The 114,767-nt window shown below is 35.7% G+C and overlaps 3 protein-coding genes and 1 non-coding gene across 4 annotated transcripts; 2 read left to right on the top strand and 2 right to left on the bottom strand.

Annotated features, from left to right (window-relative positions):
• Window positions 1-11,775: 11,775 nt before the first annotated feature.
• Window positions 11,776-58,394, bottom strand: LOC123560816 (protein capicua homolog). The gene is made up of 25 exons (XM_053516869.1): window positions 58,253-58,394; window positions 47,339-47,411; window positions 43,812-43,982; window positions 42,718-43,538; window positions 39,493-41,035; window positions 38,832-39,020; window positions 38,413-38,579; window positions 36,516-36,701; window positions 35,582-35,708; window positions 35,007-35,188; window positions 33,736-33,892; window positions 30,025-31,619; window positions 29,631-29,795; window positions 27,277-27,333; window positions 26,169-26,335; window positions 25,107-25,225; window positions 24,116-24,301; window positions 21,826-21,996; window positions 20,682-21,037; window positions 19,988-20,158; window positions 19,415-19,554; window positions 18,895-19,040; window positions 14,839-15,039; window positions 14,166-14,318; window positions 11,776-13,662 (listed from the first exon to the last, which is right to left on the bottom strand). Exons 2-25 carry the CDS (start codon window positions 47,403-47,405, stop codon window positions 13,436-13,438), a joined length of 7,464 nt encoding a protein of 2,487 aa, XP_053372844.1. The 5' UTR covers window positions 47,406-47,411; window positions 58,253-58,394; the 3' UTR covers window positions 11,776-13,435.
• Window positions 58,395-59,953: 1,559 nt separating this feature from the next.
• LOC123559367 (UPF0686 protein C11orf1 homolog) lies at window positions 59,954-62,206 on the top strand. The gene is made up of 3 exons (XM_045351100.2): window positions 59,954-60,267; window positions 60,770-60,854; window positions 61,274-62,206. Exons 1-3 carry the CDS (start codon window positions 60,046-60,048, stop codon window positions 61,432-61,434), a joined length of 468 nt encoding a protein of 155 aa, XP_045207035.2. The 5' UTR covers window positions 59,954-60,045; the 3' UTR covers window positions 61,435-62,206.
• Window positions 62,207-68,271: 6,065 nt separating this feature from the next.
• Trnav-cac (transfer RNA valine (anticodon CAC)) lies at window positions 68,272-68,344 on the top strand. The gene has a single exon. It is a non-coding gene; the product is annotated as a tRNA-Val (tRNA).
• Window positions 68,345-74,473: 6,129 nt separating this feature from the next.
• LOC123559369 (DNA-directed RNA polymerases I, II, and III subunit RPABC3-like) lies at window positions 74,474-102,319 on the bottom strand. Its single transcript, XM_045351101.2, has 4 exons — window positions 102,036-102,319; window positions 95,413-95,496; window positions 93,118-93,292; window positions 74,474-76,545 (listed from the first exon to the last, which is right to left on the bottom strand). Exons 1-4 carry the CDS (start codon window positions 102,106-102,108, stop codon window positions 76,428-76,430), a joined length of 450 nt encoding a protein of 149 aa, XP_045207036.2. The 5' UTR covers window positions 102,109-102,319; the 3' UTR covers window positions 74,474-76,427.
• Between the last annotated feature and the right edge of the window lie 12,448 nt (window positions 102,320-114,767).

The following is a 114,767-nucleotide window of genomic DNA, read 5'->3' as shown; positions in this document are numbered from 1 at the left end:
CTAAAACCTTTGACCTTGAGCCGACATGGCTGACTCATGAGTTCTGCACATCGTCTTCATGAGGTGATCATTTGACCCAAGTTTTATGAAAATCCTTCAAGGGGTTTAGGAGATATTGAGCGGACACGAAAGTGTTACGGACGGATGGACGGAGACCATTCCTATAACCCCCACCACTCGTGGCGGGGGATTAATAATGATCGTAAGACTCTAGCTATTGATAAGAAACAATGTCCAGACTAGAGGTCATTAAATCTGTCCTGTTGCGTACTCACCCTATAAACAATTATAGCGGTCATTTAAGTACATCATATGCATTTTTTTCATTCCTATGCCAAAGCATGCTCAGTTCTCAGTTTTGATGTCACTGTGAACTTGACATTTAACCCTCTGACCCCAAAAATAATAATAAACGTTCTCGAACAAAAACGATTTTTTGGTCACAGTAATTATTGTCATTTAGAACTTGTTCCCAAATTATTGATCAGGAATTATTTCAGGCTGAATCATTCACTGTGACATAATGACCTTTGACATATGACACCCAAAACAATATGGGTCATTTTGCAATCCTTTTATGAAGTTTGACAGCCATAAGCCAAACAAATTAGCCAGTGATTGATTCGAAACTATTTCGATTCTCGAAGTCGATATAAAATTGAACTTAAAAACACAAAATCCACAAAAAAGTCCCCAACGAATATTTATAGGTTATAAGCTTTGTATCGGGAAATATGCACGAGTTCTTCAGCGGAAATATTGTGCGGCTTTAGGAGCGCAATATTCTTCCGCTGAAGAACGAGTGCATATTTCCCGATGCAAAGATAATAACCTTTTTATTACATACGCATCTACACTTATAAATATGATGTAAATATCATAAATATGTTCAATAGTCTGAATAGGATTGACAATACTGAACTAAATAGAAACAAGAGCACCGCCATGCGGGTGCTGACGCTCATCTGATTTTTTTTGTATAATAGAAATATTGTCCTACCCATGATTTTCTAAGTCTAAAAAGGGCCATCATTCTTGCAAAAAGCAGGATAGAGTTATGTTTCTTGATGTACAGTGTCCACTTATGATTGTGAAAAACTGTTGCAAGTTTTAAAGCAATAGCTTTGATAGTTTATGAGAAAAGTATACTTAAACATAATACTCATCCAAGAAAATGATTTTCTAAGTCCAAAAGGGGCAATAATTATTGCAAAAAGCAGGATGGAGTTATGTTGCTTGCTGTACAGGGTCAGCTTATGATGGTGAACAAGTGTTGCAAGTTTCAAAGCAATAGCTTTGATAGTTTAAGAGAAAAAGTTGACCTAAACATAAAACTTAACCAAGAAATCTGATATTTTCTAAGTCCAAAAGGGGCCATAAATCTTGCAAAAAGCATGATGGAGTTATGTTTCTTGCTGTACAGGGTCAGCTTATGATGGTGAACAAGTGTTGCAAGTTTTAAAGCAATAGCTTTGATAGTTTAGGATAAAAGCTGACCTAAACATAAAACTTAACCAAGAAAACTGATTTTCTAAGTCCAAAAGGGGCAATAATTCTTGCAAAAAGCAAGATGGAGTTATGTTTCTTGATGTACAGGGTCTGCTTAGATGGTAAACAAGTATTCCAAGTTTCAAAGCAATAGCTTTGATAGTTTAGGAGAAAAGTTGACCTAAACATAAAACTTAACCAAGAAATCTGATATTTTCTAAGTACAAAAGGGGCCATAAATCTTGCAAAAAGCAAGATGGAGTTATGTTTCTTGCTATACAGGGTCAGCTTATGATTGTAAATAAGTATTCCAAGTTTCAAAGCAATAGCTTTGATAGTTTAGGAGAAAAGCTGACCTAAACATAAAACTTAACCAGGCAACGCCGACGCAGACGCCGACGCCGACAACCGCTCAAGTGATGACAATAACTCATCATTTTTTTTCAAAAAATCAGATGAGCTAAAAAATAGTGCAACAACACACACTGAATTACGTCACGCACCCGATATGAAATTCAGGCGTCAGTGTATGGGAAAATATTGACGTTTCCGGTACCAGTGTAACTTAACGGGGAATAGAAACGAGTATGTAATAATAATGAATTCATAGTATTCAGATACACAGTAACAAATGTGTATGTGGTGGGAATCGAATATTCAGGCTAGTAAATGCAATGGACAGCCTAACACTTTCACACTGATAGAAGAGACAAAACTAGTATTATTTCCAGAGACAAATTTAATACAAATTATATCCTGGTCGAGAGAAAAACCTTAACAATGTCAAGCTATTTATAGATCTATAAACAGTAACAATCATAATATCATTGCACTAGTGTGGTATATCAATATTTACATATACTACATTTATGTTCAAACTTTGATTATAACACTATATACATACTGTCAATCTTGTACATATTGCATTGAAGACAAATATCAAAATTATTTCTTCTTATTCAACACAATGTGTTTGGTTGTTCAGTTCTCACCATTGAACCAATATCAGAGTTCAATTTTTAAACCGTGAATTCAGTATTTTCACTAAATTTTTGTCTAGTCAATGGTCTTTTTCACCTTTTTCTCGTGTTTTCGTATAAAAGAAGGGACATTCTGTCAAAAATTGCAACAACCATAAATATTTAGAGTAACAGAAACATTTCACAAAATACATTTCAACCATCTTTTTCAGAACTTACTGCAAGTTAAAAGGTACATGCCCCCAGATAAACATCCAAATTTCAATTTAGTTTTAAATCAATGGCAACATTTGTAAAAATAAGAGAAATCCAATTTAGTATCAATTAAGTTATTAAGTTGATGTATTTTGAGTACAATAAAAAGTACAAATGAAACCCTTCTATTTCAAAAACATCTTTATTCAATGGCCTTCTAAAAACCTAAAAACCAGACAAGCTTTTTTTTTCTGTGGTGGGCGGGGGGTGTCTAATTTTGAAATTTGTGAATTTCTTGGTTGCACAAATCCATGAATTTTAACCCTAACAAATACATTTATTATATCTACAAATGTTGAAATTCCGTGCTCGTGAAATTGGATAATTTTGCTGTAACTAACAAATGAAAATCTTTTCTATTCTGTAAAAGAAAATCTGGTGGCATGTCCCTTTAAAAATACATATCAATGAATACCACAATGGTTAGAAACTTAAAATCTCATTATGATACAAGTGTAGGCCAACTCATTTCCAGCACAGATAAATCAAAACTATAACAACACAGCTTAAAATCACCCCTTGAATATGTGAGCTGCCATACTAAAAAGGACCATATAGAGGAATGGCTGTTTGTGAAAATACCAAACTAGACATTAGTTTAATGTGAAGCCGTTCATAATGCTGAAAGAATTTTTGGAATCTGATTGTTATTGAGAAAGATATGGCAGTTTGAAATTAAAGAAATTCATTTTAGTGACATCATTTATACACACTGCTGAAAACCCTTTCAAACGTTAATTTCAGGTAGAGTCTTGAGTCTGAGATATCAGTTATGTTTAAAAGTTCAAATAAATATATTTGAACTTTTTTCTCTTCCTTTACATATTAAAGGATAGCAGAAGCAATGAAAATCGTAAAACCCTTATTTTTGCCATTTTCATGTGCATGAACAATAGATATGTAGTCATCACAGAAATTATTTCATACAAAGAATATAATTATTTTTTTCTTTCAGAAAATTAACAAAAAGGTCCCTTTTACCACGACGTCTCTCATATAAACCTAAACCTTTTGTGCATTTACCACAGCCATTATGTATAAACCACAGCAAATTTGTGTATATTTGTGCCTGTTAATCAACCCTTACCAAGCTGGACACAAATGATTCTGCCTTTGCAACCAGTGTAGATCATGATCATCATCAGCCTGCACATCCATGCTGTCCTTATTTATTTGGGTTTTATGGTGCACCAACACAGTTTAGGTTATATGGCACCAAACAGGACTACAAATTTTGGTTCCACATCTCACGATCTGCACTGTTCGCCATTTAGTCAGTATCTTTTTGATAAGGCGTAAAAAAAAATTGTTTGTTTCCGGTATCCCGACCTACCCTAAATTTTTGGCCCGACCCTAAATGTTTTTATGGCCTTGGAGAATATTTTTTTCAATTTTTTAACAAAATGATGCAAAACTGCACTTTTTATGCTTCAGACATGGCCAGTGATGTTAGAAATCCACTTACTGATGCTCTAAAGGCATAACCCCCTTATTTGTAATCATATTTTGACCAAAAAATAATTTTCGAAAAGTCTCCCTTAATAAAAAAAAATTCCAAAAAAAAAAAAACTTCCGACCTACCTACCCTAATTTTTTTGAGCATGTTACCGGAAACAAAGAATTTTTTTTTTTAGGCCTAAGCACCCTGTTTAACAGTTAATGGTACTGTCCAAACTGAAAGATGGACAAGTTCATTATAGAAATTTAGCAGGGTAAGGGTTAATCAAAACACACACTGAGATCACTTCATTGTATAAAGTTCATGTTAAAGAGTAAAAAACTTCATCACAGCAAAACAGACATTAATAAGCTGTAATAACATAAGGAAAACTGGGTTTTGAATGACAAAAGGCAAATAAATCAACCCTCTGCTGAATAAATCTGAAACTGATACCAAAGTACCACTCAGTTATGTACAGTGACCTACAGTACAGATATCAATAAATTGTGTACACACTTGTCTCTAACGTCTGGTGCAATAAAAAAACATTTTCATGCATCTTTATTTAAGCTGTACTGATTTTTGTTTGATTTTAGTGGCTTTCTTTCAATGCATTGTTTGCATTTCAAATATTGGAGAAAGTAACCCTTCCCATATTCACAAACATCTAACAAAGTTCCTCACTTGTGTGCTAAATATATCAAACAACTTCCCAACATGAAACAAGAGTGCAAGAATGTCACAATATACGCCCGTCACAGCAAATTTCTTTACTCTAGCACCTGTATTTGCAAAAGGAATTTTAAATTTTTTGGTTGTTTAGTAATAAAAGTGTTTTGTTTTCTAAGCCCCAAAAAAAAAACTCCTTCCAGGTAGAGATACCTTAAAAACCCTAAAATTGGAAAGTAAATCTATTTGTACCCCAGAAAAGTGGTCTTGGTTTTTCCCCCGGTTAAATTTTAACAAGGGACCATGATGGTCCTGAAAAGCCCCTATTTCCCCATGACCCCGTGTTCAACTGAGTATGACATCGTTATTTCTATTTTTTGACATAGTGACCTAGTTTTTGAGCACATGTGACCTAGATATCATCAAGATAAAAAATTCTGACCATTTTTCATGAAGATCCATTGAAAAATATGGCCTCTAGAGAGGTCACAAGGTTTCTTCATTATTTGACCTAATGACCTAGTTTTTGAAGGCACGTGACCCACTTTTAAACTTGACCTAGATATCATCAAGGTGAACATTCTCACCAATTTTCATGAAGATCTCGTGAAAAATATGGCCTCTAGAGGGGTCACAAGGTTTTTCTATTTTTCGACCTACTGACCTAGTTTTTGACCGCACATGACCCAGTTATGAACCTGACCTAGATATCATCAAGCTGAACATTCTCACCAATTTTCATGAAGATCCATAGATAAATATGGCCTCTAGAGAGGTCACAAGGTTTTTTCTATTTTTAGACCTACTGACCTAATTTTTGACCCCACGTGACCCAGTTTCGAATCTGACCTAGATATCATCAAGATGAACATTCTGACCAATATTCATGAGATCTCATGAAAAATATGGCCTCTAGAGAGGTCACAAGGTTTTTCTATTTTTAGATCTACTGACCTAGTTTTTAACCCCACGTGACCAGTTTCGAACTTGACCTAGATATATTCAAGGTAAACATTCTGACCAATTTTCATGAAGATCCATGAAAAATATCGCCTCTAGAGAGGTCACAAGGTTTTCCTATTTTTAGACCTACTGACCTAGTTTTTGACCGCACATGACCCAGTTTCGAACTTGACCTAGATATCATCAAGGTGAACATTCTGACCAATTTTCATGAAGATCCATTGAGAAATATGGCACTAGAGAGGTCACAAGGTTTTTTCTATTTTTAGATCTACTGACCTTAGTTTTTGATCCACATGACCCAGTTTCGAACTTGACCTAGATATCATCAAGGTGAACATTTGACCAATATTCATGAAGATCTCATGAAAAATATGGCCTCTAGAGAGGTCACAAGGTTTTTCTATTTTTAGATCTACTGACTAGTTTTTAAACCCCACGTGACCAGTTTCGAACTTGACCTAGATATCATCAAGATGAACATTCTGACCAATTTTCATGAAGATGCATTGAGAAATATGGCCTCTAGAGAGGTCAGAAGGTTTTTCTATTTTTAGACCTAATGACCTAGTTTTTGACCCTACGTGACCCAGTTTCGAACTTGACCTAGATATCATCAAGATAAACATTCTGACCAATATTCATGAAGATCTCATGAAAAATATGGCCTCTAGAGAGGTCACAAGGTTTTCCTATTTTTAGACCTACTGACCTAGTTTTTAACCCACGTGACCCAGTTTCGAACCTGACCTAGATATCATCAAGATGAACATTCTGACCAATTTTCATGAAGATGCATTGAGAAATATGGCCTCTAGAGAGGTCACAAGGTTTTTCTATTTTTAGACCTAATGACCTAGTTTTTGACCCTACGTGACCCAGTTTCGAACTTGACCTAGATATCATCAAGATAAACATTCTGACCAATACTCATGAATGATCTCATGAAAAATATGGCCTCTAGAGAGGTCACAAGGTTTTTCTATTTTTAGACCTATGCTAGTTTTTGACCCACGTGACCAGTTTCGAAAATTGCCTAATTCATAAAGGTGAATTTTGAAATTTCAGAAATTTGTGAAATAATGGCTCTAGAGAGGTCACGGGTTTTTTTTTTAGACTACGCCCTAGTTTTTGATGGACGTGACCCAGTTTCGAATTTTATTAGATTCATCAAGATGAACATTTGACAATTTTAAAAAAAGATCCCATGAAAAATGTGCTCTAGAGTGGCAAAGCAAAAAGTTTACGGCGCAGGGACGCACGGACGCACGGCGCCGGACGGCGACGGACGACGGACCCCGCGCGATCACAAAAGCTCCCTTGTCACTTTGTGACGGTGAGCTAAAAAAGTTAAAATACAAGTTATTTATGTAACAAAAAAGGGGAATTTAATCAAAAAAAAAAAAAAAAAAAAAAAAAAAAAATGAAAAAAAAAAATTGTAAGCCCTCACAAAAATCTTTACAGGTAGAGACTGGTAAAAAATACCCCTAAAAATTGGATGGCTGATATTGTACTCAAAAGTGGTCTCGTTTTTTCCCCTTGATAGAAATGAAAAGTTACTATAAGTATTTATAGTAAACAAAAAAGGGAAGTAATTCAAAAGAAGGGAATGGCTGACACTTCGTCTCATGAGGTGTATAATTGGTAATTTACATCAAAACCCTCCATGATGAGAAGAATGCTTGGACAAATATTTTTGTATCTGGATTTTGGCCCTTTTAAGTGTGACCTTGCCCTTAAAATTTGGGCCGGGTTTTTTGGCATGATCTCGTTCGTGGTGGTAAAACTTTTGCCATTTATTAAAAATCCCTCTATGCATGAAAAAGCGCCCCGGAAAAGTTTTCATTTTTTGTATCCTTTGCCTCTAAGTGTGACTTGCCCTTTTGCTGGGACCGGGTTCTTGCGCATGACACCCCTTCTATGTGTGAAAAATTGTGCCAATTTCATTAAAAATCCCCTATGCTGAGAAATATGCTCCGGCAAAGTCTTCTTGAATTTGTTTGCCCTTAGTGTGACCTTGCTTAGCCCTAGGGACCTGGTTCTTGCGAAGCACTCCGTCTCTTTGATGGTAACAACTGTGCAAGTTTCTAAAAATCCCTTCATGCATGAAAAAGATATGTCCGGCGGGTCGGGGGACGCCCCGCCGCCAGGGGCTTTCCCCATTTACGCCCCTTTTTTCAAGGGCGTATTTTGAGTAAAAGAAGTAAAAACGAAAAAATACGTGAAATCTTTGTTTTGTTGGCCTAAATTCTGTGGTTTTACCCCAAAATGGCCTTTTTCTGAAGGTTTAAAATTTTGTCAATTTCCAAAAATCCGAGATAAAATATGTAAGATTTTTTTTTTTTTTATTCATTTTTTCTTTTTCCCAAAATCCCTTTTAATTTAGTCCCCTAAAAATTTTAATGATCCATGTAAGTTCCTTATTTTCGAAAAATAACCATCTTTTTAGTCAGAAATTTTCCCCTAACGCTTTTCCCCTTGGGGCTAAAAAACTTTTTAAATTTCGAAAAGTGACAATATAGTTCAAAACAAATTTCCTTTTCTCAAAATCCAATCAAAAGTTCTTTAGTGTTACCTTTTCAAAAGTGTTGCCCCAGTCAAAAACCAATTATTTCGTCAGAATTTTTAAATCTGTAAAAAAATGTCCAATGTTACAATTCCATTTAAAGTTTAAAACTCTTTAATATTTTAAATTTTCCCAAAAAAATATCAAAATAAAAATGCCTATATCAAGGCTACAAATTAAAATTAAACCAAATTGTGGGGGAGCACAAAAAAACCGATTTTTTCTTAATTTAACCCTGGTTACATAGTTTCCACTCAGCCCCCAAAAGTACATAAAACTTATTGTGCGGAGACCCTTGATTTAAAAGTATATTTGTAACGATGAAAATATGTTTTAATGTGATTTAAAAAATTTTTTGTAACAAACATGTTCTTTAAAAAATTTTCTTAACAATGTACTAAATAATGAATTTTACACAGTTTTAAGAAAGATGACAAAAAAATCACGCCTTTTTTACAAAATGTTTCAAAATATGAATTTTATGATAAAAAAAAAGAAAGAAAAATGGGCATTCTCATGAAATATTTTATGTACAAAAATGTTATTTGAATCTCTATTTTTGTTGTTGTTTTTTTACACTACATTCTCATTTTAAGCACAAGATACTTATGTCATAAAAAGGATAAATTACAAAAATGGACTGGTTTTACTGCAAAAATTTTTTTTTAAAGGGTTTTAAGAAAAAAATAAAAAGGATACAGTTACATAACCTAATTAAAAAGCTATTACTGACCAACAGACACAAACAATAAGGTTTATGAAGATACCTGGCTGAGCATGCAAAATAATTTTTTTCATACCTAAATTTGAAAACCAGTCGCACAACTCTAGCGTTGACTGGTTATTTCGGAGTTCCAAATTAAAAAAAATAAAAATGCCAAAGGGTGTTTCAAAGACGGCTTTAACTAATTTTTTAAGCAATGAAGTCACAGTCAAAAATTTTTTTAAGTTTTAATTTTTAACAAAAAAAGTTATTTATTGATACAAAATTTTTAGTGCTTTTCAAACATAGACTGTGTAGGCGTAACGACAAAACAAAGTGTATTGTGATAAAACAATAATCATTTCAAAGTAGCACAAAAATTGTTTTCCCAAAATTTTAAGACTGGAAACAAAAAAAAAATCATTTCGCTGGAAAAAAAAAAAAAAAACTTTCTTTGGTAAGAATTCTTTCAGCTTAAAAAGGAAAGGGGAGAGAGAAGAAAAAGAAGTTAAAGGAGAGAGAGAGAGAGAAAAAATAAAAAAGGGACCTGATGGTCTGAATCGCTCCCTCTTCCCACATGACCGTTTTGGTATGAGTCCTTTTTTTTTATTTGACTGTGATAGTTTTTGAGCTATGTGCCCCGTTTTGAAAATTTACCTAGATATTTCAAGATAAAAATTCTGACCAATTTTCTGAAGATCCATTGAAAAATATGGTCTCTAGAGAGGTCACAAGGTTTTTCTATTTTTGACCTATTGCCTAGTTTTGAAAGGGACGTGACCCCGTTTTTAACTTTTATGAAAATTTATCAAGGTGAACATTCTCCTAAATTTCTGAAGATTCATGAAAAAATTGGCCCCTTTGAGGGTCCGGTTTTTCTATTTTTATACTATGGCCTAGTTTTTGACCGCCGTGCCCCGTTTTTAAAAATGACCTAGATATCATCAAGGTGAAAATTCGTCAATTTTTTAGAAGATCATTGAAAAAATTGGCCTTAGAGAGGTCAAAAGATTTTTAAAAATTTTAGCCCATGACCTAGTTTTTTTATAGCAGTTGACCCCGTTTCAAATTTGACCTACATTCATAAAATGAAAAATTTAACCAACTTTCATACAGATCCCATGAAAAGTATGGCCTCTAGAGAGGTCACAAGGTTTTTCTATTATTTGACCTACTGACCTAGTTTTTTAAGGCACATGACCCAGTTTCAAACTTGACCTAGATATCATCAAGATGAACATTCTGACCAATTTTTAGGGAGATCCATTCACAAGTATGGCCTCTAGAGAGGTCACAAGGTTTTTCTATTTTTAGACCTACTGACCTAGTTTTTGACCGCACATGACCCTGTTTCGAACTTGACCTAGATATCATCAAGATGAACATTCAGACCAATTTTCATATAGATCCCATGAAAAATATGGCCTTTAGAGAGGTCATAAGGTCTTTCTATTATTTGACCTACTGACCTAGTTTTTGAAGGCACGTGACCCACTTTCGAACTTGACCTAGATATCATCAAGGTGAACATTCTGACAACTTTCATACAGATCCCATGAAAAATATGGCCTCTAGAGAGGTCACAAGGTTTTTCTATTATTTGACCTACTGACCTAGTTTTTGATGGCACGTGACCCAGTTTCGAACTTGACCTAGATATCATCAAGCTGAACATTCTGACCAATTTTCATGAAGATCTCATGAAATATATGGCCTCTAGAGTGGTCACAAGGTTTTTCTATTTTTAGCCCTACTGACCTAGTTTTTGACCGCAGGTGACCCAGTTTCGTTCTTGTCCTAGATATCATCAAGATGAACATTCTGACTAACTTTCATACAGATCCCATGAAAAATATGGCCTTTAGAGAGGTCACAAGGTTTTTCTATTATTTGACCTACTGACCTAGTTTTTGACGGCATGTGACCCAGTTTCGAACTTGACCTAGATATCATCAAGGTGAACATTCTGACTAATTTTCATGAAGATCTTGTGAAATATTTGGCCTCTAGAGAGGTCACAAGGTTTTTCTATTTTTAGACCTACTGACCTAGTTTTTGAAGGAACGTGACCCAGTTTCGAACTTGACCTAGATATCATCAAGATGAACATTCTGACCAATTTTCATGAAGATCTTGTGAAATATATGGCCTCTAGAGAGGTCACAAGGTTTTTCTATTATTTGACCTACTGACCTAGTTTTTGACGGCACGTGACCCACTTTCAAACTTGACCTAGATATCATCAAGATTAACATTCTGACCAATTTTCATGAAGATCTCATGAAATATATGGCCTCTAGAGAGGTCACAAGGTTTTTCTATTTTTAGCCCTACTGACCTAGTTTTTGACCGCAGGTGACCCAGTTTCGTACTTTACCTAGATATCATCAAGATGAACATTCAGACCAACTTTCATACAGATCCAATGAAAAATATGGCCTTTAGAGAGGTCACAAGGTTTTTCTAATATTTGACCTACTGACCTAGTTTTTGAAGGCACATGACCCAGTTTCGAACTTGACCTAGATATCATCAAGGTGAACATTCTGACCAATTTTCATGAAGATCTTGTGAAATATATGGCCTCTAGAGAGGTCACAAGGTTTTTCTATTTTTAGACCTACTGACCTAGTTTTTGATGGAACGTGACCCAGTTTCGAACTTGACCTAGATATCATCAAGGTGAACATTCTGACCAATTTTCATGAAGATCTTGTGAAATATATGGCCTCTAGAGAGGTCACAAGGATTTTCTATTTTTAGACCTACTGACCTAGTTTTTGATGGCACGTGACCCAGTTTCGAACTTGACCTAGATATCATCAAGATGAACATTCTGACCAACTTTCATAAAGATCCCATGAAAAATGTGACCTCTAGAGTGGTCACAAGCAAAAGTTTACGGACGGACGGACGGACGCACGACGGACACCGCACGATCACAAAAGCTCACCTTGTCACTTTGTGACAGGTGAGCTAAAAAATTGAAGAGAGAGAGGATACCTGCAACTTTTATAGCACATAGTTACGGAATTCCATCCTTCATCAAAAATCCGATTCATTTTATTCAGACTAAAGCATAGCGTACTTCCTTTGTCAAAAACAGCTAGTGAAACTATAAATTGATTAGACACACATTTATATACTGTTGAACTTTGTTTACTTGTTGCCAATAACTCAAACAAATTTGACCTGTTCCGGCGATTTGGAGTGAACAAAGTTCAACTGTATAACCAATACTAACTTATGCAAACTGAAAACCTACAAATCAGAAGGATAACAACAGTAAATTTAGTTGCCATTTCAATCACTATTACCACAACTGTATACAGAATACTGGACCCGTCCTTTTACTAAAAAGATCACCGATTCATAAGCCTCACTTCAGGACCAGCCCTGTAAAAGTGCAGACCTCGTTTTTATGCCTGAATCAGGAGCTTTTAATACAAGTTGTCTGTCACAAAAAGCAGTTAAACATTAAAGCTGGTTATTAATGTGTTTGTAGGCAGTCTGTAAATTTGTCTTATTAAATCAGTTCACAAGCACCCAAGCCTTTGAACAAAAAGCACAGTTATATATGTAATGTCAAAGAGACAGCTTTTCAATACTGAAGCATTATCAAAAATGTGATAGCATAATATTATAGCTCATACAGTATCAATAATACAGACCGAAACTTTGCCACAGAAAAAACAATTATGAAACAAATAGTAAAACTCAAGAATTTGTTGTCTTTCTTTGTAAACACAGACCTTATATAACAAATACATTCAACAAAAATACATTAAACATTCAATTCTGAGGCACCAATGAAAAATGTTCTTAAATGGCAATTTATCATATCCAACGTACACATACATTTTGTGAAATTCTAACTAAATTTACGTCATTCTTTGTTTCCCATCTTCTTAAGCTTATACTTAGCACTCTAAAAAAAAAAAGCAAATAGACCAAACTGAAAAACCGATGCTTAATAGTATGCCATAAGACCTGGGTTTCAAGACTTGTTATCTATTTCTTATTTATCCTTTCAACTTCTACAATGTATAGTTTGCAGACATGACTTTCTACATTCATATCTAGTACCATGTAACTATAGCACCAGACTGGTTCACAATTTCATGTTTTGGATTTTATGACTAGTCCACTGATTCCTCTTTATTTTCTGTACATTTAGCAGGTAAAAAATTTAAAGTTAGTATTCTCCACTGTAATAGTTCACTGGTTCACAAAAATTCATACTTTAAATTTCATGACTGGTCCACTGTTCTGCTTTATTCTTGTTATTTAAGCAAGTTTTACTTCCAAATATATGGCTAGTATATTTCCATGTAGCACTAGACTGGCTTAAAATTCTGTATTTGAGATTTCAAGACTGGTCTGCTGATTCCTCCTGGTTACCAGACTGGGACTCTGAATCACCAGTAGAGTGTGAAGAGTTATCTCCCGCTTCTCCAGTGCCACCTAGTGTAGCTGCTTCATGTGCAGCAGACTGGGCCATCATCTTCTGCCTGACTTCCCGTATTTTCAGTTGCAGACATGTCTTTGTTGGAAAAATGTCCTGGTACCTGGCTTGGAACGTTGCTGTTGCTTGAGCTGTAATTATAATTCAATACAGTTACCGAGTCTGAAAATAAATCACTGAGAAATCATTTCAAAAAAATTTCGTGACTTTGGCCAAACAGCCTTTTAGTCCATAACATGAAATTGCTGATTTCAAACTGTCTAAGCTACTGGTGCTGTTTAAAGATAAAATGCAAATTTCATTCATGAAGTTTTGAAGATATATGCTTACTTATCTATCTAAACAATCAGCTTGTTGAAGCAAAGTTGCAGCGATAAGCAGTAGGCATGTGTGTGTGTTCTAAATCAACAGACAAGTTTGACAGACAGGTAGCAACTGGACATTCCTACCCCCCCCCCCCCCCCCCCCCCCCCCCAATTGCTGCTAATGACAAATTTCCTATCTCTTATTAACACAAAAAATTTTAAACCAGCTATTTAGAACTCATGTTAAAGTTTCATTAATAAGGCCCAAGTTTCCATTACAGAGAAAGTCAGGTATGAAAACTGTTTTGAAAAAATGCATGCATCCTTACCTGAAGGGAAAAGGCCATTTTCTTCAAACAGCTGCATGACAAGGTTCCGTCTTTGGTCCAAGATTCTACGTAAAGATGAAAATTGCCCAGGGGAGCTCGGTGTTTTTGGTGTCATGGGAGAATGTATGTCTCCTTCAGCAAATGGATCTAAACCTGGTAAGATTGAAACAGCATTTTATAAAACTATAATTTGGACGCCTACTCTTAATAATTGTAAATTAGCTGTTTAAATGAAATGCAAAAACAGGTTAATATTGCACGTAACTGGCTGCCGTCGATTTTTATTGGTAACTAATTTTATTAATTTTTATCCAAAACACAAATAACCTTTAACATTATTCTTAGGTCAAGAAAGCATTTTATGACAGTTTGTGGCCATTATCTATCAATACTCCTAATCTGAAATGCAAATTCACACAAAAATGAAAATTTGGAGAATTTGTAAAACTTTGCTCAGTGTTTGAAATGGGATCCATTAAGTATACTTGCAAAGTTACATCTTAATCATTGCTTAGAGTATCGGTAAATATAATTATATCACTTTTGAAGCATACAGCAAAAAATTTTAAAGAAAGTTTAGTACTTACTATCAGGCTTAAAATACCAGTCCAAATATGGAAAAAGAGTAGTATCTAATAACAAAACATGAGTGCATAAAAATAAGAGTTCTTACTTGGTCTTGATATGGCAGCATCTGCCAGAGTATCCAAGCTAAAGTCTTTGCCGAAGAACTGACCATCATCAAATCGAGCACTTCTTGGAGTCTTGGGTGTATGAGGGAGTGAAGCCAGTGGTGTATGGGGTAGTGACGGGGTGTGGGGCGTCTGCGGGGTGTCTGATGTATGATCTGAACTGTCATTATTGTCTGGCTTGGCTGAAAATGTACATATTCATATAAAACATTCTCAAAACAAGAAACTAAAGAACATTTTGAGACAGTAAAATCTATGCTTGCAGCCATCTTTATTAAGAATTGCATGGTAGCCTCATTTCCCTGTCTCCTTTTCCATATGAGCCGCACCATTAGAAAACCAGTGTAGTGCATTTGCGACCAGCATGGATCCAGACCAGCCTGCGCATCTGCGCAGTCTGGTCAGGATCCATGCTGTTCGCTTTCAAAGCCTATTGCAATTAGAGAAACCATTAGAGAACAGCATGGATCCTGATGCGAAGGCTGGTCTGGATCCATGCTGGTCGCAAACGCACTATGTTGCTTTTCTCATGGTGTAGCTCATATTATATTCCTTTACCATAATAAAGTCGGAGTGGCTCTTCAGACAACATGGACTGTATATCACAAAATGCAATACTAAGACTAGAAATTGCTTTTGTAAAAAAAGCGCATGTCTCCCCCAAAGCAAAGTCCTATAGGCAAGAAGTCAATAGGGGTCAGGAGCGAAAGTCAAAGAGACACTGATGGTTGGCTGCAATAGGGATCATCTACTTGGCATGTCCAGTCATCTCGTTAAATTTCAACACTCTTGGCCTAGTGGTTCTCAAGTCACTGTTCAGGCTCCTGTGACCTTGACCTTTGATCAAGTGACCTCAAAATAAATAGGGGTCATCTACTCTGCATGTCCAATCATCCTATTAGGTTTCAACATTCTAGGTCAAGTGGTTCTCAAGTTATTTCCAAAAAATGATTTTACATTACCAGGCCTCTGTGACCTAGACCTTTAATAGACTGACCCCAAAATCAGTAGAGGTCATCTACTCTGCATGTTCAATCATCATATGAAGTTTCAACATTCTGGGTCAAGTGGTTCTCAAGTTATTGATCTGAACTGGTTATCAATGTTCAGGCCCCTGTGATCTTGACCTTTGACGGAGTTACCCCAAAATCAATAGGGGTCATCTATTCTTCATGTCCAATCATCAAATGAAGTTTCAACATTCTGGGTCAAGTGGTTCTCTAGTCATTGATCGGAAATGGTTTTCAATGTTCAGGCCCCTGTGACCTTGACCTTTGACGGAGTGACCCCAAAAACAATAGGGATTGTCTACTCCAGCAGCCCTACAACCCTATGAAGTTTGAAGGTTCCTTTAACGGAGTGACCCCAAAAACAATAGGGGTCATTTACTCTTTATGAACAATCATCCTATGAAGTTTCAACATTCTGGGTCGAGAGGTTCTCAAGTTATTGACTGGAAATGGTTTTCCATGTTCAGGCCCCTATGACCTTGACCTTTAACAGAGTGACCCCAAAATCGTTAGGGGTCATCTACTCTGCATGACCAATCATCCTATGAAGTTTCATCATTCTGGGTCAAGTGGTTCTCAAGTTACTGACCGGAAATGGTTTTCAATGTTCGGGCCCCTGTGACCTTGACCTTTAACAGAGTGACCCAAAAATCGTTACGGGTCATCTACTCTTCATGACCAATCATCTTATGAAGTTTCAACATTCTGGGTCAAGTGGTTCTCTAGTTACTGATCGGAAATGGTTTTCAATGTTCAGGCCCCTGTGAACTTGACCTTTAACAGAGTGACCCCAAAATCGATAGGGGTCATCTACTGTGCATGTACAATCATCCTATGAAGTTTCAACATTCTGGGTCAAGTGGTTCTCTAGTTATTGATCGGAAATAGTTTTCAATGTTCAGACCCCTGTGACCTTGATCTTTGACAGAGTGACCCCAAAATCAATAGGGGTCATCTACTCTTCATGACCAATCATCCTATGAAGTTTCAACATTCTGGGTCAAGTGGTTCTCTAGTTATTGATCAGATATGGTTTTCAATGTTCAGGCCCCTGTGACCTTGACATCTGACATAGTGACCCCAAAATCGATAGGGGTCATCTACTCTTCATGACCAATCATCCTATGAAGTTTCAACATTCTGGGTCAAGTGGTTCTCTAGTTATTGATCGGAAATGGTTTGCAATGTTCGGGCCCCTGTGACCTTGACCTTTAACAGAGTGACCCCAAAATCAATAGGGTCATCTACTCTTCATGACCAATCATCCTATGAAGTTTCAACATTCTGGGTTAAGTGGTTCTCTAGTTATTGATCGGAAATGGTTTTCAATGTTCAGGCCCCTGTGACCTTGACCTTTAACGGAGTGACCCCAAAATCAATAGGGGTCATCTATTCTTCATGACCAATCATCCTATGATGTTTCAACATTCTGGGTCAAGTGGTTCTCTAGTTATTGCTCAGAAATGGTTTCCAATGTTCAGGCCCCTGTGACCTTGACCTTTGACAGAGTGACCCCAAAATCGATAGGGGTCATCTACTCTTCATGACCAATCATCCTATGAAGTTTCAACATTCTGGGTCAAGTGGTTCTCTAGTTATTGATCGGAAATGGTTTTCAATGTTCAGGCCCCTGTGACCTTGACCTTTGACAGAGTGACCCCAAAATCAATAGGGGTCATCTACTCTTCATGACCAATTGTCCTATGAAGTTTCAACATTCTGGGTCAAGTGGTTCTCTAGTTATCGATCGGAAATGGTTTTCAATGTTCAGGCCCCTGTGACCTTGACCTTTGACGGAGTTACCCCAAAATCAATAGGGGTCATCTATTCTTCATGTCCAATCATCCTATGAAGTTTCAACATTCTGGGTCAAGTGGTTCTCTAGTCATTGATCGGAAATGGTTTTCAATGTTCAGGCCCTGTGACCTTGACCTTTGACGGAGTGACCCCAAAAACAATAGGGATCGTCTACTCCAGCAGCCCTACAACCCTATGAAGTTTGAAGGTTCTAGGTCAAATGGTTCTCCAGTTATTGCTCAGAAATGAAGTGTGACGTACGGATGGACTGACGGACAGGGCAAAAACAATATGTCTCCCCCAGAGGGGGGTGGGGGGAGACATAAATATAGATGGCACAAAGTTGCCTGATAGCTGAGCCAAGTTAACAGGTTTTAAAACCATTTAACTTGAAATTACATTGGACAAATCTTTTAGAGTTTTATTGTTTAACGGAGCCAAACAATTATGAGCAAATATCCTGAGAACTTACAGAAGCAAAGCAGCTATGGACCAAGTCTGGAATTTTTTTAAGTAAAACTATAAATAATTCTAATAATGTAGTTAAGTACAGCCTCATTTGCCTACTGGTAATCCAAATGCACTGTACACTGAATGGAAAACAGGAAAAAAATATACATTATACAATCTGTATTTTTCCTCTGCCAACTTTTGTTTCAGTGATAAAACCCAAAATCAAACTACAGTATAATCATTAATATTTGTGAGGACATTTTCACGGATTTCATGGTTGAATCAATTCACGAAATTAAATCCCAACAAACAGGTAAAATTCCCATATATCTTGTGTTTTGACTTTGTTTTGTTTTGTTAGGTTTAACCTTGCAGGAACACATAATTATATGGGTCATATGGCAATTTTTGGGCTTTCATGGTGGAGGAAGACCCCAGGTGCCCCTCCGTGCCATATTTCATCATAGGAGGCACCTGGCTAGAACAACCGACCTTCTGTAAGCAAGCTGGATGGTTTCCTCACATAAAGTATTCAACGCCAAGAGTGAAGCTCAAACCCATATTGGTGAGGTGAAAGTGATTCAAAGTCAGCGATCTCAACCACTTGGCCACTGAGGCCACCAATACATATTATATTCGAAAGTCAAATCCAGAAAACAACAGTTTTGGTCAAAACCACAAAACTTCGTGCCCTAGAAATTAAATGATTTCACAATATACATACAAACTAAGATAGCTGAATAACAGACAAAGTGTAATCAAGTTCATTTTCTATACCTAAAGAAGACATTTTTCGGCGCTTTTTGTAGCTGACAATAATTCCCCTTGGACTCTGTGGTAGCGGGGTACCAACTTCAGATGTTTCGGGGTTAAACTGTGGCAGCTGCTCAAACCGCTGGCCAAAGTTCACACGCTCCAATACCCTACAACATTTTTAAAGATTGAAAAAATTTTACACAGCTGAGTTGCATATATAATACACTAACCTGTCAGTTAAAAAATTCATCTGTATATCAAATCAAAACAAAGGAAAACTCTGGAACCAATGGATTCTCTCATAATGGTGCTATATAGAGTGATCATATGCATTAGTCTGTATCAGAAATGTACAAAATGGAAATTAATTCTTTTACTGAAGGAGATATAGCACTTTTGCACTTCATTTCCTTAAACTGTTATCTATATTGGCTGCAAGTTTCAATGAAATCGCTTCAATACTACTGGATATTTTAACTCCAGAAAGGCCTAAATCAAGCTTTTTATCTAAAATTTATTATGTCATATAAATTTTACTTACTTGTCCATTCCATCATCGATATTCTTTTTGAAGATTGTTTTTCTTGGGCTACTGAGCCCAGGAGAAGGCATGGGCGACGGGACATTCAGTGTTGATGGGCTTGGTAAAGGTGGTGGCTTACGTTTGACTTTCTCGCCAGCCTGAAGTATCAAATGTTTGAAATGTAAAGTACTTTGATCTGATCCATTAGTAAATTATTTTTAACTTGAGCCAATTCGAAAAAAACATAAATTAAAGTATCAATGTTTGAAATATTAAGTACTTCGATTCGATTTATTAGTAAAATATTTGTAACTTGAGCCAATCAGAGCCAATTTTCTCAATGTTTCAATTAGACTAAACTTAGATTGCTTTCTTCATAGAATATCAAAATGGGAGAAAACTTTTGCCAAGAAGTTGTTTTTTTTTCATCATCTTTTCTGCTATTCAGGCATTGTATGTGTTCTAACACATTCCTTCAAACATCAGAATACTGTATGAACTAAAATGCAATAAAACTGAATAAGTAAAGAGAAAACAGCTTTCAAACAAAACATTTAAAGGAATGTTATTTTAATACAGTAAGAAACTTACAGATGGCGGTGGTGACAGCATTTGTATTGAGCTGCTCTGTGACTCGGATTCTTCAGGACCAGTCACTGTGATCTGGGTCACTGCAGAGGTTGAAGGCTGGTCATGTGACACCTGCTGGTTCCTGTCATCAGACATGGAAGCTTCCTGGTTACCAGATTTGCTACTGTAGACCTAAAAAAGAGGGAGTTTTTGGTCAAACTGTGAAAAATCCGGTTTAATGTGCAATGCATATGCTAAGCTTGATCAGGCTATTTACTTTCCTGTACACACATTCCACAGCATTTTTTTTTCTGGTGTATGTGTGTGAGGGATGGGGCTAGGGGGCGTGAGTAAAATCAGACATATAATTTTTGGAGAAGTACAAAAACAATGTATCAAATGGAAAATATTTGTGACATTTTTGAAGGCAACATTCCAGAAAATACTATGAAATAATTTCATTTAGCAGGCACAATTTTTTTTTAACAAAACAACTATTTCTTGCGGATATAAATTTATTGGTTTTGACCTTTGAACATAATACGAATAGGAATTTTACCGATTTGTTCGGATAAAATTCCATAAATTGGCCCTACCACAAAAATCCCCAAAATTAGTCCCCTCTATGAAAATTGATGATTTCACAGGATCTATTTTTTTTAAAAGCTATGTATGAACAGTTCTAAACATTAGGTCTAACATTAAATGTACAAACCTTTCTATCCTTTTTAAATGGTTTTATGCCATTTTCTGCTATGAAATCTTTATATCTCTTCCCTTTCCCCGGCCTCTGAGGTTTTCCATTAGCATCCACTTCTGGGACCTCTTGATTTTGTACCTCTTGACCTTTTTGACCTTCTGAACTCTCCGCTGGCTTATTCACTGGTGAAGGAGACAGCACCAGAGGGGACGGCCTTTGAGGTCTGTGATCCAACACTTGATCTCTCACAGACTGGGATGGGGAGGACCTCGAAGGAGACAAGATCCCCGATGGGGATGCAAGAGCAGACGACAAGTTTGGTGACATAGGGAAACCTTTGGGTGTTGAAGCACTACCATACTGTTTTTGAGCTGTGGAAAAAAACAACAACCACAAAATCATCTAAATGTAAATAAAAGAAACTGTCAAATCATTTTTTTGAGGGTATGAAATTTCATGTTAGTGTTTTAAAGAGCTACTTCCAGAGGATATGAAATCTTGGATTTCAATTCTTTAACATAAAATGAAAAAGAATTTTACAATGTCATGTCAGTTGGGATAAAATTTCATGGATTGAGACAAGCAAGAAATCTTCAAAATGGGTTCCCATGAATATCAATGATTTTACAGTATACGATTGTGTTTCTGCAGACTGTAATACAGTAATTTGATTCCTACTGATGTTTCTAATATATTTAGTACAATATCATCTTAACTTTTATGTAAATTTAGGTAAAACAGACTTTGATCACTTTAAAATATTATCTTATATAATTCAGTTCAAACAGAACTGTACAACAGAGATATAGATCCTTTGTTCCATATTCTAGTAACATGCCTATAATTGACTTTTTTGCTCGAACTTGACGGCACAAGCAAAATTTGTTTGAGTTATTGGTAGTTTGAGCCATCGAAGAGTATACATTATACTGATATCTTGCCAGGACCCGACGGTGAGTCCGAGCGAAGGGCGGTGTAGAAATTATCCAACTAAGGGTGAACAAAGTTTGACTGTAATTGTGACATGATAATGGCCGCCTCATGGCTAATGTAGATAAGAAGGCACACTGGACATGACCTCAAAATTGGGCTGCCAACAATGGCCCAACACCTTAGTCTTAACAAAACTTACTCACTATTTATCATGAAAGCAACTCACCAGGAAGTGTGTTGAATTTCTGGAGGCTCTCTGTGCCTACTGGTATGTTTGCAATAGTAGCCTTCACCTTCTGCGGTTTGGGCTGAAGATTTGAACTCGTTATGTAACCAATCTCCCCCTTCATTTCTGATGCCATTGTTACGTAACTTTGATTCTTTAGGTTCATAACACCTGAAAAATAAAAAACATTTTGTGTTAAAATTTTAAAGCTATTTTGCCAGGTTTTATAAAGCTTGAAACTAATCCAGGTTGTGATAAAATCTGACTGCAGAAGGCAGATTGCTGCTTAACACAGGTGCAAACTAGAACAAAATTGAGCCACGCCATGAGAAAACCAACACAGTGGGTTTGCGACCACCATGGATCCAGACCAGCCTGCGCATGCGCGCAGACTGGTCAGGATCCATGCTGTTCGCTAACAGTTTCTCAATTGCAATAGGCTTTGACAGCAAACAGCATGGATCCTGACCAGACTGTGCAGATGCGCAGGCTGGTCTGGATCCATGCTGGTCGCAAACCCACTTATGTTGATTTTCTCATGGCGCAGCTCTAATGTCAATTCAGAGAGTCAGCTGACAGGCTGCTTAAGCCAAAAGGCTGTTTAACACAGGTGGCCAATGAGTAAAGTGGCTGCTTAATGCAGATGGCCAATGAGGTAACTATATTTCAAACTGAACCAAAAAAAACTGATCTTTCACAGTACCAACTTGTACTATAATCATTCTATAGAGCAGAACAAAAACTTGAACTGACTGTCTGACTTCATTTTTTTCTACATTTTCAGTGTACGTTACTTTTCAAAATATAAGTTAAGACACTTATTTCAGTATGTATTTTATTGTCACATGTAAGCCTGGTGTTCTCCCTAGAGAAATACTGCCATTAAAGACTTTGCTTTGTTCTTATGAGATATATAGCCTCTGAGGTAACAACATGCGTTTCAATTTCCAAAATAAATAATTAATCTGACTGAGTTATATTGGCAAGCCATGAAATGGCCTGATTTATAGACGGGAAACTAATTACAAGCAATGTTTAAACCTTGATTTACTTTGAACATCATTGTCTTATAATAATTAAAATATATCCAGACTGTTTAGACCTATAAAATGCAATGCTACAGGATCAATAAGCACTACACTGCCCCTGGTGTAAAAAAACAAGGCAGTCTGAAAGACAGCTAAATCCCCAGCCACTGCTATGGATAGTGAAAGAGTAAAACCTTTGATTTTAGCTGTGACCTTGACCTTGAACTGACATGGCTGACTCATGAATTCTGCACAACATCTTGATGAGGTGATCATTTGACCAAAGTTTCATGAAAATCCTTCAAGGGGTTTAGGAGATACAGAGTGGACTCCAAATGGAAGGCTCAAACTTTCGACCCTTAGTTGTGACCGTGACCATGAGCTGGCATGGTTGACTCATAATTTCTGCACATCGTTCTGATGAGGTAATCATTTGACCCAAGTTTTATAAAATTCCTTCAAGGGGTTTAGGAGATATAGAGCGGACACGAAATAGAAGGCTCAAACTTTCGACCCTTAGTTGTGACCTTGACCTTGAGCCGACATGGCTGACTCATAAGTTCTGCACATCGCCTTGATGAGGTGATCGTTTGACCCAAGTTTGATGAAAATCCTTCAAGGGGTTTAGGAGATATAGAGCGGACACAAAATGGAAGGTTCAAACCTTTGACCCTAAGTTGTGACCTTGACCTTGAGCCGGCATGACTGACTCATGGTTCTGCATATCGTCTTGATGAGGTGATCATTTGACCCAAGTTTTATAAAATTCCTTCAAGGGGTTTAAGAGATATAGAGCGGACACAAAATGGAAGGCTCAAACCTTTGACCTTGAGTTGTGACCTTGACCTTGAGCTGGCATGGTTTACTCTTGGGTTCTGCACATCGTCTTGATGTGGTGATCATTTTACCCAAGTTTTATAAAATTCCTTCAAGTGGTTTAGGAGATATAGAGCGGACACAAAATGGCAGGCTCAAACCTTTGACCTGGAGTTGTGACCTTGACCTTGAACCGAGAAGGCTGACTCATGGGTTCTGCACATCGTCTTGATGAGGTGATCATTTGACTCAAGTTTCATGAAAATCCTTCAAGGGGTTTAGGAGATATGGACCGGACACGATTTTGTTACGGACGGAAGGACAGACGCAGACCATTCCTATAATCCCTCCGCCATGGCAGGGGATTAAAAAAACAAGAAAAAAAGAAAAAGAAAAAAAAACCTCAAGATTTTTTTGTCCTTAAAAAATTTAAAACAATAGTATACCTTGGTAAAACATTGGACTCTGGCTTTCCGGTGGAGTTCCCGTTTTACTTAGCACTGGGGTAGGTTTAGGCGCTATTGTTGGTTGTGTACAGGGTTGTGACGATGCCATTGAAACATTACCAGCTGAGGGCGGTCTCTGAACATTCTGGGGCTGAATCAGAACCTGCTGTACAGTCCCTTGTTGTCCTGGCAACACAAAGAAAATATATGAAGAAGCATGAAGATAAGATTGGGCTACAAATCTTTATCTTGAAAAAACTACTACAATATGGCAGAATGGCAGTGTGGCCCTACTTTAGTTATCATTCTGAAACTGACAAGTTGATGAAGAGCATTTCTTGTCATAGTGAAAGATACTAACATACTAACTAAATTAATATCAACAGAGTTCTATGTGAGATTTTTTAAATGTTATTTCAAAGATTTTTATCAAGTTCAGAATGTTTCTAAAAAAGGGGCCTTGATCCACTTCACATCAAAACAAAGACGACTTCACTGAGTGACCACAAACAAATATTAAACAATTTAGTTGGAATCTCTGAGATTTTATCTTTTACTCATGAACACCATATCTAACATTTTCACTTGTGACTGTGAAAATATTGCATCTGGTGTTCACTTATGAAAGATATTTCAATCTTAAACCGAAACATACAAATATCCTCTACATAATTAGGAAACAGGGATTTACTGTAAAAACATAAAAATTTGGTGTTTTATCTAATTGGCAGAAGTACAATCAACAGAAGAAAAATTTTTTTTTTCAAGTGCTGCATCTGTATTCAGCAATGTTTTAAGTCTGAAATTTACTTAGGAACAGCCAATACTCAATAAGCCATAGTTTTGTTTACAGTAAATTGCTACTATGCAGAGTTTCACCACAATCTACACAAATATAACACTGACAGAACAAAAAGAAAATTTAGCATTTTTAAGTCTTAGTTTCAGACTTAAAATGTTGATGAATACAGGTAAACAACTAGTAACATACCTTGTACCGATCCCACATACTGTATATATGCTGGTGACGCTGCTGACGATACAACCTTCACCCCTGGGGATGCCACTGATGATGCAGCTATACTGTTGGCAGGTTGCACAAATGCTAACCTACAAGCAGAGTAATAAATATTTGTTCATACAGAGATATTTTTACCACCAACCAGTCAAGTCAAGACTATAAATATTTGGATATGGATTGAAATTCGTCATAAAAATATTTTCAGCATGTCAACGATCAGAATGGCATTTGTGTGTGTGTGTGTGTATTTTGTGTTTAATGACTGTCCATACGGCCTTTCAGCCACAGAGAAGCCGACGCTACGTAAATTACGGACCACAGCAAAGCATCTTTAAGCCCTTGAACATTAAATATGACACAAACCTGTCCCAGGTGCCACTGCTTTTCTTATGTACTATTTCCTCATAAAGGAGTTTGTATACTTGCGCCATGATGTGCACCGATTCTTTCTCTGCCAACAAAAGCAGGACAAGTTGCCAAAGATCGTTCACAAAAGTTTCACATCTTGCTTGACCAAGATTGGTACAGGGTCACAAAATGAAAACATTTGTTAAATCATTCTGACATTGGGTCATCATTTTCTGACTAGAAGATCTTTAAATTTAGGTGAAAACATTTCAGAATTGGGCTAGCAGGTTGTTTTTTTTGAAACCTAACCTTATCCCACTGGCTGCTATATTTTTGTTAACAAATCCACATGGCCTGAAGGACTTTGGTAGATGGTCATCCAAAGGAAAATGCTGTAGAATTATTTCAAAATCAGGCACGCTGATCGTATGATTTTAAAAGTTTGCCTTTTGGCTACCATGGCAACCAGAATTCTGCACCAATGACCTAGTTTTAGGGAACCACCCAAGCAACATTCCTGTGTAGTTTAAATGAATCTGACTTTGTGGTTTAGGAAGTGGTGTTCTTTAAGAAATTGTGGATGACAGACTGACACTGAAAGCTCCTAAAAGCTCACCACAAGCACTTCCTGCTCATGTAAACTAAAAACTCAAAATGAAACAGCCTATTTGCTTGTATACTCACTTCTGTGTTGATGGGAGTATCACCCGCTGTTGTTGTTGTTGTTGTTGCTGCTGCTGTTGCTGGTTGACTTGTACCTGGGTCTGCTGGTACTGAACCGGAGCCTGCAAAGCTTGCTGCAAGGTTGGCTGCTGGACCGGCTGCTGCAATGCTTGTTGTATCAGGGGTTGCTGCCAACATAAATAAAATAACCACTCAATAGATTAACCCTTATCCTGCTAAATTTCTATAATGAACTTATCCATCTTTTAATTTGGACAGTAAAATTACCTGTTAAAAGGGGTGCTTACCAAAAAGATACTGACTGAATGGCAAACAGTGCAGGTCATGATCAGCCTGCACAGACAAAGGCAGAATCAATCGTGTCCAGCGTGATAAGTGCTAAGACTTGTCATTCTAAATTAGTACAGCTTTGAAACCAGTTACATAATTCAAGCAGCTGATTGGCTGTTACAGACGACAATCTTGAAATTAACAAATGAGATTATATGATGAAAAATCATACATTTATGTTGATTTAATTTTGATCGTAACCTTCAAAATTAGTTAAAGCTATAATTTCATGTACTTTTTTAAATTTTGGCATCAAATACTGAAAGAACTTTTCGATAGACTTCATTTTGTTTATGTTTTTTGTGAATGACATCAGGTTGTGCATGCAATCTTGCAGAAAGTGCTGTCTTTAATATTATAACACCAATGTTGTTTAGGTATACAAAAATAAATGCTTTTTTCTCGCCATACAAAATGTATAGTGAATGTAAATATTTTAACCTTTAGCCTGCTAAAATCCTAAAACAGACTGGTCCATCATTCAGTTTGGGCAGTATCACTTATTATTCAAAAGGGTGTTCACTGAAAATTTACTGACTGAATAGCGAACAGTGCAGACCCTGATCAGACTGCACGGATGTGCAGGCTGATCTTGGTCTGCACTGGTCGCAAAGGCAAAACCCCTTGCTGCCAGCAGGCTAAAGGTTAATTTAAAAGTGGAGCATGTTAATGCTGAATACTGACGTCCAATTTTTTTCTTCCAAAATTTTGATAGGAGACAAATATCTACAACTGAAGGTTAGTGGAAGTGGAGAGTGGTATCTATTGTTTCTCTTACCTGTGTATTTAGTGCCTGAAGTGGCTGAATTGTCTGTAGTTGTTGCTGTAACGAATTCTGGAAGGTGAAATAAATTTTTTTTTTTTGTTTAAATTTGTTTTCTAGCAGTATTTCAGTTTTTGTAACAGTGGTAACGTAACATAAACAGTGTTCCTTGATTCTGTGCTAAAACAAACTTGTTCTCAGCAAGACAATGACAACTCCTACGAATGTCTCCTGTGTTACAGAATTTCATCTTGTACAGGAAACGAAAACCTTATGATTCATTACCTACCTCCTGAGCTAAAAAGAGAGCTAGCAATACCTAAAGTTAAATATATTACTTCTAAAAAAGAGCACAATACACATAACATCATGCCAAAAAAAGTACAAACTGGTATTTTTAACATTTACATGTAAACAAGAGGGCCATGAAGGCCCTGTATCGCTCACCTGACCTATTGACCTAAAGATCATCAAGATCAACATTCTGACCAAGTTTCATTAAGATATGGTCATAAATGTAGCCTCTAAAGTGTTAACTAGCTTTTCCTTTGATTTGACCAGGTGACCTAGTTTTTGCCCCCACATGACCCAGATTTAAACTTGACCTAAAGATCACCAAGATTAACATTCTGATTAAGTTTCAAGAAGATACAGTCATAAATGTGGCCTCTAGAGTGTTAACAAGCTTTTCCTTTGATTTGACCTAGTGACCTAGTTTTTTAACACACCTGACCCAGATTTAAACTTGACCTATAGATCATCAAGATTAACATTCTGACCAAGTTTCATTAAGATATGGTCATAAATGTGGCCTCTAAAGTGTTAACTAGCTATTCCTTTTATTTGACCCCCGTGACCTAGTTTTTGACCCGACATGACCCAGATTCGAACTTGACCTAAAGACCATCAAGTTTAACATTCTGACTAAGTTTCATGAAGATACAGTCATAAATGTGGCCTCTAGAGTGTTAACAAGCTTTTCCTTTGATATGACCTAGTGACCTAGTTTTTGACTCCATCTGACCCAGATTTAAACTTGACCTAAAGATCATCAAGATTAACATTCTGACCAAGTTTCATTAAGATATGGTCATAAATGTGGCCTCTACAGTGTTAATTGGCTTTTCCTTTGATTTGACCTGGTGACCTAGTTTTTGACCCGACATGACGCAGATTCAAATTTTTCCTAAAGATCATCAAGTTTAACATTCTGACTAAGTTTCATGAAGATATAGTCATAAATGTGGCCTCTAGAGTGTTAACAAGCTTTTCCTTTGATATGACCTAGTGACCTAGTTTTTGACCCCACCTAACCCAGATTTGAAATTGAGCTATAGATCATCAAGATTAACATTTTGACCAAGTTTCATTAAGATATGGTCATAAATGTGGCCTCTACAGTGTAAACTAGCTTTTCATTTGATTTGGCTTGGTGACCTAGTTTTTTATCCTACATGACCCAGATTCAAACTGGACTTTAAGATCATCAATATTAACAATCTGACCAAGTTTCATGAAGATACAGTCATAAATGCGGCTTCTACAGTGTTAACAAGCTTTTCCTTTGATTTGACCTGGTGACCTAGTTTATGAACCCAGATAACCAAATATCGAACTCGTCCAAGATTTTATTAAGGGTAACATTCTGACCAAGTTTCATTAAGACTGGGCCAAAAATGTGACCTCTAGAGTGTTAACAAGCTTTTCCTTTGATTTGACCTGGTGACCTAGTTTTTGACCCCAGATGACCCAATATCAAACTCGTCCAAGATTTTATTGAGGATAACATTCTGACCAAGTTTCATTAAGATTGGGCCAAAAATGTGACCTCTAGAGTGTTAACAAGCTTTTCCTTTGATCTGACCTGATGACCTAGTTTTTGATCCCAGATGATCCAATATCGAACTCGTCCAAGATTTTATTGAGGGTAACATTCTGACCAAGTTTCATTAAGATTGGGCCAAAAATGTGACCTCTAGAGTGTTAACAAGCTTTTCCTTTGATTTGACCTGATGACCTAGTTTTTGATCCCAGATGACCCAATATCGAACTCGTCCAAGATTTTATTGAGGGTAACATTCTGACCAAGTTTCATTAAGATTGGGTCAAAAATGTGACCTCTAGAGTGTTAACAGTCAAATTGTTGACGACGGACGGACGGACGACGGACGACGACGGACGCCGGACACAGGGTGATCACTAAAGCTCACCTTTGAGCACTTCGTGCTCAGGTGAGCTAAAAACATCATTAAGAACCTTTTGCAAATTCAAATATTTTGCGTTACAAATCATCTGACAAACAATAAGATTCATCGATTATACAACACAAAAGGCTGCACAATAAAATTCAGTTCAAATATGTAAACTACCTGTAACTGTTGATGATTCTGTTGTTGCCTAGATACGACAGGTTGATTGACTTGTGCAGACTGGATCTGTACCTGTTGAGGTGAAGCCAGGACCCCTGGAGACTGAGTAACAGCTACGTACTGTGTCACAGTCTGCTGTTTGTTTCCAACATTCTGACTGATCACCTGTTCATGTATAAATGACAACTTTTTGTGTGAAAGCAAATTTGAGTCAACCTATTACAAATTACCAAAACGTAGAACAACACACTTGGAAAGAAAAATACATTAAAGGCCTGCCAGCCTCCTAAACCTTTTTGGGATTCTTTACTTCAATCTTTTAATAACTCCAAAATATGTATTTTATTTTAACAAACTGAAAAGCATTCTTTGAATCAATATAAGAAGAACAAACCTGTATTGTCTGAGGTGCAGTGTTCAACTGGGGTGAGGCTGCCGGCGACGGATGTTGTTTCACTGGACTAGGAACGACCTTGAATCCAGGCGTAATCTGGATTTTTCCGGCCTGGACCTGCTGTGGTGACACTTTAACCTGTTGCACTTGCTGCATGGACTGAGCCTGTGCATTGTTCTGGTTCCCAGCAAACGTCAGCTGAATACTGCCCTGTGGTAGGTGGGTACCAGGCAATGCCATCTGGATGACATGATTCTGGACTTTACCACCAGGCTGAGGTGCCTGCATCCGAATAGAGGGTAGAATATACTGTACATGTGTAGGCTGGACATGCTGGTTAAAATTTGGTGTAACTGGTTGTCCCGGTGATGGTGAATTCAGAGCTGGCTGGATTGTTTGACCCCCTTGACCTGGTTTGATGATAAAGTTAGTTAGGACAGTGGGTGGTGCCATTGTCTGTGTAGGTGTGGCCTGACCTTGGTTTTGTGCTGCTGACAGAGAAGGCACATAGTTCTGTAGTGAGTTACCGATGTACTGTGTAGAACCTGCTACTGACAGTGTTGGTGGTTTGGTAACCGTTGGCGATGCCATAGCTTGTGATCCAATAATCATGCCATACTGAGTGGCAGGTATTCCTTGAAGAACTATAGTTCCGCCCATATTCTTCAGACCAGCTGAAGAGGCATTTGGCAGAATTGTCTGGGGCTGTACATTAGCGGCTGCTATCGAAGCGTTAAAAGTCCCGTTAACTGGATTTTGCTGTAATGAAACTGAGGGGACAGAAGCTGAAATTGGTTTCCCCATTGTTGTAAATGTCGGTATTACAGTATTCTTGATGGCATATTGCTGATTCAGCATTGCCTGTTGTGGTGAAGGAACAATATGTATAGATGTTGTAGTGACTGGCCGACTGTTCTGCGCACCAGTCTGTAACGTCTGCTGCAGTATTGACGGAGTAGTCGATACTGGCGTCATCTGTCTTTGAGGCTGTTGCTGTTTGATTGGGCCACGTTGAGAAAATTTCCCAATAATTGGACCACCTCGGCCATTTTGATTACCCAGAGTAGTTTCCATATTTGAACTCATTATAATTTTTTGTTCACTTCCTGTTGCCATGGTGATATTGTGGATTTTCATCTGCTGCTGATGTATTCCTCTTGTTGAGGATACACTTTCCCCACGGAGATTACTTGGCATGTGATCAAATAAACTTGATCTCAGATCTTGCACACTTCCAGTTGACAAGTAGCGAGACTGTTTCCCCTTCGCTTTAAAAACTGCCCCAGTCGGCTGGAAGTTTGAACCGTTGCTAGAAGGCCTTGGTATCTGCCTATCGGCAAAACTTTGATGACCCGGTGAAACACCAACTGGGCTGTTTGGACCAGGTTTTCCCGAATCTGGGATACGTTTTATTGGTTTTGGACGATATGTTATGTCAGATGAATTGATGTGTTTCATTACTGGTGAAAATCGTTGCTGTGGAAATGCCTTGTTCTCGATAATGTCATCTTCTGGCGTACTGTCTGTTTCACTGTCACTAACATGTTCCCGACAATTTAGGTCAATGCCGTCTGCATCTGATCCCTTCTCTTTGTCTGAAATTGACAAAATAAAAATTAAGAGTTACATTACTTGTTATGTAATGTCATTTCATGATACAAAATATACCTGAATTCAGAAAGCATTTGGCCTGATAGTTTCTGAGAAACCTGTCGTTAAGAGAGGCATAATTTGATAGTATAATTCTATATCATTCCAAAGTTATGTTACTTGTCCTGTGAGGTCATCAGGCATTTGAAGCTTGAAACCATTTAGCCTAGTAGTTTCTGAAAAACATGCTTACATGCAAAATTTTTATTAACTAGAATTGTGTCCGTAGGACATGGATGCCCCCACATACTGTACTATCCTCTATATACCAAAACTATCAAAGGGCCATAACTGCAGTAAAATTATTCACAGAAAAAAATCTTTCCTTTATATTCATCTGTACATCAAGCTTGTTCATCTGTAAAAGTTTGTAGCAAATCAGGCTAATAGTTTGGGAGAAGTTGGACTCTCTATATTCCATATAGAAACAAGAGCACCGCCTTGCGGGTGCTGACGCTCATCTGATTTTTTTGGTATAATAGAAATATTGTCCTACCCATGATTTTCTAAGTCTAAAAAGGGCCATCACTCTTGCAAAAAGCAGGATAAAGTTATGTTTCTTGATGTACAGTGTCCACTTATGATGGTGAAAAACTGTTGCAAGTTTCAAAGCAATAGCTTTGATAGTTTATGAGAAAAGTTGACTTAAACATAATATTTAACCAAGAAAATGATTTTTCTAAGTCCAAAAGGGGCAATAATTATTGCAAAAAGCAGGATGGAGTTATGTTGCTTGCTGTACAGGGTCAGCTTATGATGGTGAACAAGAGTTGCAAGTTTTAAAGCAATAGCTTTGATAGTTTAAGAGAAAAAGTTGACCTAAACATAAAACTTAACCAAGAAATCTGATATTTTCTAAGCCCAAAAGGGGCCATAAATCTTGCAAAAAGCATGATGGAGTTATGTTTCTTGCTGTACAGGGTTAGCTTATGATGGTGAACAAGTGTTGCAAGTTTTAAAGGAATAGCTTTGATAGTTTAGGATAAAAGCTGACCTAAACATAAAACTTAACCAAGAAAACTGATTTTCTAAGTCCAAAAGGGGCAATAATTCTTGCAAAAAGCAAGATGGAGTTATGTTTCTTGATGTACAGGGTCTGCTTATGATGGTGAACAAGTGTTCCAAGTTTCAAAGCAAAAGCTTTGATAGTTTAGGAGAAAAGTTGACCTAAACATAAAACTTAACCAAGAAATCTGATATTTTCTAAGTACAAAAGGGGCCATAAATCTTGCAAAAAGCAAGATGGAGTTATGTTTCTTGCTATACAGGGTCAGCTTATGATGGTGAACAAGTATTCCAAGTTTCAAAGCAATAGCTTTGATAGTTTAGGAGAAAAGCTGACCTAAACATAAAACTTAACCAGGCAACGCCGACGCAGACGCCGACGCCGACAACCGCTCAAGTGATGACAATAACTCATCATTTTTTTTTCAAAAAATCAGATGAGCTAAAAACTATCAAAAGGCCATAACTACACTAAAAATAGTCACAGAAAAAAATTCTTTCCTTTATGGTCATCTGCACATTAAGGTTGTTCATCTGTGAAATTTTGAAGCAAATCAGGCTGATAGTGTTGGAGGAAATGGACACAAATGATTTTTCTCTATATTCTGTATAGCAATACTATAAAAGGGCCATAAGTGCAGTAAAAATAGTCACAGAAAAAATTCCTTCTTTTATGGTCATCTGCACATCTAGCTTGTTCATCTGTGAAAGTTTAAAGCAAATCAGGCTAATAGTGTGGGAGGATCTGGACACACACGATTTCGGGACATACAGACATACTTATGTATGGACAGCAGCAACACTATATGCCCCGCACATTAATGTGTGGAGGCATAAAAAGGGGCATAATTCTGATATAATACCAACTTATGGGACCTTTTCATGTCCAGTCATCTAAAGATGCTGAAGATATAGGGGAAGTTCAAAAGCTGTTGGCCAAGTACTTTTTGAGAAACTGCTTATATGCAAAACTTTGCTGATGTGGACGGTGATGTGAAAGCTTGACAAAAAAAACCAAAACAACAACAGTACATGTACAGCTAAAAAAAGAAATACCTGCAATATCTTGAGCTCTTTCTGTTTCACAAATAACCATTTTTTCTTCATCACTACTGTCATTGTCACCATCTTTTCTCTGCTGGCTTGTTGTCATGGCAACCATTCCTTGGGAGACACTATTGCCGGAGAACCTGCTCTCGGCATTGCGCCTATCCTGTGAAAGTGCAATAGAATATTTTTTATCTAATTTCAAGTGCAGCTTAAATACACCAGGAAATACCAAACTACAGTATAATGTGAGAAAATATCTGAAAAGTAGATATCTAGTATAAGATCAGATGAGAGATGTTCAAGCCTATATATTCTTAATTCTGAATCGGACTTTCAGTGCTTTATTAAAAACAACCCAATCAGACTTTCAGTGCTTTGATACAACCCAATCAGACTGTCAGTGCTTTGATACATTTTTGGTAAGCACCCCTATTAACAGTTAATATTACTGTCCAAATTGAAAGATGGACAAGTTCATTATAAAAGTTTTAGCAGGGTAAGGGTTAATCAAATTATTCATTTAACCTTTACCCTGCTAAATTTCTACAAAGGACTATTCACAGAAAGTTTACTGACAAAGTAGTGAACACTGCAGACCATGATTAACTGCATGGACGTGCAGGCTGATCTTGGTCTGCACTGGTCTCAAAGGCAAAATCACTTGCTGCCAGCAAGCTAAAGGTTAAAATAATAATATGAGCCGTGCCATGGGAAAACCAACATAGTGGGTTTGCGACCAGCATGGATCCAGACCAGCCTGCGCATCCGCGCAGTCTGGTCAGGATCCATGCTGTTCGCTAACAGTTTCTCCAATTCCAATAGGCTTTAAAAGCGAACAGCATGGATCCTGACCAAACTGCGCGGATGCGCAGGCTGGTCTGGATCCATGCTGGTCGCAAACCCACTATGTTGGTTTTTTCATGGCACGGCTCATATATGTACCTGAGCTTCTTCCTGGAAAGGGTTCACTTACCTTAATCAAAATACCTATCAGTATATAAGGAGGACTTGGGGAAAATTTCATTACCATATGAGCCATGCCATGAGAAAACCAACATAGTGGGTGTGCGACCAGCATGGATCCAGACCAGCCTGCGCATCCGCGCAGTCTGGTCAGGATCCATGCTGTTCGCTAACAGTTTCTCCAATTCCAATAGGCTTTAAAAGCGAACAGCATGGATCCTGACCAGACTGCGCGGATGCGCAGGCTGGTCTGGATCCATGCTGGTCGCAAACCCACTATGTTGGTTTTTTCATGGCACGGCTCATATATGTACCTGAGCTTCTTCCTGTTTATTATACGACTGAAAACCTTGGCTCTCATCTTCACGTGGCGGGAAGGCCGACAGACTTTGTGAACGTCCACGCTGCAGCTCAAACAGACTTAATCCCGATTTTGGCTCAGGTTCTGGTTCAAAAGCATCATCATCAAATGCCACACCAGGATCTACACCTTCATCTGAAATATTTCAAAAGTTTAAATCACAAGTCATTAACTGTAACATTATTCAATGGTCATACAGGTACTTTAAGTACAGCTAAAAATAGAGCTGGTGATATTATGTAGACATTGACAGCTCTACATTTAAAGCACTGCCTTTATAAATGTAACACAATCGTCAAAATTTTATTCTTTTAGAATACTTAAAAATGAAAGTCAAAAATATCTGCCAAAAATCATTCAAGTGAGACTCGTTTATTTTTATTATCATATTTATTATTTTTTTCTATTTGGTTGAAATCAGACTAGAAGTTTTCTACAAGTAATCTGAAATATTATGAAATATGGACAAACAAACAAAATCAATCTCTCCCCACATTTTACAGAAACATTATTAAATTGATATTTTACCGTCTGCTAAATCTGTGGAGCCAAGTCTCTGGCTATTGGATCGTTGCTTCAAAGTAGCTGCTATTGTACTTGACCTTTTTCTATCTCTAGAACACCACTTCCACTCTGGATGAGCCTTAAAGTGTGCCTCTTAACCTACAAGAAACAAAACTCTTTACCTACCAAGAAACAATCAAGTGAACTGATTTGAACAGTTTTAATCATTGTTCCCGGCAGTTTAACCCTATCATGCTGGCATGACTGATTCTGCTTTCGACCAGTTGATCATACAGCTGCACATCCATGATCTGCACTGTTTGCCATTCAGTCAGTATCTTTTTGGTAAGCACCCCTTTTGACAGTAAATGGTACTGTCCAAATTGAAAGATGGACAAGTTCATTCAAGAAATTTAGCAGGGTAAGGGTTAAAATTGACCAGTGGCAAGGTTGCATTTGCAGACTGGTCTATAATCTCAAGTTTATTACTCAAGAAAGCTGCATGATTTTCATCATTGTCAAGTGTTCTTCATACAAGGAACCAGACATATGAGGTGGCATATGCCTACAGCCGGGTAAAAACCATCTACTCCCGGCTCAGCAGCTACCATCTTAGCTCAGAATCTTCATGAAATATATGCAACAAGTGGTTCAAGTATGCCTTACAATCACTTAATGCATTTCGAACGTATGTAAGCTTAAACTTAATTCATAATTCTTACAATATACTTGGTAACCTCCATAAATGCTTCTTCAGAAGTGTAAATATCACCATTTAAATGAAAATTTATTTCACACAAGACCATTTTGTTAGTATATTAATCTGTACAGAGCAACAACTTCTGTACAACAAACAATATTTGCTCTATGGAGCATCCGCATATGTACAGCAAACAATAGTTTTTGCTGTACGGAGGTTGCACTGAACAAAATTAAAGTTTAGTAACAACTACTATACCTGGTGAGCCAATTCATGGTACTTCTGTTTCTCTTTGGCCCCAAGGGCATACCACCACTCCCCAAGAATCTTTGAAACTGTCCGGTTATCCTGGTTCGGATGTTTCTGGTGCACCAGTGGTCTATGACGCTTGCTGAATATCATGAAGGCATTCATTGGTCTGCGGATATGGTCCTTGTCTTTTCCCTGCAATAAAAGAATTGCAGTGTTCGAAATTCACGGTAGTCCGACAGCCCGTGGCTACCAACTTTCAGCTCGGGCTACCGATTTTCCGCAGGTACAAGCCCGACCAGGCTACCGAATTTTCCTCATTTGTTTAAAAAATCATGCTAATTAAACGAGTACTGCATCCCGTTTTTCCAGACTGAGAAACGCTTATGGAATTATTGGTTTTTGCACTCTCACGTGTTGACAATCAAACACAGTGTCAAAAGATAAACCGCAGCGCTAATTGGCTGAATACAATCACCCTCAAGCGTAACGATAATTTGATTAGCTTCACACTTCCGCGAAAAATCTCACAAGTACCTGCAGTAGGCGGAGCTTAAAGTTATGCTATCAAGCGTTGGTGAAATGTTGTATGTCAGCTCTGGTATTACATCCTGCAAATTGTCACAGTCCGAGTTGCGAGTGTGGATCCTAAAAAATCGGGCGTAACAGTTTAGATTTCGTTTTGGCAAGGAGTGCCATGTTCGATGCTTTTGGACTCTGACGATGCTGATCTGGACTGGAGTATTTAGAGTTAAAATTTTTCAAAAACATGGCAAACATGTACTGTATGTCTTTTTTATTACTTCAAACATGCATAGAGATGTCTGTAAAACAAAATGTTATATGGTGCAAAAATTATATATTTTAAGGTGTTAAAGTTCGGGCTAGTGAAATTGGTGTCGGGCTTGGAAAATTTCCAATCTGGTAGCCCGAACGGGCTAGTGGATTCAAATCTGAATTTCGTACACTGGAATTGTGTCTGAAAAGTTTATTTTACAACCAGGCATCAGTTGGTCATACATCTCTCTTCATTTCCAAGTCTTCAACCTAAATAAATCTGAGCCGTGCCATGAGAAAACCAACATAGTGGGTTTGCGACCAGCATGGATCCTGACCAGCCTGCGCATCCGCGCAGTCTGGTCAGGATCCATGCTGTTCGCTAACAGTTTCTCCAATTCCAATAGGCTTTGAAAGCGAGCAGCATGGATCCTGACCAGACTGCGTGGATGCGCAGGCTGGTCTGGATCCATGCTGGTCCCAAACGCACTATGTTGGTTTTCTCATGGCACGGCTCATCTAATATTTTGTTAAATTCACAAAGGAAGTAAATTTCTCTGATTTCATTTTCTTTTCCATTTAAATTTGGAAAGTCTGCCAAATTGCAAGGCTGTCAAACTGACCTGACATACTGCAGTGGTATTCGTATTTTAATGTTTACACGTTTGCTGTGATAAAGAAAACAAAAACAAAAAAAAAACATTATCACTTGTTGACCATTTATTCAATACTCCAAAATAACCCCTTTCATGTAAAACCACTTATATATGTGCATTAGCAAATATGACATGCCAGTACTTCTTGCTGGGTAAAGGACCCAGTCTCTTCCCTTCAAGGCCATCACTTGAATTCAAAATCAGATATCACATGCTGCTCTACAACTTTAAATCTTCAATTCTGATCAATAAGTTTAGGAAACCAGCATGTTCAGTTAAACCTGTGCTATAAGACCATCCGTAAATAAAGACCAACTGGCTGTAAAGACTAACAGCTTCACTTCCAATTTCAAAATTTGCAAATTTAAACCTCTGAATAAAACCCACCTGCATATAAAGACTAGATTTTGATTTCCACCTAAAGGTGGTCTTTATAATCAGGTTTAACTGTAATATGAAGAAACAGTACTAACCTTTCTAGGACTTCTTTCATCTTTGTCTTTGAGAGCACTTAGTGACTGAGATCTACGTTTTGCCGAAACTATTTTCTTGGCTGTTTCTGGCTGTTCATCTTTTGTATCAAAAACATCATCATCATCATAATCTGCATCCGGCAAGTCATCATCATCATCTTTTGGAACTGAAAGACGCAAGATATTGGTTAAATGCAGTTTTCAAAGTATTTCAGTTAACTAAAACATAAAATTAACCTGGAATGTGGATTCTGTAAAAGGATTCATTTGTTTTCCAATATACTCCTCCATATAGATACAAAAGAGAGAGCAAAGTACTTCAGGTGTGCTGTCTTCGGTCAGGTCATCATGGAAAACATTGTTACTTGTAAATATACTATTAGCTTGTCTGGTAAAACAAGAATATAATTTTAACTTACTGTTGTCGGAGATACTCTGGTGTATTGCAACTGGGCGTTTAGGGGGTAGGGTCACAACCTTCTTGGCTGCTTTTGTTTCCACTGCCATAGTGGCTGGTTCCATGTTTGCTGGTGGCTTTGTGTTTGTAAAATAGGGAACCAGAGAATGCCACTGATAAACTCGAAGCTGCTTCGGCTCTTTTGGAGTTTCTGAGAAAAGAACAGAGGAATAATTCTACACTGAATTATCATTCTTCAACTGCAAACTACTTCCCACAACTTCACAATGTTGGTAAATACTATATACTACTTGAAATCTGTAGATTTATTTCAAACTTTTCCAAATTTAGAAAACTCTTTCATTTATTTAGAAATTGCAATAAAAAGAAAATATAAAGTGATTCTGTACATTTTAGAATTTTTTATCTTTAACACACTCTTTTATTATGAAGAAAACTCTCAAATAGTGTTAGTATTACTACTGGAATATAAAAGGAATTCAGCTGCATTTTATATGATACGCATTAAAATATCTACTTAAACAATACAAGTTTATCATTTTAGATATATCTAATATCAATTGCTACTTGTTATATTACTGAAAGTAAAAAGTATCACACATATTATTCAATCTCCAGGAGGTTTTAATTCAGATGTTTATCTATCATTATATAATACCTACCAGCTTCTTGAACGGTCTCTTCTCGTTTCTGTTCAATTTGCTCTGACATCACAGGTAACAGTGTTGTTGCTGCAGTCAGCTGTTTTATTTCTTCGCCAGCTCTCTGTTGGTGAGAGGGAAACCCCATTTCTTGTCCAACACTAGATGGCGCTGCTTCCTTCATTCCATTTTGAGGCATAAAAGCAACTGGTATCAACTGTGCATCAATTGTGATAGTTCTTCCTGACTGCCAGTCTGACAGACTTTGTGTACTGGCACGGGGCTTGACGTCCACTGGCTGCGGACCATCAATATTTGATGAAAGACTGCCCCCTCTTATTTGATGTGACTGTGCAGCCAGGTGTTGCTGCAGCGTAGATGCATACAGATTCTGTGTATTCTGAAAATGACTTTGTGGGGAAGGTGACGATGGCACTGTCTTGAGAGCTTTCGGGGTATTGATATCAATTCCGGAGTCATTACTTTTCATGTGCTCTTTGCTGATAAGCCCAAGACTCGGAGCACGAGCCCGATCTATCATAGATGGATGCTGGAAAGCTGAGTTTGTACCCCCTTGTGGAAATCTTGGTGTGATAGGTGAAATATGCTCAGATGAGGAGCTCCCTGATTTGTTTGAGTTTCCCGAACTCCAGCTGCGTGTAGGCGAAGGCATGTAACTGTGATTAGGATTCTGTGGGTGAGGTGAAATTGGGGTGAATGCTGCCGACATCCCTCTAAGTCCTGCTCCACTCTGAGGTGATGAAGGATGCCGTTTCCGTGGCGACAGACTGCTCACTGATGAAGGCGTTGGGGAAAATGCTGGTGTTGTTGACCTTGAGTTTCCTAAAGACACCAACATGTTTGCTGCTTCAGTTTCGTCCATTCCATGACTACTTGGGTCATAGTCAGTATCGCGGGAACTGTGTGCGTCTGCCCATTCAATATGTCCATCCTTCATATCACCTTTTCTCATTCCTGGAATTGCTGGTGCAGATCTAAGAACTTTTCCAGATGAAGACAGATGTCTGGAGCAGTATCCTCTACGCTGAGATTCTTTTGTACAACCATCTTTTGAACACAATCTTCTCCATTGTTTACCATTGAATTTTTTCCGTATTCCGTTTGGAGTTGAAACAACATCACCTTTTTTGTATTTCTGGTTGGTCGTAGGAGAGCGGGGTGTACTAGACCGACTGCTCTCGCACGACTGAGCACTTCTACTTCTTGACATGTCACGTTTTTTGAGTGGATGCCTATTCTTCCCATCACTCAGACTGTGACTGCACCTTGACCCCGGTGTTGCACTGCCCGACCTTGGAGTACTTAGACCTGATGAATCAAAATACACTTCCTCACTTCTCATCTCATCGTCAGAAGATTCTCTTTCAAAACTGGCACTTTGGGCAATAGACGGGGAATGTTCAACATATCTTTGTGAGTGGTCCATGAAGTGGGCATGATGGGATGGTTGCCCAGGTAACGGTGGTTGATGAGGCATCATGGGAGTATGGGGTTGGGTAAGGTGTGTTGGCTGGTGAGGGTGGGCCATTGGCTGTGGAATTATCTGTAAAAACAAGTTGTTTTTATACAAACTAAGTAAAATCAAATTCATTTGTTTTATTTTACAACAAAACTTGTGCACTTTAAAAGCACATATTTTCTCTTAGTCAAAATTTCGAGAATTTGAAATTTTGAGTATCTTGCAAGGTTTAATATTCGCGAAATTGTAACAAGGGGGTCACTGACCCTAAAGCGCTCACCTGTGTACAAAACTTCAAGTGTGTTTTTATAAGTACAGAGTTAGGTTTCTTCTATGTTAGCCTATATTATATACATGTCACACACACTTTTGAACCTAGGGCAATAATTTGAACAATTATGGTAGACATTACAAATCTGATATCACACGCCAAACATCAAGGCTCTTAAACTATTATTGATTCAGAGAAGAGAAGAGACCACGCCCCCTGGCAGCCATGTTTTTTGACGAAAGAAAATCATTTGAACAATCTCGGTAGAGGGTCAAACAAGAACCATGCGTAAAATTATTTTAAAATTGGGCTTGCAGTTTCAAACAAGAAGATTTTTAAAGTTTTCGCTATATACATATAGGGAAAAATTACAACGCCCTCTGACGGCCATGTTTTTTTGAAGAATCAAAATAATTTGAACAATCTTGGTAGAGGGTCACACACTGACCATTTGTTTAAAATTATTCTAAAATCGGGCCATTAGTTTCATACAAGAAGATTTTTAAAGTTTCTACTATATACATATAGGGAAAAGTGACCACGCCCTCTAGCGGCCATGTTTTTTGACGAATCGGTATAATTTGAACAATCTTGGTAGAGGGTGGCATAAGGACCATTTGTGGGAAATTATTTCAAAATCGGACCATTGGTTTTGGAGGAGATGTCGTTTGAAGTTTTTTCTATTTTTAGCTCTGGCAGCCCCTATGTGCAACCAAGCGGAACTTTTTGAACAACTTTGGTAGAGGACCACCCAAGGAACATCAAGGCCAAGTTTCATCAAAATCTATTCATTGGTTTTGGAGATGTCGTTTAAACACAAATGTTGACGACGGACGGACGACTTGACGGACGGACGACGGACACAGTGTAATCACAATAGCACACCATGAGCATTGCTCAGGTGAGCTAAAAATGGTATCCTACTTGAATTTCAATTATACTAATGGTGAATATTTACATGAGGATTAATTTTTGTGATATGTCGGGCCTCACGAATATAGCAAAATTTAAACAGTCGCATAAATTTCTGCTTTTACAGTATATGAAGATATTTCTAGTTTTAACTTTAAAATACACTGTGAACAAGAAGCTTCAATATAACATCTTGCAAAAACAAGAAGCTGCGTTTAATAAACGCTTGATGCCCCCGGTGGCATCTTTGTCGATATAAAGCAACCTAAGTCCAAAACGAGGTCAAGTTCAAGGTCAAGGTCAAACTGAGGTCATGTGATGTCTGAAGATGAGGAATGGTCACAGGTTACATCTGCATTAGTATCAAGTCATTCTAGTAAGGGGTATTGATGCTAGATGAAACAGTCCCATTTAGTTAACCTCGTACGGACTGACGAACGAACGGACAGGACAATCACTATATGCATCCCACATCAGATGCCAGGGGCATAAAAATCAGTCAGAATACACTATCAAATATCTGAGGCATTTGAAAAACTCTTTAAGACATAAATAATGAATGTTTCACAATATATTTTCATACCTGATACTGATATGTAGGTTGGGTAGCCGTCGGGGTGATTGGTGGGGGAGTCGGTTGTTCTGGAAAGCCCTCCTCAAGATCATCATGCCATGGCGGCTGCAGAAGTCTTATATTTGCACGAGGCATCCATACCTCTTGCCCAAACATGGCTATATGTGCACCATGAATCAAGCGCACTCTATATAGTACTGGCTGCTGAACTTTCTTCTCTACGACTTGACCCTCGTAGAAAACTTGTTGTTCTTGATTTGTACGAACACAAACGCGACAACCAACTGAGATCATTACTGCAGGCGGAGGGTTATCTCCAACAATGTTACAAGTTTTTGTGTCAAATACAGAAAAATATGTTAAGTCTTTATCCCCTTCGAACTGAACACCAATACGTTGGTTATGAAATATATTCTTTATAATTCCTGACTGAAATATCAGTTCTCTTCTCGCAAGCACACGCTGATTTATCCACTGCTGAAGGTCAATAAGTGGCTGTTTGTTTGGCGGAAACAAACTTGATGTATCTGTATCAATTTCGTCAGGTGCTTTCCGTTTTTTAGGTGGTTTCGCGATATTTCTCATTATATCATCGTCATTTGGCGATTTCATTAGCACGGTGTCGGCCACTTGCTCAGCACTGTCTAATGACATTGCTCTGTGTATGCTTGTTGGCAAAGGGGGTGTAGGTGTCGGGGTCGCCGAACTTGACTGTGTCGCACTTAAGCTCAGACTGGATGCTGGCCGACTGCTGGATGGAGTAGACTTTGGTGTAGGATCATCACTGTCTTTCTCAGGAGTATCTGTACCATCTTGTCTAGTGAGTTTACCTGAAATGTTTTCATGACATATTATTAAATGCTTTAAAAAACATAGTGACAATGAAGAGTTTTATTTTCAAGGCTTTTTTTAAAGTAATTTGGCCCTATAAATGTCAATTAAATGGCTCCAACTTTTATAGGTTGTCTCAAACATTATAATGCTAACTTACTGGAAAATATCTCAATGATGTATTCAATGTATATTTAATAAATCTTTCAGATTTTTCTTTCGAAAATGAGATTTTTAAGAAAAAAAATGTAAAAATTCTTAATTTCAGATACCATGTTTAATTGTGGGCTGTTTTGTAGTTTCTATGTCCTCAGTTTTCTGCCGTTTTGCTGCAGACGGTCCAGAGGTGTCTGCTGCTCTCTCTGGAACTTCCTGTCTCCCGGCAACACTCTCCTTCTCAACATCCTCTACAGACGATGAGGCCCCACGTCGCCTTGTCTTCACTAAAATATATTAGTTCATGTCTCTGCTGTAGTTACAGAAAAAATTACTGGCAAACTATAAAATTTAATCCACGTAGATACGTGTGTACTGCAACAAGAGTTGTCAGCCGAGGAAAAGTTTAATTACAGCACATTCTGAGAGTGGGTGTTATTTTTGTGTGTGGAATGTGTGGTGGGTGGAGGTAGGTTGAGTAAGAAACAATACTGAGAAATAAAGTTTTAAGAAAAACCAGAAACTGGAAGTAAAAAAATTGCTTTTGGGTTGTTAGGGGGTGAGAGGGGGCAGGGGTGCAGACATATGGACGGACACATAGATATTAGAACATTTCTATATTCCTCCTTCCACTTCAAGACAAGGGACAGACTCTAGAAATCTAATTTGTATAAAAAGTGCTAAGTACAAAATGGGGTGTAATTTCATCAAAATGAAAGCAAGAGTTATGGAACCTGTGTCATTCAGTTGGCTATAACATGGCGTTTTATTTAGCTGTGATATGCAGTTACTGAGATACTAACTCAATGACAAGCATTTACAGTATATTGTTGAGAAAATAAATAGCAAAGAACAAAAACTGGCATAACTATATCAAAGGAAAACAAGAGTTATGTGGCCTATGTCATTCCGTTGGAATTACCATGGTAAAGACATGTAAGAAGTTTTATTTAATTGTATTGTGTAGTTTCTTAGATACAAACTTGATGATGATTACACACACAATTTTGTTGAAAAAATGGGTAAGTACAAAAAGGGGCATAATTTCATCAAAAAGAAAGCAACAGTTATGGAATCTATGTCATTCAGTTAATTTTATCATGAGGAATGCATGTATCAAGTTTTATTCAGTTGAGGGTAATAACTATGATCTGTATGAGCTTGCTGAGAATCGACGACAAGGTGTCTAAACATGCTGCTGAAGATGAAACTGGGGGTAGCTCTGGTGACTTCCCTCATGGCATGCTAAAGAGCACTGCCACAGGGGTAAACATACTGCATCAACTTTGCATTATGTACCCCATCATCTGTACATCATGTACCTAATCATTTATACATCATCTACTGAACCATATGTATGTCATGTACCCAATCATCTGTATATCATGTACCCCATCATCTGTACATCATGTACCCAATCACATGTACATCATGTACCCAACCATCTGTACAGCATGTACCCCATCATCTCTACATCATGTACCTAATCATCTGAGCATCATGTATCCCATCATCTGTACATCATGCACCCTCATCATCTGTATGTCATGTACCCCATCATCTGTACATCATGTACCCAATCATCTGTACATCATGTATCCAATCATCTGTACATCACGTACCCCATCATCTGTACATCATGTACCCAATCATCTGTATATCATGTACCCAATCATCTGTACATCATGTACCCCATCATCTGTACATCATGTACCCCATCATCTGTACATCATGTACCCCATCATCTGTACATCATGTACCCAATCATCTGTACATCATGTACCCCATCATCTGTACATCATGTACCCCATCATCTGTACATCATGTACCACATCATCTGTACATCATGTACTTAATCATCTTTGAATTATGTACCTAATCATCTGAACATCATGTACTTCATCATCTATACATTACATATTGAGCCAGTTGTATAATAGTATGTATCAAATCAGAAATCAGAAGTCTGACTTTTCATTCAAAAAGAAAATTAACAAAAATTTCAAACCTAATGAATTTAGAGCTTATCTCATGATGATGATCTGCTACAACACGGTTACTTCCTATATATACATGTAACAGACTCACAGTCTGAGACATTTTTATTCTAGCTCATGTTGTAGAATTTCCCAATTTATGTAAATGAGAAATGGCATCCTCTACTAAATAATAGACACATTTCCATTCAAATTATTCAATTAACGCAACATTCTTTTGTAGTGGGAGGAAAAATGTAGCTTTTGAACATTAACTTCAGGCTTTCTCAATCAAATATATATCAAAGAAACCAAATTACAGTTTCTGACAGGCCTTTCAACACCCTTCATCCATTAGATAGCTGCAACATTGGTTTTCAGATCTCATTAACTGAATTAATACAAAACTATTCGCTGACAAATTATCTTTGGATCAAACCCAATAATACAAGGGCATATCGTTGCTACTGGAAATGCAATCAACTTTGATATGAAGCTACTGGGTCGTTGACCTTTAGATTATCTGACACAGTAATCAGTAAAAGTTACCAGCCTACAGTCTATATAACAAGATTGGTCCCTGATTAAAATAATTGTTTTAAATGGTCTGATGGAAACAGCTTCTAGGATATCCAACAGTGTTTAGTTGTAAGTGACAAACAAAGGATATTATTAGACTAAATAACGACACAGCTTTTAGTTATAAGCCTGTACAAAGCTGATTACTCAACCTTTTTGCCGAAGGTAGGTTAAATAATTCTGACCATAAAACAAAATGGAGCTCCAAGGCTAATATTGATCCAATTTTCTTGATGTATGGAAGTTAATTTTGATATTGTTAACATTCTTTGATCCCAGACATGATTACTTAACAAAAACTTGTTAAAACAAGTGCTTTCATTTGATATCTGTGTACTATGTAATTATACTGTGACATAACCTTTGACCTACTGACCTCAAAACAACTTGGGGTCCTCTATCTTGCTATGAAGTATAGCAGCATTAACAGTCATTGATTTAAAACCAAGAGGTAGGCTTATCAGAATGCATTTTCAGTCTGAAGGTGACCTTGACTTTTGACCTTATGATCCCCTGAAACAATGTAATTAAATCAAGAGGAAGGCTTATCAGAATGCATTTTCAGTCTCAAGGTGACCTTGACTTTTGACCTTATGACCCCCTTGAAATAATGTAATCATCCTAAAAAGTTTGATCTATAGCCATTTGAAACCAACTGGTAGGCTGACAGATGAAAAGATTAACATTGAGCAAAATAATACATAACCCTTTCTTCTCTGATAGAGGGAATTAAATATAAATATGGGCACAAGGACTCACCAAGCACCTGTAGGCAAAAAGAAATTATAAAAAAAATCCTGTTTATGTCAATTTTCGGGGAAACATGCAGCACCTGAGGGAAAGAGGCTTATAAACTGTCCCAGCTACAAAAGAAATAATGCCCTGGGCACAGATCTGAAAATACCTGAAAAAAGCTAAGTTGAAAGATGTCTTATCATGAAGCTCTTATTGCAAACTAAATTTTTTGTATCACTGTTTTAATAAATGTATCTATTCATTTGTCATTTGTAGGAACATTAATAGAATATGCTGATTTTCATTATTTTACTTGTTCAACAAAGTCTAGAGTTGAACTGTTCAAATATTACCTGTTGGCCTTGTGGTAGGTGCGGCCAGGGTACTTCCTGTCTGTGCCCTCCGAGACCTTGTACTCATGTTGGCCTGAAACATACAGAACAAAGGTATCAAATACTTTATTACCAGTATCATACTCAGAAACAATGAAATGGTATCAAGAACAAATACGCCAGTCATGAACTTTAGGAAGACATGCAATATCTCAAAAAACATCTGTCATGAACTTTGGTAAAACATGCATTCAGAGACTACTATTCCTAATTATATATTACCTTCCATTTTTGTCACAACAGAAAGCGTGACATTTAAAATGATTCATTCCTCTATGAAAAAAACCCCTGATCTTTTTCCTTTAATAATACTGCATCTTCATATTTTGTTAAAGCTGCTTTGGACATAAAATTATTATGATCTAAACTTAGTTTCAAAAGGTCTAAACAAGAGCTGTCGGAGGACGGCAACGCTTAACTTGACAGAATCTGATACATTTGAGCTACATTTGTGGCACAACAGACCAGAATACGTATTGCTCAGAAATTGCCAATTATAATTTTGGGTTCACATCCTTCACGTTACTGCAACCACAGTTGGCTGCTGAAACCTTTTACTCAATTCTATGATCGAGTAGCTTTTAGCTTTGAACTTCTGTGGGTGTTTTATAAGCTGGATGTAATTTTCATTACATCAACAATAGGTTATTATCAGGTTATTATATAGGTGCTCCCACGACACTGAAACTGAACCTAGAATATAATATTTCCCTCATAAAATCAATCCTAACACAGCACCAGACATCGCCGACTATACCTTTGCGTAGGAGCTTAACGTGAGACCAAATTTGGTCAATTACAGGGAAGTTAATTCCCTACAAATCAATTCACTAACTATGTCTTTTATAAACAAGAAGACCAGGTATTGCTATGATAAAACTGTAACAGTTCTTAATTTTTACGTATAAAGAGTTTTTGGTGGGAAAAAATGGTAAAAGTAACTTTTCCAGTTTAACCAACAGTAATTCAACTGTGTCTTTAGTAAGGTCTGTAAATTTTTTTGTTGGATTTAACATCACACCAACACATTTATACATCTTATGGAGACTTTCCAGCTTTGATGGTGGTGGAAGACCCTACATGTATTATTTCATCACAAGCGGGCACCTGGGTAGGACCGCTAACCTTCCAAGCCTGGCTTGGATGGCTTCCTCCCACAAAGAATTCAATGCCTAAAGTAAGGCTCAAACCCATATCGGTAAGGGATAAGTGACTTGAAGTCAGCAACCACTTGACCAGGGAGGTCCCCAGTTAATTTTACCTGTATGCATACTGGTAATCAAGTTGATTTTTATTATTAAAGAAACTAATGCCAGCTAAAAAATACTTAACAGGTAGTTGGATACCTACTTCATTGGCAACTTGCCAAGAAAAACCAGAGAATGATGAACCTTCAGAAGAAATTCTTGACAAAGAATAGATGTATGTTAAATGTCACGTATAAGAGATAATAAAATGTACTGAAATATTTATCACCTCAGAATACGTGGGTTTGTTTCCTATTATGGCTGGAGATGCGGCAATTGTTATACAGTAAAGTAAAGCATTTGATACAAAAAAGAACTAACTGTATCTCAACACTGTTTATGGTTACAATAATGTGTCAAGGTAAACAGAATTATGAAGAAACTTGAGACAGCACGTCTCCTGACAAATTTGTTGCCCATATTAAATTGCATCAAAATTTCAAAATAAACCTGTTTTTATCTTAAAAGCTATTTATAACTTCTACAGGAAATCATTCGGCTGAAGAACTGCCAAGTACATGTATACAGACACACACCGTCTTTTTTATCTCAGATAATCATGTAGTAAACTCATCAAGAGATTTTATTCTGACCAAATTTCATTAAGATTAGGCCAAAATTGTGACTTATAGACTGTTATAATTAGTGGTCAAATTGTTGGCGAAGAATACAGCGTGATCACTTCAGCTCATATTAATGAGCATTTTGTGCTCAGCTGAGCTAAAAAAAATTACCAAATAAGTAATTCATAAAAATTAATTAAAACATCTCAACCTCACAAATTATATAAATACTGATACGAATATATGGGGTCCGGCATACTTTTTTGAAGTCAATAAATCTACTTAGACTAACAGAACAGGCAAATAATCTGCATAACTAAGCTTGGTACTGACTCTTTCTACTCTGTTGAGGTACCATTTGTTTTTAAGAACTTTGCTGTCAGACAGATTAACAAGAGCTTCATGGGAGACGGTGTGCTTGACCATTCAAATGAAGGCATATTTGAGGAGATAAGGGATTACCTCAGAAAACTAGAGCTATCACTGGACTGATTCTAAGTCAAACACTACCGACTCAAATGTATGTGGATACCAAAGATTTACGGCAGAAGCTATCTGCAAATTACACCTACATAACCGCACCTTCATTACTCATTTTTTATCAAATATTATAAATAAAAGCCCACTCACTATAATTATTAATGAGTGAAACTTTTTCCGATAATTGCTTTAGTTTTACCTTGTTCAAAGCGTTTATTTATCAGTTCGAGTTAGAGTAAATTTTTATCAAGTAAGAAAATAATTTCCTATACAGTACTGTATACGGACATATTTAATATTTTGAATATATAAAGATAGTTTTAAAAAAATCTTTAATGGCAAAATGTTCAAATAGGGTAAGTAGTTTATTTTGCATTTTATCCTGATCATGTAGTCACTCTAGCTATGATAAGTAAAGTCAAAGCAAAATTACAATGTTGCGAAACCGATACTTTAACAACGTAATTTGTTATTTACAAGAACACAAGTAGTACATGTGTACAAAAACTAAACTGTTGTATACTCAAATTAACCAAGTTCCAATATAAACCTTTTTCTCAAAATTTATCTCATTTACATGAAAAATTAATATGAAAATTGTGACAAATTTTCCCCAAGCCCTACTAGTTAATGATCTGTCTTTAACAAATTTAGTGTTGCAGAAAGCACACGCACTGCCGCCGTCGATTCTCTTTTATACAGATAAATGACAACCAATCAATACGCTAGTTTCATCAAGCTAGTGTTTCTCATAAAAGGCTTTATACCAGCCTTCTATAGCCCAGATTTTTATGGAATAATGTTACATAAAATCTTATGATGTGTATCAACAAGGTGCTAAACGAAGTAAAAATAAACAGTAATGTTGTCAAGGTAGCGGAAGTGAATTTAATATTCAAGCAGGTATCAGTTGATATACTAAAAGGGCCATAACTCAAACAGTGCTAGAAAGCAATGCAGCAATATTATTAACTATTATGAGGCAAAATTGTATATCTTAATATGGTATCTCTGTTTTAAGGATGTAGCAGTATCACCTGGCAGCGGTGGCAAAATCAATTGTCTTAACTTGCCCAGCTTGCCCGAGAGCAGATTGCAGGACTTTTAAATATTTTCAGTTTTAGTACCTGAGTTTGTAATTTTTAAAAGTTTAGATTATTTGGATCATTGCGATACATAAAGGTTGCACAAGGCCAAATAATCTGCATTCCCGATACCGATCTCATCATTTTAACGCGTTAGAATGTTTAGGAGCATTCCCTTACAGAAGAAAAAGGCCTGCTGCGTACTCTTGCTGTGTACATACAGCGTATATGATGCGTACATGATGTGTACTGAAATCAAGGGCTTTAAATAGTACGCAGGATATACACCGCACATACACCGATAGTACGTTTGTAGTACACTTTTGACATGCAAATGAGCTCTGCCGCGTACTACTTGCTGCGTACATGCTGTGGACTACATAGTACACAGGATGTACGCTGGAGGAATTTAGTATGCGGGAAATAGTACGCAGCATGTACGCGGCACATACACTTTTCACATGCAAATGAGCCTGCGGTGTACTACCCCTGCGGTGTACATGCTGTGTACTCCTGCGGCGTACATGCGGTGTACTCCTGCGGCGTACATGCTGTGTACTCCTGCGGCGTACATGCTGTGTTCTCCTGGCCCTAGTCCTGCGGCGTACATACTGTGTACTCCTGCTGCATACATGCTGTGTACTCTTGTGGCGAAACTGCTGTGATAATGTAAATTCCTTACCCCACCAACTTTCGTATGCAAACGCTGATCATTTTAACAGAAAAAAAAAACAGAAAAAAGATAAGTGACATGCATCAATAAGTATTTACCCTTACCAAAATAATGTAGATTGATGTTATCAAATAAATTAGTATGCTTTTCTTCATCCACTTTTCAATGAAATAAATCAATTTTTGTAGCATGTAATTTGGTAAACATTTGAAGAAAATGGCGTAACTGCATCAAGGGGAAACAACTTTAATGCAACTAAATATAAGTGTTATGATTTATTATAGACGATGTGTGCGTAGTATGTTGAGGCATTATCTTGGTAATTATTTCATGTATTACAAAATGTAATGCAACAAAGTTCAAATAAGGCTTTTCAATTATCCAAGTTAGAGAGCTCCAGGATTAATTCAAAATGACAAAGAATATATTTTTACACTGCATGCAAGGTGCAGCTCAGAAATCACTAAGATGTAAGCTTCACAAATGAACATTGCAAATAGTTTGGCAAAGTTTCATTGTTCAGAATACCGGTAATCTGAACTATTCTATGCTATTAAGATAAAAGTTACTCGGAAATCAAGTTCTTGCTTCCAAAAAAAAAAAAAATGTACAAATCCTTCCTGCATGACTTTTACCTAAAAAAATTCTAAGTATAAACACCAAAAGAAAATGAACAAGTCCCTCCCGCGTACATGAAGTTTACTTCAGACTTTAACTTATCAAAAAAAAAATTAGTATAAATGCCAAAAGAAATTGTACAAGTCTTTCCCGCGTATATGAAGTGTACTGCACAAATTTCAAAGTATCTGCGGTGTACATGCAGTGTACTATTTTCTTGTACAAGTCCCTCCTGCGTACATGCAGTGTACTCCTTAAATTTTCAGAGTCTGTGCTGCGTACTTGAAGTGTACTAGTGACCTCCTGCGTACATGCTGTGTACTCGTCGAAATAGTACGCGGCATGTACGCGGCATACGGTGTATGTAAAATGTACTCCTCTGGCGTACTACTGTGTTCGCGGCATATACACAGCAAATACGCAGCATGTACGCCACAGAGGTTTGCTTCTGTAAGGGTTCCCACAGAAATTTATTCACTATCTCTGCATTATTAAACCATTTTAGCATCAAATCTGACACAGGTCAATATAATGGCCCAGAAAAATGAACATACAAACACATTTGACCCTTATCATGCTGGACAAGACTGATTATCGCCTCAGTCACAATCAAATGCATTTTTTTGTTTCACTTTGGGTCAAAAATAAAAGTTTGTAAAACCTTTTTATTTTGAAATGTTAATTTACCATATACCTTGGTTCTACAAAAACAATGGCAGTTGTCGCTGTCTGATAGTTCGACAATATTTTTTTTTTCGATATAAAGATGAATCTTCAGGGAAAAAATAAAACAGACATGACCATTTTTAAAGGACTGTTTTATTCAAATAAGTCTTTGAGACCCAACAAAATTGTTACCACATGATAAGGTACATAAAAGTAATGTAGAAAACCCCAAAAACTAATAAATTACACAAAAAATTGTAGTTATTATCTTCATTTGAAGTTCAAAATTCTAGAAATTTTTGTTTTCTTCTTGCTTTCAGTTTTTGCATACCTTTTGAAATGCATTTATTTAACTCAAATATGTTATTTTCTGAAAATTCAGTCATTTCTCTTTAAATAATGGTCTCATTTTTGTGATTACGACTATGTTTGGCAGAGATATCGCAATTTTAAAATGAAAGCCGAAATTTACCCAAAATGTCTACGGACAAGACATCATCTCCAAGTGCTTTCTACATAGGTTTTAGAAGACAGTCTTTTAGTTCTGTTGAACTTTTTATGTTTAAAATGATCAAGAACAAGTAAATAACAAACAAATTCAAGAAAAGAAGTATAATTGACGGTCTTCGGAATGTGTCTTCGAATAATTGAAGGATTTGAACAACTGTGACTAAATTAAAATGTCATTATGTGACAAGTTCTGTGCTATTGCTTACATAAATTAGGACTAATTGTTTTCATATTTCACTATATACTAAAAATAATGATACTTGGAAGGATCCTCACTGAAATAGGCTGTTAAAAATCTCCTTCAGCTTGGTGTCTACGGACAAGACATTTGACCATAATTTCTGTCTAAAAGACAGATAGAGTAATAATGTTTCTGATCAATGCTCATGCATTTAATAGGCTTAAGAACTGACCCTGCAACCTGTTATGTATACCATTTAGACTATGTTTATTTATCTGTAATAACTTTTAACCTCAACTAAACAAAATAAACCACAATCTTCCTGAAATTGGATGGTGGAAGAAACCACCTGACTAGACTTTGTTGAGGCAAATTATTTACATGCTGTTATCAACCATATCAATCTAGAAATGGTAAAAAAGTATAAACACAAAGTTTAACATGAAGAACTCTATGAGTTCATCTAAACATGTTCATTAAAGTAGAAACATTAAAAAAGTAGGAAGAACTTGTTAAACTTATAGCTGAGAACAACATCTTAAAAAGATAACAACTGTGTCTTAAATGGAAAACTAATGAAACAAACTCCCATGCTGACTGCTTAAATAGCTGTATGTTGTAAAATACTCATATGACATTTATTCTGTGAGATCCATAACTCATACTAATATTTTAAGTAGTCCTGCAAAATAAAATTCCTGTGAATTTTAACCTGTTTACAGAATAATTAAATGTTCACTGTGATTAATTTTTATCACTTAGTTTTGAGTCAGCTAATGACTTACATATTATGCTTTTTTCTTAAAATTCCCAAGATACATTCTCTTTTTCTAGCCAGTAATATTTTTGATTAATATTGACCTTTTTCCATTATATAAGATAGTATGACCGGAGACAAAGTTTTTTAATTATCTTTTTATCACATTTACTTCTTTTTTTTCATGTTATCACCTATATTAATATTATTTTCTTGGAAAAGTACTGGAACAAATGTTAGTAACTCCAATCGTAAATCAAACTATGATTTTAAAATGCTAGACCTCTGCCTCTGATGCATGTGGGGAAGTTGGCAGTTACTTGCAGAGAACATGTGTACAGAATCACTTAACAATTGTTAAGTTACATAACTGAAATTCTGTTGAAAAAGGGCATTAAACCCCCCAAAAACAAACAAATCTAAATAGCTCTCATTTTTGAAAGGGAGAAAGCTGCAAGGAGACTACGGTAATCACGTAGTAAATTGCTTGTAATTTCTTTTTTAAGATGATTTAAACTGGTTCAATTTTATGTGATTTCAGTCAGTTACAGAATAAAAGTTGATAGGCAAATGAATAGAATGATATCTTGAAAACCAATCACCATTATATCTTGGCCCTGAAGAGCACAGAAATATGCCATCTTGAGTGGATTTTAACAAAATGTTTAAGTTGAAAGTGGACAGCCCACACCATGTCTAACAATAGATCCATACTCCACTAGAATATGACCAAATGTCAAATGATTTTGCTTCTATCTTCTCATTCTTTCTGTTTTACTACTAACTTGTAAAAGATTGGGTTTTTGTTTTTTTGCTTTTCAGAGTCTCTTGATTTATTTCAAAGAACTCTTGATATATTTCTAAGGTCCAGTGCTGGTTTTTATTGAAAACAGAAAATATATTGAATAGTATTTGCATAATGTATTGTCCGTAGACACCCTCATTGCATGCCTTGTTTTAGCCATAACAAAGGGAGGGTTAGAAAGAAATGTATTATTCCTTTTTTGATAGCTTTTAACATTTATATAAGTCATGTATAAGATTAAAATATATTCTATATCCATTGTACTTCTCAGATTCAGATTGTACACACAAGAATAAATGGGTAACATTTTGCATTTGGAAGAAGTAAGTTTCATTAGAAATATATGTATTCTATATTTTGTATAAACATTAAGTGTGGTGTATCATTGAAACTTGATAAATAGCTCCGGTATGATTTTATAAATGGTATTTGTCAAAAAACCTTCGTTTCTTTTGTGTCTACGGACAAGACATGTGTCTACGGACAAGACATTTTGCACTTCAACAACTATTTACATCTATATAACCCAGTTTAATTCCGTCTAATGTTTATCAACTTAGACACTATCTTAGCAGCTTTCATACCAACAGTGATTAAACTCTAATATTGTATCCTTCACAAAGAAAATAGGTGTCTACGGACAGGACAAAAAAATTGGCGCATTTATCATTGTCTGTTCAGAGTCAAATTTGAGGAGATAAGAAACTTCCACCTGAAAGAATGCTATTATTTTCAGAAGAAGGTAGACTGAAGTTCACACAGAGACAAATAAGACAGTAAAAAAAGAATTATTTCATAATGAAATCACAATTACTGATATGAGGAAGAGCAAAAAGGCAAAATATATAACAAAACGGTCATGTCAGTCTTCAGTACATATCTTCTGTTGTGGGTGACATAGACAGTTGAAATAACTTGCAGCTGAAAGAAGACGAATTTTCCTGTAAACCAAACAGCACAAAAAGGTCTTGCTGTTCAGGTTTTAATTAAAATGAAAAGACAAAAAGCACCATTTTTTAAGGTGAAACAATATAACGCTGAATTTTGGCCTTTTTTCTGTTATTGGACAGCATGGCGTTCGTTTTATATGTACATCAGCTACCTGATAGAAGTTTTACCTGCAACTGGGTAGTGATATGTAACTCCTGAAGTGCTGAAGACAGAATATATAAACATGCACTTTTAAATTTGGGTGTATAACATGGAGCACCTAAAAAGTATGCATTTGATTGTGACTGAGGCGTATGCCTTTGCGACAAGTGTAGATCTTAATCAGCCTGCACATCTGTGCAGTCTGTTCAAGATCTGCACTGTTCGCCATTCAGTCAGTATCTTTTTGGTAATTAAGCACCCCTTTTAACAGTTAATGGTACTGCCCAAATTGAAAGATGGACAAGTTCATTATAGAAATTTAGCAGGGTAAAGGTTAATGTGTTGTGAATTCTCAGCATTATTCTGCTTCTGGATGGACACGCTCACTTTCAAATCTTAGAAGATGTTATATCCTTAATCATCTGACTAGCCTCATATGCATCTTGTTTTCATGAACATTAACTAAACTACCATACGCTAGATTAGCAGGGGAGTGAGAATATGTTTTAAACGACAACCTTTAACCAGCCCATCGTAAACAAGAATAGATATAATACAACCAACTGTACCTAAATAAACAGTCTGAATTTGATCAAATTCCTTCTCAGAACTGGTTGATTTCTAGGATAAACAGTGCATACAGAATGAGGTTCAAATTTATGGCCTTGAAATACTGTTTTAGTATTTTCTCCTCAACCATTAAGAATGTCCTACTACACAACATTCTCCACCAACCCACCATTACATAGGAAGTTGTGCTTGAGCGAGCACTACGAATAAATCACGAGACTTGTAAGATATATTAACTAAAAATAATACAGTCATTTATTCCATGTCCCATTTTGGTTGTGAAATATCAAATGGTAAGAATACTTGGATTTAAACACGGACTTGGAATAAAGATTATCGACTCTGGTACTTGGTCGCAAACATATATAAGGTTCTCTACTTTTATTTATCATGAAAGCAGCCACTCAAGTCTCAGGGCCTCCTCTGCCATTCGCCAATATAGCCAAATGCTACAAATTCAAAGAACTGGCTACAGATTTTTGAAAGTGGTAACAAGAATTTTATTAAAACGTGGCCAAATTTCAGTAATTCAGCTTCAATTTTGCAGTTTCTCTCAAAAAGTGAGGCACAGTGGAGGCCCTGAATCTAAGACACATTTCCCCATCATTCTGAACTTTGTCAGGTTTTACAGACACTGAAGACTGTGTCATGGCTTAATGCTTGATAATGGTTGCTACTGCATGAGGTAGATTTTATTATGTGCAACGTACAAGACCACGACTGGAACCTGTGGCCTCAGAAAACCATTCTGTATGTTGTTAAACTAATTTACTGTGTTATTTACACCAAATTGTGAATTTCAAGTCAATTACGAGTAGCTAGCAAGAATTTAGCAGTTTAAAGACTGTGTAATAAGAAATGTAGCCTTACTCATTTGGCTTATCGGGACGACTTATTTTATCATCTGATATTTTATATTTGTCATCCCTCTAAAGGGAGGCAGCGACAGTCAAAAGTTATCACGCTGTCCCGAAACGTCCTATTATTTGGACTAGGGTGGGATGTATGTCAAACTATCCAAGCGACACTGCCTACTGAGTTCATCACATTCATAAATTTTGTTTGTCCCGTCTAATTACATATTTTATTATTGTGCAGCACCTACATGTTCAAAGATGTTTCAAAAACATGCACGTTCCACTAACTAAGCCTGTGTATAGCGTCTACCTCAGTACTTAATTCGCACTGCTTTGATTGGGATTCCAACCATACAGTTGAACATGTTACTTCTAGTCTAAATATATTATCATGGCATTATCCATATCATTTCAAATTTAAGTTAAATATTACACATTTTGAGAAAATTAATTATAAATAATGTGTTATGTCAGTGTCAAAAATAGATTTCTGTAAGCGACCATCTTCACCCATTTTTGTTTCATAAACTGTAAATAAATAACCATATTTGAACCTAAACATGTAATCAAACAGTTTTTTTGTCTGAATTACTTCAAATTTCTCAATTTTAAAAATGTATGTCACAGTTGTGCTAGTGAGCCCACGATTTTACATTCCATGTAAATGAACAATCCTCGCTGGTCGGGGCGTAAAAATGTCAAAATATGCGACATCTGTAGAAAGAAACGATTAACAAATATACTAAACTATTAAATAAACTGTTCAAATACCTATTAGCACTGGAACGAATTTGTACTTCTCATTAGAAAGTTCCAAATTTCCTCATTTTTCCCTTCGATTTCTTTCTTATTTGTTATACGCATTCAGTTGTACACCAACGGCTGTCGAGGCCTGCGTAATCTACGAAGTAAAACTTTTCCGGGGCCAAAATTAACACAATGAGCTCGCCCTATATAATCGGGCACCTTGCATAAAGCAATTAACAGAGGGTTTTTATTTACCAATTTAAAATCGAGGGAGACAGTTTCAGTATTTAAAATAAGGAAGGTATCCTAAGGTTGAAAAATTGTTTTTCGTTTAACAAAACTTAGCATCAAACGCTGTAACTATTGTCGGACATTACACGAATAAAACAGAAAAACTAGGCCATACTTGGTGAATGATGTGTAAGTCTATTCGCTTATTGGTACTTCAGAACCACGTGACAGCTACTGCTTCGCTTATATCTCTGATTGGATGGAGTAAAACTCACTTTGCCCAACCAGCGCAAAGACGAAAATAGCTTTGAAGGCCACAGATTCTCCTAAACACAAACTGTCAAAAATTATTCCTTTCAATCACTTCTTTATAAATCTCGTAAATGCATAACAGAAACTATTCTAAACACTTCGTTATGCAATACTTCATTTTATGTTTGCAGGGAAATATTTCTTGTAAATATCCAGAAACTATCGGCGCAAACGTGATCTACTTTTAGAATTTAGAACGTGTTTGCTCCGCAACAACCAATCATAATTCGTGACCCGAATGTCATTTTCCCAATATGGAAACTGATGGCACGCAATCAGTATGCAAAAGAGGCAAGTTTTATTTATGCTCTAATCAGGCACTCCACTTTTTTTCTGGGTCACGTAAGGTTGTTTACGCTGAGCTGCATGAAGAGAAAATCAATGAAATATGTGTTCATTACCAACAGCTAGCAGTCTGTGAACTAATCCCATCGTTTTCATTTTTTTTCATTGACAGCACCTTCGGTTTTATATATGACATTTTTCGTCTAACAGTAAACTGGTCTACTGTAAGCTGATATAGTTATAATTAATTTATACTGCATACCCTGGCTCGATATTATTAAAACGAATTCTAGGGCCAGTAGGGCGCCTCGGGCAGACTAGATTCACACGAGATTCGTCTTTGGAAGTCCTATATCGAGCCAAAAAAAATAAGGAGAAATGTGTCCAGCTTTGTCAAATATTTATCAGGTAACTTAAGGGTAGATCTCGATCTAAGTCGATTTGGGCGGCCTTTGGAGCGGGGAATCTGCATGAACCTGACCATCTGGACCGATGGATGTTCTATCTATTTTCGATGTTCTATCTACTGTATTACTTCGCTTTCGGGTATTATATTAACAGACTTCTTCAGAAACCCGATGAAAAAGTGTTACCAATCCTCATATCTGCCAGCTTTGATCCACCTATTTATTAATAATAGATGTAGATCTAGATGTAGATAAATAGGCCTACTGCTTGCATAATAATAGAATTAAATATCTCTGGTTTAGTTAACCATTAAAAATATTTATTTAATGTTATGTTTGAACACTAATCCTTGTTTTGTGGATTTTTTTCAAAAACAATGTAGCTCTAGTCTTATTCGCAATATGAAGATTACTCTAGGATAAATCAAATGTGCGCGCTGTACGGTTTATCTCCCTTATAAAAAATCACATGACCTGACGTTTCTGTTACTAAGGACGCTACGTCACATAAACCGGAAGCCACTGTCACATTGCGAGTAAATGTAAACAATACATTTTGTTTTCTGCAGTTTGCGTGTCAAAATGTCGCATTTGGACAACAATCCGTCGTTCCAGGCCATGGTGCGGGCAAGCGGCCTGGCAGAAGTATGGACACACTCCACAGATGCCGCTAAATTTAATCAGTTTGGATGGAGATGCACAAATAAAGAAACTTCCTACGGTAACGACACACTAATTGGAAACTGGAACGAGGAACGATTCGACAATAAAATTGTTAAACAGGCGAAACCATTGCCGTCTCAGGTAAGCCTAAATTTATTCTAAATTCGCCCAGTGATGTTCAGAAATCGGCGGTTGGGTGAAAGATGTAGGGCCTACTGGTTGGCGACCCAGAATTTCGGACGTCCCATGCAGTATAGATCTATGACTATGTAAAAACGGTTAGAAAAAAAATAACAATGTTAAATATTAACTGCAAATGTGTAATGTCTTCACATCTGGTTAGACGATCGAGTGTATGTGAAATTAACTCTACCATAGCAAATGATTCTTTGTTTCACTAGTGCATAATGAAATATTCCTACCTGCAAGCTAGTTGGTTGCGTTGGGGTTTCGAACAGTTGGAGAACTTGCAGACTATACGTATTTCCGCTGGCAACTTGTTCAGACTAGCGTACAGGATCCATTTAGGATGATAGGATGCTTAATTATTGAGGAAGATGTGTATTTTTTTTTCACACAGTTTCCATTAGTCTCACAAAGAAGAAGAGACAAAGTGTTTTAAATATATTGTTTACTTTTGCAGAACAACCATTACTTTGAAAGTACATACGATCAGAGCTACAACTTCAAACCATATGAGGTCCCAAAAGAACTTAAGCATTTAAAAGGTAAGGCGATTTACTTACATTCGTTTCGAACGACTCGAGCGCTAAGAATGCTTTTTATTTTTTTTATTTTTAGATTGCCTCATACATTAAATGTGAACGCTTTTTGGAGAATATACATGTGATCAAAATCTCAGTCTCCCTATGAACAATCCAACTTTCCAAGCCATGTATAGTCCAGCTCCAGCTAGGCAAATATTTGGGCTGTTGGCTACAGTACCTGTTGATTAAGCTATCTCATTAATTCTTAACCACAATACTGTAGACTTTTTATTATCCGTGAAATGTAGATCTAACTCATAATCTCAACTGTCACTCTCACAAGATTAGCAAAATATTCACTATTGATTGTGTAGAGTATGATGTAAACAATTACATATCAAGATGAAAAGTAAAATAATTGAATCTTTTTTTATTTCCAGCTCCACACCCTAATGCATTTCCTGGACACCAGCCTGAGACCGATAACGCTTTCTCCAAAAGTATTTACAACAGCTGGGAGACCACAACACGAGCTGGCTACGTTGATCCAAAAATAAGACAAACACCTCTCCAACCAAAGACCAACACCACGTCAGCATAACTGAGATAATTATCTCGAATTTACTTCATTAAAATTTCATTTACTGCACTTTTATATCTTACTGCCTGTGATTTATGATTTTGTTTATGAATATTTTGCTCAAAAACACTAAATACTGCTTCTGAAGACATTGTATATGCAATAAGTTCAAATTAAGAATTACCAATTCTTCGAAAATGAGTCATTTTGTTTCATAATAAAATATACATTTATGTGTTCGAAAACTAAGACAACATTTCTATATACCATGTATGCGTTAGTATGAAACACATATGTATGTAAAAAAAAAAGTGTTGATGTTACATAGAATAGTATAATTTAAGAATAACTGAACATTAGGCATTCACTGCAAGTATCATTTTGTTTAAATATAAAGCATTATTTTCATTTATCTATCTAGTACTAGTACTTTGACATGTGTCAAAGTTATGACCGGATATATTCCACTGCGTTTCCTAAAGCAGGCAGTATTATCAAAGATCAAAGTTATTTTCTTATTAGTTCTTTTATTACCAGTACATTGACATGTGTCAAAGTTATGACCAAATATATTCCACTGCGTTTCCTAAAGCAGACAGTATTATCAAAGATCAAAATTAAATTCTAATATGTTTTTATGACAATCACGGTACAGGATAACCAGCCAGGGTACAAACTAGTTTTTTAACTTTAGTAGTCTTGATTTGGTGACAAAAATTTCATGGTCAGATATTAGTAATATTTGGTCTTAAAATGAATGACTATAAAATTTCGTGTTCCATTTCTAGAAAAACCCCACAATCTATTTGGCCATCATGATCGAGATTGCAATAGTTAAGTCGCTTGTTGCGTTGAACATGTGTTTTAAAGCTATCATTAAAAAATACTTGTTTGCGGTAACATGACCTACCCGTGAAAATCGCTGCGATCCAACTTTTTTTTCTGGCCAGTCAGATGAAAGAATTTTTTTCCCTATACGATTATATGCAAAAAAAAGTTCTCTAATTATCTACCCATACAAAAAAAAACAAACAAAAAAACGTTGGGTCGCGTTACCGCAAACAATTTTTTTTAATTACAGCCAAACTCACAACATACCAGTATTAAAGTTGTACTAATGCTCGAAATCATTTATTGAACAGTATTAAGATTATGTCCTTTATGTTACAGAGATAATTGATTATTGTATGCATGTTATTTGTTATACTTCAAAGATTTAAGTATATATTATTTCTTTTGAAATGTATGTGGAAGTTTTGAAATGTTACTATTTTACCGTATTTTGAATTATCGAAAAACTATAAAATAAAGAAAAAATGATAAAAAATATCCATTTGTTGTTTATTTACAGGTATATTTTCCAATCCTCAGTTCAAAATTTTTAAGAAGAATACCATACTAACATAGAACTTTGCACTAGTAGAAAATGTCGGACCAAACGAATGTGACTTTAAAATCCAGAAAAAGTCGTATGGTACACCGACATAACAGAAAATATTTTGGCTTGCATAATTTTTTTTCTCTTGTGGTTGGATTTTCGTGGTTTTGTGTGTTGGAGCCTTTCTCAGCGGCGAGTTATTTGATTTAAACTGTCTTGTCTGACTTGTTGAGAATAGGATAAGTGCGAGGTTGGCATGCCGTAAACGCGTTAGCCCCCCCCCCCCCCCCCCCCCCCCCCGAACTCCCCTCCACCCACCATCTCTTTTAGGTTACTGACTGTTAGAAGGATGTGCCCCTATTTTCAACTTGTTTTTGTCCGTTTCGTATTTTATGTTGCGTATATTGTCTTGTTTGTAGTTGGTGTTTCTTTTGTCTTTCCATCCTCATCCCCTCCACATACCACCTTGTATTTACGTCCCCACGCGCGTGCGCGTGTGTGTATGTGTTGTGCACGTCCGTGTTTGCGCTGCTGTGGTTTGTGTTGTAGGGAGACTGCGTTTTTTGGAGCGTGGCTTTCCCTGTTGAATATTCACCCTAGCATTTTTTTTCCACTTGCCTCAACACCCGAAGCCTACTTTGCGATGCATGACTCTCTGGCCGAGTTTTCGGGAAATCTACCCTTACCTTTTATTTTTAAGATAGAAACAAGCATGGTCTTGTGCTGCTTATTTTCGTCACGCAGATACGCTTAAACAGGAACGAAAATGGTGTCGTTTTTGGTAAATGAAAATCTATGAGTAACATTGGGTGTTGGACATGACTATGACAGGTCTTATCCGTAGCGGAGCTAACGCGCATGTACCAATGCACGCCTGTGTATCAATTGATGAACAATAAAAGAAATGAATTGGGTTAAAATGTAAAGAAATCAAACGTGTGTCCTCAATTAATAAAATGTATCTGAAGGTAAAATGAGTTCACGTTTAGAATCTATAGATTAAAATTATAATAAAGAAACTTTACTGCTGAGGTAGCTAAAATCCGTAGAACACATGCAGAATTCAACATTTTTCGTGTGTTGTCTCGGAGAGTGGGGTATACTCGTTTGCAAGTTTCTGTTCCTTCTAAAGAGCTGATCTCATATAATGACATACTGAGGTCCGGTAGGGGTAGCTGAATTGGGGCCTCTATGTATACGTGGGCTGTCCGGTGAAATCGGGGACACTGGAAAAAACATGGGAAATAATTGGCACCAATTTACGACGTTTTCACACGTTTTAACACGGCAGTTAGGAATACACTTAGAAAAAAAAAACCAATAAGATATGTTTGAGATATTATTATTCTTGGAACACGTAACGGCAACCTGCGTTCGTCGATACCATCAACTACATGTAGCGTATTCAAACTTCTCTCCACATCTTTAGATGGCCGGTGAGCACATCGCAAAAAACAACAACAAAAAACGCGACATTTATAACTCTTACAATTTCCTTATTACTTGACCGATTTTAATAAATTAAAAAGCGTCAGACATGGGTGCCTTGCCAGCCATTTTTGGTACTTTTCTGAAACACTTCGCCAAAATGTTTTTTTGTTGTTTTTTTTTTTTGTTTTTTTTTTTTTTTTCACGGACTGAATTGTTTAGTTAACGTTCACACTGCATTCTGGGTAAAGTGTTTGTATAACATGCATATTTTAATACAAAATTATATGAGCCGTGCCATGGGAAAACCAACATAGTAGCTTTGTGACCAGCATGGATCCAGACCAGCCTGTGCATTCGCACAGTCTGGTCAGGATCCATGCTGTTCGCTAACGGTTTCTCTAATTGCAGTAGGCTTTAAAAGCGAACAGCATGGATCCTGACCAGACTGCGCGGATGCGCAGGCTGGTCTGGATTCATGCTGGTCGCAAACCCACTATGTTGATTTTCTCATGGCAGGGCTCATATATGCATTCAAACTACAACAAGCATACAAATTTTTTTTAACATTATGCAAAGAAGGCAGTATTAATTAAGTCCAGCATGTATAGGGCCTCATTTTCTGTCCAGTTTGCCAGGAACCTACATATTACTTACAATCTCTTTCAGTGTATGTGTTACGCGCATATAGCCAATCTGCGCATTTGGTAAATCGCGCAGCGCAAATAACCAATTTGTTATCTGCGCAACGATTTGTAAATCGGGCAACCTTATATATTTCTTATATGCGCAGGGCAACTGTCTTGCGCGTTTGGTAAATGAGTCTGCGCTTTTAACATATGGATGATATCTCCCGATATAACATATGGATGATATCTCCCGATAAAATTGAATATCATTAGAGTGTTAGACTTGTAGGCCTACATAAAATTGTAAAACTGACGGTGATCAGGCACGCGTAAAGGTGTGAATTTGTAAAGAAAAAGAAAAACATTTTTTTTAAGTAAATGAGCGTATTTATGCGGTAATTTCAATAAGATTCTCACGTCCCTGGTAGTTTATGGCCTATAAATTTCTGTTGACGACGGTATTAAGAGTCATTTGTCATAGGTGTTAAAAAACATTAAAATGATACAAAATATCCCAAGTATATTTAATAACACAAGTATTTTTTTATTTATTTTTATACTTTTTTTAACTTTTAAACGCCGTAGCCTGTGCGGGATGTCGATCCTGCGCTAATAGAAAATCTGTAAATTACTCTGATAATATGCATATCTGCCATAAACCATGCTAACTTTTACATTGTTTAACAATTACAGACTGATATTGCAAATCTTGGTTTTAAAAATGTGTCATAAATTTATTTCAACATCATAAAATTCATGGGAGTCGGTCACCTGGTTTCAATACCTGCAATATGATACAATATGCAATAAAACTCAAACATGCGTGAAGGTGTGATTTCCTTCGGATAGCCACATCGTCCTCTCTATTCTTTTTATAACTAAAGTATTTTACTTCATTCGATCACACGCAGTCATTTTATACCGAATATAGAACATAAAGGAGACTTACATAACAGACTGAATTGCCACACACTTACCACATTTCACCATATCGCTTTTCTTTTCATCATATTGAAAAAGCGCAATTCTTTTTTACCGACGTGAGCATATCTCTTGACATGGCCAAGATTAAAAATAAAACAAAAATAAGCAGAATTAAAAGACGAACTTACAGATCTTTTATACTTATATAATTGTTTAATGTTTTATAGTGAGATAAATAGAATGAATAACTAATAAAATTCCTCAAAATGTGAACGAAATTTTACATTTTGTAGGTGTGCAAGATGTGTGTCCTGTGCTAATAGAAGTCTGAAAATTACTCCAATAACTTGAATATCTTTTATAAACCATTTTAACTTTTACTTCGTTTTTCGATTACAATCTAAAAATGTAGCTTTTGAAAATCTGAATATAATGTTTCATCCGTAGCCTGCGCGGGATGTTGTTCCTGTGCTAATAGCAATTTCTGAACTGACGTTGATCTTTTTAAACATATTTCAATTCTAAAAGATACTATTTATGTAACTTCATAAAAATGTTTTCAGAATAGAAAAAAAAAATAGAAAGAAGCGTGATTTCCGTCATAACGAGAAAAACCCTATAGTCTGTAATCGTAAATCAAAGTAAAAGTTAATATGATTTATAAAAGATATTCAAGTTATCAGAGTAATTTCCAGATTTATTATTAGCACAGACACACATCTTGCGCAGATAAAAAATGTAATATTTGGTTCTCGTTATGACAGAAATCACTCTTTTTCTATTCATTTTTCTACAGTATTCATTTGAAAATTACATAAATAGTATGTTTTATAAATGAAATATATCTGAAATACAGTGTAATTTCAAACTTTGCTATTAGCGCAGGACCGACCTGCCACGCAAGTTACAGGTGTAACATTGTAGATCCATTTTGATTTGTAAAAAAACTCTATAGTTTTAGTCTGTAATCAAAGGCCTTCTCTTTATTCAATTGATTTTGTACTACTACTACTACTACTACTAATAATAATAATAATAATAATATAGATACGATCTGTAAGAATTTTCTTTTAATTCTGTGACTTTTTTATTTCATCTTTTATCTTAGACATGTTGAGAGATATGCTCCCGTTGGTAGAAAGAATATTATTAGGAAATTTCAAGATATTTCAATATAATAAAAACGATATTTTGCTAAGTGTGTGCTCGGGTGAAGTAGAAAATTATAAAAATAGCCTAAAACATACCAGGGGACGACGTGTGCAAGCTGGAGGAAATCACACCTTCAGGCATGTTTGGGTTTTATTGCATCTTGTATAAGATTGGAGGTATTGAAACCTGGTGACCGACTGCCGTGAATTTACTGATGTAGAAACAAATTTATGACACCTAATTTAAGTACCGAGATATTCAGCATTTGACATTTATATTTATTAATAAATTGACCAACTGCATGATTTATCAAACACGAAATGCAAATTTCTGATATATAAAGTTACATTTGTTATTTGCGCTGCGCATTTGGTAAATCGGGCAGGTTAAATTTATCCTGCGCAACGATTGGTAAATCGTTGCGCATATAACCAATGTACAAAAATTTGTTATATGCGCTGCGCGTTTGGTAAATAGCGCAGATTGGTTATTTGCGCTCAACATATGCACGAGTTGTACCATTCTAAGTAATTCTTACAACATGCGGGCTTCTGGCGAACTGGACAGAAAATGAGACATATCTAAAGTCCGGCAAGATTTGTACCGACGAAAGCACTCGTCTGGTTTCGAAGCTTTTTATTTTATTAAAATTAATTTCAAACATAAATGTTACATGAATCGAGCGATTTTCCCCGTGTGTACGATACCGTGCAACGTGGGTTTGCCGCTCCGGATCTACTCAAAATTCCTTAATTATCATTTAAATCTTCGTGTTTCATGCGCATATTTTTATTCTGATCAAGCTTTAGTAATAGCAGAAAAGTAAAACCCAAAATGATTTTCGTGAAACATCTATAAATGGGTTCCATTTGCAAAGGTTGTGAGCAAAATGATCAGGTAAAATAGATCTAGATCTAGGTTCAAATTGTAAGATCTAGGTTCAAATTGTAAGAAAAAGGCATTTCAGACACTACCCTGACTTTGCACAGTTTCATTCCAGTTTTAAAAGAAGGTCATATAAAGGCTGTTTTAACTTTTTGATGTGACTAATAATCAGAGTATGGCAGTTATAACAAGTTAGTGGTGGTGTCCGTTATAAAGGGAAGTAAATACTTCTATACACTTTTACGATAAAGTTTGGTTTGTTTCCCTTGAGTATCCGTTTTCCTATTGTTGTAAATATAAATATAATTTTCAATATATGTGTCATTTTAAAATAGATGTCCTTAAATATAAAACTTAAACGGCGAGTAAGCATTTTTGTATACATCGCAATAAAAATAATCACTCTCTCCTTTATATAGGGTATAGGGTTAAATACAAACTTTAATGCACGTTTCATAACGAGGTTCCGTAGTGTAGTGGTTATCACGCTCGCTTCACACGCGAGAGGTCCTGGGTTCGAGCCCCAGCGGAACCAGTTTTTTTTCTTTCTTATTGCAATTAATTAGAGCAGGGTTTGATCCCTGTTATGGCATTTTAGCCATTTTCTGAAACATTAACAGTAAGTCAGGATCAAAGAAATTGATTTTTTTTATCAAAACCAGTAGGGCAGTAACCGAGCCCAGCTGGTACTGATTCTTGGAACATGTGATCTTATGGTTAAGGCATTTCTGGCAGTTGTTTCTCCGCTACCTTTAGTGCAGTAACTGGTCTGTTACTTACTGATTCTCTTTAGGGGCTAACTATAAAGCTGAATTGTTGTGGACAGTATTTGACAGTTCAATTCAGTTAATTGAATGAACATTTTTTAGTTGGTAAAAAACTATGAAAAAATGACTTATATCTAACGGAAACGCAAATAAAAAGCAGAGATGCCTATTTACAAGTAAAAAGATGAAAAAGCAATGAAAATGCAGTAACTGGTTGTTACTGTTCACCTTTTTGCATGATGTATGCATTTAATTGTGACATGTAGTTTATAATTATCTATGTTTTTAATATATGTGTCGAAAGTCATACTGAAGAAGTAAATTCAGTGAATTGGTATACCCTGCTGAACAGGATAAAGGTTTCACCATTGAAGAAGCATTTTATGCCTTACAAAAACACTTCAATTTCTGAGTCTTTTAGAAAGCTATTCATTCTAAATTACTGATCAAAAACCATTTTTCTATAATTTAATTTCAATGACCTTGACCCAAGCTACCCAAGATGAAACAAAAATAACTGGTCTCTATGAAATCTACCTATTTACCAGGTCTGCCCCATATAATAAGTATAATATAATACAATGTGAAATATCTACAGGTTTCAGATCACTGTAATACCAATCATGTTTCTAGATGTCTCAGCCAACATTATTCCAGTGAGCCAAATATATTTATTTTACAGAAGCAGACTTCAATATATGACATATGATACAGCGACGACAGATTACATATACTGTAAAATCATTAATATTCGTGGGGAGCTATTTTTCGTGGAATTCATTGTTGTGCCAATCAACAAAATTAACAAATGAAATTTCCCATTCATTTGATCTTGAAAAACTCAAGCCATTTTAGCCAAAACCACAAAATTTCATGCTCACGAAAACAAATGATTTTATAGTACATGAATTATTAGTTGTAAAGTGATTCAGTTTTATAGATCCGCAACTTCCAATGACTAACAGTAGTTTCATAAAAAATGTTGGTCAGTACGTGGATTGTTACCATTTATATATAAAGTTTTAGATAAAGCCTCACTTTAAAATGGATTTATCAGCGACTTATCAATGGACTGCATTAATGCATTGGTTAATTACATCTTGATACAAAGCCACAAGGGCAAATATTAACATAACCAGGTCACAAAGTGTCAGGGCAACCTTGAACACTGTGAGTCTGTGTTAGTACTGTTAAACAAGATTATGTCTCATTTCAATGCTCATTGGGACTCGAGACAGGTTTTTTTCAAATGTGCAAGGATAACCAGCTGATACAAATGTTAAAATAGAGCTGAAGCTGTTTCTTCAACTGTTTACATTTTAAAGTGTTTTTTTTTGTTGCACACAATATAGTTTGATAACAAGAGGACCATGAAGGCCCTGTATCGCTCACCTGACCTATTGACCTAAATATCATCAAGATTAATATTCTGACCAAGTTTCATTAAGATAATTATGGTCATAAATGTGGCCTCTTTAATTTATTTTATTTTATTTTGGTTTTACAGCGCACCAACACAGTAAAGGTTATATGGCGCCAAACAGGACTACAAATTTTGGTTTCATATTTCATTTACATCGAAATAAAAACAGGAGGTATGGAATCAAAATTTGCATACCTGCTGGAATCACAGAGTTACAACAAAACCAAGTGTTAAGACCCTATTAGTCACCTCTTACAATCATGCAAGGGTAAGGCAGTGGTTCCAGTTCTTTTCATACACAGATCGTCCCAGAACCACATGGGGCAAATGTGGCCTCTAGAGTGTAGAGTGTTAACTAGTTTTTCTTTTAATTTGACCTAGTGACCTAGTTTTTGACCCCACATGACCTAGATTCAAACTTGACCTAAGGATCATCAAGATTTACATTCAGACCAAGTTTCATGAAGATAGTCATAAATGTGGCTTCTAGATTGTTAACAAGCTTTACCTTGGATTTTACCTGGTGACCTAGTTTTTGACCCCACTGACCCAGATTGGAACTTAACCTTAAGATCATTAAGATTAACATTCTGACCAAGTTTCATAAAGATATGGTCATAAATGTGGTCTATAGAGTGTTCACTAGATTTTCTTTTGATTTGACCTGGTGACCTAGTTTTTGATCCCACATGACCCAGATTCACAATTGGCCTTAAGATCATCAAGATTATCATTCTGACCAAGTTTCATGAAGATACAGTCATAAATTCGACCTCTAGATTGTTAACAAGCTTTACCTTCGATTTGACCTCGTGACTTAGTTTTTGACCCCACATGACCCAGATTCGAACCTGACCTAGAGGTCATTAAGATAAATATTCCGCTCAATTCCCATGAGTTTCAAACTTAAAATTAGGTCTCTAGAGTGTTAACTTGCTTACCTTTGATTTGACCTGGTGACCTAGTTTTTGATCCCACCTGACCAAGATTAAAACTTGACCCTAAAGATCTTCAAGATTAACATTCTGACCAAGTTTCATTAAGATATGGTCATAAAGTGGCCTGTAGAATGTTAACAAGCTTTACATTTGATTTGACCAGGTGACCTAGTTTTTGACCCCACCTGACCCAGAGTTAAACATGACCTAAAAATCATCAAGATTAACATTCTGACCAAGTTTCATGAAGATAGAGTCATAAATGTGGCCTCTAGAGTGTTAACAAGCTTTTCCTTAGATTTGACCTGGTGACCTAGTTTTTGACCCCACATGACGCAGATTTGAACTTGACCTAAAGAATAACAGGATTAACATTCTGACCAAGTTTCATGACGATACAGTCAAAAATGTGGCATCTAGAGTGTTAACAAGCTTTTCCTTAGATTTGAATGGTGACCTAGTTTTTGACCCCAGATAACCTAGTATCGAACTCGTCCATGATTTCATTGACAGTAACATTCTGACCAAGTTTAAGATTGGACCAGAACTGTGACCTCTAGAGTGTTAACAAGGTTTTCCTTTGATTTGACCTGGTGACCTAGTTTTAGACCCCAGACAACCCAATATCGAACTCTTCCAAGATTTTATTGCGGGTAACATTCTGATCAAGTTTTATTAAGATTGGGCAAAAATTGTGACCTCTAGAGTGTTAACAGTTAAATTGTTGATGACGGGCGACAGACACAGGGCGATCACAAAAGCTCACCATGAGCACTTTGTGCTCATGTGAGCTAAAAATCTGTCCAGCAGTTCTGAAAGGACTCTTTTTTCTCTAATCTAGCCTTATGGGTCAAAGGGTTCTGAGTAATAAACCCATTTCATAGCTTGCTGTAAGAGTACAGACTAGGATGCTAAAATTCTAACCAGAAGTATGTAGTTCTATAATAAGAGCTGTCTATTGACAGCGCGCTTGACTATTCAAAGAATTGATGTAAGTATGGAGTCAAAATATTACCACAGATTACCAGACAAAAGAAGGAAAATAGATAAGAAAATAGGTAAGACAAACAATGTACTGGTATTTGTAGATCTGGATAAGCAAGTGTTCAAAGTTTCAAAGCCATATATCAAACAGTTTAGACAAAATATGAAATGGTAAGCAAAACTTAACTAATTTCTATTCACAAAAGGGCCATAACTGAATTAAAGTCCTTGTCCTAGTTATGTAGTCTTGCCTTCATATGTAGACTATGATGGTAAACATTAGTGGTCGAAGTTTCAAAGCCATATGACAAACAGGTTAAGCAAAATATGGACTGGTATGAAAAATTTAACTGATTTCCAAGTCCAAAAATGGCCAGAATTCAGCCAAATATCTTTGACATAGTTACATACCATTGACAACAGATGGCAATAACGTTCAAAGTTTCAACTTGTACAAAAACTGTATCAATTTAAGTCCAAAAAGGGCCATAATTCAGCCAAAATACTTGACAGAGATATGTACTCTTGCCTACAGATAGAGACTGTTATAATAAACAAGTGATAAAAGTTTCAAAGCCATATTTCAAACAGTTTACACAAAATATGAGCTGGTACTAAAAACTTAAACAAGATTTGTATAAGTTATAAGGGGCCATAATTCAGACAAAATCCCTGATGGAGTTATGTACTCTTGCCTAAAACTGGACATATTGATGGTACACAAATGTTGAAAGTTTCAAAGCTATATGTCAAAAGGTTTTATCAAAATGTGGACTGGTATGAAAAACTTAACCAAGGTGTGATGCCGACACTTGATTGTACAGACTTTCCAGGGCTTGACTCTGAATTAGAGCTTTGCCAGTAAAAAAAAATCCATGTTAAAAAGGGACAAAACTCTGTCAAAATTCAAATCAGAGTTATGGGAATTGTGTGTCCTCCTGGTGTAGACTTTAATAGTAAATAACTACTTTGAGTTTCAAGTAAAAAGCTTTAATAGTAACAGAGATATTTGACTTTATCAAAAATTTTAACAAAAAATTATAAGTTAAAAAGGGACATAATTCTGTCAAAATTCAAATCAGAGTTATGGGGATTGTTTCTTTCATCTGGTGTAGACTTTGATGGTAAACAAGTATCTTTAGTTTCAAGTCAAAAGCTTGATAGTAACAGAGATATTTGACTTTATCAAAAACTTTAACCAAAAATTCTAAGTTAAAAAGGGGCATAACTCTGTCAAAACTGTGTCTCCGGGTGTAGACTTTGATAGTAAATAACTATTTTAAGTTTCAAGTCAATAGCTTTGATAGTAACAGAGATATTTGACTTTATCAAAAACTTTAACCAAAAATTCTAAGTTAAAAAGGGGTATAATTCTGTTAAAATTCAAATCAGAGTTATGGGGATTGTTTCTCCTGGTGTAGACTTTGATAGTAAATAACTATTTTAAGTTTCAAGTCAATAGCTTTGATAGTAACAGAGATATTTGACTTTATCAAAAACTTTAACCAACGGCGACGGCAACACCGACGCCGGGGCGAGTACAATAGCTCTACTTTTTCTTCGAAAAGTCGAGCTAAAAAGGAATAAATAAGGCAAAAAAGTTGGAGAAAAGTTAAGGAAAAATTTTAGGAGTTTATGTAAGCTACAAACTTTAACAAAATGAGAATTTGGGACAAAAAAGGGCTTTTGCACTAGAATCAACAACATTTCACTGTTCACAATTGAATGCACTAAAGACGCACCTACTGAATCCAAACATTTGTTGCCATATCACATTATTTGCCAAAAATATGTGCGTCTTCTCCATATTGTGATCTGTGTATGTACCAAATTTCAAGAAAAAACATCTGGTTCTTTTAAAGTTATCACAAGATCCCACTGTCAACAGACTGGCAGATTGAGGGCAACCACAAGGCCTATCCAACGTAACACCATTTAGGCACTAATAAAATAGTACATTGTTCTGTTCTGTTACCCCGTCATACTGTTCAAGACCACATTTTTTATTGTCACGGTAATTCATCACATGAATAGTTAGTCTGCACCAGGTTCTATTTAAAATTGTCCAATTTCATTTTAAACATTCTAGAACATTGTTTTTCTCTCCAATGACTTAAGAATAAGTGCAGGTTATTCGGAAGAACCAAAGAAATAAGCGGTCACATACATCTCCAATAAAGTGGCCTGGAAGTTTAGAGGCAAAGTAATCGTTACAGTGGTCCGAAACCTTGAAACACATGAACATTATAGCGGTCCAAGGCCTTCAGATACATGATCGCTATAGTGGTCTGAGACCTTTAAATACACGATGATTGTGGTGGTATCAGACCTTTAGGTACATGATCATTATAGTGGTCAAAGACCTTTAAATACATAATGATTATGGTGGTATGAGACTTTTAGGTACATGATCATTATAGTGGTCCAAGACCTATAGATACATATCATTATACAGGTCTGTGACCTTTAGATACATGCCCTTGATCTTTATTTATCTAGGTTATAAAAGTTATACTTTGTAACAGGGTATATATCATAACAAAATTTCAAAATCTGTCTTCCATATTTTTATTTTTTCTATTTTTTTTCTTCAAAATATAACAACTGGAAATAACCAGTACTTGTCCATCAATCTTTTGATGATTAAACAAGCCCAAAACCTCCTCTCGTTCATAGATAATCTATGACAGGAAAACATCTCCTTGTACAAGGAGACTTTGGTTTTGCGGTAAATGACGATGACTTTTGAAATGATAAAATCAAGATTTTGAATCTTGTCAAGTAATGTTGATGAAATAATTCCCATTTTTAACACTAAAGAACATAAAAACAGGATCTACAGTTTGTTCAGAAGATCCAATATCTGACATTTTCAGAAAGAAAAATGAATGATGACAAAAAAATGGAGAAAAATGGTAAAAAGTCAATCAAATCAAAAAGTTCCCTGAACAAACTGTAGCACAGCAAATTTCAATATGCATCATAAAACAATACAATAACTTTTATGCAAAAACATATGTACAATGTCCATTTATAGTCATGCAATTAAATGTCCGCATCAATTAACAGCCAAGCCTGAATGTCACAATGAAAACATGATGATATTGAGGTCGAAATCTCTGCTTTTTCTAATATCATCACAATCAATGTCGACCATAAAAAATTTCTCAAACAAACTACCTCTTTGAGAATCAACATATCATGTTTTCTTTGAGACATAAAATGGCAGACTGCACAGAAGAATACAAATAAGCAGATAACTTATCAAAATCTTCTGACTTCTAACCCCATCCCATTACCATAGACAACAAAACATCATTGGCAGTGATGTAGCATTATTCCCCACTTTCAATTTACAGTCTCAAAAATTTCAATCTCACAAAGTTGTACGACATGATTTCCTCATTCATAACAAATAAATGCTTTCTACTTTCATTCTTCATTAAACAATATAACAAAACATTTTCAAGCTATGGCAGTAATAGTAGCACTTCTTGCATAAAAAAATCTCTTATTTTTGAAATCTCACCAAAAAAAAGCCGTAAAATAAGTTTTTTGTTTCAACTAAATGTTACTGTTGTTTTCTTAAATTTAGTGCACCAAATATCATTAATAGTCAAAAGCAAATAAAAAAAAAGTAGGATTTAAATGCTTTGATTTTTTTTTCTGTAGGAAATGCTCTCCCATTTCATATCCGTTAAGGTAGTGGACCCATAACCGCTCTCGGCAATTTCTGTTTGATTAATACGTACTCCCGTTATATAATGCGGCAGCCTCTGTACGTACATGTAGTTGAATGCATAGGCATAAAACTCTTTGTAAAAACTGGAGAATGTCGAAATCGTATACGGAAAACACGTATAACTGCCAAATGTCATTACGGATCAACTACCTTAAAACATAAAATACAAAGTACGCGATACGTCACCTGCAAGTCACCTTGCTCTGGATAGCACTGAGACATATTTCAAACATTCTTGCAATATTACACTTAAAAAACAAAACAAGTTTCAAAGATTACCTGAGAGAAACTTATAAACAGACAAACCTCAATTTAAGCAAACAAGCAAAACTTACATATATATTTCCCGGCATATCACCCCAAACCTTTCTTCCAGATTTTAAATTATTTTTTTTTTAATAATTGTTTTTATTTAACAAATTAAGGGCCTGAAACAAAATTGTTTAGAGAAAAAAAAAAGCTAAATGCTACTCCTTTTTTCAACAGAAAGGAATTAACAATGGCAGTGAATTCGCTTTAAACATCCTTCATTCAGTCTTTGCATTTACACTTTCAGTCTTACAATTCAGTTTTACTAACATTCACTTTCACCTAACAACTTACAACGACCAATCATAAATGATATAATCATAAATCAGACATTCATTTCAATATTCAGTCTTTCTTTATGTACAAAACGACAAGTTATTCTTCATGTACAAAACAACCAGTCATTCTTCATGAACTAAACATTCAGTTATTCTTCATGTGTACATAAAAACCAATCAGAACGCTAATTTCTTCATCAGCAGGTACACATGCGAGTCGACCTCAAACCCGTGCAAGTTGTTGGCATCGCCTTGCAATCTCATCAACAAACCACCGTATGACACATAGGCTGCTCTGAAAATATACAGAAAAATAACACATGTATAAAATGCACCTTCTTCATATGAAGTGTTTACATTCTGTTATTTATGCTTGTGGGAAAAACACACTTAGCGGACAAAAAACTGTTCCAACCACCTTGCTTTAATAAATTTCCTGTATCTGAAAAAAAAAAAAAGAATTTCTGAATGGTAATCTACTTATACAAAAAAGTCCTGTTGCATCATTTAGCATTTTTTCCCTTAAATAACAATGACAGCCAACATCAGCACTATTTCCTTGTATATAAATCACTTAACTAATAACAACATAATTATACAAACAACAAAAACAACAACACTAAATTAAATACATAACTATTTGGTTAAACAAGAAAGCAGAATGAACTATGAGATGATCTGGAACAATAAATGACAACACTAAATGAACTGGCTCAACAACTTTGCATGGCTTTCCTTCCAAAGTCTGTGATAGTGCTTCTTTCTAAATCCTTCCTTCTTAATGACTTCCTTTCATGTCTGTTGACATACTATGTAATAACTAATCTTAAACAATTCTGTACCATCTAAAAGCCCTCTAATTAATTTCCAAATCCATCCATGTAAGCATTTTCTAAATCCATCCATGTAAATATGTTCAAAATCCATCCATGTAAATGTTTTCTCCATCCATTCTGGCAGACATATGTTTTCCAAATCCATCCATGTAAATGTGTTCCAAATCCATCCATGTAAAGTGTTGCAAATCATTCCATGTAAATGTGATCAAACTTTATCCATGTAAATGGTATTCAAATATACCAATGAGCATGTACACGGGTACTCAAAATCTAGACTTTCCATGAAAACATGTTACAAATCCATGCAAGTAAATTTTTTCCAACTCCACCAATGTACACTGACGAGATATGGAAACGCAACAAACATATGCCTGAATGTATTTTTTATTACGAAAAGCACCACCTTGAAATGTTCAACACATACACATCTCGATACTCTATACCCATTGTGTTCAAATTTAATCATCATAACAGACCATAAAATTAACACAATGGGTATAGAGTATCAAGATGTGTATACATTGAAAATTTCAAGGTGGTGCTTTTTGTACTAAAAATAGATTCAGGCATGTGTGTTGCGTTTTCATATCTCGTCAGTGTATATAGGTTCCAAATCCATCGACGACAACATGTCCAAAATCCATCCATAAAAATGTGTTCCAAATTGATCCATGTTCAAGACTTCCAAATACCTATGACAGTCCCCTTTACGGTCATGTTCAAGACTTCCAAATACCTATGACAGTCCCTTTTACGGTGTGTTCCTGGTTCATGTTTTAACTGTGTCCTTGTTATTTCTCCGTACATATCCAAAATCCTCCTAGATCCATTCCATTTTGTCCAAAAACTTTCATTTTCTTACATATTTTAAAAACTTTCTTTGTGCAAAATCCATTCACTCAAAAAAGGACAAATCTTAAAGGAATTAAACAATAATAAAACTTTTCAGAAGTCTGGTAATTATACTGAAAGATCTTCAATATTTATAAAATTGATGCCTTTTTTCTTCAATTATACATCAAATAAAGACAGCATTTTTTCAGGAGATGTACAAGAAAAGGTTTTCTTTCTCTCTAAGTTTTACCACAGCTGTGAAAAAAAGATGTATGGTCAAACGAATGCAACAGGACTTGGGCTATTTGTGACGAATGCAAAATCACAGTAACTGCCACTGGCGTTTCACATGGTCTTGCATTCACACATTCTGTGTCCATCGAGGCGACTCTTTACTTGGGAAGGTTAATACTTACAGCTAAATCATTTTCATGTATTAAGTAAAATGAGGAAAAATTTTCTCTAATGTGGCGGTAAGGAAATACAAACACATGCAAACAACGTTGTCAAGGGGTATACACTTGACACTACTCTAAGTAAAGCCAAAATGACAAAGTATTAAACGTTGGACAATACAAAACATAGTACTGTAAAATGCATTCATTTATTCCATACATCCACTCTTTACAGCTTTTCATTACTGAATGTTAGACGTAGAGATAGATTTAACTTAAAGCAAGAATGAACCATGAGAGATAGGAGAATTGTACGAAAGTTATATCTTAAAAGAGCTTAACGTAAAGAATATAACATTCTAAGTAAAGACTTTTTTCATTTTTAAGAATAAAATATCATATATTCAAAGAAGTATTTTAATTCACATCTGATTTTCAGTCTTCTAGATAAGATGTTAACAGCATCGACTTCAGTACGAAGCACAGCAATCTCTTTCCAAAGTTCTTTCTCTTATCTTGAAAGTGTATCGCAGAACAGCCGAAATACTGGCGCGTTTTTCTGGAGTGTAGAAAGTGGTTGTGCAACTCCCTTGACAACCAGCTAACCACACTGCCATAAAACATCACCATAGTAACCAATCAGCTTCAGGCGTCTAAATATAACTTTTGGAATTTTTCTTTTTTTTCGTTTTCAATGCATTTTTTTTTCTTGATGAACGTGCAAGAGTTGCGAGCCATAAGCAGGTTTCTGTGTAGGTAGATGGATGGAAGGAATGAATGACATAATGAATGCATGATACAAGTGACATACAGTAGTTCATAGGTTATAACATCTAACAACAATATTTAATCACAACTGTAACCCCTTCAGCACTGCAGTGTTTCTCTGGTTCCAGCTACAAAACCTCAAAACTGACTGGCTGAAAGGGTTATGTGTTAAGCTGACATGACTTTATTTGTTATAAGCAGTATCTATTATTTCTTTCTAGTCAAAGTTTGTTCTCCTTTAACTATACTGGTACTTCAAGAAAATTACTAACATTCAGTAAAAGAACACCAGTAAAATGAAGTTTTCAGAAACTTTTTTATCTGTTGCAACATTTGGCTTGTGATCAATAGTAACTTCAAAATGTACTATTTTCAAAGACTATAGTTACAATAATACCTTTTTGTATATACAAGTGGTTCAATTCATAAGCCATGTCAACTTACTTAACACCACTAAGCACACATTATCTTCATATTAATGTACAATAACACTTAAAACTGTAACCTGAAACTGCAGTGTATGACTGACTGTAACAAATCTACTTCTATTGTAGTAATGCCTTTCAGTAAATACTGTATTGTTTGAATGTTGAAAGAATTCATACAAACGATGTCGATATGATTGCACATAAAATATTTACCTAACAGATCTTTTGAATGGTTTTACAGAGATAACAGCTAAAAATACAGCAAACAAGTAAAAAAGAAACAATGAAATATACAAACGAAAAAGCAAACAAAAACTGGCATTGCTTCTGGTACAATATAATAAAACTAGAATAGTATATTATGTTTAGTAGAGTTCTACAATGCTGGCAAATTGTCAGTGTCTCTGCGGGACAAATTCACAATGGAATTCGGGAATACCACAAGGTGTTATTTCTTGCCAAATCTTTTTTTTAAAGAAATATGCTTCTTTTCTGGGAAATCAAAGTAAGACACTGACAATACCTGCACTATACAACAAAATAAAGAAAAAGCTAACGTATATACAATATCAAAGTTGATTATAAAATAAAGTAAGCAACCACATGCAGAAAGCTTTTAGCACTACAAGACTGTTAAAATGATCCATCATGCATTAGGAATTTCACAATGAGGCTGTTGATTATCCCAACATGCAATGGGACTTTTCACAATGAGGCTCTGGGTTATCCCATCATGCAGTAGGAAATGTCACAATGAGGCTGTGGGTTAGAGGTCAAGGTTAAAGCTACAGCACTACAAGGATGTTAGAACTCTATGAAATCACATACCAGATTATGCATTTACAACTAAGCATGCAATGCAAATGCATCTCTGGCACGGATCCCAATAGAGGAGTAAGCTACAGGAGGCACAACATTTATTAGCTCTTGTTTTCAGTCGCTTCATCCGTATAAAGTTCCTGTTTTTTCTCATTTCCTCTAGACGAGAAGCTGAAACACTAAAATATTATCAAACCTCCATTTAAAGTAATGTTTTTACAATAAATATTTTACATTTCTACAGAACTAATCATAATATTCAGTTATTCTGCTAATTCTGGATGAAACAACCATTTTCAAAAGAAGCTGTGACTTTTTTTAAAATAAAAACTCCAAAGTTATGACAAACAGAAACAAAATGAACTAGCACTGTTATCAAACTCTACAATGATTTTCAAAGAAATAAATGCAAACTAGCAAACCCTATCTAAATTATGTCTTTTTGTTGTTCAAAACGATGAAATTACTACCCCTTGCAACGATTTGGTGGCATGCCATTCTTTACATACACACAAGATATTTTGATCTTTTAATATAGATGAATAGTGTATATTTACCAAATCATAAATATGTAGCTTCCGTCCAAAATCTGATATGTTTATTCCAATTCATTCAGACAAGAAGTACAATACAAACTATCTGCCAAGTAATCCAAAATTCAAAAAGACAAAAAAAATGGCGACCGAAAACCTCCACAAATTTATAAATTATCTTTTAACATGCTTAAAAGCCATCAGATATAAGGAGCAAGACAGATAATGATTCAATTGTTTCATAGAATAATAAAACAAACAACTAAATAGAACATGCACAAAGTTTTTCTAACAGTATATACAGGTAGAGGTAGTTTAAATCAAAGCATTAATTAAAATTTGGAAGCTTGTCAAAAGATTAAAATGATAGGAAAAACAACCTTACAAAATTAGTAATATTATCCAAACTCATTGTGCATTTGAACAATGCCTTTTTTTGTTAAAAAAAATTGAAACATTTAAGTATATTATACTGAATTCTGATCTTTTGCAAGGGGAGGAAATAATGGCTTCTAAGTTTTTGCAAAAACAAAATCTGTTTCGGATGTTAAAGTCTTACTGGGTTACAAATTAGAAAACACATTTACATATTATTACAATATAGCAAGCACCTTTTTAGTCAACTTAAAACTGTATATACTAGTGGTAAAATGACTTTAGTTTGGTTTGAGTTGCATGTCACACAGCCACTGTTATAGATAATGCTTTTGATAGTGGAGGAAGTGCAGGCACCTGGGTAGAACCATCAGCATTATGTAAGCCAGCTGGTCAATTCCCTCATATGAAAGAATTCTACACCCTAAAGCAAGGTTTCGAACCCACAGTGGTGAGGAGCGATAGATCAAAATTCAGTAACCTAAACCACTCAGCCATGAAGGCCAAGTTCCTTGCTGTTCACATGATGTGTTAAAAGAACCATATTTTAAGTGTTTCATACCAAATGCACAAAAAGCAGCCACCTAAGGTAATGTTTACAGTCAATTAGTCCAAAACAGTTAGCATAACAACCTGCTTTCCAATTAGAGGGATGGCAACTAAAAATATCCCACCATAAAATATACATCCCATCGAGCCAAATGCTTAAAAGCAAGAATTCCCACAGTCACTAGTATATACAGTTTGGAGATGATTATATTAACACCCAACACCAACAAAGGTTATACAGAAAGCATATGAGCCACACCATGAGAAAACCAACATAGTGCGTTTGTGACCAGCATGGATCCAGACTAGCCTCAATATCCATGCTGTTCGCTAATGGTTTCTCTAACTGCAATAGGCTTTGAAAGGGAACAGCATGGATCCTGATCAGACTGCGCAGATGAGCAGGCTGGTCTGGATCCATGCTGGTCGCAAACGCACTATGTTGGTTTTCTCATGGCACGGCTCATATAAGTAGCAAAACTTAAAAATACATGCATTTCACAAATTTCAGGACAAAAATAGTGTGTTGTACATTGTACTGACAGTACAGAAAATGGTTAATATTTTGCTAATGACGTAACTTAATTGCAAAATCTAGTTCTTTTTAAAATAAAAATTCTACTCTAAACAAATTTGAAAATGCCAGTCAGGATATGCTAATGATCACACTAGTTTTGTCTTAGACTAATTAAATAATTACAGGATTACTTTAAAGAAGAAATAGCAGTTACACAGAACATGAAGTTAAAACTAAACACACAGTATATATATATATATATGAAAGCTATCAACTAGCGGCATATAACTAATGCATAGACACATGCTGCCATTCTATATTCAAGTACCTCCTTTTTCTGAAGAGTTTCTATAAAGTACTGCAATTTTTTTTTCTGAAAACTACAATATGTAGCTTTTTTCTACTACTGCAAAATCTGGCAAGTAAAACGAAGTTACAATTCAAAAAAAGAAAAAATTGTCGTAATATCAAACTGAGATCGGCAAGGAAGACTGGCCAATGCCAGTAACGTTTTCTTGGTAAATGAAGTTATCGCTATTTGTATGTGGTATTATAATTTACTTACTAATTTTCTTTGCAGTACCTTAAAAATCAAGACTTTCTTCTAAGCTACTTTTCCAAAAAAAGCTAGATCAGAGACAAATATGTAAATCAGAATTTAGTCCTAAACTGAAAGGCATTACTAACATTAAATAGTAACTATCCCTGAAAAAGCTGGAAAAAAAGTTATATTATAAAATATCTTACCAACTACACATCTGTCAACCACATAACTTCCTTATGAAAAAAATTCTTTAAACTCTAAACTTTACATCCTGTTAAATGAAATAGTTAATACAAAATATCGTTAAGAAACTATTTTAATGTACACCCAGTGAGGCATATGATATTAACTCTTTTCATCATGTTTCTCCGACCACAACCAGGTCCTTTTACAAATCACGATTAAATATACAAGTGTATTAATTACTATAATTTAATACTGAAACATGCTGTATAAAAAAATATCTCAAAACTTATCTTGTTTTCAAAGTTCCCTCCTGGTCACCTGAATACTTCTATATTATCAAATACGAATGCGTAAATCATAATTTTCAGAAAATGGCAATCAAACTTTATCAGAAATACAATATTTATAGTCTTTTGTATATTCTGACGTAGGCGTTTTTGGCAACTGATACCAATGATTTGGCTTTATTTAAATCATGATATCCAATTTTAAAGATAACTCAATTATCAAACAAAAACTGTTCTAGTTTTAAATTCTATATACATGTACTGGTATACCAGGAAAATACTTATCTGATAAACCGAATTTACTATCCTAATTTTTTTTTCAAGATTATCATAATTATAAATTATGTATGAGGCCATAAAAGGGAACAAATAGAAAGAGGTAGTTTCTTCTGAATTAAGTAACAGAAAATACATGAATTTATATCAATGTCATTTCACAACATGTACATATTTTGTATTTAGATCTTAATGGGTGGATATTGTATTACCTATCTTCCCAACATGACTGGTTCTTCACATTTTTAGTGAAAAAGTAATCTGCCCTTCCCGCTTACAAGGTTCATCAAACATATGAGTACTTGTAATGTAAATCAAAGCGAATATTTAACATTAAATTACAATTCACTGTAACCTGCAATATGATATCGAAGATTCTTTGAAGATTTTAACTGAAGCAAAAGGAATATGGAATCTAATCAGTATAATATTGTTGTAAGCTAATCCTTAACTTTCAGTTAGTTTACTGTAAAGTTTCCCCATCTATTATCATTCCTACATTCCTACACAAATCACTGGGGAACATACCTCTCAAATGTGGCTAAGCTTAGTAAGGAAAGGCATAATTTTTACATTTTTTCTGTGACCATACACATTTATTAAAACAGTATTGGCCTATGAAATAATACTATCACGTTTTATCAAAAGAATGTTCAAAACTGATCTTCCATTTAAGATTTCAAAAGAAATAGTTTTGAACAATAATGGTGTATTTCTTGTTCGAACATGCAATGAAACGTTTGTATAATTACAATTCAATGGAGAAATATTTTCAATAGCATAATATCAAACAGCAATTTTCTACATATTGAAAATTGTGATTTTTTTTTGACAAGAGTGAAATAGTTTCCCTTGGCAGAGCAATGCCATAAGCTTAGTCATGTCTATTTTATCTTCACTTTTTCATGGAATAAGCCCACCTAATTCCCTGCCTAGCAGAAATACCGATCAATATTCCAATAACGGTTGGTTTACTTTGTTCCCTGACATGCCATACAGTAGGTCTTACCCATTGATTTGTCCAATTGTTACCTTTGAAATGAGTCTCAACATGTTTCAATGTTGGACTACTGAAGTGCTATTACATTTCCCTTTGTCATTATTTAGTACAACATAATTTCACTTCAATTTTGGGATTTTCGTTTTCATATATGCATTTGCATGAACTCTTGAGTGTTGTGTGTTTGTCGCTATGTATGAAACAGGTTTTTTGGAAATCTATCAAAAGTTACAAAAAATAATGATTCCTATACCTGAATTTAGATAATATGCTTAGTCAAATACGAGAAACATAGACAAGCAGAGTCTAAGACAAAACCCGGTGAGGCGCAACTTTTTCCTTCTGTTTGCCAACCAACCTGACAATTTAACCAAAAAGCCAGTGAAATATTAACCACAATTTACCCAAAAGCCAGTGAAATACCAAGATGTCTAGCATTTTTTGTATGTAATTACTTTGCCATAATGACCCAAGAGACAACATTACATAATTACCCAACGAAAATAACACTTCAAACTGAAACAAACATTACCTGCACCGAGATAACTACACCTATATTACATTTTTGTTCTCTCTATTCTCTCTTCTACGTCTACCTGTTGGCAAAATGTGTTCAGAAAAAAAAAACACATCAACCTTGCAATGACATAAAAATAGCTGATATCTGCATACTTACTTGCTTCAACATGTTTGTAGATTTTGGCCCAAGTCCCAATAACGATTAAACCAAACTTGCCAACTACATGTACCTATTGCTATTCAATAACTCTTAAGCAAACACCAACTTTGTGAAGTAATTTAACATTGAACCGCACAATACTAAGGACACTTTCCTGTGATTGTCGTTTAACGACGAGTCACTTAAAATATGTCTTTATGTACTGAATATACAGTTCCTACTATGTTTTAACGATTAAATACCGAAATAAGTCAAAATCAGCTCCTCTGTTGTAATATATTAAGTTTACTATGTAGTGCGAGATAAGAATTTGTTCAAGTTTGTCGGTAAAAAAAAACCTGAGACTTTTTTTTTTTATAAAAACAACAAATTTATAAACACAAAAATGCATATTTTATTCTTTCTAAAATTAGATCAAAGTCATAAGAAAAAAAAAGCTCACGTTTTTTTTATCAGCTGATAAAATACCAACAGTCGAACCCTGCCCACTCCCTGACCCATTAAAAGATTAGGTATATATATATATGTATGTATATGTAAATATTGCATATCATATCGTCAACCTCACATGACTGATTTCTTTATATCAGTTATACTGCTGACGAAATCATATGTTAAGTGTATTCATTCTCTAGACCGAGTTATGATCTGAAGTAGGAATTACGCAAATAAAATAAACTTGTGCGTTAAATTCCTATCGTATCTGATAAGCAATATTTTAAGATAGTATTTGTAGGTGGAAAGGGTAGAAAATAAACTTTTAAGAAAATATTAACCCGTTTTTACAAAAACTCGGAAGTATTTCAATGTAATAATCTTCTTCAGATTTAATGAACTTTCTGTATACCAATATAATTTCCATCACTGCTTTTTGTTCCTTCCTTTTCTAGTTCAAATACCTAAGCTGGGAGAGCAGAAGGGGCTTTATGAAAAATTGTATGACAGTCAACTAATAGAAACTTTTTCGGTGAGTAGAATCCTACACAGGCTGAGATCAGTAATATACAGAAGCTGTGAAGAGTTCACACTCCTGGCGTGGAGTTTTTCACTGCTATCATTAACAAAGGTATTTTGACTCCCTGATGAGAGTTGTTCATGACAAGGTTATCAACAGATAACGTTATTTTCAGAAAGACTCTCTCTGTCTTGTCTGTGAAGCATGCTACTGCATGTTCAAAGTCTGCGGTAAAATATATATAGCGATTTAATCTACTGTAGGTAGTAGGTATTACATTTAACCACTGCAAAACTAAGACCAACATGTCGTGCTTAGAATGCAAAATGAAGCCGAGAAATGCCCTACAGGATAAAGCACTGACTGCTCAACCCAGAAGTCCCAAGTTCAAACCCAGTTGGGGCCCAAATGGGATATTTAGTATTACATTTTCTAGGAAGTAAAATTTAGATGAATCAAAAACACTTAAAGACTTGTTCACAACCCAGGTAAATTAAATTAATGTATACTTTAAATGTTATCTGGACAATTTTTCCCCCAGAATATTGGCATGAAATTGCCTTCCTGTAAAAAGTTAAATTTCAAATTTTAACATGAATGTGCAATTTTTTGAAGGAGATTGCATCATAGCCTTCCTGTAAAAAGGTAAAAATAAAGTTTAAACAATGTTTTTTGCAAGAATTAAGACTAAACACATACTTCAAACTTCACTCAAACTTCCTCGAACTGACCACACTGAGAATGCCAAAATGTTTTCCTTAAATGCAGGACATGAAACTAAAACTTGCCGCCCTCTTGAATAATGAGGGTTATCTCGGTGAATCATTTATATCATAAAATACCCAAAGTCACTTGAAACTTTAAGGGCACTCTGTGCATTAAAAAATATCTGTACAAATAAATATCAAATTTGGTAAAAAATGACAAATCGAAACTTCCTTTAATTGCTTTGTTGGGTTAAATGCATTTTTTTTCCATTTTTTTTTTCTTTATATGAGCCGCGCCATGAGAAAACCAACATAGTGCGTTTGTGACCAGCATGGATCCAGACCAGCCTGCGCATCCATGCAGTCTGATCAGGATCCATGCTGGTCGCTTTCAAAGCCTATTGCAACTAGAGAAACCATTAGTGAACAGCATGGACCCTGACAAGACTGCGCGGATGTGCAGGCTGGTCTGGATCCATGCTGGTCGCAAATGCACTATGTTGGTTTTCTCAGGGTGTGGCTCATTTAATCATGATGGTTGCTTAAACTGACCATTGTTTCGGCACTCCATGGCTGTATTAACTTGTTCTCAGCAAGTAACTGACAACTTCTCAACTCGGCTCAGAAACAGGAGACAAAGGACCAAAGACAAGTCTGCAGTCAATTGATGCAACCTTCACTAATCGAACCATCCCACAATCTCCCGATTTCTACCTAGTTTTAACATTTTTCTATTACTGAAAGTACATTTTACACCACAAACACTTGACACTTATACACAATTTCGCTGGCTGAAAGCTAAACAAGACTGCCCAACACCCTACTACTGCCTTATGCGAATGCTACTAGGCTCATGAAGTAATGTTGTTCTCAATGTGTACTTGAGTCAATGCTGCTAGGCTCCCGAGGTAATGCTGTTTGTGCCAATGAGGCTAGGCTAGGCTCTTGAAGTAATTTTATTCTTGAAATGTTGTGCATGTTTCAATGCTGCTAGACTCTCAAAGTAATGTTATTCTCAATGCTGTGCGTGTGTCAATGTTGCCAGGCTTTTGAAGTAATGTTATCAATGTTATACTTGTTTTCAATGCTATTAGGCTCCTGAAATAATGTTGTTCTCGATGATGTGCTTGAGCCAGTGTAGCAAGCTCCTGAAGTAATTTCATTCTCAATGCCGTGTTTGTTTCAATGCTGCTAGACTCTCAAAGTAATTTTGTTCTCAATACTTCTTGTTTCAATGCTGCTACATTCTAAAATCTAAAAGTAATATTGTTTTCAACCCCGTGCCTGTGTCACTGCCACTAGGCTCCTGAAGTAATGTTGTTCTCAATGATGTGCTTGTGTCAATCCTGGTAGGCTCTTAAAGTAATGTTGTTCTCAATGCTGTACTTGTGTCAATGCTGCTAGACTCCTGTAGTAATGATGTGCTCTTTACAATGCTGCTAAGATTTCTGAAGTAATTCTGTTCTCAACACTGCTTGTTTCAGTGCTGCTAGGCTCCTGAAGTAATGTTCTCAACGCTGTGCTTACAAAAATGCTGCTAGTCTCTTGAAGTAAAAGATACCACCAGCTGTGTTCACATAGAAACAATGTAAACACAGAATGGTACCCTAGACTTACAAGAGAATTTCTTGAAGAACACAGACTGGTACACCAGGTTTGTAAATGAAGTCCTCCTGGAGTCTAGTATTCTCGAGTTGGTACTGATGGAGACAGCTTCTAAAGAATTGCAAATAAAAGTGAACCAATCCAGTGAACTTGTTCTTCAGACTTGCAAACGAAGCGAATTCTTCTTGGAGACTGGTCCCCAGACTTGCAAATGAAATGAACTACTCTTGGAGTCTGGTCCCCAGACTTGCAAATGAAGTGAACTACTCTTGGAGAGACTGGTCCCCAGACTTGCAAATGAAGTGAACTCTTCTTGGAGACTGGTCCCCAGACTTGCAAATGAAGTGAACTCTTCTTGGAGACTGGTCCCCAGACTTGCAAATGAAACTGATCTCTCCTTGGAGACTGGTCCCCAGACTTGCAAATGAAGTGAACGACTCTTGGAGACTGGTCTCAAGACTTGCAAAAGAAAATGACCTTTTCTCGGAGACTGCCACTTGCAAAAAAAAAAAGCTTCTTGGACAATTTTTTGTATCTCATATTTTTTTTTACCAACAAGAACAAGTATGAAAACTCTTATTTTCACAGGAAAGCTTGCTATTTTAGCATATCTAAAAACCACAAACTGGCAAGGGAACTCGTCTAGGTATGCAGACTGGCAGCCAGTGCTGACACTTGTAGATAAACATTATACAGAACTCTAACACACAGAAATGATACCTTATCAATGAGGTCTAGCCTACACAGTACCTACAGAACCACAACAAAAACAAGCTACCCAATAAAACGATTGTTCTGACAAATTGCTAAACATCATTCTGCAGAACCCAACAAACAAACATTAAATTTAAAAACTACCATTTCAACTGAATTTCCCTGATGCAACACTGTCATTATCACTGATATACTCACTTCAACAAGAAACAATTAACTCCAGATGTCATATTTAAAACTTATCCACTGAAAAGCGTTTTTGCCCGTAAGTCATTCACCTCTAGCCAAAAACATCCAAACCTGTTTCTATAATGAACAGAAACCACAGCATGTCCACAGAAAAAGCGAAATATCTACCTGTAAAAACCTGCTTGCGATTATTTACAAATTCTTTTCTACTTTTTTTTTTTTTTTGTCTTTGAAATGTATCCAATAAGCATGTGCAGTTTTAGCTTGTTGTTTTATATAAAATCCCTACATTTTGTTGTTTTGTATAAAATCTGTTTAGCTTACAATATTACAGATATTTGGTATTTTATTTTGAACTTGAATTTAAACTTAAAATTTATCAGCAAAAAATAACACTTCAATTTAAGTTAATTTATATCAATATAGTCAGTGAATGCTTTGAAAGCTAAAACTCTATTTTATTTCAATTATTTATTTTCTGCATTTTTAAACTGCCTAAACAATGTGTAATGCTAATATTAACAAACTGAACATTTCCCTACTAAGTAAACTTTTTAAAGTTGGTATTTTTTTTTTTCGTAACAGAAATGCAGAAAATTTTTACCAGAATAAACTCGTACATGTATAATCTCCACACCAATTAGTGTTATACCTTCAATATCCCTTCTTCTGCTAATAATTACATCCAGACCGGAACAAAGACACAGTGAATGTGTATGTTATATGCTCTACAGCATCACTGCGAAATTTCCATGCATGTCTACCTGTATCTACTATACACTCACAGTTAATACCTCACCCCTAGATCTACTTTTTTTTTTGGTTCCTGAAAAATTTCTGGATGATTCACTGACAGTTGGAATATGTAATCCCTATCAAGAATATACTTGAGAAAGTTGCTAAGACCTGTAGTTTGTTTTGTCAACACATATTTTCAGTGTGAATGAAATCTGAAGGAACATTTATAAATTATGTAATTGATTAACTGACTTATTTCTGTACTCTATGAAAAATGATATTTCTCAAGTGTGCTCTTCTGAACTCATAACATGTCTTCACTTCTGAACATGAAGAGATGAAATGATCCATATAACAGACTTTAACCCATCACGCAACCCCACACCAAGAAAATCACTCAACAAGAGGGCCATGAAGGCCCTGTATCGCTCACCTGACCTATTGACCTAAAGATCATCAAGATCAACATTCTGACCAAGTTTCATTAAGATATGGTCATAAATGTAGCCTCTAAAGTGTTAACTAGCTTTTCCTTTGATTTGACCAGGTGACCTAGTTTTTGCCCCCACATGACCCAGATTTAAACTTGACCTAAAGATCACCAAGATTAACATTCTGATTAAGTTTCAAGAAGATACAGTCATAAATGTGGCCTCTAGAGTGTTAACAAGCTTTTCCTTTGATTTGACCTAGTGACCTAGTTTTTTAACACACCTGACCCAGATTTAAACTTGACCTATAGATCATCAAGATTAACATTCTGACCAAGTTTCATTAAGATATGGTCATAAATGTGGCCTCTAAAGTGTTAACTAGCTATTCCTTTATTTGACCCCCGTGACCTAGTTTTTGACCCGACATGACCCAGATTCGAACTTGACCTAAAGACCATCAAGTTTAACATTCTGACTAAGTTTCATGAAGATACAGTCATAAATGTGGCCTCTAGAGTGTTAACAAGCTTTTCCTTTGATATGACCTAGTGACCTAGTTTTTGACTCCATCTGACCCAGATTTAAACTTGACCTAAAGATCATCAAGATTAACATTCTGACCAAGTTTCATTAAGATATGGTCATAAATGTGGCCTCTACAGTGTTAATTAGCTTTTCCTTTGATTTGACCTGGTGACCTAGTTTTTGACCCGACATGACGCAGATTCAAATTTGTCCTAAAGATCATCAAGTTTAACATTCTGACTAAGTTTCATGAAGATATAGTCATAAATGTGGCCTCTAGAGTGTTAACAAGCTTTTCCTTTGATATGACCTAGTGACCTAGTTTTTGACCCCACCTAACCCAGATTTGAAATTGAGCTATAGATCATCAAGATTAACATTTTGACCAAGTTTCATTAAGATATGGTCATAAATGTGGCCTCTACAGTGTAAACTAGCTTTTCATTTGATTTGGCTTGGTGACCTAGTTTTTTATCCTACACGACCCAGATTCAAACTGGACTTTAAGATCATCAATATTAACAATCTGACCAAGTTTCATGAAGATACAGTCATAAATGCGGCTTCTACAGTGTTAACAAGCTTTTCCTTTGATTTGACCTGGTGACCTAGTTTATGAACCCAGATAACCAAATATCGAACTCGTCCAAGATTTTATTAAGGGTAACATTCTGACCAAGTTTCATTAAGACTGGGCCAAAATGTGACCTCTAGAGTGTTAACAAGCTTTTCCTTTGATTTGACCTGGTGACCTAGTTTTTGACCCCAGATGACCCAATATCCAACTTGTCCAAAATTTTATTGAGGGTAACATCCTGACCAAGTTTCATTAAGATTGGGCCAAAATTGTGACCTCTAGAGTGTTAACAAGCTTTTCCTTTGATTTGACCTTATGACCTAGTTTTTGACCCCAGATGACCCAATATCGAACTCGTCCAAGATTTTATTGAGGGTAACATTCTGACCAAGTTTCATTAAGATTGGGCCAAAAATGTGACCTCTAGAGTGTTAACAAGCTTTTCCTTTGATCTGACCTGATGACCTAGTTTTTGATCCCAGATGATCCAATATCGAACTCGTCCAAGATTTTATTGAGGGTAACATTCTGACCAAGTTTCATTAAGATTGGGCCAAAAATGTGACCTCTAGAGTGTTAACAAGCTTTTCCTTTGATTTGACCTGATGACCTAGTTTTTGATCCCAGATGACCCAATATCGAACTCGTCCAAGATTTTATTGAGGGTAACATTCTGACCAAGTTTCATTAAGATTGGGTCAAAAATGTGACCTCTAGAGTGTTAACAGTCAAATTGTTGACGACGGACGGACGGACGGACGGACGGACGCCGGACGACGACGGACGCCGGACACAGGGTGATCACTAAAGCTCACCTTTGAGCACTTTGTGCTCAGGTGAGCTAAAAATTACCCTACAGGGTATTATAATATAGTCAAATCAGGACCCAGCTCTCTAAAGTGCAACGAAAATAAGTGTTACATGTGTACAAATTATTTAACCAGCTGCAGGAAGGAGATAAAAAAAAGTGCACCTTTGTAGGAATATAATCACCTTACATTTCGGAGAAAATCATTTTCCAACACATGTCAAAATTGCCCTTGATGGAATGTCGATAAGAAATTTTGATAGTGTTTCATTTTGTGTTCTCTTATCTTCCTAACTGACTTCAGAAAGATGGAGAAAATCTTCGACTTGTGTATAAATCTCATGAAAACAGTATCTGTCATGCAGGAAAAAAAAGAAGATTTTAATAAAAACTCTAAAATAAAATATTTTACATGCTCCGCGGAATACTCCTTTATAGAGGTATGTCATACCAGTAGAGCTAGAACTGTTTAATACTTTGGAAGAATAATGTACTGGTATTCATGTCTGACCTGAACTTACAATTTTTGATCCCTTAGATTCAAATGTATGACACACAAGTGCTTAAACCATATGCGAATACTTACAATCTTGAAGAGTCAGAGGATATTTCGTCGCCTTCCAGTCGGTACACTTTACCGTACATCACATACTCGAAGCTGTCCGCACGAGATGGGCCCGTGTCAGTCGGGTTGTACTCACTATCGGCTGGTGTTCCATCTTCATTCAGTGTGGTAGCGATCACCATACGGAATTTGTCCGCTAAAAATATATAAATAAAATCTCCATTTTATATTCCTTACCTTAAATGTGACCATTTTGAGCTCCATGAGTTAAAAAAACCCATACCAGAGCCATGGTTAAAGAGTACAAACAAATATTTGAAAGTATAGCTAGCCATGCTTAAATCGCACATCCAAACACTTGAAAGGAAAACTGTCACTTGTTAAGTACATAACAAGTTTTCTTTTAATATATTAACAATGCATTCAAGTTTTTCATGAGAACTATTTTTGTAAAATTGGAAGTCCAGCTGAGGAAATGACAAAATTTAAGAAAACCAAAATATTTTTTTTTGAAAACTTACTCAGGTAATAGAATATTATCCAATAATGACATCTTCATTTTCATCCTTATCTTTATCCAATAAATACAGTAATTCTTACATTTTGTTTGCAAAGCAAGAGTTTATAAAACAATAAAAACCTTTCCAGTGCGAATCTTAAACCTTTATAAATGTTTTATGCCCATACATGTACACAAGCTTTAGCAAGATTAAGTATGTAAAGATATATGGTTGTTATATAGAACAGGTATAAACATGACACAGCTTGCCCGACACTTGTGACTCAACTGCAAACTTAACTAGCAAAGTTAATTTTCGCACAGGTGGGGTATACTAACAATAAAAGGTCTGTTACAAAAATTGTTTCTTATTCACAAAACTGTATAGATAGAATGTTAAACATTCCTTTTATTTAAAAATGTATCTAGTAAACTGAATGTCAAATACCCAAATAAATTTGAACACTTTTGTAGAAACATGTTTCAATACATTTTGACGTAATTATGTTAAATTTGATACATATAAAGATTTACTGGAGTGGAAAAATACCGAAGATGAAACTGATAAATTCGAATAACAGCAGGTTTTTCAAATAACCGTGTGCTTTATTTGTTCAGAAGAATGTAAAGAAATACTTAAATAGCTAACAATAATAGAAATTATGTTATCAAAATTTACTAAAACAGAATGTTACTCTTTTTGTTTGAAGAGTAGCCATAGCAACTACACACACATTTGTAAAATTTAGGCCATGTTTTACATGTTTCAGGCAAAACCACCGTTATTATGGTTAAAATTACAAGGAACTACCTGTTGGACAAATTCTTAGAAAAATTGACAGATTTTTTAATAAGGTTGACGGTGTCATTGTGAACTTGCTCGCCAACCCTCAACCCAAGATGATAGAAGTTCACCACCGATGCATTAGGTTGGTAATACCTACTTTTTCCTATCTACACAAGTTTCTATTTATAATGAGAACATATTCTGGCTCACTGGGAAAGAAGGCAGTGTCATTTACACATAATTACAGCTGTATTCCAACATTCCCGGCATAAATTGGCTTACAACAAACATTACCTTCAACCATATGTTTTTGTGCTTTAGCTCATTTCCAAAAAAAAATCAGATAAAAAGATATACATGTAACTCTTGTAGTCTTGAGCTTTCTAACATTCCAAAATTTCATGGCCATTATTTTTGTTTACGTTTGCAGAAAAATCCTTATCAAGGACTTAAGTAGCATTATCTAAACAGTCGCAAAGACTTTGTTAAATTCAAGTAATGATACCATCAATATTAAATTTTAGATAAAATATCTATCAAGATCTGAAAGGAAAGTTTTTGAGGACCCTCACATAGGCAAGCAGTATCACAAACTGCACATATGCAAGCCATTTCATAAACAGAATTCTCTCATAATTGATTGTTATCATGTGGTATTATCAAGTGGCAATCTGCCCTCGGTATGATACTTACAGAAGGCAGAAAGTAAATAATTATACCATTCTTACTTCATTAACAAGGCGCTGAAGTTTACAAACCTTTCTAAAGCAAAGCATACCAAACATGAAAACTGACTTCTTTTTGGAGCACTGCTTTTTTCAAACTCGTAACACATTTTTTTCTTGTTTTCCAGTAGTATTTTCTTGCTTTGCTAAGGAGTTAGGAGCAAACTTTGTGAGACAGCTCTTTTAAACAAGATAACTACGGTACCTATCAAATGTTTAATATACTACTAATTAACCAATTACAACTCAATCAATGGTACTTGTTAGTACATGTAATTTCAAATGTCACACTTCATTCAACTTACCAAGGTCCATGGGATAGAGCTGTGTGTTAACATCAAGGATGAGGTCCATTTTGAATGACTCGCTTTCGCAAAACAATCTTGACACTGAAATAAAACAATTCATTCACTATAGAAAAATGTATCCCTATTTGGTACATTTCACCCGAAATTTAAATTAACATGGAAACTTGCCTCTATACAGTAAAATATGCTTAGTCATGCGAATTTATCACAATCATATGTGTCGTCATGGACTAAAATATACCCTTGAAATCAGGATATTAACTGTATAAATGTATATAATATATATCTTGCATCAAACATTGCCTGTGATTAACTACTTGTTAAATACTAAAACTTTCCAAAAACCTCTGGTTAATATTACTTCCTATTACAACAGGAACGTAATACATGCGTCTCCTAGAAAACTCATGTTTGCCCTCTATTAAAGGGACATGCCTCCATCAAAACTTTGTAAATTAAGAAAAATTTGTCAGATGAATTAACAACAAATTTCTTTACCATATTTCTATTGTGTGGTTAACACTTTGTGAGGACGTTTCTACATATTTTACAGACTACAAGAGTGAATTTATTGACAACCACTTTCTAGATTTTTAATCAAACTTGTATCAATCTCTAAACATACCATTAATATACAATTTTCAATATAGTCTGACAAATTTGTTTTAATTTTGACCACAAATGCACTGACCCTTGCAACGAACACCAGTGGACAAGTCGTCTTTACAGAGGACAAATTTGTTGTGTCAGACAAAATCATTTACTCTATTCAACACACCCTGTTAACAGGGAGAAATCTGGAGCGACCTTACACTACATCACTACTTAACCTCCTTGTCAAGTCGTTGACCACTCTATTCCACAAGATGTAAAACCTACAGCAATGTTGAACATCTAACCTTCTGACCAAATGCAAGAAAATATGTTCCGACAGAAGACATGACAGTTTACGCCAATCAAAGCCTGCACGGAGACAACTGCTACTTAGTAAAGACTTAACTTCGCCCTACGCTAGCTGCACAAACTGATTCTTACAAGAGCCATGTTAGACATGGCCAATCCCCCCGCCGGGCATATTATAACTGAAGGCTAAAGTTCCTGGCAAGTTTGAAAGTATTAATTTTGGGGAAAGCTTTGAAGAACCATTTAGTTGTGGTCCGCATCAGGGGTTTTAAAGATGTGGAAGAAAGAATAAGTCAGTGCATGGTGAGGTGGTTTACTGCTAAATTTTATTACTTATCATGAACAGTATAGCTATGATGTTTTTCTATATGGCTACTGTAAAAAGAAGGAATGGAAAGCTAACAGGGAACACGAGTGCCAGAATGTCACAATATATGCCCGTCACAGCAAATTTCTTTACTCTAGCAGCTGTATTTGCAAATGGAATTTTAATTTTGTGGTTGTTTGGTAATCATTGTAAGTCTTTTGTTTTTCTAATTCCACAAAAAACTCCTTACCAGGTAGAGATATCTTAAAATACACATAAAATTGGAAAGTAACATCCATGTTGTACCACAGAAAAGTGGTCTTGTTTTTTCCCTATGGTCAATTATAAAAATGTTACAATACAAGTTATTTATTGTAACAACTAAGGGAAGTTAATCTTTAAAAAAAAAGTCCACAAAAAAATCTTTACCAGGTAGAGATTGGTCAAAATACACCTCAAAATTGGATGTAGCATGCATGTTGTACTACAGAAAAGTGGTCTCGATTTTTCCGTACGACTAGTAATGAAAAAGTTACAATAAAAGCTATTTAAAGTAACAACAAAGGGTGGTAATTCTAAAGAAGGGAACTGCGCATGACACTTCGTCTCATGATGGTGTATAATTGTGCCAAGTTACATCAAAATCCCTCCATGCATGAAGAAGAAATGCTTCGGACAATGTCATTCTTGTATCTGACCTTTGGCCTCTAAGTGTGACCTTGACCTTAGACCTAGGGACCTGGATCTTGCGCATGACATTCTGTCTCGTGGTGGTGACCATTTGTGCCAAGTTATATCAAAATCCCTCTATGTATGAAGAAGAAATGCTCCGGACAATTTTTTTTAAGAAAATATGATAAAGGGGAATAACTCAAAAAATAGGCAAGGTAGAGTTATTGTTCTTGCACACTGCACTTCCTCCCAATGTGTTCTATCAGTGTATGAAGTTTGAAGGAAATCCCTCCAGTACTTTTGGAGTTATGCTCCGGACAAAATTTTTTAAGAAAATAAGATAAAGGGGAATAACTCAAAAAATAGGCAAGGCAGAGTTATTGTTCTTGCACACTGCACTTCCTCCCAATGTGTTCTACCAGTGTATGAAGTCTGAAGAAAATCCCTCCAGTACTTTTGGAGTTATGCTCCGGACAAATTTTTTTAAGAAAATAAGATAAAGGGGAATAACTCAAAAAATAGGCAAGGTAGAGTTATTGTTCTTGCACACTGCACTTCCTCCCAATGTGTTCTATCAGTGTATGAAGTTTGAAGAAAATCCCTCCAGTACTTTTGGAGTTATGCTCCGGACAAAGATCGTTGCGGACGGACGCACGCACGCACGGAGAGCATTTCTAATATCCCCTTCGCCTTTGGCGGGGGAATAACAAATGGCAAATAAATGTTTCTTACAACTGCAAACTTCCTTAGTAGGATTTCTTTTTTAAATATTGTTCCAAACTCTGGTCATCCTGGCAAAAACAAGGGTTTCATTTAAAAACTTATGAAGTGTGGAAGTTGAAAAGTAGAAGAGGGGACTGGGGGTGGGGGTCTTCCCATTTAGAACTGTTCTTGCTACAAGAAAATTCGCTGTGGCTTCATACCACTCTACCAAGGGGAAACCCCTCCTTCCCCATCAACTCTTAATGATACCCTTGCATTTATAAGTAGCACCTCCAGCATGGACATTCATTTCGTTAAGTTTATACTAATTTATTTTTTAAATAGGTGTGTCCTTAACAAGTTCATTAATTTATATTTATCACTTTCAGCATGAGGATATAACAGAAAAGAAGCCAGTTTCACTTTTAATGCTAAGCTCAAGCAATGGATCTACTGATACCATTTTAATCAATTTGGTATGACGATTACTCTTAAAACAACTTTACAGTTTTAGCCTAATATTTCATACACTTACATGATAAGAAAAAGTATATATCAAATAAGAGATCAGTGTCTCCTGCCTAGAGAATACAAAAATAACACTTGAAAGTTCATTGACGTACATTCTATTTTAAAATCCTAGTAATCAGGCCAAAATACTATAGTATCATTCTTCCCTAGTATACAAGAACAGTCATGTACATTTTCGTAGAATCTTCTTTTTTTCTTATGTTAAGTACACAATAAACTTACATTAAATACCAAGTGATAAATTAGTTCTTTTAAGCAAACATTGGTTAATATGTTCCGATTTCTCTGCAGGACAATTCTTCCTATAAGCTATCTGTAAATATCATTCCTTTGTAAAGCCATTAAAATAAATAGCTTTTACTTCACCATTGAAATCTTGTGTGTATTGAATTTGTGAAATGTAACATGTTTTAACGTATCCTGACCATACTTTGTAATAGGCTTAAATTATTAAAGGGATAATAAAAATGTTTGAAGAGGACAAACAAACACTTTTAGATCACACACTGGAACGTATACCTTGCTACATGTACGTGCATGTGGCAGAAATTTTCCAATGAGAAATTACAGGGAATTGTAGATCAATAAATCAAGAGCTATCAAGTTCAGTTATGTACAAATCTATAGATTTGTTGAAGGTATAGATTTTATACAAATTCAGTTCGAATAAGAACTGTACCTACCGTAGTTACGGTTCAGTTCCTTAGTTTGTAATTAATATTGACAAAAACGGAAATGGTGTATATATAAAAGAAAAATTATTTCTCTTTCGAAATAACATTAAAGTTTAAATTTTTTACTCTAGGGCTTGTATGTAACAAAAGTTTTGTATCTCTCACTTTAGGAAGACAACCCACCATCTTCAACAAAAAGCAGAAAAGGAAGCGGAAAGTACAAACATATCCTTTCAAATGATATTTCTACTCAAAACCATTACTATAAAAGTGAAAAGATAAATTAAATATAGTATTTCCATGTAGCAAATAACTTGTTTTGGGGGAACCAGGCAAGGCAAACAAAAACCTGTCAAATCTATGTCAAAATTTCAAAACTTAATATTTCATACCTGAATTTTCTGATTATCAGATGAAATTTGCCTGATAGATAAAACACCTACAACTTGACACTATCAAACCTGGAATGCACATCATGTATAATCAAGTCGAATCATGTCAATACAACTTTACTGATAACCTGCCTCATATATATACACAAGATATAAATTACCTTGTAGCAAATCTTCTCACTTTATAACCTGTATATGAACGATTTTTTGTTTGAAAACTAAAACGTTCCATTATTACTGCTTTTATACTTCGCTTGAATAGATTTTTTGTAACAGGGAAGTTGGTCTTGCACTGTCTATTTAAATATCAGACTTCAGATAAAGGAGTTCCAAATGTATTTCAAAATTGTTCTTATTTAAATAAAATCTCTTAAGTTATCCCCTTGTTGCCTTCATCATTATGCCTTCATATACATTCATCAAGAAGAGAATTCGAGTTGGAGTACAACAAACTTTATAGCACATGTTCAGATTAAGTAGTTTAACTTCCATGTACCTTAAAAAGAAATTATAGATAAATGCCCCTTAAATTCTTATTAGGATTTAAAACTTTATAGTCTCACTTAAAGGTGCATCAGCGTTCAATTTTCATCCATGCACTATATTCCATGTAGTAGTACAGTAGTTCACAGAGTTCTGAAGGCATACATGTGCTATATTTCATCCAGTTTAAGTCACTAATAAATAAATAATTCAAAGAAGTCTGGAAAAACATGACTGTTTTCTAAAATAATTTCTATCAATTATCAATAACAGTTTTTCTGTGTGTAATACTGTACAAGTTCAATGAAAATAAATTCTAATAAGTCTTAGTCTCTCCTAATCAACTGACATGTTTGGTAGACATCTTTCAAACTATTTCAGCTGAGTGTGCAATTTTCGGCCTTTACTCTGTCCTGTCATGTAGACCCAAATAATTTTCTTTTGTTCTATATATAAACTGGCTTCAAAAATACCTGTACTCTTTTATTCTAACTTTTAAGAAAACAATGAAGGTATTACAATAAAGATAATGTTTAAAAACATTCCTAAATATACTAAGTAATTAAAGGGTAATGTAAGGTTTTATCTTCAATAATGAAATGTCAGATAATCCCTGACAAACAATACCTTTAGAACAATACAATTGGAACTATTCCAAAAATGATCATGAGAATTATTGAAATGCTTTCAAATGCACAATACCTACTCAAAGTATGATATCAGTACATTGATCTAAGATCTTTCTCAAATATAACCCCCTAATATGCTAAGAGTTGCTTTCAGACAAAGCCATGTCATTCTAAATCATTGTTGCATGTAACTCTTTTATTCTCAATTACTATGAAAGCACTGATCTTGATAAGGAGCAAGTTTGTCTATGTTATTCCTAGCAACCTACATGCATGACACAACTTGATCAGCAAATTTACTCAAGAAATCTACTCTACTACATAATTAATAAATTCTACATTCTGATACTATGGTAATGTTAAACTTAAATGCTCTGATTTCAAATGTACAATTTCATCTGCTCTTAAAAGCAAAACTAATTAAATTTCACAAATATAATACATGCATGCATAAATTTCTGAAAATCTACATGTTGAAACCTGATCAAAGTACAATAAATCTCACATGAAACAAGATATTGGTAAAGTTTCGACACCGTGATAAAGTAAACCGCTAGCTATTAAATAATTGCCATTAAGCCAACAGTCATGACAAATCTATCAAATACTCATAAGCATTATCAAAGTTATGCAAACACATTAATCAAGCCTCTTTCAAATATCTGAACTGGCCTGAAACGCTTCATTGCATCTTTTAAGATCTACCAGCATGAAGAAACTCCTAAAAATTAAAAGATGAATCATTCTAACCTGTCTATGCATTGTCCATAAGCTCAGCTAATGCCAACATCCAGTTTAAATCTTGAACTTTCTGTCTATTATAAGGCATAGTTAAAACTGCACAACCCTGGAAGTCTGCAAAGATGTTACTGCAAGACAAGGGTGTGTCTGCTCGATCCCAAATCTGTCCACTGAATGACAGAGTACCCTTACCTACCATGGTTAGTTATGTGCAAGCTACACCAATTTGGCCAATCAGATTTTGAGTTCTGGACAACATGTTTGAACCTGAGGCAAAAGACCGGTAAAGTCCGTTATAGACGTGTACAGATTAAGATCAATAATCAATAGGATATATGGGAGTAATTGGCAACCAATTTACCTTGAATAGAAAGACAGGAACAAGATGAAACAAAGCTTATAATATTAATTATTAAAACAACGTAATGCATTTCCTTTGTCACAATTGTCAAAGTCAAGATTTTCATCAGCATTTCGGCCAAGTTTTTGGAGATTACGATCTGCTATCGCACCAAAGTTACACTAGCAACTGTCACATAAATTGCTGTAACAACCTATAAGGAACAAACGGAAAAAAACTGCTTACCTCTGTCGAATTTCTTCCCATCAGGATCGATGTCTTTCACATCAAATATGTCCTCAAATAACACACCCGCCATGTTTTGGGGTCAACAAAATTTCTCGAGTTTTTTATTTAGTTTATAAGGTTTCTGTGGTAAAAAGAATAATACAAAATGTCAGAAGGGTTTGCAAATACTGGACACTTCAGTATGGCGGCATCTTTTTCTTAATTATGCATTAATTCATTAAATAATTAATGAAATTCTTGTCTCGACATGAAAACGACCATTACCGGAAGCTAAATGGAAACATACATAATTTAACTCACTTGAAGAGTTTTTTCCAAGGGAGGCAACAATGATGAGGCCACAAATAGGGAATCATTTTGGAGGGAAGATATGGGTATCTTATATAGTGAAAATGCAAACTTTGAAGAATAACTCAAGAGAATGAATAACAAATTATCGAGACGATAGTCGTGTCTAAAGAAATGATCAGTTAAGCTAACGTAAGCTCGATCATTGCTATACAATATTCATCCACTGATAAAATAATAAGTTGTAAAATAGTGAAGTATAATTAAGATATTTAATGGGTAAGGTAGATCTATTATTGAGGTAGTGCATATTTTTTTTTAAACATCCAGCTACATCAACTTAAATAAAAGTTTGATACCATATCATAATTTGTATTTTAATGAACCTCAAAATGGCAATGTTTCATTTGAAATCACATCTTTTTATTTTTAAAATATCTTTCTAATTTTACATCAGACACTGACTTTTAAAAATTCCTAAAAAATTATATTTAATTCCCAATGAAATACTTCTAATCAAGATTACATTTGAAGAATAGATCTATATTCTTCTAAAAAAATGTACATTTAATTTCAACTTTTTACAGTCAACTTTGCTAAAAAAATTAAACTTGAAATCTGGCCAATACATAAATATTAATATGTTAAACCAAAGAGCTATAAAAATAAATAGTGTATTTTATACTTCTTTGGTTAAACAAAAGTATGAAGAAACTTTGACTACAAGTTAAAATGAAAACTGGATCAACATATTGTTTTACCGATAAAATATATTGCTTTATATAAAGTAGATGATCATTACCTATCACTTAAAGGCTCATCATATGCCACTGTTTATTTTTCATCTTTGATATTTTATCACTGATAATTAATTTTAGCAAGGGCATAATTTATAATTCAGTAAGATCTTTAGCAATAAAGACCTAGTTTGTGACCCTAGATGTCCAAGTTTCAAAATTTTGAAACATCCTGACGTTGTTTCATAAAGATATGGTAAACAAGAGGGCCAAGATGGCCCTAGGTTGCTCACCTGAGAAACACACCATAACAGTGTAAACACGTTTGACCTAGTGATTTCATGGAAAAAAATATTCTGACCAGTTATCATTAAAATTGGAGCAAAAATCTAGAGTATAAACAAGTATTTTCTTTGATTTGACCTAGTGACCTTGTTTTTAACCCCAGATGACCCATATTTGAACTTGACCTAGATTTCATCAAGGCTATGATTCTGATCAAATTTCATGAAGATCAATTGAAAAATACAGCCTCTATCGCATACACGAGGTTTTTCTTTGATTTAACTTAGTAACCTACTTTTTGACCCTAGATGACCCATATTCAAATTCTACCTAGATTTCATCAAGGAAATCATTCTGACTTAATTTCAGGAAGATCAATTGGAAAATACAGCCTCTATCGCACACACAAGGTTTTCCTTTGATTTGACCTAGTGACCTACTTTTTGACCCCAGATGACCCATATTCAAACTTGACCTAGATTTCATAAAAGCAATCATTCTGACCAAATTTCATGAAGATCAATTGAAAAATAAAGCCTCTATCACATACACAAGGTTTTCCTTTGATTTGACCTAGTGACCTACTTTTTGACCCCAGATGACCCATATTCAAACTTGACCTAGATTTCATAAAAGCAATCATTCTGACCAAATTTCATGAAGATCAATTGAAAAATACAGCCTCTATCGCATACACAAGGTTTTCCTTTGATTTGACCTAAATGTAGTGACTTACTTTTTGACCCTAAATGACCCATATTCAAAATTGACCTAGACTTCATCAAGGCAATCATTCTGATTATATTTCATGAAGATCAATTGAAAAGTACAGCCTCTATTGCTTACACAAGGTTTTTCTTTGATTTGACCTAGTGACCTACTTTTTGACCCAAGATGACCCATATTCAAACTTGACCTAGATTTCATCAAGGCAATCATTCTGACTTAATTTCTGGAAGATCGATTGATAAATATAGCCTCTAATGCATACACAAAGTTTTTCTTTGATTTGATCTAGTGACCTAGCTTTTGAAACCAGATGACCCATTTTCAAATTCTGCCTAGATTTCATTAAGGTTATCATTCTGACTTAATTTCAGGAAGATCAATTGAAAAATATAGCCTCTATCACATACACAAGGTTTTTCTTTGAATTGACCTAGTGACCTAGTTTTTGACCACAGATGACCCATTTTCAATCTCTTCCTAGATTTCATCAAGGTTATCATTCTGACCAAAATTCATGAAGATTAATTGAAAAATACAGCCTCTATCACATACACAAGGTTTTTCTTTGAATTGACCTAGTGACCTAGTTTTTGACCACAGATGACCCATTTTCAATCTCTTCCTAGATTTCATCAAGGTTATCATTCTGACCAAAATTCATGAAGATTAATTGAAAAATACAGCCTCTATCACATACACAAGGTTTTTCTTTGATTTGACCTAGTGACCTAGTTTTTGACCCCAGATGACCCATTTTCAAACTCGACCTAGATTTAATCAAAGTTATCATTCTTACATAATTTCATGAAGATCAGTTGAAAAATAAAGCCTCTATCGCATACACAAGCTACATGTTGAAAGACGACAGACAGACGCCTAACGCTGGACATCAAGTGATAAGAAAAACTCAAAGGTGAGCTAAAAATATGGCACCTGAAGTAATAACAATTTTTGTTTTCAAGATTCATCTAAGTGAAATACATTAGACTTAAGATGAACCAGTTATTAATGGCCTACATTTCATACACACAGACATTCTGACCATGTTTTACAAGAGCTTAGCCAAATGGGGCAAAGTGTGCCCTATTCCCGAGCGGAATTGGTCAGGGCAGTAAAAAAGGGCATCAGCAATTACTTAAAAGGTGGGCGTGTGTGTTTGGGGGTGGGGATGGTGGATGAAGTGGATATTTAGAAACAAGTAACTGAACTAAAAGCTAAAACAATACAGTAGCAGAGAGTGGGGAGAGAAACTGAACTCAAATGTAAATAAAGAAACACAACTTAAGACCCTATGCTGGCCCGTCCCATTTTAAACCTTAGCTCCCTATGACCTTGTCCTTTGACCTACTGACTAAACAACATAATAAGGGTCATCTACAGACCACAGGCAATTATCTTATGGGGTTTGCGGACTGTAGGCCAAATCATTCTTTATTAAACTGTTTCTGATGTTGACCTCTGACCTATTGTTCCCAAAAAATAAAAGTTACCTACTGACCACAGGCAGTCATCTTATGAAGTTTAAGGCAGAAGGCCATAGGGTTTTTGAAATATTGAGTAGAAACCATTTTCTGCTTTGTGGTCACTGAGACTTTGACCTTTGACCTGCTGACTCCAAAACTCTATGGGTCATCTACTAATTACAAGCAATCATCCTATGAAGTTTGACTACTGTAGGTCAAAGCGTTCTTCAGTTATCGAGCAGAAATTGTTTTGTGTTTTAAGTTCACTGTGACCTTGATTTCTGACCTACCATCCCCCATCATCTATTGACCCAATTAAATCATCCTATGAAGTTTGATGAATGTAGACCTAAACATTTTTCAGTTATCAATCGGAAACTGATTTTCAGCTCAAGGTCACCATGATCTTGGCCTTTGACCTACTGACCCCAAAACAATAGGGGTCATAAGGAAGTCATTCTATGAGGTTCTTCTAATTTTCAGTTCAAGGTCACTGTGACATTGACCTTTAAGCAACCAACCTCAAAATCGATAATGGTCATCTGCTGGTCTTTCAAGTTTGAGTTTTTGCACTGGTGTTCTTTAGTTATCGAGCAGTTTGGTTCAGTTTGTTGATTCAACATCGCACCAACACAGTTATAGGTCATATGGTGACTTTCCAGCTTTGATGGTGGTGGAAGACACTAGGTGCCCCTCCGTCCTTCCATAGGCCAGCTCAGGATGGCTTCCTCATATGAAGAATTCAATGCCCAGAGTGAGGCTCGAACCTACATCAGTGAGGGGCAAGTGATTCAAAGTCCAGTTATTGAGCAGAGACCTACTAGGGAATATAAGAAGGGTGTGTGTGGTGTATTCTCTTTGACCTTGACTTGTGAGCCACTGACCCAAAAATCAACAGGGATCTTCTTCCAGAGGTACTTTGTCATTCTGTTTAGTTTGAAAGCTGTAGCTATTATATCTTGTGACTTAAAGCCAGGAAAAGAAAATAATACCAAAAATTATGTCAAGTCCCTTTGACCTTGACTGTAGAGCGATTGTATTAATTTGGAAAGCTGTAGCCGTTTTATTTTTTGACTTGAGAGTCTGGAGACTGTTTTTAGTATTCAGGTCACTGTGACCTTGACATCAGACCTATTGACATAAAAAGTAATAACGTTTTTCCTCATATGGTGCCTGGTCAACAATAAAGTTTGAATGTTTGTTGTACATGTAGCTATCCTATTTTCTGACTTTAGAGTCCAAAAATGGAAACTTTGACAGAAGTACAGATGGGCAGATCAACTGACAATTCCATTTAATATGTCTGTTGTTTTTTTTCAAAACAGGCACATATATTAACCCTTACCCTGCTAAATTTCTATAATAAACTTGTCCATCTTTCAATTTGGACAGTACCATTAACTGTTAAAAGGGGTGCTTACCAAAAAGATACTGACTGAATGGGGAACAGTGCAGACCATGATCAGACTGCACGGATGTGCAGGCTGATCTTGGTCTGCACTGGTCGCAAAGGCAGAATCACTTGCCGCCAGCAGGCTAAGGGTTAAAGATATGGGGAAAATTTAGCCTCTTATTTTCTTATTAGCTGACATACTGGCCTAGTTTTTGTCCTCAGGCAACCAAGTTTTAAACTTAAATTACAATTTCAAAAAGAAAAAAACTTGTAATCAAATTTCATAAAGATCACTTTGAAAATGTAGCTTCAAGGGTGTAAACAAAGATTTCTATAATTTGGCCTGTGCAGGCTGATCTTGGTCTGCACTGCCAGTCGCAAAGGCAGAATCACTTGCTGCCAGCTAGCTAAAGGTTAAGGTTTGGCTAAAATTGTGACCTCTGGATTATCAACAGTTTATTAACAGTCAAACTGTTGACGACACACAACAACAGCGATGGACACAGGGTGATCACAATAGCTCACCTTGAACACTTGAAAGCATTCAGTACAAATATGTCCGAGAAACATGCTTACATGCAGAGCTTTACCCAAAAGATGAAAGTTATGTAACTTGCCCTGTGAGGTCAACTCATGATGCCAAGACATATGTGATGTTTAAAAGCATAAATTGCCTTAGCAGTTTTTTGAGAAACTTGCTTACATATGCAAATTTCCAATTTCACGGTTGCGCAAAATCTTGATAATATGCCCATGTCCACTTTATGTTAAAGATGACTATATCGGGTTTCATTTCAAGTGGATAGAAATGTAGGTGTTTAGTACACAATGTTCTGATGTATTTATAATGTTTCAGAGTCAAAAACGGCCATAACTTCAGAAATATAATCTGATATTGAAGTCCTGATAATATGCCCATGTCCATTTTATATTGATGATGTATATCAAGTTTCACTTCTACTGGATGGAAACTGTGGGAGGGGTTGAATATACAAGGCATATGATAATATGCACATGTCCATTTCTTGTTGTGATGAATACCAAGTTTCTTTTGAACTGGAAGGAAAATGTAGAAGTACACTAGGTATACAGGCAGTTGAAATATGGCCAAGTCAAAAAAACAAAAACAAAACAAGAGCTGTCTGTAAAACAGCCAGTGCTCGACTATTCGAATTGTTGTCCCAGAAGCAGGAATATTGGCATGTTACAGAAGTTGGCATATGTATAGAGTTTCAATCCAGTATCTGCATTAGTTTTGGAGACAGTAACTTGCATGCAAACTTTAACCAGAAGTTTTTACGTTCAAAAGGGACATAATTTTGCAAAATACATGTCAGAGTTATGGGACTTGATGCTATTACCTAGTTTCATAAACCTGAAGAAATGTGTGAAGTTTCAATTCAGTACCTGCATTAGTTTTGGAGATAGTAACTTGTATGCAAAACTTTAACCAGGATTTTCTAAGTCCAAAAGAGGGCACTATTTGGCCAAAATAAATGTCAGAGTTATGGGACTTGATGCTATCACCTAGCTTTATAACTTCAAAGACACATGTGAAGTTTCAATTCAATATCTGCATTAGTTTTGGAGACAGAAACTTGCAGGCAAAACTTTAACCAGGATTTTCTAAGTCCAAATGGGGGCATAATTTGGCCAAAATACATGTCAGAGTTATGGGACTTGACCAAGTGAGGTCGGTAATTGACTTAGAAAAAAACAGTTTCAAAGCTATATGCCTTTAAACGATAGCTATACATACTTGCATGCAAAACTTTAACCAAGGGGTGACGCCGTCCCTGACCCAAGGATGAGTTGAATAGCTTGGTATAGTCAAGATAATAAAAATCAGACGTGAATGTCCTGAAAAGTGCAAGTCCACTTCATGCTGACCAAGTTTCATTTGAGTTGGATAAAAACTGTAGGAGATGAAAACAAAAGAATATATGGCAGAATGAATAACAGTTCAAACACTAGATGCCTCTCCGATTATCAACATCGAGGGTGGAGGCATAAAACACAAAATAAAATGATGTTCATATTTTCTAATTGCTTTCCATCTATGTATCAAGTTTCATGAATTGTTTGTATTTCAGCTATTTATAGTCACTACCAGTAACATGTGAGTGACTCCTCCAGATGACTGTTAGTAATGTTACTGGGAGGATAGTGTAAGATACAGAAGCCACTCCCAATTCCAGAAGCTTCCCCGGTGCTTTAGCATTCCAGTTGTAACGCATCCATACATGGTACTCTTATCAGAATGTTAATTATTTCAATTGAAGGAGTGGGTGTAGAAACTCATGATTCTTAGTTTAGTAGTCAGTGTCACCACTAGACAACTGCATCTGCTTTGTCTCATAAGAAAATGACCCATTTTTCTCTGTTGGGTATTTTGTTCCTATTTGATGCCAAAGTAACCAGACTTTACAATGTAGCACAACTCCTTAAGGTCCCTAATATCAACATATCAAAGTAACATTAACATACTTAATATACATGTACGTACTTTTCAAACTACTGCAAGATGTGATTTTTCAAACCAACAGACTGAACACCAGCCCGACAGACAGATGGCAGGCAAATCTAAAGTGATTTTTAGGTTTCAACCGGAACAGGACTAAAGACGAAGGCTAAAAGAAATAAACAAAGTCTAAAAGAAATGAAGTGCACATTTATTCCTTCATTTCAAAGTTTGGGATAACAACCAATATAAAGAAGATTATATCATTTATTCTTGCTCATACATCTGAAGAACAAAGGATAGCCACAACAGGTACAATGGTGATTTTGCTGTTGGCAAAGAAAAAAAAAATCAACAAAAATTTATGCATTTTTTCATTCCAGCCTAATAAGCTTCCATCAAGATAGCATTAAAATTTGCTGGGCAAGCAGCTAAATCAATTAACAATTAAAGCTTTAGAATTAAGATTAAAGATTAAAATGTCTGATAACCAATATCTCTTCATTACACAATTAACCATTCATTAAAACACTGAAACCTAATCTGATCCTTCAAGTATCTACCACTAAATAACCACATAAATCATAATTAAGATGTACTCCTGGAGGCTTTTATTCATAACTTGAATATAGATATTTAAAAATAACATACAGCTCTGTCCTTCACAACTGGGAAAAATGTATAATTTAAACAAGACCTCAATTATAGTGCTCGAACAGGTCTACATTTGGAGTTCCTACCTCTTTTTGTTTTTGTGCAGGTCAATTTAAAGTTAAGGGAATGTGCAAAAGTTTAAATAAATGTTTCTATTGAAAAGTTTGGTGAAAGAAACAGGCAAGAGCAATATGGCTTTTTTGGATTGATATCAGTCGAAATATTTCCTACATCATATGGGACAATGTTAAAAGTCTATAAGGCAGATCTCTTAGAAGACATGGTCCAGTCCTTATCCCTAACGTCAATAGTTTCTTTCAACATTGATTTATAGGATAAGTAATATTTATTTATTTATTTGAGTTTTACGGCGCACCAACACAGTACAGGTTATATTGCGCCAAACAGGACTACAAATTTTGGTTTCACATCTCATTTATATCGAAATAAAAACATGAAGTATGGAATCAAAACTTGCATACCTGCTGGAATCACATAGTTACAGCAAACAGCAAGTGTTAAGACCCTATTAATCGCCTCTTACGATCATGCAAGGGTAAGGCAGTGGTTCCAATTCTTTTCATACATAGATCGTCCCAGAACCACATGGGGCAGATAAGTGATATATTTTTTCCAGCAAGAATATTGCTAAAAATAATAAAAAATATTTATTACCTCCCGCTCAATTTTACATGAAGATGTTGATATTCACACTCAATACTGGTAAATATTTGTCTTTTAATTATTCTATGTAAAAAGGAAAACCAGTTTTTGACAGGTATGAAGCAATACATATTCCAGGGGATAACAAGAGCTGTCACTAATGGTGACAAATGCCCCCGCAGCACCTTGACCTTTGACCATGACCTTTGACCTGGTGACCCCAAAGTCAGTAGGGGTCGTGTACTCATAAGTACTATCAGCATGTGAAGTTTGAAGGTCCTGGGTGCAGTGGTTCGCGAGTTAAGTGCCTTCATGCAAAAAGTTAAAGCTGTGACAAACGAACGAACGAACTAACGGACGGACAGTTGAAAACTAATATGCCTCCCTTCGGAGGCATAAAAACAACCGACGATGAAAACATATCCAAACTGAGCACTGCTGAAGCCTTCAGTGAGAGATTAATACATGACAAGAAAGCACATCTCATCCATTATTATATACTTTTGCTTCATTTAAATCTTTTAATTTCCATTTTAAATTTGTAAATAAAAAAACTAATACACATCAATTAAATTTCTTTTTCATGCTATCCACATTTAAAAATCTATCAGAAATTACTTTTTGGAAATACTGACAATGCAATATGCTGTCATACTGAAAGGCAAGGATCGATGTTTCTGTTTTCCACAGCCATTATAATTATGGTTCAAAGGCAGCCAGTAAAGACTGTTTTCAAGGTATTTTTTGTTACTATCTATATTGAGGTAAATAAATACATATACCGTAAAACAGGGGTTCCACTAGACCTGAAAACCCAAGAGTCCCAGGACTCCCAAATTTTGAAGGGTCCTTTTCCAAAATACAGGAGTCCTGTCCCAACACGTCCATATAATTGACTATATTTTTTTATTTAGTAATACGTAGATCTTTACCTAAGAAAACAATAAACCCATGATCATGTTACAGCATAATAAAAATGTCAGGTCACATAGTCTCATATTGTAAACTAATATTTATCAAAATTCATTTTATTTTGATTAGGTTTTTCTTCAATATTTCATTTAATTTTTAATAACACTACAGTGCTGTAACACTCTATAACAAGAGGACCATGATGGTCCTGAATCGCTCACCTGTTCCCACATGACCCAGTTTTGAGTATGATGTCGTTTTTTCTATTATTTGACATAGTGACCTAGTTTTTGAGCTCATGTGACCCAGTTTTGAACTTGACCTAGACATTATCAAGATAAAAATTCTGACCAATTTTCATGAAGACCTATTGAAAAATATGGTCTCTAGAGAGGTCACAAGGTTTTTCTATTATTTGACCTATTGACCTAGTTTTCGAAGGTACGTGACCCTGTTTTGAACTTTATCTAGATATCATCAAGGTGAACATTCTCACTAATTTTCATGAAGATCTCAGAGAGGTCACAAGGTTTTTCTATTTTTATACCTACTGGCCTAGTTTTTGACCCCACGTGACCCAGTTTCGTAACTGACCTAGATATCATCAAGGTGAACATTCAGATCAATTTTCATGAAGATCCATTGAAAAATATGGCCTCTAGAGAGGTCAAAAGATTTTTCTAATTTTAGACCTACTGACCTAGTTTTTGACCGCAGTTGACCCAGTTTCAAACCTGACCTAGATACCATCAAGATGAACATTCAGACCAACTTTCATACAGATCCAATGAAAAGTATGGCCTCTAGAGAGGTCACAAGGTTTTTTTATTATTTGACCTACTGACCTAGTTTTTGATGGCACGTGACCCACTTTCAAACTTGACCTAGATATCATCAAGGTGAACATTCAGACCAATTTTCATGAAGATCCATTCATGGGTATGCCCTCTAGAGAGGTCACAAGGTTTTTCTATTTTAAGACCTACTGACCTAGTTTTTGATCGCAGCTGACCCAGTTTCAAGTATGAACTATATATCATCAAGATAAACATTCAGACCAACTTTCATACAGATCCCATGAAAAATATGGCCTCTAGAGAGGTCACAACGTTTTTTCATTATTTGACCTACTGACCTACTTTTTGAAGGCACGTGACCCACTTTCGAACTTGATCTAGATATCATCAAGATGAAAATTCAGACCAATTTTTATGGAGATCCATTCACAAGTATGGCCTCTAGAGAGGTCAAAAGGTTTTTCTATTTTTAGACCTACTGACCTAGTTTTTGATCGCACATGACCCTGTTTCGAACTTGACCTAGATATCATCAAGATGAACATTCAGACCATCTTTCATACAGATCCCATGAAAAATATGGCCTCTAGAGAGGTACAAGGTTTTTCTATTATTTGACCTACTGACCTAGTTTTTGAGGGCACGTCACCCACTTTCGAACTTGACCTAGATATCATCAAGATGAACATTCTGACCAATTTTCATGAAGATCTCATGAAATATATGGCCTCTAGAGAGGTCATAAGGTTTTTCTATTTTTAGCCCTACTGACCTAGTTTTTAATCCCATGTGACCCAGTTTCGAACTTGATCTAGATATCATCAAGGTGAACATTCTGACCAATTTTTATGAAGGTCCATTCACAAGTATGGCCTCTAGAGAGGTCACAAGGTTTTTCTATTTTTATACCTACTGACCTAGTTTTTGACCGCACGTGACCCAGTTTCGAACTTGACCTAGATATCACCAAGATGAATATTCAGACCAACTTTCATATAGATCCCATGAAAAATATGGCCTCTAGAGAGGTCAAAAGGTTTTTCTATTATCTGACCTACTGACCTAGTTTTTGATGCCACGTGACCCAGTTTCAAACTTGACCTAGATTTCATCAAGATTCTGTCCAATTTTCATGAAGATCTTATGAAATATATGGCCTCTAGAGAGGTCACAAGGTTTTTCTATTTTTAGACCTACTGACCTAGTTTTTGACCGCACGTGACCCAGTTTCGAACTTGAACTAGATATCATCAAGGGGAACATTCTGACCAATTTTCATAAAGATCCCACGAAAAATGTGACCTCTAGAGTGGTCACAAGCAAAAGTTTACACACCCATGCACGCACGGACTGACAGACGGACGACGGACGCTGTGCTATCACAAAAGCTCACCTTGTCACTTTGTGACAGGTGAGCTAAAAATGTATCCAAAATGTTCTGTCCGGATACTGGTACACTTTCGGAATGTCATCGGAAAGTATTTTTTGCTCAGTTTACTTGGTCAACTAAGCTAAATCAGAGATAGTTCCTCAAATAATGATGCTACTTATCATTAAAAACCGCACTGAAAGTCAGTTTTTTTAAGGAATTTTGGAAATATGCATATGCCATCGGGTGTAATTAAGACTCGTGAACGGACATTCTAAACTTACTTTTGCTTTCGAAATCGATCAAAATTTGTGAAGTTTCTTGTTGAAATTACGATATGATAACTAAAATATGTTCTAATTTAAAGTTGGCACAAAAAAATCCCGCAGGGCACTTTTCACATGCTCGGTAATCAGCTGCTTACGATAATTTAATAATTGGCGCCTTTTTGACAGTACACAGGATCCAATACACTTTATCAATTAATTTCAACACTTCATTGATTCTTGTTACCTATGTGCACTAGCCGTGACGTCACTTGCTGATAAAAAAATCAGCGAGGCATGTCTACATGAGAAAGGGCGGGATTTAGCAGAAGATCAAAGGCAGGAGGGCATGACCGCGAGTGCTTATTTTGAATACACGAGTCTATCGTGGAAATAGTTTTACTGAAGGAAATGAATGATAAGAGAAAGGATTATCAAAGGAAAATGCCCCCGGGTCCCGAAGGACGCACAGGCAAGTATCGTGCTGGGTCCTTCGAGCGTCTTTTGAAAATCTCCCTGGTCCGGGGTCAAATGGAACCCCTGCCGTAAAACACAAATCATTTTGGGGTTTTTTGTTTTTATTTGGTTTAACGTCACACCGATACAATTATAGTTCATATGGCAACTTTCCACCTTTTTTGGCAGAGGAAGACCAGAGGTGCCCCTAACTGCATTACTTCATCATAGGAACGGACATGAGCCAGCTGGATAG

Source organism: Mercenaria mercenaria, chromosome 10 (genome assembly GCF_021730395.1).
Source record: "Mercenaria mercenaria strain notata chromosome 10, MADL_Memer_1, whole genome shotgun sequence".
Taxonomy (NCBI): Eukaryota; Metazoa; Mollusca; class Bivalvia; order Venerida; family Veneridae; genus Mercenaria; species Mercenaria mercenaria.
Note: the sequence above shows the minus strand (reverse complement) of the source record. Positions and strands in the feature narration are given on the sequence as shown.

Coding starts and splice junctions, on each gene's coding strand:
- LOC123560816 (XM_053516869.1), bottom strand. CDS start 47,405: ATGAGTACAAGGTCTCGGAGGGCACAGACAGGAAGTACCCTGGCCGCA. Junction 39,021..39,492: donor AGAGACCGTTCAAGAAGCTG/GTAGGTATTATA, acceptor TTCTTTTCTCAG/AAACTCCAAAAGAGCCGAAG. Junction 29,796..30,024: donor CTGCACCTCAGACAATACAG/GTTTGTTCTTCT, acceptor ATACATGAACAG/GTGATCAGTCAGAATGTTGG.
- LOC123559367 (XM_045351100.2), top strand. CDS start 60,046: ATGTCGCATTTGGACAACAATCCGTCGTTCCAGGCCATGGTGCGGGCA. Junction 60,268..60,769: donor CGAAACCATTGCCGTCTCAG/GTAAGCCTAAAT, acceptor TTACTTTTGCAG/AACAACCATTACTTTGAAAG. Junction 60,855..61,273: donor AGAACTTAAGCATTTAAAAG/GTAAGGCGATTT, acceptor TTTTATTTCCAG/CTCCACACCCTAATGCATTT.
- LOC123559369 (XM_045351101.2), bottom strand. CDS start 102,108: ATGGCGGGTGTGTTATTTGAGGACATATTTGATGTGAAAGACATCGAT. Junction 95,497..102,035: donor TGGGAAGAAATTCGACAGAG/GTAAGCAGTTTT, acceptor GTTTTATTTCAG/TGTCAAGATTGTTTTGCGAA. Junction 76,546..93,117: donor TCCTCTGACTCTTCAAGATT/GTAAGTATTCGC, acceptor GTATATTTTCAG/AGCAGCCTATGTGTCATACG.